General features: G+C 36.6%; 1 protein-coding gene and 1 non-coding gene across 5 annotated transcripts; one reads left to right on the top strand and one right to left on the bottom strand.

The window, feature by feature from the left end:
• Window positions 1-10,013: 10,013 nt before the first annotated feature.
• TIAM1 (TIAM Rac1 associated GEF 1) lies at window positions 10,014-97,884 on the top strand. 4 transcript variants are annotated; one of them, XM_070943562.1, is made up of 25 exons: window positions 10,014-10,982; window positions 34,319-34,763; window positions 39,331-39,503; window positions 47,581-47,814; window positions 49,123-49,308; window positions 50,679-50,825; window positions 51,963-52,037; window positions 54,313-54,483; window positions 61,212-61,316; window positions 62,237-62,315; window positions 67,054-67,140; window positions 69,019-69,243; window positions 72,793-72,896; window positions 79,443-79,622; window positions 81,482-81,550; window positions 81,750-81,875; window positions 83,282-83,390; window positions 84,646-84,825; window positions 85,630-85,748; window positions 88,034-88,142; window positions 91,334-91,392; window positions 93,034-93,136; window positions 95,290-95,377; window positions 95,494-95,666; window positions 97,350-97,884. In XM_070943562.1, the coding sequence occupies exons 1-25, from the start codon at window positions 10,014-10,016 to the stop codon at window positions 97,832-97,834; spliced, it is 4,800 nt and encodes a 1,599-aa protein (XP_070799663.1). In that variant the 3' UTR covers window positions 97,835-97,884. The 4 variants fall into 4 exon arrangements, with proteins under 4 accessions (XP_070799663.1, XP_070799665.1, XP_070799664.1 ...); XM_070943564.1 differs by having other exon boundaries at window positions 79,518-79,622; XM_070943563.1 differs by lacking the exon at window positions 51,963-52,037.
• A 35,691-nt stretch (window positions 97,885-133,575) lies between these two features.
• TRNAR-CCU (transfer RNA arginine (anticodon CCU)) lies at window positions 133,576-133,650 on the bottom strand. The gene has a single exon. It is a non-coding gene; the product is annotated as a tRNA-Arg (tRNA).
• Between the last annotated feature and the right edge of the window lie 10,529 nt (window positions 133,651-144,179).

Here is a 144,179-nt window from a genome sequence, read left to right on the forward strand (position 1 = left end):
TAGATATTTTTTCTTTGTGCTGTAGAAGAGAAACATGTGTCAGTACCTAGATTTGAACTCTCAACATTCTGAGTAGGAGGAGAGCATCTTCATCACTAGGCTACCATGCCAGACTTTGGTATCTAAACAATGGAATGTTAACAACTTAAAGTATATTATATAAATATCATTGTACTGAAATAACAATGTATCAAGAATTATATTTACACAATAAAAAGAACACACCCCTCCCCCACAATTATTGCCATTATTGACAGCTGTAGATCCAGCGGCATCTTTTAATTACAACACTCTTAATTGTACCCTACTGTGTTAGCACATCAAAGACCACTGATGGTCATTCTCCTATCTAAAGTAACAGATATGAACCAGTGATGAGAAAAATATCTCTAATGCTTTTCCCTTCATCCTGCAGAGCTCCATCCTTGTGTCTGCTTTGTGTTTTATTCCCATTGCCTATTCTGACTAGGGATTCTGTGAATTGGAAATCAAAATGTCCAGAAGTCATCAGGTTGAAGAAGGCTGCCTAATGACCTTAGAGCGTATTGTAATGCTATTCCAAACTCCTCCTTTTGTAGATTATTAATTCCTATTTCTCATTTGCTGATTTATTGTTGTTTGGAGGATGTGACATGTCAGTTACATATAAATACAAGGTCTTTGGGGAGGGATAATTAACTTTCTATTTATAGTTTTGTGTAGGATTGATCTTCATACTGGGATGAATCATTTATTTGACAGTTTTATCTGCAGCTTTGTTTGCGAATGTTCCATGAATAGACAAATATGCCTGAGAAGATAGCTGCTTTCTGAAGAAAGAAAGGAAGGAAGGAAGGAAGGAAGGAAGGAAGGAAGGAAGAAAAGAAAGAGAGAAAGAAATCTTTCCACTTATTCTTTCAGAACATCTACTTGTTGCTGCATATTCACTGAGTGAAAATCCCATCAATATATTTATGGAGTGGGAAGTTATAACGACTCCTGTGATAAGTTTCTCCTTTGGACATGGACATTAAATCAGATTTATATCAGCTATAGTTTGCAAAATGTATTTTTGCTGTGTAGGTACTTTGATTCTCTTTGCATATTGTAAACTCAAGCTTCTCAACCATATCTTCCAACCACAGGATTATTTCTGCAATATAATATGCTACATGAATTTCTTCAGAAATAAGCATAGTAGAATCACACTTACATTTTGAAATCCATTATCAACATAAAAGTAATCTCAAATAGCACTTTTTTTGCCTGGTGATAATCTGAACTCGGGTCCAATGATGATGATAAGGATAATACATTGCATGAATGGATTGCAAGATGATTGCACTTTTGAAATATCTGAATATCACTTTTCCATGCTCTGAATCATGAGCAAAACCCAAACAAGCCAATTAAATAAATAAATAAAAAAATTCAGGGGACCCAACAGTTTCAGAGTTATAAGGAGAGACAAGTGAGATCAAGGACGAGGAAAGAGAGCAGGGACATTCCTATATTACCAGTAATTAAGAGAAAGGGGCAAAAGGAAACAAAGGGAGAAACTACTTACCCAGTGCTATATAATTGCTGTTGTTTGCCAGTTTAACAATAAAATAAAATTAGAAGGCAAAGTGAGCACTCATGCTGTGGTAATATAGCTGGGAGCTTGTATCTTAGAAATGGTAAAATAAAAATAGTTTCAAACTCATTTCTTAAAGCCATTTACAGTGGCTAGGGATGTATTTTACAGATGGAAGTAATACTGTGTGTACTTAGTTGGTATAATCCACCGTATAAGCATTCAGCGGGTAAGTAACCCTTTCACTCAAGGACTTGCTTGATTGGCTGAAAAGAAATACTAGCAAACCATCCAAATCTGCCTTTGGATTCTGGATGTCATAGCTCCTTTCTCATGCTCAGAGGATAGGGAAGAACAGGGAAGATCTTGGAGAACAAAATCTATAAGCAGTGGCCCAACAGGACTAGGCTGGAAGGTTTGACCTCCATTAACAAAATACTTGTGGGCCCAGCTCTGACTGGAACTCCTCAGAGCATCCTCCAAATCATCAACCCCAGGTGAGATGTCCGAGAGCTAAAATATATCAGGAATGTGAAATTGGACAGTTTTTGTGCTCCTGGAATACACCGACATTCTGAGCTGAGTGAATGCAGTCCAGCGTGATTAGAACAGAGATTTGAAATCTGGACCTAAAGTTTACCATCTGGATGTGAGTCAGAGATGGGTTCATCTTTGATGTGCTTCACTAAATAGCTGCCTGAAATACTGCTGACCTTGATATATTTACTTTGCCTTGACTTAATGCCATTTTGGATTTGGAATTTTAGGTTGATTAGCTCAGTTCAAATATTGGGCTGTTTTTGGATTAAGCTTTAGCATAATTGCCTACCTATTGTAGTTTGTAAATTTGTTTGACCTCCCAGTTTAGTTGTCTGTTTATGAGAGGTTAGATAGGAAAAGGAACATAGTAAACTCACTTTCTATGTGCAGTGCTCTCTAGTTTCTGAGTAAATGGCTAAGGAAGAAAAAGGGCTTTTGTGGCTAACCCTCCACTCCATATTAATAAAGACTGCCTTATAAATGGATAGATTAAAAGGCCTCTATTGTATTGTAAACTGATGCACTAGAAAAAAATTACTGTGCATGCTTCTAAAAGGGAGTCTCTGTTCTTAGGGTTGGCCTGGGGCAAATCTAAGCACAGCACCTGAGCACAGGTGTCCTCCAGCTAAGTGAAATGGTCAAATGCCATATAAACATATTAATCTTTCCTAGGAACTCAGCTGTTTGGTCTAATTGGAATGTTTCTCCAGTGGGTTTACTCTGTTCCTCATGGAAACAATTTTTTCTTATCCCTTTTTGAGGTTGAGAAACCAGAAGTGCTTAGCTTTGAGTGATCTTTCTTGTTAATAACTGTTATAGTTCAAATTTAGCATTTCTCTAAGAGCCCTTTAATTAGCTGAGATGAAGAGATTCGCTTTGGCTTGTGAACTAGACCTTTTGTATCCCAGAGTGATGAGTTCATAAAAGTTTAGATTTTGAGCATGGGCTTTTTTTCAGGCATAGTTAATTGATTGATAAATACTGATTGCAATTGAGTAATAGTTGTCTCTGGATATGAGCATTTAGAGGCAGATGTCAACTGTAGCTTCCAAGTAGTCTTCAAAAAGTAGCTCCACCTAAAGTACATGACAGTAGTTGACTTTAGAGGTGGTAATAGAATATGAAGTGGTGAGATTACAGTGCCTTGAACTAGCATGACCCAATAATTATTGTCGCTGCATTTAGAGATGGCCCAAATAATCACAGAAAGTGCTGTTCAACAAAATACTGTAATTTAAGGCTGTGATCTTAGGTCTCCACGTAAGACATGATGCACAAATTGAGGTTAGTGAGACTTAGTATAGAGTTGAAATATAGCTAGTTTCAGACACAAACATTTTAGCAAATGAAGGTAAATATATGTGTCTCAGGATAATGTTGCAGGATCTAATCTGAATCGGTCACTGGTATCAAAAGTTTGTTCTTCCAAGCTTTCGGGCTGGAGCCCATCGTCAGGGAACTTCTCTCTCTCTCCAGAATATGCACATATTCTGAAGAGAGTGAAGTTCCCTGATGATGGGCTCCAGCACAAGTCCAAAAACTTTGAGGAATAAACCTTTGGTCCTAGTGATAGACTCAGATTGGATCCTGCAACAAACCTTTTAATTTGGTTGTGTCCTGGTGATTTCCTTCTTTCTCACATGTTCTCCCTTTTTGGCAAATCATATCCTGTCATTTACACTTGAAACTTTTAAGTAAATTACAAACTTCTTGTAAATTAGTATTTCATTTAGGAAAAAAGAGTCACATGAAGGACAGAAGGAGACCTAAGCCCATCCCTCTGTCACATAATGGCAAACTTTGATTTGTGGAATCATTGCATCCTGAGGGTTTGTCTTAGAGGAGCATGTGGAACAAATCTGTGCAATAATCTGGGAAAATAGTTACAGTATTCTGTTCCCAAATAATTTGGTTCAAAGTACGGTAACATGTACCAAATATTTTCTATTATCAATCCACATGTATATATCTATGAAGTGTATGAATAATAATGTAAAGTGAATACCCAAATCTAGGCGAACAACTTGCAAAGTGTTGTGAATCTAGCTTTGAAGATTGTTGGCAACTGGCATGCTAATGAAACTATTTAAATGGGAATGATTTGCCTATTTGTTAGACTTTAAGGAACAGGTGGTGTTTTCAGTGTAATAGGTAACAAAGATATCAAAATATCACACCTTCTCTTAATTTTTGGATAATTCTTTTTTAATGGGAACATTTTTTTTACAAATGTAAATGTTGCCGTTAAAGTAAAAATGTATGGGAAAATCTGGTCATACGTATGTCTCATTCAGTTTCACCCTATACTGTTAGTCATTTTTTAAATTGTGCAATGAATTTCAGTGAAGCCAGTCAAACCTGTTTCTCCAAGTGCTGCCCTTTAAATTCAACTTGCAGGTTCTGAAATTCACATGAATGTAAAAGGCTTTTCAATGGGTTTCTTTCTTTTCTTATTGAGGGGGCTGTGCGAGAGTTGCTTCATATAGCGATTTTTGGAAATAGCAAAGAAGGGCCATCTAATTAGAATCTTCATTTCTTCACTTCACATCTTTGCGTTTTACTCCTATTTAAACCAAGAGATGCCATTTTAGGTTTGCATTTGTGTTAGACTATTTTTTAATGATAATTTCTATAAGTCAACCCTACCCCCCCCATCTTTAGAATACAACAGAAAGGTTGTATTATGTACTGTAACATGGTTTTTATAACGTCAGCACATAAATGATAAGTGTAAATGATGAAAATGGGACTTTATACCCATTTTGGCTAAACTTTTGTTTTGCTTCTCTCTTTTTTCTTCCCCACCAGGATTTTGGCATATATTCACAGGCTCCTACAAGACAATAATGAAGCCTTTGAGTGGCAGGTGATGACATACATGCAGCTCCAGTAACTGCTCATTTTGTTAGAAATCTAAATTCCACATTTTTCCTTAAGAGAGTAGGGCAGTGCTTCAGGACTTGCTGGGTGAGGTATGTAGGTTCTATGCATTTTTGTATGAGAGCTTTCTATCAGGAATGCCATTTTTGAAATCAGAACATATCTTATCATTATACCTGTTGACTTCCCATCCACTCACTACTGATAGCACACACATCCCTTTCCCCTCCAGGTTTGAATTGCTTACCGGCCAACTTTAAAATGCGTTTTGTCCTTTAATGGATAAATAGTGGATTATAAATGGCCACAGACCATTAAAACTGAAACATTTGCTGCTGTGGCATGCTAATAAAGATTAGTGTAGTCTGTTACAATTAAGCAAAATAAAAACACAAAGTTAATATGGCTTCTGAAGATTTTTCATTTTATACAAAATAAGATTTGCTAGAAGATAAATTGAAAAAAAACACACACAGACACACCCTGTCACTACTCCCTTCACTTCACTTTGCCAGCCCATTTTTTGGAGCAGAAAGGGCTGTGAACACACTTCGAAAGAAAACATGGGGTTGCAGTCACTGACCTTTTCCATTTGGTAAGAGTACATAGAGGGTCCTATGCCAGAGCTCCAGAAATGGTAGATGCTTTGCTTTGCAGCAGGCTAACTATCAAAAGAAAGAAGGAGCTACAGATATTAGACCAGGGCCCTGGAGTCTTCAAAGACGGTATCCGCTAGCATTATTAGCCTTGGAAACCACCTTGTTTTTCTCTGTTAAAAGTAGTTGAGACAGACTTGGCTTTAAAATAATTAACCTGCTGCTGTCATATATAGTTTGAGCCAAGAATACATTTAGTTTAGGGGACAAAAGTTTTGTAGTGTTGAACCTTTCTTCCCGTTTTCACAGTCTTAAAACTTCGCTTGCAGCAGAAAGTACAGAGCTGATGGTAATAGCCTCCCACCAGAATCTAATTTAAGTTTGCAATCTGTTGTCTTGTAAGGTACTTCACATTTAATGGTGATGGTGTAAATTCAGGAGAGCTAGAATTTTGGAGATTTTAATTTAGTTTGTAATTTCAAGTAAAGTTAATAAAGAAAAAAAAACAATAACGAAATACTTAGTAATACGATTTGTTAGGAAGCAGGAGCTGGGAAAACCAATAGATTTCATTTATAATTAATATACTGTATTAATGTATTGTTCTGCAAAGATTTGTCACATAAATAGCTGAGATGTCTTAGCAATAAAATCAAGAGCTGTAATCTAGAAAGTACCCAGTTCATTTTTATTAGTTTAATTATTACTATTAATTGATGTTGATTAGATTTACGTTCCATTTTCCCTTGAGGACTTCAGAGTTATAAACTGAACAATCCTATGAGAGAGGGAGAGATTTAGAACCACCCAGGAAGCTTCATCCTTAAACAGGAAATATTTGAAAGGATATATAGTATCTTCAAGAGGAGGCATCTTTTGTTTGTAGGAACAAACATAAGAAGTTGGTCTAGTATTTTCACTTTTTTTTTTTATTGATTTATTTCATAGAATTGAAAGTCATACATCTGTAATGTGTTATAACAACTACCAAAACGAGATCAATATTCCTTATTACAGAAGAGTGGTCAAAGCTGAGAAAGGGTGGACTGTGTTAGTTTCCTAGTAAATTAATTGCAGAATTGAGATTCAAAAAGCAAATAATTATTCTTTTTTCCTTTATGAGTTTTGAATGTGAAAGCTCCAGGGAACTGTGCAGGCCAAAACACCACCCTTTTTTTTTTTAAATTACAAAGGCCATTTTGTTTTAAGAGCCTATTATACTAAACAAATTGTACTTCAATATTTATTTTAGGTACTACATTTATTTATTTATTTATTTATTTATTTATTTATTTATTTATTTATTTATTTATTTATTTATTTATTTATTTACTTACTTACTTACTTACTTACTTACTTACTTACTTACTTACTTACTTACCCACTTACCCAACAGACATATCACAGCAATAAGCCTTCTTTCATTGAAACGTTTCACCTTGGAAATGTATTGGCCTAAGAAAGATTTTGAAATTTGGGGCGGGATGGATGGGGGTGCAGCACTGCTTATTTTGCTTTTTCAATTGTTTTACCTCAGATACATAGCCAGGATGTAGCCTCGCTAGTATTTTACCTCATTCTAAATAATTGAACAGTGCAAAAACTGTAGTAGGATTAACATTTTCTTTGTCCCCGTAACCTTTGCGTACTGATGAGAAAATCTTTAAAAATTAAAGAATGTGTTTTGCTATTTGAACAGCATTCATGGCACATTACAGGCTCTGAATCTATATCAGCTCTAATGTATTAGAGATGCTTAGGTCAGAGTACTGTCCTATTATCATATGATATTGGTGGGTAAAGCATTTTCATTACTTCCTCTGTTTGTATTCCCAAACATAGCAGTACACAGGGAACCATTATCTAAGATTCTTTGTGGTAGCAAATATATTTCTACTTGCATTAATACACTTTTCTCTTAGCTGCTTTTATTTTTCATTCAGGATAGATTACCCTAAGATTACTTTGTGGGGTGGGGGAATAGAGAACCTTTTTACATTTTGTACATTTATGTCCATTATTTATATTTTATGTATGGTTCATGGTAGGTCTTAACTGAACAGCACATTGTCTCCAGTTGCCTTTCTGAGTGCAAGTTTTGACATGTCTAGGGATGGAGTTTCTGTATTCAGTCAGTCTAGAATGAGTAACTTCTAAAACGTCTTCATGCTTTTTCTCACACAGTGATCTCATATTCTTGAGAGTGATCTGTCACAGAACAAATTTTTACAGCTTTAAAAAACCAAGGTGAAATATGGTTGCTACTGAAAAACAATGTCTGGCAGTTCTCAAATTTTATCTTTATGTTTCTTCCCTAATTCAATATAGAAAATGAGTGAAGACTAATCCTCTAAACATACTAACCTTGGGATAATTGAACACTCTGGAATTTCTGAAAAGGTGACCTAGGATTGTCTCAGAACTAGTAATTGCAGCTAAGAGAGACACACTCACACACATTCTTTGATACAAATTAGCGATCATAAATCTTTAAAACTAAACTTTTGTGCTTCTGTTTAGGATTGTTAAATAGCAAGGCATATATTCTTTGTTTTTTAAACTTTGGAAGTTAGGAAAGGGAATAACATTTTCCAGAAAACATTTAAAAGTATGAAACGTGAAGGAACTATTCTCTGCATCATTCATAAACTTTGTCAGAAAGAAGAACATGGGGCAGCTTTTCTCAGAAGTTTGCCATACTGACTGTAATTCATACATTTGGAGGATACTAGATTGGGAAAACCTGGCATATAATTTTATCAGGACTGGTGGAAAACGTCTTACTGCTTAAAGAGAAGATGGTGCTTCTCAACTAACTGCAAACAATTTCAACTAAATGAATCAACAACTAGTTATCAGTCTGTGCCAAAAGGAGAAATATAAAAATGAGAAATCAGTCAAGCAGCATAGACTAGTATGTAACCCAGCGTCTGCATTTCCTGTGTCGGATGAGGAGAGCACATCTTTCTCCTTCCGTCCTGGCCACTTTTTACAGAGGCACGATCGAGAGCGTTTTAACAAACTGCATCACTGTTTGATTTGGTGGTTGCAATGCCTCAGAGAGAAAGTCCATTCAGAGAGTGGTAAGGATAGCCAAGAAGATTATAGCTCGCTTCCTGTCATTCAGGGTACTGCTTATAAGCGCTGTGTGCTTAGAACTCAAAGCATTTTAGAGACCCTACACACCCACTTCATGGTCTGTTCCTGTTGCTCTCTTCTGGGAGGAGATTTCGAAGTATTTCTAGCAGGACTACCCAATTCTTTAACAGCTTTGTTTCTCATGCCATCTGTCTGGTAAACTTGCAAGATTCATTTTTCTCACCATGTACATGTATACATCCAAACTAGACTGTGTTGTTTCTCTGTGTCATATAATATATGTGGGTATATGCATATTTATTTATTTATTTATTTATTTAGTCATGTTTATGTAGTGTATATTGGAAGTGGTGACCCCTTGAGAGCTGTATGCAACGAAATTTCATTTTAATGTATGGTGATGAGTGTACATTCAAAGTGACAATAAAGTTCTAAGTTTGGGTGACCTACTGGGTTACACAATTATCCAACTTGATCTTGGAAAGTTTGATAGGCCGAGCAACAGGACTAGTAATAGAGACAGGAGAGAGGAAGGACTACTGATTCTGCCAAGCATGGAGTGAGTAGAGAAAGGTGGGAAGAAGCAAATTGTGCTCACACACACTACTAAAATCTACTGCCTGAGGCCAAGGTCTCATTCAATATGATTAGTTTTGTCTTGTGACAGGGTGAGTTATCTAACAGACTTTGGATGGTGTAATTCCTCACTTTTTTAGGTAGGATATATAGTCAAATTTTACTGCTTGAAAGATGCTTGTAGCTTGTACATAATATTTGGGTTGCTTCTAGTAAAGCTATTCTTTTTTATTATTTCAGATTTCCCCAACAATTGTGTTTATACCATGCTTTTAAATGTAAAAAAATGGACCCAATATAAGCCTTAATTATGTTCAACCAAGCTAAATTTTGCAGCTTTTATTTATGGTACAAATTAAATAACTGTTGATCATCTGCTAAGATATAATGTAAAAATGTCACATGTAACTCTAAACTTGTTTGAAATAAATAGGAATAATAAGAAGGTATATCATATGGGATCATACTAACATGCAAAAGGAGATTAAGTAATACTGTAGGAAAATACATTATCCAAATGATTAATAATTACAATCACTTTGGTCACAGTAATAATTACTTCCCAGGAAGAAAAGAAGAGCTTATAATTATATCTATGTAGACGAATATATGTAAGTTACCTATTTGCTAGTGATACACAAGGACATATTCCAGGCTTTAAAAAAAAGGAAAAAGTAACATTTTAAAGTTTATAGAGCATAGATCAAGCACCATTATATATTCAGTTTCTAACAATTACATTTTGCATTCTTGCAGGTATTAAAACAATGGGAAATGCAGAGAGCCAAAGTGTAGAACATCAATTTTATGGTGAGAAACATGCTAGTTTGAGCCGAAAGCATACATCACGTTCTCTCCGCCTTTCAAACAAAACAGTACGCCGGACTAGACATGCATCCTCAGGAAAAATTATTCACAGAAACTCAGAAGTAAGCACAAGATCTAGCAGTACTCCCAGCATCCCTCAATCATTAGCAGACAATTGTCTGGAATCTTTTACTCAAGAATCCAGTTTAGGGAATTTTGGAAACCCAATCTGGGGGGACAGAATGGATATGGGCTTGAGGCCAGTTTCTTACCACACTGATTCTTCTGTCACTCCAAGCATGGATAGCAGTTCAGCCCTTATGGCAGCCTCGGTACAAAGCATGCCAGATTCAGAAGGTGGAAGACTCTACAGAGACGAGTCAACATATTTGACTGAAGTAGGTGGTAGGCAACATTCTTATTCAACAAACGGGACCACATTTTTGGAGCCTATGACTTTCAAGAAAAAACGTTCAAAGTCTGCAGATATCTGGCGGGAGGACAGTTTGGAATTTTCTTTGTCTGATCTTAGTCAAGAACATTTGACAAGCAATGAAGAGATCCTAGGATCTCCTGAAGAAAAGGATGGCGAGGAGACTCCAGGGAGAGAACCTAGTAATAGTCGTCAACCATTGGTCACATGCCAGCGTGCCAATTCCATGAATGACTTGTATTCTCCTAAAAGTTCAATTGTTACAATAAATGGTGGACCACGTAACATGCTAGGAGGGTATTGCCGGAATATAGGGTCTCATATCCCAGATATGGAAAACCACAAAATATCACCAAACACAGTGGATAATGTGTCTTCTTATAGTACTTACAACACACTTCCCTGTCGGAAATCTCATTGCCTTTCTGAAGGAATCACTCACATCAAAATGAACCACAGCAACAGTATGCATGGCAGACGAGCAAAAACAACTCAGGTAAGAAGCCCATATATTCTTTCAACATAGATACCGGTAAATACCAGGTTGGCTGATAACACTTTTACTTAGATAACTTCAGGTAAGTTATGTTTAGTTTCAGATCTTTTATAGGTAATAAAAGGGCAATATAGGTATTGACAGAACTGAAGCAATTCCTGTGTTTAAAAGAAAACTTTGTTTTCCAATACTTCTTATCTTACATTAAAACTTTTCTGAGAATAAGACTCTCAAAACATTCCTGATGGTAATTGAACTTAAGCTGAATAGTAGAGAACAGCAATTCCCAAACTAGAATTTTTCAGATAGGCTGCAATTAAGCCCCAAATTTCTCAGCTGGGTTGGCCAAAGGTATGTCACAATAAATGTAGAAGGCATTTATGTTGGTTAATTTAAGGAAGTACATTTTCACTCCATGAAAAATTTATGAATGGTGAAAAAAATAACCTGCTTAATTATCAGTATATACATAGTCCATAATGTTTGTATTTTACTACTAATGTTGGAAGAAGAAAATTTTCCTCTTTATACTGAAAAAGAATTTATTCTATTATACAGTAGTTGTTCATGGAGTGAAATAGTGTTGCTACCCATGCTTCCTGTTGTGTTTTTTAAACATTTGTTTAAAAATAAATATGCTTGTTAGGGAATGAAACAATATAGAAGTCACACTTATCAAAGCTGATTATTACAAAAATCAAACAAGTCTTGTTTTTTTTATCAGATGTATTATATGATTGCCTGATAAGATTTCCAGCAGCCACTTCCTGATGAACTTCTATTTCTCCTTGCAAACTATTAAGCTTTCAGTCGACTTACTTTTAAACTAAGAATACACATCTGTGTTTGATTAATGGAAGCACTCTGAGAATTCATTCTTATTCTAGACATGAAATATGAATTAATAGTCAAATGTAAAAGAAAAAGTTTTTTGAAGCTTTTGTAAGCAATATTGATTGGCAAACCTAGAGAAGAAGAGAAACATAGACCTATCTTGCATTTTTAATAATTTTTATTAATTCCTTTTACCTTGACTATTTTTAGAAATAGTCATTTCAAATATGTATTTGTGTTGTAAGTTTTGCTTTGGATTAACATTTTTCAATGTTCTGGGCTGAAATGGTATTTGAACCAAGGGCTTTAAAAAAGTGAAAAAATGATATCCCATGCAATTTATGCTCAACCTGCAACTCTTCCAATTGGAATGTTTTCAGAAAATATCCTTTGCAGAGTACAAATTTAAGAAATAACTGCTATGATAATCTTAGTATAATGTTTTTCAGTAATATCTTTCCTCCAACATTTGATGAGCTGATAGTACCCTGGTGGAGTTATCATACAAGCTTGGTCAAAAAGGAAAGATATGAAGTTAAAGGAATTAACAATGAGATGAGGGCAGGTGGGACTTTGTAGTGTGAGGGAAGCCAACAAACTTAGGAAATGGAGCTCCAGAATCAAACATGGAAGAAAGCAAACCACTTCTGTGTTGTTGCCAGGAGAATAGTATAGGCATGGCTATAACATTACACAAGTTTAGGTGCCAAAGGGATTCAGGCGTCAGTGTTGTTCTCCTCTGCTCCTCATTATTATTATTTACATGTATTATGTATAAATTTGTTACAGTCCACAGCCGTAGACTCTGGGTAGCTTACAACTAAATATGCAAATAATAGAATGCATTAAAAACACACAACCCATTGGGACCAAGACTAAAACAATCAAACAATAACAAACCAAACCAAACCAAACCAAACCAAGATCCTCACCAACATAACAACCCAGTCCTAAGACCAAAGCTAGGTCTTAAGTGCTTTCCATAACACTAGGAGAGAGGGGTCTATCTGTATCTCTGGGGGAATACTGTTCGAGAGGGTGGGGTTTGTGACAGACCCATAAGGCATGCTTCCTTCCCATAAGATGACATCATTGATTAAAAGAGTCCTGGAGCATCCCCACTCTGCTGGAATGTGCCAGATGAGCAGGAACAGTTGGTGATACTTACTGGGGAAGAACATTAAAATTTCATGAGCAGATTTAAAAATGATTCGGAATAGGGAAGGAAGTGAGACAAGGATGTGTTTTATGCTACATGTCTTTAATTTACACAAGAAATATGAGTGGTAGAATCTGGAGAGATGTTTCCTGGAATCAAAATTAGACACCAAACCACCAACAACCGAGATATGCAAATGTTGCCACTTTGTTAACTGAAAGCTTTGAAAGCTAGGAAATTCTCATTATTAAAGTAAAAACAAAGAGGAAAAATCTTGTTTAGCATTAAATATTAAGATAATGTTGATATTAACCAGCATAAACTATGGCTTCTATTTTGTTTGAAGTAAAGCCATTTATTTAGTCATGTTGTTCCTGTGGGCTTTGCCATTAGTGAATTCCTTAATCTTTTAGTGTGGAAATTTATTGCTGAACCGGGCATGAAGTCTAGCACTGAGTGAACTTACAATTTATAGGAAACAAGTGAAAGTGTAGAATTTTTTTATCCTGAACAATAGAACAATCTCGGAAAGTCAGTAGAAGATTATATAATGCTGGAGAGGAAGATAATCACAGCTTAGACAAGATCATGAAGGATAAGAATACTATTACAACAGAATTCAATATAATTAAAGCAAAGTTTTAATTCCAGTGATTATATGGTTGTAAAAGCTATATATTGAGAAAACTAGACAAAAGTGATATTTCAGTTATTCCAGTATGTAGGTAATTTGCTAAGAGTAATAAGAGTACCATGCCTAAAAGAAGAATCAATCTGAAGCAAAATAAATGCAATTGTTTCTTGAGACAACTATTAATAAGCAGAAATTCCCATACTTTGCTACGCATTTGGAAAACTATCTACGTTTGGCATAGGAGAGGGAAAGGGAAGACTGTGGATATATAGAATCATAGAGATTACTGAAATATTCTTAGAAGGGCCATGGATTATTATTGGAGAAAAATTGAGATGACATTTGCCCATCAGTTATCAAGTCATCTGCCTTGGCTTGGTAGTACCAAACTAACCATATGTGACAGGGAATATAGACTGCATCTTATGATCCAGAAAAGGAGAAATTCTGTATTATAAAGATAAAATGGTGGTAGGATAGTGGGGTAAGAAATCTGTGGATTGGCGCCCAGATTCCTTTGGCAAGGCAGCTCTCCTAAGTGCTACTCAGTTTAAGAGTTTTAAACATCCTGCAATGTGCTTGGAATCTGCAAAGAGAATGCATTAGATAGAGAAGCCCACTGAGTAATGAAAATAAGTCTAAACAAACAGAGAATTTGGACAGGAGGGAGGGAACACATGTCTCCATTGACACTGAGGCAGCTGGAGGTGGGTTTCTGGATTTGTTGCCTGTGCTTCATCTAAGAAGATGTGCTGTTTCTATATATAACTATGACATTTTGAAACAGATGCTGCTGTTTTCACAGCAGAAGTTCTATAGCTAAAAAAAAAATCATACCAACCTTTCTTTTCTTTTTGAGGTTATTTATCCAGGACAGATCAAAGGTCTGGTTAAAGACTGGAAACGAGCCAAGAAGTCCTTATAGATATCCACCTTGGTGTCTGCTCGGCTATCTTCCCCTTGGACTAATTTTTAAAAATACTTTTTACTTAAAAATAGAAAGGAACATACTGCAAAACATGGTGCCAGCTTTTAACACTTTAAAAAATCTGAATTGCCTTAAATCCACATATGCCCCATGGGCATTTTTAAAAATAATAATAATGAATGACTGCAGCCTAGTGTTTTCTGTAGAGGTATATCTGTTTGGTCAGAAAAAAATAAGCTGGAGGATAGAGCGGAGCACACCAGTGAGTCTGGAGCAAAATCCTTCCTTTATGGCCATGGGCATGGCATTATAATGTAGATGAGGACAAGTGGCTTGTGTTACAATATCATGATGCTGCTTGCATCACTCTGGCTCCCTTTGTTCTCCTCCTGTTGTCATTGCTGCTTAGAGAGGGTCAGGGAGCTGCATCTTTAGCAGTTTACCTTCTGATAAATTTATCTTTTATGACAGGCCAGACTCAGTCAACGGAGTTTCCTCATAGCAACCATTTTGTTGGCATTGAAAGAACAATCTCAGAACTCCAAAAGCTTATTTCTGAAATAAATGCTTTTTACTACTATCACAAACGATGTCCAACACAGAACATAAAAATTAAAAAAAAAAGAAGCTTATCTTGAAACATATCTAATACAGTCTTTTTTAAACAACACAGAATAACATCTGATTCATTTTGAATCTTGTAATGTTATCCATTGGGAATAATATGAAACAGTTCAAAGCAGATTTGTTTCTCTGCATTGACTAAAATTATATATGTAGAAATGAAGTCTAATTTCAGTAGGTACTTATTCTGTGATGTGCTTTCAGTAGATCTTTATTTCTAGGCTTGTCTTTCAATTCTGGGCTATTCTAATATGCTGTTCTGCTGATACTTTGCAGTTTATTCTAGAAAAAAGAAAACAGAGCCACAAATCTGAATGCACTGACATTTCCCTTTGCTCTAAGCTACAGACAGGTAATAAATAAAGGAATTATCATAGTTTTCCTCAGAATGATTAGATCTACATGTTATTTTCATATTTTCTTCAGATGTGGAGGAAACTGATCCATCATATACCGAATCTGTGAGGTAGATGATCCATGAGTCAAACTTGCTTCTAAAATAGAAATTCAGCTGAAATGCTGCAAATAACCTTTACAAATTATACAAACCTAGTTCCTAATTTCACTGAAAGTATATACAGGCATATGAAAAATCCTTGTGGCTAAAAAAAAAAAAAGTATTTCGTTTTCTTTATTTAATTTAGAGGTTAAACATGAGTATAGATTTTGAGAACTGAAGTGCTTTTTGAGTGCTCTGAATGTGAATGGATGCAAGTGATTAACATCTAAAATATTGGGGTAAGGGTAACTACAAAGCACTTAAGAATTCAGCCTAACTGACAAAGATCCCCTGGAGAGTGGGAGGAAATATTACTTAGATTTTGCAGTTTATGTTGGCATAAAAGCTCTGAAGGAAGCCAGCTTTTCGGTAGCATTCTTTTCTTTAACATAATGTTCCTTTTGGATAGCCAGTTTCTAAGCTTCTTTCTGATCCTTTCCTTTTCAAACAAAACTCTTATTATTCCAGAGTAATCTCTAGCCCTTTTGCCATCCTTTCATACCACTTGAGAACTGTTGCCTATGCAAACTACCCCAGCTAGGACTAACCTTCAAGATGAGAAAGATTGGTTGACCTCAGTTGCCTTCCTTTCTTTTCTGAAAGACTCAGATTGGGTCCAGAACCATTTCTTCTCATTAAAAAGGAAAGGAAAGCTAGAGGATTGTAGTGATAGAATGAAGTTAATTATTTTTCATTTTTAGCAGCCATTACTAAGCTTGTTGGGTGTGTGTGTGCGTGCACAAAAACATGTTATATGTACCTCCTGAAAAAGATATATTTAGTAGATGATTGCATTCTTCTTTTTAACAATTACCATACATTGATTTTCAGCTAGCATTGCTGTTCTGCAGTCAATTGCCCATTGTCGATGCTCATGAATTGTCCTTATGCAATAACTGCTTATAATAGGAGCAGATATTTAAGTTGTTGTGATTGCAAGGTAAATAGCTATATTTCAAAATAAAATTTTAAATTGTTACTGGGAGTAGGAGCAAATTGTCACATTGCATAAATGAATGTTAAAAATGTTTTAAGTACATACTGTTCACATTTCTGAATGAGATATCCACAGTCTTGGTTTTTCAGCTGTGTAGCTGTGAAAAGGGCAAAATGTAAATTGGATTGGTGAGATAGCCATCAGTTGTTGACAAATCTGCTTCTAACTTGGTAGACCCAACTCAAATTTTATTAAAAATAATAAAGATTAGAAGACTATAATATGAAATGTCCCTTGATGGGTTTTTGAACCTTCCTAACTAAAGATATAATCTACATTGAAAGGGGATTTGTTTGTGCTTCTAGTGACTTGCCTGCATAAGAGATGTTGTACACTAATCCCTCTAGTTTTCAATAATGGTAATTAATATGTATTTAGCAGCACTAATTATAGCTTGAACATTGAGATATAAATATTAGAGCATAAAGTCACATTGGGATTCGGATGGAATTCCAAGTGTACTTGGTGAAAGTTAGATCCATTGAAATAATTTATTTCCAAATTAGAGTTAACTGAATGAGGTTGAAAGATTATATTTTAAACATACTTATTAGACATTAAAGCGTGAATAGTTCTTCCTTCCTTCCTTCCTTCCTTCCTTCCTTCCTTCCTTCCTTCCTTCCTTCCTTCCTTCCTTCCTTCCTTCCTTTCCTTCTTTCTTTCTTTCTTTCTTTCTTTCTTTCTTTCTTTCTTTCTTTCTTTCTTTCTTTCTTTCTTTCTTTCTTTCTTTCTTTCTTTCTTTGATTGATTTGTATGCTTGCCCATCATGTGAAACATATCTCTGGTCAGTTAATAGCAATAACAACATAACAATAAAACAATCCAACAGCAAACATGGCATTCACTCACTCAAAGACATCTATCCAGCTACACAGTCTCCTGAGATCCAAACTTGTTATCCTAATGCCTAATGGAAAAGCCAATTCTTAACAACTTTCTGAAAAGCTAAGAGGGTGGGAGACTGCCAAACACAAGGGGGAGGGTATTCCACAGGATAGGGACTGCTATAGAAGAAGCATCCTTCCCAAGCCCCATTAGATGGCAACGTTTGAGGGAAGGGACCTGGAGCATGCCTACTTTATCTGATATAGTGAGATAAGCATATACCCTCAGAAGAGAGGTGGTCCTGCAGATAACCTGTTCCTATGCCATAGGGCTTTAAAGATTATGACTGACACTTTGAATTATACCCAGAAAGAAACTCAGAGCCAGGGCATCTCACACAGCAATAATATAATATGGGTAAACAGAGAAGCATTCAGTATCCTACAAGCTGTTGTATTCTAGAGCAGCTGTAATTCCCAGATGGTCTTTGAGGCTAACCTCATGTGGAATATGTTGCAATAGTCCAACTGGAAAGTGACCAAAGTACAAGTGACTGCAAGGCTTCCCTGTTGAGGAATGAGAATAATTGGCATACAAGACATACTGTATCCGTGCAAAGGTCCCCTAGCAATGCCTGTCAGTTGCACCATCTCTGTTGCTGAGCCCTCCAAAGGTCATCCACAAGCATTAACAATGATGTTTCTGTATTATGTCCTGTGTTGTAATGGAATGTGTGGATGACTTTGGGGGTCGAGAGAAAGAGATGCTGCAAATATGTCAGCAAAGGTGTTTACCGCTGGATAAATGAAGGAGGAGACATGGCTTGATGAGCTAAATCTACTTGATTGTATGGCTACATTAATAGCAATTTGCAAGTCGGATAGTACAAAACGTCCCACTTCTACTTTTAACTGTTTGATCCATTAGGGTGAGTCTTTTCTAAGTTTCTTTCTCTGATTATTAAGTCACTGGGGGCTCCTACCTTTCTTGTCTGATTAAAGCCTATACAGCATCTCCTCCCGTCTTTCCCCAAGGTCATTCTCACATTTCATTATGCTAGGAAACAATCAGACAAAAGAAGTAGGAGCCCCAATGGATTATCAACTAAAGGAAGAAAATTGGGAAGAATCTGCCCATAGCAATAAAAATATAGCCAGGACCATATATTGTGTTTAGGATTTCTGGGACAAGTTTTGAAGAAGTCAAGATTGAAATTTAGGATTTTTGTTATATTATATGAAAAGTAACTGGAGCATAATAAAATATGGGATTGATTTGAATTTGGTGACTTTCTTTAAATTCAATATTTGAAAGGACAGACTCAAAATGTTGTCAAGATAATAGCTTTCCTCTTTGCAAGCATAGAAAACAAGACCTACCTTTCCAAGTATTCCAGAATGGTTTTCTGCATAGCACAAAGATGAAAAATTAATCCTTCTTGTGTCTGGAGCTCTTAAATAGGATAGACCAAATTTCTGTAATCCTTTTTGTTTGGTTCGTTTGAATAACTGACTACATTATATTGCTTTAAAAACTACAGATCATATATCAATATCAGTATCAATAGTCAGAACAATATAAATCATAAAATGAGATTAATAATTACAGTAGTTTCTATCCAGCAAATTAAAAATGTTATGTTAATAGAAACCTAATACAATATAATTAGATGTAATACAAGTTCATATAGAGAGTTCCTCTCCAGAAATGGTTTCAGGTTGAAGTAAATTCGGTGTTTGATTTACTTGTGAACCATAAAGTTATTCTGGATAGTAAGGCATTCCCTCAGGTTCATTAGCCATTCTTCTGAGAAAGGATTTTGTGTACTTTTAAATAGCTATAAACCTTAATTGTTACATTACAAAAATTAAATTTTACCAAATTCCTTATTTGGTAAAAAATAAAAATACATAATTGTAGGCATATGGGGTTTGGTAAAAGAGAATTTTTTTTAAAAAAGCTGAAAAGCAAATTCAACAAATCATTTTCCAACATTATTTAGTATTCCAACATTGCGACCAAGTTGGAAAAATCCTCAATTCTGTTCATTATATTTCAAATAATTGTTCTCATATTTAGAGAACTGCCCTTTTTAGTGATCTGACTGGATTATTACACCAGTGCTAAAACATATTACATCAGTTTTCTCTAATATTCAGTGTAAATATTTTTCTCCCATTGAAATTCCCATTGTTGCATATTAATTATTGTATGTAAATTCTTCATATAACCATATCTTTGCTTTGTTAGAATTTATAGACAAAGTAGAGAGCTTTGAAATTTATGTTACAAGGTTTTAAAATAAAGTCTCAACTTCCATAAACCTTATGCTGTGCTGTTGCTGACTTTTCAGGATAGAGACTATGGAAACTGAAGTGCAATATATCTAGAAAAAAGATAGTTTTTTTTAAAAAAAATCAAGATACGTCAAATGGGCTAATTTAGAGAGAGTATGTCCAAAATTCACAATCCACAACTCCCGTGGAATTGAAATTTGTCAAATTTTATAAAAATTGTCATAAAACCAGTGGTGGGTTGCTCCTGGCTCGCCCCGGTTTGCACGAACCGGTAGTGGCGGTGGCGAGAGGCTCTGCCCACCTGCCCAGATGTCATCAAAAATGCTCTGTGCATGCACAGAAGCTTCTGCACATGTATAGAAGTGCCACACACTCACAAAGTAAGCGCATGCACCTGCGTACTACTGATAACGAACCGGTAGCGCCAGGATTTGAAACCCACTACTGCATGAAAGAATACAAAATGTCATAAAACATTTCCTATGGTGATGTTTGTGCTACACAGATCAACATGGACTATTTTTAAAGCAGATACATCTTTGAATGTATCCCCACATTTCTAGTGAAGCCAGCACATTAGAAGTTCTGTCACTGCTGAAGGCAATTGAAGAATCTGGTAAGGAAATGTCTTTGAAATGATGATCCAGCAAGGCATGGGTTGCCTAGTGGCTATTATAAACCATATATTTATCACTCTCTGCCATTTAATTTTTCTACGGCATCTAACATAGAGCTAAGATACACCAATATAAAATATTAAATATTACAACAGTAATACTATTTTCCTTCATTAACTTAACATGAAATTCTACTGTATTGTGCAAATTGCTCAGTGTACTGTTTTTGCATATGTTCCTCAACTGAACTGAAAGTTCAAGGACTTATTTAAAAATACCTTTCCTCTGGCAATAAATATTATGTCAGAATGAATGTAAATTATGGCTAAAGTTAAAATGATGTGTAAATCATATATTGGCCAGGTAGGTAGTATACAAATTTACTAGGCATCAGCGTTTCCATTTTTTTAAAAAAAGAAATTTCCTGTGAAGATTCAGGAGGAATCTGCACTTTCACTTACGGCTAACATAGAATAAATGTTAAAACTTTTAATCTGGGGAATATAAAAATAGCATTGTTGCTGCTCTTCTGAAACAAATGGCAGGTTGCCTTTTTTTCTCTCGCACCAAAGAACTAAAGAGAAAAAGAGAGGATTCAAAGAACTGAGGAGAAAAAAGGAAGTGAAGAGAGGAGAGTTAGAAATTACTGCTCATGAACGCCATTTAGTGCTATTAACAAACCTGAAAGCCTTTTCTGTTATCTTAATAGTAGAATATTTTGAAATGATTGGAGTTTGAAAATGAATGTTTCATCATGTTTTCTATTTCTAATGCTCAGGTGTGAGTGCCACTGCAAATGTAACAAAAATCAGTAGGTGGTAATCAGGGGTGAAATACTCCTGGATCGGACCGGATCACCCGGCCCGGTAGTGATCTTGGCCAGTGGTTCGGTGATCTGGTAGCGATGGCGGAGCAAAGCTCCGCCCACCCACCCAGGTGTCATTATTTCCTGGTTTTAACCAGAAAGTAATGTGATTTTTACCTTCTGTGCATGCGCATGTGCAGATCTGCACGCGCATGTGATGTGCGCACGAGCGAAGCGCGCGTGGGGTGCATGTGTTTCCGAACTGGTAAGGAAAGTAAGTAGATTTCACCTCTGGTGGTAATGGTTTAAAGGCTGGAGACATACAATAAACCAAGGGGACTTCCACACATAGGATAATGAGACTACTAGCTATTGTCTGTGATATCTCAGTAGATGGTAGAACTATCTGAGCTTGGCTGATCCCCTCCCTATAAAACTAATCAGGAGTAGCTCTCATTAGCACATGGATAGAAGTTTACCAAGAAATCTAAAAGCTATAGCTTCAAAACAGAAATATGTTGATAGAAAGCTATAGCATCCCACTTCCATGTCTGCAAAAAAGCTTTTCAAGGGCTTATCCTTGCAATCGCCATCATTGAAGCTCAGTTTAAGAATCTTAAGTCATCACTGAAGCTCAGTTTAAGCTCACTTTAAGAATCTCAGTTTTTTTTTTTTTATATGGAGGAACCTGCATATTCAGACCATTATGTTCTGGATGCTAATAGCAGAAACAAAATATGAGTGCCAGTACTGTTATTTTTCATGTGCTGTCCATTTTCTTGCAAGCAGGATGATTGACAGGGCTTCGAAACTCAGAAGCTGGAAACTGGAAGTTCAGAATAAGAATGATAGATGTCAGAGAACAAACTGGAGGAACAAACCACAATTACCATAAAAAAGACCAGAAATTTTATAGGCACAAAGAGCATGGGAAGATTATGTTGCCTGAGTGGAGTTCCACTGGGAAGCACTCTTATATTTCTTCCTTCTCAGAAGAAACTAGTGGCCAGTTTAAGAGCAGCTAATCCCAAAGGCTTTTTTTAACCAAGAGCTGTCAGCCTGGGCAGTGCTTCCATATTACTGGGATAGTCAAAAGAGCTTTGATTTTAAAGGCTTGATATTGTTATATAAAATAAATGATTTCAACCAGTACAATAAACATTTGTGATTCTTCCTCCTACCTGGCACCTCATCATTGCATATGCTGTATATAGTCCAAATATAATGGCTTTAGATAATTACAATGATTTGGTTTGCTCTTTATATTGAATGTACACATTTCAATTTTGTGCACACAATTGAAGTTTTTGAGTTAAGGAAATCTCTTGATTATATATTATACATTTCAAGGACATCTTGTGAAAATTTACAAAGAATTGCTACAACTGATGAGAAACTATGTTCAATTAGATGAGTGTTGTTTGGAAGAGTTAACATTTGCAGTTAAGTATATTTTTCAATCTTTTTTTTCCTGAATGATTTTTCTTTACATTTTTCTATGACTGGTTTGACATCTGGTGCATCATAACTAATTTCTGTCTTCGTTTATGAAATTGTTCAGACAAGCTGCTTGTATGCAACTAGTTTGCTTCTTCAGCATTTTTCTTGTTCTATCTTGCATACTTTGAAAATATATTTAAAGGTAAGTGTAAATAATCCTCATATTTTGCTGAAAGGCAAGACTGTTTGCTCCAACCTTAAAAGGAAGTTTTTATTTTTGTAAACATCATAAAATATGAAAAATATCTCTTCTAGCATGTTCTTGCAGTTAAGATAGCTTTCATATAGACCACCTTAACAGTTTCTTAGGGAAACAGGAAAATAACAAGCCCCATTAACATATTTCACTGAGATGAACTTGGACTTTTGTCATCAAACATTTAATCAAAAACAGCTGCAACCATTCATAACACTGAAGTAATCGTTCCATGTAGTGCACATGTTTGCAAAGCTTGTGTGTCATATTCATATTTTACATTTTAAGATACATGCATAGACTCAGAAAGAGTATGAAGTACACAATGGTCTGAATAGCTTCTTCATAGTTTGATAACATTGATTAGTTATTATTAACCATAGAGACAACTAGAAAATCCACTCTTGAGTTATGTGTTCAGTTATAACATGACTGTTATGTGGAAGTGCCCCTAGGATCTCCAAAATCTCCATAGGATTTCATATCTAAATCTATAACTCAGTATAAAACAACCAATCCCATCCTGAATGCCCTTTGTATGTATTTGGAAAATTACACCAATGCATCAAGAGGACACACGGTTGAGGAAGGCTAGCATAAAACATTACTTCTTTAATATTTGAAACAACTTTCTGTATCTGCTATAATTTCTCTTATTTGTGTTCAAGAATGATTTCTGTCCATCACGTGATTTTAAAAAATGCCATTCAATATTTATACTGTAAGCTTGATGGGGCATAATAGCACAGCTCTCGCTATATCATAATGAAGATTTAATTGTCATGAATGCCCTAATATAAAACAGATATTGCCAATAGTAATCAAACTGTTGAAACTCTATTGGCCAATTACTACTATTATAATTTTAATTATTTTCATCAAATACTTTCATTCAAATCTGAGCTCTATCTGGATTCAGTTCATCTTCCTCAATCTCATTGTTCCATTGTGTAAAATAACTGTAGCTGCTTCTCAGAATGTGATAAAATAATGTTTACTACTGGTAAAGCTTAGGAATGGAACATCTGCCAGCATCATAGGGGCCAAACAGATATAGTGATCACCCAATTCTATAGACTTAAAAAAACTAGGTGTGAAATCCAGCAGATTCTGACAAATTCTGGAGAACTGGTACTAGAATTCTTGAGTAGTTCAGAGAACCGGTAACAGAAATTTTGACTAGTTCAGAGAACTGGCAAATGCCACCTCTGGCTGGCTCCAGAGTGGGGTGGTAATGAAGATTTTGCAGTATCCTTCCCCCAGGAGGGGAGGGAATGGAGATTTTGCAGTATCCTTCCCCTGGAGTGGGTGGGAATGGAGATTTTGCAGTATCCTTCCCCTACCACACCCACCAAGCCACACCATGCCCACCAGCCACGACCACAGAACTGGTAGTAAAAAAAATGGATTTCACCACTGGTTAAAACGCGAGCTTACATGGAACTATAATATGTAGCAATTTAAGTATTTAACAAGTTTCCCTGGAGCAAGCCAGGTCTTACTCTGTCAGTATTTTTCTGCTGAAATATCTGTAAAATTCCTGCATTAATATATAGGATTATGGGTGTGGCTTCTGGGAGGAGGTTATCAGTTTTGCCTGTGGCAATATTGCTGAAATTTTACCGAGAAGCAGTAATGACTCAGTGTATCACCTGGATCAGTTTTTGACAAAGAGGGCAAAAAACTCATAATATGAATTCTGCTTAATAATTGCCCCCCCCCCCCTCTGTTTTGGCTGAGCACCAGAAGCCTCAAAGAGAACTGAACTATGTCTATAGTCTTTTAGGGGCTGCCCAGTGATGCAAGAAGTCTTGGAAAGATGGGGACAAAAAATACTTTAGGAAAACACCAATTTGAGGATTATTGCTGCTTTTCCTTGATTCTTGGATCCAGAGGAAGAGCTGACAGTTATGGGGAAGAACTAAAGGATAGGCATTTGAGAATAGGGTGGAAAAGCACTTCACCAAAAACTTCCATATAGTGATACACAGAATAATCAGATACCAACATTTTAGTTAGAACTGATAAATTATTGCCAATTTGTGAGTTTTGAAGCTTGCAGGGGATTTTGTGGGGTGGGAGATGAGAGAGAGTATTTGCATAAAATCTATATAGACCCAGATGCTTATATTTTGTATTAAAGCCTCTTCTGACTGTCATGCCATATCTTAGCTTTCCAAAAGGTATTTCCAAACTAAAGTTTATGCAGACAAAATATGATATAATCCATTTACTCACAATGGAATTGGAAGTTTTCATAGTTGAAAACCAGTCTAGAGCTTAGTACTGTATGCTGGAATAATGTAAATAACAAGTTTGAAATTGTAAGTAGTGAGGTCTGGTAATTATAAAGAAGCATAATAAAGCTTTCAGTTCAATGGAACTGCCAGATTCAGGATAGATCATCTTGGAGAACGTCTATGTGGTCATTCAGAGTCAACATTCATTGATGGCATTTATTCCAAGTGATGCACTTGGAAGAAAAACACTAATTTGATTTCAAGGGGAAAAAAATCACTTGATGGGAAGTTTGCTACTTTTGGCTGACTGGATAAGTATGTCCAATCTGGCCAATATTTAATTAACCTTTCTTTTCTTATTAATGATTCTTACATAGACTGTATATAAGAATCATTTCAATATGAAATATTTTTATTTCTGAGTTAACATTTCAAGTAAACCTGTGATTGAATTGTAGCTGTACCTGTTGTGCTCCCTTGGCAGGGAGGGGGATGCTATGCTTGGTTGTGGGCGGGGGGGGGGCGCTTCATTGACACTGTTCCAGTTTCCAGCGTGCGCATGCGCACCGGCCAGCTGGTCTTCATGCATGCATGCACGCCAGAAACCGGAAGACCAGATGGCGCACATGCTGGGTGGCTGCTCTTCCAGTTTCCGGCACGCAAGTGCGTGCACGTGCACACTCCCATTTCAGCACTCAGTATTGAAAAGGTTCGTCAACACTGATCTAGAACCTTCATTCATTTTGTAAATACTTTTTTTAAACATTCCGTTTTTGCTACTGTTAAAGAAATGACTTGAGCAAGATAATCTTGCATTAACTTCCTATTTTAAAAATTCCTCTAGCACCTGTTAAATTTCACACAGGGTAGTAGAGATGGTATATTTATGGGGGTATGTTTGTTTAAAGGTCATGGTTTGAAATTCCTTCCCCAAAATTGTAAAATACCTGTAACTTTTCCAAATTTGGCAAAGATTGAAATATGTGAGTTTAGTAAACATGTGCTTCCTTCCTGTATTTTTGATATTTACTACCAGTGAAGTAATGTACATCAGAGCAAAAATAAACTGTAGTAGCTAACATTGTCATTAAACACTTTATGACATAATACAAAATGTCATAAAACATTTCCTGTGCTGACATTTGTGCTACACAGATCAACATGGACTAATTTAAGACAGGTACATCTCTAAATGTATCCCAGCTTTTCCGGTGAAGTTAGTACCTTAGAAGTTCTATCGGGGTTGAAAGAAATCTGGTAAGGAAATGTCTCATCTGAAATGATGATCCAAGGGATCAGAGGTTGTCTCGTAGCTAATTCTGGCTTGTTTTAAATAGGTTTTAAAGAAGAGATTGGACAACCATTTGTCTGAAATGGTATAGGGTTTTCTGCCTGAGCAGGGGGTTGGACTAGAAGATCTCCAAAGCCCCTTCCAACTCTGTTATTCTGTTATTCTTGTTTGCTTGGAATAAAGAACAAGCCACAGTTTCCTATTTATGCTTAATACTAACAGCTGTCCAAATTTGTTAGCTAAGCCCACTGGCAATGGAAGCCAAATAGAATCAATCAACCACACATTAATGGTTCTGGTTTGCTGTATTCTGCCTTACTGTTGAAGTGTTATATGTGAACATAGTATAATTTATATGTGTTTTTCATAACTATTCTTCTGCCTTACAGGCTGTCTGCTTTTATTTGAGACCTGCATCTTCTGCAGAATACATAGAATGAAGGAAAGTTAATGATCTGTAGCTTAGATAATTTTTTAATGCCAGCAGTCTAGAAAACCATTGAAAAACAATACCGTCTAAAAATCTTTACTGCTTATTTACTGATTAGTACATTTACATTCCCTGTTTCTTCTTAACTGGAATTCAAAGTGGCATATATGGAATTTCCATATGAAATTTCATCTGGTGACTGTTCAGACTCAGACCCATATTTGTTTGGCTAGGTTAGCAACACATTAAGGCATATTTTTGAATATACCATATGCCAATAGTGAGCATAATTCTTGGGTGCTTAATGTTATGAGCAGTACTGTCACTGTCCAAGGTGGAGATGTTAGAACAAAAAATTCCAAGACTTGTAGCTGTACAGAAAATGGTTAACAGGGGAGAAAAAGCTCTGGGAGAACTTGCAAAAGAAGCTATTACCATATATAGCTATCTAATTGCTGTAGAATATTCTGATAAAGGAAGAAAGGATGGCAAATTCTGCACGGTAAAACTGAGGATAATTATTTATATAGAACATTTATATAACCACTTATCTTATACTCCTAATAAAGAATTAAAACAACATAAAAACCATATTAAAACCATTAAAACCACAAAAACACCAGCAGTTCAGTGTATTATGAGCTGACTGCAGTCTGAACGTGAGCACCCCTTTATAACAGAGTTTTGGTGTACAGAATTCATCTAAATTCTTTTCTATGGCCCACTTTTATATGAAAATACTGAAATGACTTATTTCTTGATGTGATTCATGCATTTCCTTTGACATCAGCCAGTCTGCATTGCTTCTTGCTAAAATGGTACATACAAAAGATCAGAATTGTGATAGTCAAATATTTGGTATCTGTCAAAAGGATGCCAGTCGGTGGGTTCCTCCCGGTTCGGCCCAGTTCCCCCGAGCTGGTAGCAGTGATGATATGATGTCACCGAACCGGTTCTGCCCCCCCGCCCCCACCTCCCTGCATTATTCTTACCTTTTATTTGGCCCCACCCCCAATCTATTGCTGCCTCCTGAGTCCCAGCTGATCGGCTAGAGGGTAAAAAACTGTTTAAACTCTTGCCTAGGGGCTTCAAAGGGCCACCCTACAGCTGATCAGTGTTAAAAGAAAACAAATGGATAGACCAGTGCCTGCAAAAACAAATGAGTAGACCGGTGCCTGCAAAAATAAATGGGTAGACCAGTGCCTCCAAAAACAAATGCGTAGACCAGTGCCTGCAAAAATAAATGGGTAGACCAGTGCCTCCAAAAACAAATGAGTAGACCGGTACAGCTCTGCAAGCAGTTAAAAGCCTGGTAGACCAGTATCTCTGCTAAATCCTAAAGAATTGTCACATGACCATCAAGCTACGCCCACAGAACCTGTAGTAAAAATTTTTAGAACCCACCCCTGATGCTAGTATATGGCTTTTCTGTGCCATGCCACACACACAAATTCCAGAATGTTATTTCTTAAATGCAGGTCAATCCCATGCAGAAGACATATCACTCAGTGTAATTTTCCTGCTTTAAAAACACCGACAATAACAAATCAAACAAATATACAGTGAAATCTCTGTGGAACGTCATAATATAGCTTATAAAGAACTCTAAATTTAAGCTTACTTAAAAAACCACTCCCATTTGTTGGATGGAGTGATTTATTGGTCATAACAGCTGAGGCTGGGGGAGAATAAGTCACCTGCTTGATAACTGAACTATACATATATTTTAAAGGATAACGCTTTACGTGACCTTCTAATGACCTTCAATTCAGTGTAATTAATCATAACATATTGAAATGCCAGTTGAAATATGTAATTGTTTTCTTAGGTTTAATATAGTGTTTAAGCAATGTTATAGAATACAGCATGACATCAAAGTTACTCGGTGCCTGAAGCTCTAATACACTTTTTTGAGAGCCATTTTTTAAAAATGAGGCAACTCATGAAAATGAATAGAAAGAGAAGCAGTGATTGACAGCTTGCTTGAAGCATGTGAGTTGGAATAAGATGCAGCTGAAACAGCATTTGATGTAGTGTTATCTACATCTGTTATTCAAACTTTGAAGGTATGAGTAAATTATGGCTTCACAGCTGAGGAGCAGGTTATAGATTCACATTTTTTAAGCATCTGTGTCCATTAATCAATGCCACATTTTTAAATGGGTCAAGTACATTTTCTGTACTTGACATGTACTTGGGTACATCTTCTGTACCCAAATCTCTAGACTAGTAGTTCCAACCTTTTCCTTTGGGTAGATTGCTACATTATCACTAAAACTTTGTTAAGGATTATTGAATAAACGGGAGACCAGCAACATAATGGCGTGGATATCCTGGCACAAGTAGTTTCCATTAGATGCAAAAATTAAATAATATTTATTATTGATACTGAGCAATCTTGTGAGATTTTGGCTATTTAAAAAAATAATAATAATCTGAATTTATTATGATAGCTGCACTGGAGACAGTCTGCCATAACTGTGTACTACAAGCTATACATCGCAAATTTGGAAACACTGTGTTAGACCACTTTTCACACACATCACCCCGGCCTCTGTTTTGCCTTTAGATGCCTTCCGGCAGGCATCTGAAAATGAAAACAGAGACGGGGGTGATGTGTGTGAATGGCGGCAAATGGCCGCAGAAGAAGTGCCTGCAGAAGAAGGCGAGGCAAGTGTCGGGGTGTGCGAGACCTGGTAAGTAGGGCAGCTCCACCCAACCATCCCACCCTAGCTTATTTTTTATCTGTGTAACTCCCCGCACCCACTGCACCCCAGAGTGGGTGGGGTCTTAATTAGGGCTAATTTTGTGGGTGGGGCTTAATTTGATCGCATGTGCTTAAAAATGTGATAGGGCTTCTTTTCAAGGTGGGCTGTCTTTTTGGAGAAACACGGTAGAAAAAAATAGGTAGTTCTTCAATGCCACACTTTTTGCAGTTTTAGGCCACTGCCCAACTATCTCTTAAACTGAACGCCCTGATTGCTAGCCATATGCTCGCTCACTCACTCACTTGTTCAATCAATCAAACAATCCAATCAATCAGTCTGTCAGCTCGCTAAGATCCCTGGCCTGCTGACACAATCAGGATTGCTTTCTCTATTATATACAAATGACAGTAATCTGAGATTTTTCAGCATCACCCTTCCCCCTGCTAATTATTTGTTTGGAGATATTTCTCATTCTACTTTTTCAGTACAAAAACTTGTTTCTAATACGGTATGATCCAATACTAAATTATGTTTTGAATTCTGGAGGGAGAAACTAAGATCATGCAAACATGATTTTCAAAATTGTAAGGTAACACAATTCATTTTGAATTGCCATTTCTATTATAAAATTAAATTTAAAATGTGTCTAGTTTATATTTTAAATATTTATAGCCTAACTCTAGTTGCCTATTCTCTCATTAATATTCTGGATTATTAGAAAAATGACCAAAAAAATCAACACCTGAAAAACTGTTTATCAAAATAAGAAGAGAAATGTTATTTAAGTATCTATACCAGTGATGGTGAACCTATGGCACGTGTGCCGGAAGTGGCATGCAGAGCCATCTTTCCGGGCATGCCAGCTGTCGCCTGTTGCTCTTCCGGGTTCCGGCGTGCACATGCATGCTGGCCAGCTGGTCTTCGTGCACGCGGGCGCACCGAAAACTGAAAAAGCAGCTCCCTGGCATGGATCCATGCACTGGGAAGTTGAGCTTCTGGTTTCCAGCACGCACATGCACACTGGCCAGCTGGTGTTCACGTGTGCATGCGCTCGCTGGAACCCGGAAGCTCAGCTTCCTGGTGCACGCATACATGCTGGGGAATGGCTCTTCTGGTTTCTGGTGCTCCCGTGCATGTGCGCCGGGAAGCTGCTCTTCTGGTTTGCAGCGATGCCCTGCATGCACTCTCCCGTTTTGGTACTGAGTGCCGAAAAGGTTCGCCAACACTGATCTATACTTTGTTAAACCACAAATGTTTAAATCATCCCAGTAAAGGTCATTTAGTGATAGAATCATAAATTAATTACTTATAAAGTTGACCCATTTTTCCTTATAACTAACCACAAGAAATATATAATCCTCAGAGAGATTCTCATTTTTAATCAAGTTTGACAGTTTGGCCTGAGCTCCAGGGTTTGTGTTGCTCTAAAGCTGACATAAACCCCACATTGAAATAAAGCTGATAGTATATTCATGGCTAATCACCAGCCACTTGTCCAGTCCCAGAACTGGAATCCTCTGATCCTGATACCACAAAATAGTTACAATAAATTCACCACCTCCTATTTGCCTCTTAAAAAACTTTTGTTATCATTTCAACCTGTATCTGAAAGTGAACAATAATTTAAAATAATTTGTTTCCAGGAACTGAGAAATTGTTTTTATACAACTGTAATTTTTGATGTTCGGTGACCAGAATTGAACAAAACAAAGCTCCAATTCTCCAAGTTCCTGTTTCTGTTTATATGGATGGAAAAGTATGACAATGCAGCAGTTTGCATTTCCAGATTTAGTCCCTAACAGTCTATTTGAAGGTCATTCAGGCTGTCTGGGAACAGCTGATTGCTCTAATTTCACTGAATGTAACACAGTCCCACAGTTATCCACGGTTACTTATGGAAATCTGCCCTGAAAGTTCATGTTGCTGTTTCTGTGCCTCTTTGTGAGAATCATTTGTATGATATCTCAAGGGTCTGAGTTATTTTATTTATATCAGATTTCCAAAATGTTTTCAGGATATGCAAAGGGAATATTTATTCTTAAATGTATTCCTAATCAGCCAGACACGATTCACAATTTTACAGACATTCAGAAATGTCTTGGTTGCAATTTATGTGTTTATTCCTCACCACTTCAAATGGAATTCTGCCTAAGGATCAGTTCAAGCACTTGGTTTATTCACAGCATTCAGTCATATTGGGAAGAAATTAACTTTGATCCTCTAGCTGGGGAATTTGTCTCTTTATTTTTGAACTCAAGCACCCCATTATTATGGTTATGTTGTAAGAATATATAATTCACCAACAAAATTAGCCATAGGAAAATGTATACTGCAGCTTTTTTACATGCGTTTATTTTGGAGAAAAATAATCACATGACAAACTGAAGAGATATAACATATGAACTGTAATATATAAGAATGCGTTTAAATAGTGTATCGGACATTACCATGTAGACATCCTTACTATGTAAAGGTTGATTTCAATCCCACCTCAAAAAAAGGTCTTAAATTTTTGTGTTCTTATGAGGATGATTTCTAATTTAAAGAAGATTAGCAATATGTTACAGTTGTTGACTATTAATAAAATCAAAAATTTATTTCAAAATAAAATATTTTATCAGTTTTATATTCTAGTAATTTGTATTCATGAGATAAAGAACAAACATGTCCAATGCAAAGTTCCTTAAGAAATGTTTAAAACGCTACACTTCTGGTTTAAGTTTATATCTGTGGATTGCTTTCTAAAGGTGGAGATTAGCATGGATGGAGATTTAAGGCAGAGAAAGAATACTTCTCTGCTGAATCATTCTAAGAAGTTCATTCATATATACACTCATATGTGTATGTGTAAATCACTATCATTATTATAATCCCAAATAAGCCCATTGCAGGATGAAAACCTATTAATTGAAAGTTGTAGACCATAATTTACCTCTCTGGCCCAATCAAGGTTGGTAGATAGCCTTTTTTTACTTCTCAGGCTAAAGCTGGGAGAAACTAACTGGCTGAAAGTCACTCAGCTGGCTTCGACACATAAGGGAGAGCTACAACCTTTATTCCAGACCTTAACCACTAAATACAGATGTCTATATGTGTATAGTGGGTATATTGGTTTGGTTAATACATGCACATTAAGGCAAACTATAATAGTTTTTGAATTTGCTGCATGAAACAGGAGGTCGAAAATGGATTACTGTACCAGAGGGCCTGTTATTTAAGCAATATAACCATAAAAGCTGTATCAGATACCCAAAACCCGAAGGCAATCTTTGTCAATAGCAGTGATTGATGGCATGAACCATCAAGTCCCTCTGGCAGAAAGATTCAGTCCACTTGAGCCAATTCCAGACTAAAAAAAATCTGTCTCATTATTTGTTTTATTGTCCTTTATAGTTATCTCTGCGGGGGAAGATAAGATCTCTAAACAAGTTATTTGTACAGTATTTTGTCATATTATCATACAGTATTGTCATATATATTCTAAAAGACATGATTTTCTTGTTATCATTTGTGTTACCCAGAATGTATAGATTCTTTTGTGGCTGTGACCTTAAATATATAGACCAACTGATGAGCCTTAATCACAATTTTTTTTTTTTTTTTTTTTAATTTGATTTATATGCCGCCCTTCTCCGGAGACTCAGGGCGGCTTACAGTGCGTTAAGCAATAGTATTCATGAGATAAAGAACAAACATGTACAGTTAAACAAATAACTGTAAAGAATATTCTGCATTTAGAATTTAGATGCCTGCTTGGCTAAGGACCTTAAATCTTTAATGTATGTTATAAATTCTTCCTTACATTCTTTCATTTCATATTTATAGCAATATTGAATCTTGTATTTGATTGTATTGCATTTATTTTAATAACTTTCTTTTCTACAGCACTTTTACCTGATGACATAGGAAGAAGCACTAATATATTTAAATAAATATGAAATATGATTTTGGAGTACTTAAATTTGATGAATTTGTTTATCCTTTAAAATATTTTTTAATTGTTTTAATGTTTTAATTTAGTACACAATTATTACTATTATTAAGGTAATGCCACCTATTGTAATTGTGAGTTTCATCAGCAACTGCAAGAAAACAGCCATAAAATTCAGCATCAGTAAGGACTAGAAGAGGTTTCATTTTCATTTTCTGTATTTATATTACCATTTCAAATCAATTTAAAATGCTGAATGAATAATTAAACTTAAGGCCAAGTGGTTAAATCTCTCCCTCTGAAATCTACAACAGTTAAAAATGTTAAACTTTTAAAATGCTCTTGTTTCCAATAAATGTATTAAAGTATTTTGTTAATTTATTTTATAAAAAAGTTTTAAAAAAATAATTAGCAAGTAAGATAAATATATTTTACACAGAACTATAAATGTTATGCTCCAGTTGTGGATTCCTCTTACCTTTGCTACCAGTTTGCAACCGGAAGCATTCTCGCTCGCATGCGGCACTTCTGCATATGCGCAGAGCGTTCGTGATGATGTCCGGGCAGGTGGGTGGAGCCTCCCACTCCCGCCACTACCGGTTCGCCTGAACTGGGGCAAACTGGTAGAAACCCACCACTGGTATGCTCTCTGATTTTTGAATGAAGGTTCCTGTACTAGGTGGTCATAATGAGTGCTAAGTTAGATGAAACTTCTCTATGTAGACAACAAAGAATAGAATTTAACTGAAAAAATAAAGCTTTTTAATAACCTCTGAGTTGGAGCACTTTTTCATGCTGCTTTTATTTATATTTTTAAATAGGATGTTAATACAGGAGATGGAAGTGAATTTGCTGACAGTGGAATTGAGGGTGCAACAACAGACACAGACCTCCTTTCTAGACGTTCAAATGCCACAAACTCCAGCTACTCACCAACAACCAGCCGAGCCTTTGCTGGTAGTGACAGTGGCAGTTCTTCAACTGGAGATGGGGCCCGTCAAGGAGTCTATGAAAACTTTCGGCGAGAGTTGGAGTTGAGCAGCACCAATGACAATTTGGATGAGGCTGGCTCTACCCTGAGTGATGAACAGAGCAGTGGGACTTTGAGTTCTCCAGGACAGTCAGATATTCTTCTTACAGCTGGGCAGGGAACAGTAAGGAAGGCTGGAGCTCTTGCAGTGAAAAACTTCCTTGTCCATAAAAAGAACAAGAAGGTGGAGTTAGCTACACGGAGGAAATGGAAACAGTATTGGGTTTCCCTGAAAGGTACAGTGAATATGTTTTGTTTACCTGCACATTACAAAAAATATAGAAGCACCTAAAAATTATATAGTATTAATGAAGGCTTGCTTGGAAATTTAAGAATGTGTGTGTGTTTGTGAGAAACGTGTGTCTCATGCTATTTGTAAACAGATATCAAACCTATGTATACCTTTTGCAGGCTCATTTTGTGAAGTGATCAATATTCTTCTCTGAACATACCTATGTGTTGAAAGGTTATATGCTCTTAACATGTCTGTTTTGAAGCTCTTCCCACCTTGCTTGGTGAGACGACAATTCCACTAGGATTGCAACTGAAGCGTAGAGGGCTTGGAGGGAGGCTTGGTCAAAGGCAGTATGACTAATTTGCCAAGCACCATTAAGTATAATAAATGCAAAAAAGAGTCTTTTTTTGGGTTTTTCTTCCTTTCTTAATATGTTTGGAAATAACATACCATGTTAGTACAGGTAGTCCTCAATTTATGACCAGAATTAACGCCAGAATTACAGTTGTAAGTCATTGCAGTTGTAAGTTAAGGCATCACATGGTCAATTTTTTCAACATTTTTTTGTGGCAGTTGTTAAGCAAGCACCATGGTTGTTAAGCAAATCCACTTTCTCCAATGAGTATCTTTTGTTGGAAAACTGAAAATAAATGCCACCAGTAAAATAGGCTGCAAATTGCAGTACAGTAACCATGGGCTGCTGCAAATGGCCATAAAAGTGAGCCAGTTGCTAAGTGCCCCAAATGCAATCATGTGACTGTGTGCATGAGTGCATGTGTGCATGAGTGTGCATGAGTGTGTGAGCATTGCTATAATTTCAAAAACAGGTCATAAGTAACTTTAGGGAAAGGTCTGTCATAACTTTGAATATCATTTAGAGACTAATCATAAGTCTGCCAGTAGAAATTAATGTAAATGTAGACAATTAAGTACCAATGATTCTAATGATGGCCTCGATTGCTTTGTTTTCACTCTATAAACACTGTTTCAAAACCATGAACACTTTAAATTCATTTATCAGTTAAAGCAAATGTTACAAGCTGATATTTCATAGTGGTTATTTCCATCAAAAGTTTTAAAATATCTATCTATGGATTAAAATATAATTTTGTATTGGAAAAAACTCCTTTACTTTAGCAGAAACAGTGTCATATAGTGACAAATGATAAATAGTGTGAATTAACATTACATCTCAATCCAAAGTATATTTATTTGGAAATAATCTACTTATAATAAACCTGTGGTGATTGTTTCTGAATAAATATGCTAGACTTGATTTCCCCCCCTGATTTTCCTTGTGATTACAGTTGTTTTTTCCTCAGATTGCTGAATAAAACTGATTCTTACTGTTTTTCTCATATTTTAAGTAAGTGTAGTATATCTTGTTCCACTGCTTTTCCTTCCCAAGGGCACCTTTTCAACTGTATCTTAAGATGAAACAGATAATAGACACCACAAGAGCCTGAAAGAAACAGAATACAATCCACAGTTTTAAACCACGTGATTCTTATTATTTCCCTTAGAAAACTGAATAAACTCTAGGAGAAGCTCATATCAGAATAAGTCATCTTGGCCTAAATGAGAGGATTCCCATATGGTATTTGTAATGCTGTCTATACAAGAATTAGGTGGTGGTTGTGGAGAGAGTATCAGAATGGAATATGGCTCAAGGCAGATCAAGGAATAAGGGACATGGCAGCTAATTTCTCTATGGAATTATTCTAAAAGATCAACATTGAAATATAGTTAATAGCTAGATCCAAGAGATAGGTGTTGGATCCTGTGATTCTGTTATTTTATAGCAAGGACTGCCTAAAGCTTATAGAGGCTGAATGTATGTACAGATAGTCCTTGACTTACAATCACAATTGAGCCCAAAATTTATGTTGCTAAGCAAGACAATTGTTGAGTGAGTTTTGTCCCATTCTTGCCACAGTTGTTAAGTTAGTAACATGGTGGTTAAGTGAATTTGTTTTCTCTATTGACTTTGCTTGCTAGAAGGTTTCAAAGTGTGATCACATGTCCCTGGGATTCTGCAACAGTCATAACCATGCAAAACAGTCATAAGACACTTTTTCAGTGCCATTGTAACTTTGAACTGTTGTATGTCGAGGACTATCTATAATAGCTTTGCTTGCATTACAGCTGAGTCCAGAAAAACTGATCAGCTGTGGCTAGTTAAGGATTAGAGAGAGAGCAGTAATTCGTTTAACCCAAGCAGTGTGCAGGAAGAATGTGATAGTGTGACACAAATAAACACAGCCATCTGGAAAGAAAAAGGGGAAAAGATGATTAGAAAAGAGTTATTACTTTAAAGTGTGACTCAGATTGGATTACTGAGGTTTAGTAAAAGTTAGTATTTAAGCTTTGAAATTAACAACTGCTGTGTCTTGCTGACAATTGATTTCTGAAGTCTTGGGTTAACCTGGTAACTATAACTTGAAAGTAGAAAATATATATTAAATTGAAAAATTCATCTGAAAATAATATAAACTTTAACTGCATCCTTCCAAGCTATATGAGTTTAGCCTAACCGAAAAATTGGATTTTTAAAAAACTTGAAACTGATCATTAACTAAAATATTATGTTAGTTTTTATTCCCTTTCAGTGAAGCTAAATCAGGCCACAACTTTTTTTTCCAGAAAATTCTCATTGTTTACTTTAAGTCATCTTGGAAGATATCATGTTTCAGTGGTGTGTATCTTCTTTTGCACATCTAATTACCCCCCAAATGATTTTGTTTTATGAATCAGTGATTATATCTGCTGGTTCTCTCATTATTTGGTTTCATTTATAGAAAGGCAGGGATGGATAAAAACAAAAAAGTTGTTTAAGTTATGAAAATACATCCCATTTCCCCTTGCTAACTCTGACCAAATGGGCTCTAGTCCCAAAAAATTAATGACAATCAAGAGGTGTATTAAAGAGATATAGTAATCATTCAGTATCATGCACACATGTTTTTCATCTATTTTCATTCTATCCAATCTGCCAGTATAATGGAGATTTTTAAATTAGGATAACAAATCTGACTCAGATTCCTTTCCCCATATGAAGTGGCTTTACCTTTGCTTAGTAGTGGCATCCCCTTTTATGCATTTCTTTGCAATTAGATACTCCTTTGAGGACCAGAACTGTATCAGCTTAATTTATTTCCAAAGAAAAAAGAACTCATGAGAAATCTTAAATAATTGCTTCATGGAAGACTTTTGTTCTTTATATTTCTCATCTTTGAGGATTTCATCAACTCCATCCAACATGACTTTCTCAGTATTCCACTTCCTTTTCACCTATTTCCTTATTCTTCTTTTATATACTTGCTTTGCAGTTAAATTCTCATTCATTCAATCTGTATGACCAAGCCAATGTGCTTATTTCATACTGGTTACTCACTTCTATACAATCCACAATACTTTCATCTAATAAAGTGGACAAAGGTGCACTGTTAGCAAAGCCATCTTTTACTTCTCACAGACAGTCATTTCTCAACACATTGCTAGCTTTCTATTAAATCTTATTTTTTTTAAAAAAAATTCTATCTTAATAAACCTGCCGTAGAATTTTATGTGTGTCTTGAAATTTTTCACTCCATTTTCCCTGTTAGACAAAAACTATATTAATTTTCAGACCAATACTCCTGGTTGCATATAACATTTTCTGCAAATTATTTGGATCCTGAGCCAACAACACAGCATCATCTGTATACAAAAATGCAATACAGTCATAGCATTCTTTTATTCATAATTTTTTTAAGTAATCAAGGAAGTCCTGCACATGACAATTGATTAAACTCAAACTCACAAAGGTTTCTTTAAGCAAATATCTCAGGTTTTTGAGATGTACAGAACAATTTATTGCTTGCAAGATTATCTTTAGATTAGAATTTAAGCTTGCATAAAGTATTAGGATGCTCTGTGTAAAATTGGGCTTTGGTTGAACATTTTCCTACACCCAAAATATGCCACAATTGACTATGACTATTGTCTTTACTATTCTGAGGGAATGCTAAATATGGCCCAGATATTGAAACTGGTAATATAGATTCTATATTGTACTTCAAGCATCCCTATATTACTAAGTGTTATATGAAATATTATATTACAATGTACTCTGAAAAATCTGCAATACTGATCATTATATTGCCAGACTGGCATTAGCTCTAAACAGAAGGCGGGGAATCAAGATATCAGTGATTGTTAAGTTTGTTAAAAATTCAAGTTTTTAGGAGAAACGGTCTCAGTCCACAGAAGGTGCAGCATGCTTGGTGAACATGGAATACTAATTGTTGAATGAATAGGAATGGCAAATACTGTATATATTTGTATAATGTATGAAATGGAACATACTGAAGGACATGGCTAAGTGAATGAAATAGTAGATACACACAATCCACAGCAGAACATGCTTGCTTGCTTATTTATTTATTAGCACTTGTACAGGCTCTTATTTCTATTGTTTCATCATTCTGAATGCTGGCATTGCATAATTCTGAAATGTTATATTCTGCTAACCGTATTATTATCTTGCCAGATACATAGATTGCTAATAAATTGCTGTTTTTCTCAAGGTTGTACTTTATTCTTCTATGAAAGTGATGGCAGATCTGGGATAGACCACAACAGCATCCCAAAACATGCAGTCTGGGTGGAAAACAGCATAGTGCAAGCAGTACCTGAACATCCAAAGAAAGATTATGTTTTTTGCCTCAGCAATTCTCTTGGAGATGCATTTCTCTTTCAGGTTAGTTCTACCCATCCATGTTGCTGCTTCTGCTGTTGATTTCCTTCTTGATCATATCATTCAGAAAAATCCCTGAATGATACTCCAACATTTCAAGAGGGCCTGCTTAATTATTTATAACTGTATAAATTATAATCAATAATGATATTTAGTAGTTTTCCTTTATTCACCACCCAGAGTTTTATTACATAAATAAGTGGTGTAGATAGATAGCATAGATAAATGTGGGCTCTTTTTATAAACTGAGCTCATCCAAAATACATAGTGACATGACATAACCAAATGCTGGGGAACTTTATGCAATTTAGAGCTAATAGGAATTTGTTTCTTTGTTTTTTTTTGCAAGACTAGTCTACATCATATCATTCCTTGGCGATGCTGTAATATATTTGGGGCTCATGTCCTCCAAAATAATAATAATAGTAATGTTGGATCACAAAGAGAAGTGTAGAAAGCACTTATTTAATACCTACATTTAATATATGGGGAAACATAACATTAGAACTCATAAAATATTTTACTGCACTTCTATAAACACTATTTGAGATATTGGCTATGACTGCCCTGAACTCTGCTTTCAAGTATGCATATATCTTTTCCACCAAAGAAAACATTGCCTAAAGACATCATAAAATATTTTTTCCTGTAAAGATTTATTTGCTTTAGGTGGAGAGATAGTCTTCTATTAAAGAATAGGTGTAAGATTGTTTTGCCATCCAGTGAGCAATTTCAGTTTGTGCATCTGCCAAGAATCTCTGGATATTGCTGAAGATTCTGAAATATTGAGGTGGGGTACTAATTCATGTGGGTTTCAGCCAGTGATGGGCTGCAACCAGTTTAACAACTGGTTCGGTGAGTACACTCACCCCCAATAGCCAGCGATGGCACCAACTGGCTATATCGGGACACTGGAAGCCACAGCCACTCGGTCTTGGAAGGGTTGAGTCGAAGCCTGTTTCTTCCCATCCAGACCTGCACAGCCTCTAGGCACCGGGACATCACTTCAAGGGCATCGTTGGGATGGCCTGGGGTGGAGATGTACAGCTGAGTATTGTCAGCGTACTGATGGAACTGCATCCCAAAACCATGGATGATCTCGCCCAGCGGCTTCACATAAATGGATGGGATGCCATTTGAGAGTTTACCTGAACTCAGAGCTCTTGCTCAATGAATAGGCGGCAGCTGTAGCCAGGTAGAACTTTGCAAGGCTTCATTTGGCATGCCAGTTGCACCCTTTCCTAGATAAAGGGAGCCTTTAGTCAGTTATGACTTACTTACTACTACAATGTGTTCTATATGGGGCTGTCCCTGAAGATCATCCAGAAGCTTCAACAGATCCGTAAAGTAGCAATGAGGGCAATGATGAGCATGTCTTGGGATGTTCATGTAACCCTTTGCTTTGCAAGCTGCACTAGTTACCAGCTAGGTTGCAGGTATGATTCAAGGTGTGATTCAAGGTACTTTGTCATTACCCTATGGGGCATAGGGCATGGTTACTTGAGAGACTGCCTACCTTCTGTAATATCTGTCTGGCTGCTTCAATCTGGCAGAGTTGATGTCCTCAGGGTTCCTTTGATTAACTTATACCATCTATCAGGACCCCAGAAGTGGTCTCATCTGTAATAGCTCCTGCCCTCTGGAATGAGATTTGAATGGCCCGTACCCTACTAAATTTTAAGGGGACCCAGGAGGCGGGTGGTGAGGAATGAGCTGGGGGCGGCTCTTACGGTTCAACAACCTGGCCCGTCTGACGGTTGTGGGAGGAGGGGGGGAGGGGGAGGGAAAGAAGAGGCTCGGTGGAGAGAGGGTCTTCCAATCCCTGTGATGGTTGGGAGAGGCAGGGGGTGTGAGAAGACGGGATATGGAGAGCGCTGCCGCTGTGTCCAAACGGTGATGCGCTCCTGCCCCCTTGGCTCCCCCTGCTCCCCCAGGGGTGTAGGAGTGGTGAGCCCTGGACTCTGCTGGTGTACTTGAATGCCAGGTCCGTGATGAATAAGTCCCTCCTTGTGCAAGATCTTATTGAAGACCTGGCCTGCATCACGGAGACCTGGTTAGGGCCGGAGGGAGGTGTCCCTCTCTCCGATTTATGTCCCCCAGGCTTCTGTGTGCTTCACCAGCCGCGACTCCAGGGTAGGGGCGGGGGGGTGGCGGTAGTTATTAGGGAGAGTCTCAGCACCAGGGAGGTCACTGTTCCTCAGATAGGCGGGTGTGAATCGCTCCTTTTGAAGTGGGACCCTGGAGTTCAGTCGGGTCTGTTGGTTACGTACCTATCTCCCAGCTGCGTAGCCTCAGCCCTGCCCGCACTACTAGATGTCTTGGCTGAGTTGGCAGTTGAACTCCCCAGCCTTTTGGTTGTGGGAGATTTCAACTTGCCATCGGTTGGGGAGACATCTGAGCTAGTGCGGGAGTTCATGACCTCCATGACGCCATGGACCTAACTCAGGTTGTACAGGGCCCAACTCATAAAGGACGACACACACTCGACTGATTTTTCTCTCTGGACAGTGGATAAATGATTGGGGTAAGGGGGACTTATCCATCTACCCCCTGTCATGGACCGATCATTCCCTCCTCAGGCTGGACTTTCTCTCCGCCAGACCCTGCTGCTGGGAGGCGGAACCAGTGAGATGGTTCTGCCCCAGGCGCCTGATGGACCTTGAAAGGTTCCTGATGGAGCTTGGGTCATTTCCCGCTTCCTTAACCCATGATTCGTCCGAGGCCCTGGTGGCGGCCTGGGAACAGGCTGTGGTGGGGGCCTTGGATCGAATCGCGCCTTTGCGGCCTCTGACCCAATGCAGATCCCGGGTGGCTCCATGGTTTACCGCAGAGCTTAGGGAAATGAAGCATTGGAAAAGATGCCTGGAGGACGGTTGGAGATCCTCCCAGTCGGAATCTGACTGAACACAGTTAAGAACCCATATTAGGTCTTATCTTGCGGCGATGGAAGCGGTGAAACGCCATTATTTCACCACTCTCATTGCATCTGCAGAAAACCGCCCAGCAGCCCTGTTTAGAGTGACCCACTCTCTTTTCAATCATGGAGCAAGGGAGGACCCCTTGCAGGGCAGAGCTGAGGATTTTGTACAGTTTCTGCAAGATAAAATTGCTCAGATCCGGACTGGGTTGGACTCTGACTGGGCAGAGTCTATCGAGGAGACAAGGGCTCATCTTGAAGGTAACATCTGGGTTGGGTTTGAGCCTGTTTTGATGGATGAAGTGGACAGGATTGTGGGTCGGCTCCATGCCTCCACGTGTTTATTGGACCCTTGTCCCTCCTGGCTTGTTTCTGCAGCCAGAGAGGTGACTGGAGGCTGGATCCAGGCTGATGTCAATGCTTCTTTAAAGGAAGGGGTCTTCCCCGCCGCACTTAAAGAGGCGGTGGTTCGACCCTTCCTTAAGAAGCCTACCCTGGATCCAGATTCCCTTAACAACTATCATCCAGTCTCCAACCTTCACTTTATAGCGAAGGTTGTCGAGTCCGTGGTGGCACAACAACTCCCTCAATTCCTGAAGGAAACGGACTACCTTGACCCGTACCAATCAGATTTCAGGTGTGGTCACAGCACGTAAACGGCATTGGTCGCCCTGGTGAATGATCTCTGATGGGCCCGGGATGGGAGCTGTTCCTCCATCCTGGTCCTACTTGACCTCTCAACGGCTTTTGATACCATCAACCATGGTATCCTGCTGCAGCGACACGCGGGGTTGGGGATAGGAGGCACTGTTTTACGGTGGTTCTCCTCCTACCTCTCGGGTCGCTCGCAATTTGTATGGGCGGGGGGACAGAGATCCTCCCTGAGGCCCCTCACATCTGGGGTGCCTCAGGGGTCGGTTCTCTCCCCCCTGCTCTTTAACATCTATATGAAGCCGCTGGGTGAGATCATTCGTGGTTTTGGGGTGAGGTATCATCAATATGCTGATGATACTCAGCTTTATATCTCCACCCTAGACCACCCTGGGGATGCCCTTTCCGTGATGTCCTGCTGCCTGGAAGCGGTGCGGGTCTGGATGGGAAGAAACAGACTCAGACTCAACCCATCCAAGACCGAGTGGCTGTGGATGCCGGCATCTCGGGATCTAGTGGTTCCGTCACTCGTGATAGGAGGGGAGGTACTTACTCCCTCTGAAAGGGTTCGCAATCTGGGTGTCCTCCTGGATTCATGGCTGTCTTTAGAAGATCACTTGACAGCCATAATAAGGGGGGCTTTCGCACATGCCTGGTGCACCAGTTGCGCCCTTTCCTAAACCGGGATGCCCTCGCCACGGTCACTCATGCCCTTCTTACTTCTTGGTTGGATTACTGTAACTCCCTCTACATGGGGCTGCCCTTGGGATGCACCCAGAGGCTTCAGCTAGTCCGAAATGTGGCCGCGCGGGTTGTTATGGGAGCTTCTCGTTACTCCCGTGTAACACCTCTCCTGCGCAAGCTGCACTGGCTGCCGGTGGTCCTCCGGATTCGTTTCAAGGTGCTGGTGCTCACCTATAAAGCCCTACATGGCTTAGGCCCAGGGTACTTGCAGGACCATCTTCTGCCATCCTCCCATTGTCCTGTGTGCTCTCACAGAGTGGGCACTCCTCAGGGTGCCATCAGTAGCTTATAATGTTGGCTGGCGGCCCCCAGGGGGAGAGTGTTCTCTGTGGGAGTGCCGACCCTCTGGAACTGAAGACATGGCTTTTTCATCAAATGGACTGACCCGTTGGGGGGGGGTTACATTGTAATAATTTTAATTAATTTTAATTGGATTTTAATTTATATTTAATTCATATTGTTGAATTTTTATCTTGTAAGCTGCCCTGAGTCCTTTGGGAGAAGGGCGGCATATAAATTGCAATTAAATAAATAAAACAAATACTGATTCCTTGAAGGGCCTTGGAAGCCTGGTTGTTCACCCAGGCAAGGATGGGTAAAGTTCTCTTTGGATTGCGTGGTTTTATTTTCTGTTTCTGTCTGCTTTTTACCATCTTTACTTTTCTTTTACTGATATTGTCGGTCATGTGACATAAATATTTAACAGATTACAGTAATGATTATTGTTGTTGTTATGATATTGCTAGGGAAGATTAGTAGTGAAGGTCAAAGTATCCTTCAATGAGTTTACCTTTTTTGTTTCAGTGAGTTTGCCTCATGTACCAGTCTTATTTCTAGTAAGTCTCTAAAGCAGTGGTGAAATTCTGCCGGTTCTGTCAGGCTTGTGTGAGCCGGTAGTGCTGGCGGCGAATGGATCGGTGAACCGGTAGCGACGGCAGCCCAGACATCGTTACTTCCTGGTTTTAACCCTCTGCGCATGCGCAAAGTCTTCTGCGCATGCACAGAGGGTCAAAAATAGGACGTGATGATGGACATGGCATGCACACTTCCGAACCGGTAGGGAAGGTAAGTAGATTTCACCCCTGCTCTAAAGATACAAAATGTTTTCAGAAAGAAGCTTAGAAAACAATGGGCCAGATAGTTGTTAAAATACACAGGGGCCCTCCTAAAGCTAAGCCAATTAAAATGTTTTGTTTTAATTATAAAGTGATTTCTGTCAATGATGTATCTATTAGGCCTTCCTTCCTTCCCTACCTTCCTCCTAAGATTTAGGAAAGAAATTATGGATAGGAAGAAATATATAAATATAATGTATTATGATAGAATTAATCTGCATATTATTATACATCCCCAACTTTGATTTGTTGTGCAAAAATTTATAAAAATATGCATAATTTAAATGTAATAATCTACCTTTACCCACATAATTCATGAATATTTACAACAGCATACTGTATAAATGGAATCGAGTAGCTTATAAAGTTAATTTAAAGGTCTTATTCATGAGATGTTATTGTTTATAATTTCAGACATATAAGATCCTTGGCCATTTTCATCTCATTCAGGACTTCAATATATAGCAGAAACTGCTGATGAAACTGAATGCAAAACAAAACTGTAAAAATATTGCACAGGCAAAGAATAGATGTTATTGTGGGCTCAGAGATAACTTTGAAGAAGGCACCTAATAGTAGTTAAGAAAAGACAGGAGGAGGTGAGGAAGAGTCTCAAGCTTGTCCTTCTTTGACTCTCTTAAGCATAAGAAGGAAGGAGAAAGAAACACTGTCAAGATTCTGTTGTTATATTACACAACAATAGCACTGATCTTGTATAATTCTTCTGGTGTCTACTTCCTGACCTACCTCAAAGCACTGACACAATTTTTGCTGCCTTGCTTTCAAATATGTCATATACTCCTGCTGATCTCCTCTCCAGACAGGCAGCTACCATGGATACCTGTGCAGATCCATTAAATTTGAAAGACATCTGGTGTTAATCAGATGCCTGTGACATCTTAAAATGGCATGCTCATGTTTCAGGTACATACATTTCTTTATAAGGTTTTACATTTCTTTTGGAGGCAGAACAATAGAAAACCAAACTCTGCTTAGTTTATAATAGCTCAGTCCTCCTACTTCACTTAATTCTGAGACAACTTAAATAATAGTTACATTCCCTCTCTGTCATTGACCAGTCAAAACACTGACATAACCGATAACTGAATTCTTTGATGCAGTAAAGCATTATAATTTAAACTTCATTTACAGTTGTCTATATCTAATGCCAACCAGAATTGTTCTGGCTTTTTCCAGCTAATGAAACTTGTTACATGCTCCTTCCATAGTTATCCCATATCACTTCACCTAAAACAACTATTATTGTTATTATAGTAGGTCACACAGTCAGCCAGATGTTTAGACTGAATTTACATTTTTATCCACCTATTGAGTCTTTCCCAAAAACATAGTTTATCATATTGTTGTTATAATTTCCCCATTATTTAGTTTGTTTGCTGAAGGTTAGTACGTATATTAGACATGAATAAAGAAGCCAGGAAACAGACTGTGTTTCTAGAAATAGAGATGTTATTCAGTGAAACATTTTTAAAAATATAAAACAGGTGAAAGAAAAGTAATGAAAAGGTTAACAAATATTAGTAAGTAGTTAACAGATTTCTAGGTAGGACTTTGAATCTCAGATATTTGTAATATTCTGTGTATAGATCTTAAAAATGGATCCAGGAGTAGACCCTCTATTCCTTTTTTTTACACACATGATCTAATTGCAAGTTTTCTCATGCATCTTCCAGTTACGTCTGCACCCAAATTAATTATACTTAAGGGTTACAAGAACTTACTCTTAACTGAAGATTTTAAAAGAGGATTCAGATCTCATACATCTTTTCATTTTTTTGGTAAATGACAGTGATATAATGCTGGAAAACAGAAGAAATGCATTAACTAAGCAATTGTTTCTCCATTTTAACTGCAATTTATTTATTTGTTTGTTTTATTTGCTGCCCACCTCACCTTGTGGGATTTATATAATAGATATACAGTATTCTGAGGAAAAAAAACCAAGCTCGTTAGCTAGAAGTGGTTGTTTAGTCCTGAGTTATATTTTAAGGGCATTTAAAATAAAATTTTGTTCATTTTTCAACCTTCCCAAGAAATAAAACAGGTAAATCATTTTATCTCTGTGTCAGGGATATAAGCATTTCTTTTCATAAATCTATTTTCTATTATGCTTCTATTGCTTTCTTCTTCTTTTATTGCTAACTATCGTGGTAGCAATTGTGGAGGTAAATGCATATAAACTCATCTAGATCTAATAAAACTCTTCATATCACTTATTCTTTGATATGGGTTATTCTGTCAATTAAGTTGTTTCATGTTTAATTACAAAGCTGATAGAGATAATGTAGAATAATTATTATGATCAGTTATTAAGTTGCTAAATGATACTAATATTAATGGAACTAGTTTTTATTATTAAAAGCAAATACTTATGCTATAAATATTTACATGCTGCTTCTAAACTGCTAGTCTAAATCACTGAATATTCCTTTGAGGATGTTCTAGGGAGCTTTCTTTAACACAATAATTCTTTAGTTTTAACGACACATTCTGCAGTTGTTAGTTTTGGTTCTAATGCTAAATAGAAGGTGATAAAACAACATATTCATGAATATCTACAAAGTTTATTGAAGCAGAATCTTTTAAAACAGCTTATATTAAACAAGATGCTTCTGGCCTCTCTATTTTATAGACTTCTAGCCAAACAGAATTAGAGAATTGGATCACAGCAGTTCATTCTGCTTGCGCAACAGCAGTAGCACGACAACACCACAAAGAAGATACTGTGAAACTGTTGAAAACTGAAATTAAAAAACTGGAGCAGAAGATTGATATGGATGAGAAGATGAAGAAAATGGGAGAAATGCATTTCCTCAGCTTGTCTTCAGTTAGAGACTCTAAGAAAAAGAAAACGATTCTTGATCAGGTAGTTTTATTTTAATGTATTCAATATGCAACTCTAAAATAAATTCAGGCGACCTAAAGTGCTTCTTATGCAAAACTAAAAAGTTGTTAGACTTGTCTTTTCTACTATGTTTCCCAAAATGTGTATGTCAGAATTTTGTAAATGAGAAACAATCTGGTTTCTGCTTTGAAACACAAATTTCCAACATGAAAGGGATCACTTTCAAACTGACTTTGCTAAGGATTAAAATCATATGTAAATTCATAGAGCACAATCTCTTTTTGAGTTCATCTAGGGATGCTAATTAATATATATGTTTAAAATTGCAGTGTATGCCACATTGAACTCCTGAAGGAAACTCAACAAAAATAAATAAACAACAAAACTTGTATTCAGTAAACATATTTGACCTGTTCTGAGTTATCTAGGACTATTCAATGTGTACAGAATATTATCCAGGGGAAAACTGTATCATACAGATAGTCCTCATTTAACACTTATTGGGATCAAATTCCATCATTAAGTGATATGGGCATAAGTTGGGGGGGGGGAATCAAATGACAGTGCAACTTAGTTATGGCGGTTTTGGCAGCCCTGATTGTTGTTGTTAAATTGAGGTCATTAAATTAGAACCTCATGTTACCATGACATGCAACTTTCTGCCAGCTTTCTAATTGACTTTGTCAAAAGTGCCAGGGGATTGCATGACTCTGCTGTTATATGAAGACCAATTGCAAGTTCTACTTGTTTAGCACCATCATAAATTTGAATGGTTGTTGAATGACTGGACATTAAATGAGGAACACCTGCGTAATGGGGATTTCCAGCCAATTGGAAATATTTTCCATTAACAAGGTGAAGAACACAAATGATGATACAATTGGTGAAATTTAAAACTCCCCAGAGTATTTTATTTATTTTACATAAATAAACATTGGCTTTAAACTGATGATGTCAATAGTCTAGAGAGTCTTTCTATTGAAGTGGTGCCTTCATATCCTTATGATATTGCATAAAAACAGTTTCTAAGTGATTTTGAATCTTTGAGTGAAGAATCTGGCCACAATAAAGAAGAAATTGAAACTGGACATCTGTGGAAAGCATGATGAACTTAAGACACTTCTGTTTTTTAAAATTGTAATCTTATTAATATCCAAGTAACAGCTGTCTCAGGATCTCTATCTCTTTTCCTTTTTTCAAAATAAATGTATTTACTTTGTTCTCATTTAGAACATTAAATTCTTCCTTCTTCATGCAAAATGTGATCTGTATAAGATTGTATAAGATAAGATATATTTTTTCTCCTTAATTTATTTTGTCTTCTTGTAGATCTTTGTTTGGGAACAAAACTTAGAACAGTTCCAAATGGACCTCTTTCGATATCGTTGTTACTTAGCTAGTCTTCAAGGAGGGGAACTGCCAAACCCAAAAACACTACTTGCATTTGCAAGTCGTCCAACTAAAGATGCAATGGGTCGTTTTGGAATCTTTTCAGTGTCCTCCTTTCATGCACTGGTGAGTTTAACTTGAAGGTTATTTTTTGTTAAACTAGGTATCACCTGGTATAGAGTGAATGCTGTTGCTATGCAACATCTGGTCTCTGCTCCTGTAGCCATAAAAAGCCAAATGTATTCTTTGTGACAAATGTTTCTCTTTCTCTTCCAAATTCCTGACTAACATAGCTTTACCTTAATAGCTGCTTTTCTTCTGTGTTATAAATTTATAATTCCAAGACTGCATGGACAGAGGTTGGGGAAATGGGGAGGAAAGGGAAAACAGTAGAAAAAAATTCTGCTCCTGTTTCTGGAAGCTTAATAAATCTAAATATCATCAATCAATGGAAAAACTTCTCCCGTTGTAGAAAAGAAAAGAACCATTAAGACCAACAGTATAAGTAGCAGCATCAGTACAACTCACATATAAAAAATAATTGACCTGTTGAACTAAGTGACCTTCTGTTGTCTCCAATTCGTTCAAAAAAGACAATTTATTTATCTAGGACTTGTAATGTTCTCTATTAAAAAGGACTTAAGTAGCTTACAGTCCTTATTATAGTAATTTGGTTAAAATAGAAATTGGAAACAAATAAAAATTCAAAGGCACAATACTTAATAGCAACAACACAACCGTAGTAATCAACACTACCATACCCATCGCAATCAGAAATTTCCTAGTACCATTCTTCAGAGGCAATTCAACTATCAAAAGCCTTCCAAGAGCACCAGATCTTAATTGCCTTCTGGAATAATATCAGGAATGGCTGGCTTCTTTCTAGGTGATGTTCCACAGGAAAGAGGCCACCACAAAGAAGGGACACCTTTTGGATCTTTGTTGACCCTTCTTTGTGGTGGCCTGTCTACTGTGGAACATCACCCAGAAAGAAGCCAGCCATTTGTGATATTATTCCAGAAAGCAATTAAGATCTGGTGTTCCTGGAAGTGGAATCAGTCTATTTAGTGAGATGCAGTTGGGAAGAGTTTAGTTGGGAGGGTCTTTGGTTGGGAGCCACAATAACTCTTCCCAACTGCATCTCACTGGATGGACTGATTCCACTTGGACAAGGCAATCTTCAAATTGTATAACTTAACCCTCCAATTTAAGATGATAAGCATTTCTTTGATGCTGCTACAGTATTTGCATTGCCTTTAATACTCTTAAGAGAATATTGAAAATTTAAACTTTTTTTTAAAACCGATCCAGTGCTATTATGGCACATGTGCAATTGCTCTTTTCACAGGAGCAATGTATGTGAAACCCAATTTTGAGCAAGTATTGAGCACATCTATCTCATCCTAAATAATCGTTTGTGTATACGTATGTGAACATATGTATTTCTTGGCATTATTGTGAATCTCTTAGTTAAGGAATTTTTTTTTGGCTGATAGGTGGCAGCTCGCACAGGTGAATCTGGTGTCAGAAGACGAACACAGGTAATGTCAAGATCAGCAAGCAAACGAAGAAGCCGGTTTTCTTCTCTTTGGGGCTTGGACACTGCTTCAAAGAAAAAGCAAGGGAGGCCAAGCATTAATCAGGTAGCCCAGGTGGTTTAATAATTGAAAGCTTTGAAGATGGTCCTTTTGTTATTACATTCTGTTCTTTTCTGTTGGGACACAGGTCAGATATGAACTATAATATTACACAAAAGTAACATACATTACAAAATACATTATTGTATTTATTGTCTTTCAACCTCCTCCACAAATTTTTAAACTTTGACTATATGTCTGTTTTCTGTGTCACCAAGATTTATTAGATGGAAATTTGTTGCCCATGATCTACTTGATGCAGGCTATTTCCCATTCCTGGGTCATGTAATTTTGAAGCTATGATGGTTTCTTTGCATTTCTTTTCTACAGGAAAAAAGTATGATTAATTATTAATCAAGTCTCGAGGTTTATTAAAAATAAGCTATATTCCTGGCACTCAATTCAACTTTCTTAATTTTATATTCAAGCACAAAATGTAACAGATTTTCCCATTAGAGAGAGTTGGGGGGGGAGGCTTCAAATCTAAATTTGCAATGGGAAACAAGTTGGAATCTGGGCTTTTGAACTGCAAAATAGCAAGTCTATATCCTAGCTTTTCTAAGAAGGGACATGCCATCTTGTAGATACTTTTTCAGACTTCATATTCCATGTGCTGAAGAGCCTGGGTGGGATTAAGTGTATGTATGAGTTGCCCCCAATATAATTTCATCAATTTACAGATCTAGCATTTTAACACAACTGAAAAATAATCTGTTGCAAGTATTGATAAATATTTTAACTTAATGTCCACACAAAGTGTTTTGGAACCAGAATTGGCTTAAAGACACTCCTTTATAATATAGTGAATATTTGGTTACAATTTATAAATGCTGCCTATTAGCATCCCTCACTTCTGGCTTGAAAAATGTTTTTCTGATTCTTGCTTGTAACTCTCATTTTTTTTCAAATGGTTGCAGTTTAGAATGAGTACATTTTGTACTTTGTTTGAAAAGACCAGGTAACCAGTATAATTTAGCTATTTTTGTACTTAGAAACTAATTTTATCCAAGTATAATTGATATGCAAATTTTCCTCCTGAGCCCTACTTCGTTTCTTCTATCAACATGAAACGTTTCCAGATTTAGCAAGTATTTGCATCATCTTACTGTATTTAAAATAGCACAATTTCTTTGTCTTTTGAAGGTTTTTGGTGAAGGAACTGATTCTGTAAAGAAATCTTTAGAAGGAATATTTGATGACACTGTGCAAGAAAGTAAGGTAAACAAAAAGAATATAATTAATTTACATAAAAGGAGTTCAATTAGCTTGTGACCCAGAACCCAGTACAGTGAAGCAGAGTGAAATAATATGAAATGAAAATCTGAAGTGAAGGGAAAGTGAAGAAGAAGCAAAGCTTGAAGCATGATGACAGCTCAGTTCGAAGTCTGTTTGCTAGAGATATGAAAGTTTCTGAATATTCACTGGCATTTGAATGAGTAGTTGGTGGACACAGAACTAGTCAGATTTTTTTTTTAATTTTAAAAATAATAGATAGAAATTTCTTACCATGAAAAATATTTAGGCAAGAACTTGCTGTTATGAGAAGCCTATAGATTCCCATGCTTATTAGGCAGATATTAGCTGAAGTAGAATTGAATTCTGCTTTCAAATCTATGGTGACACCTCCTTTTACAAATATGAAACTAAATATTTCTCTCAGATTATATAAGGATATAAAGACTCGGGTATTTACCCTGCTAGATCAGATCTCACTTCAGATTTAACAAGCATTTACAGTAAGTAGCATAGGGGAACTTTATGCCCCGTTCAGACTTTTACTGAGTGTGTCGATAGAAAATGGACTGGTTTTGCAGTCATATTCCCACTCCTCTCCTGCATTCACATGTTCAGGAAGGACCCTGAAGGGAAGCTGAATGGGTGTACATTTAAACAAGAATACAGCTCTCCACTTGACTCAAGCCTCAGTCATAGTGGGAATTGTATTTGCATTCAAAAGAGTACAAGTCCACTTAGTCTTCATAGTGTATGGCCTGAATATTATGGAAACTGACTTAAAACAGACAAGACTGAACATGTGCTTACGTTCTTACCTCACCTCGCGTTCTCTATGTGTTCAGGTGAACATCTGTTTTCGAGACAAAGTATTTGCTGATCAGCTTTCTCCTCTCTGGATAAATATATACCTTCATTTTATAAGGTTGATCTTATTTTTGGTTGAACTGACTTTTGTTGTTAAATATTTTTCTTCATCATGGTATATACCTTCATTTATCCAACATGCTTTGGTACTTTTCTATACCTTTTCTAAACTGTGAAGAGCTTTTATACCCCACTATTTTTATCTTACAAAAAACCCTCAGCTTCACAGCTACCAGAAAGAACCAATTTTTGTAATATTTTTCTGAAGAATTCATAAGAAAAAAGTCAAATATCTATTACAGTCACCAGGGCTATATTGCTTATTAATGATATGCATGCAAAGCCAAATGCAGAGATTTTCATCAATAGCGTATAATTCTTCTTCACATATTACTTTGCTGCCTGGACACTTTTGATTTCCACTGGTGTTCCTTCATGTTAAGAGCCCTCATTCCATTTTCTTTTCCTGCTGCCCACAACAGAACATTCATTAACTTTCTATCTGTGCCATTACATGTGACAATGTCTGTTTGTGCCACCAGTAATATACTTTTCTTGAGTAGGAATGGGCAATACTGATTTTTTTCAATGCTAACATTAAACATATTTGAACATATAATAACATATTTCAGAAAATATCAGGTCATAGGATATGCTGTCATAAAGTCTAAACATGAATGGAGTATTTCCATTTCATATTGACAAACCTTCATAGAGACCTCAGCTAATTTACTTTTCTATATAGTTGATCAGTATGTACAGTTTAGTGAGACTTCTGTTTTGGTAAATACAGTTCTGTTTTGCCTTTTTCGTATTGTATGTACATAACTGAAACAGTGTTTTAAAACATTATTATTAGGGCCAGGGGACTTATTTTTAATTGAGCAAATGGGATTTAACCATTGAACCCAGATTGAACCATTTAAAACTAATGGGAATTCTATACATCTATCACTTGATAGAAATGGTAACCTCAGGTTACCATTTTAAACTTACAAAAGCAGCAAGCATTTGAAATGAATGCTGCAGTTTGCTACAGGGCATAATTCTAAATCAGCCAATTCCATAGTGAATTTACCACCTGAATTTATTTCTACTGTATTAATACAAGAAAACGTTAGCTTTAACTTCAGGGGCACAACTCCAATATATGCAAGAAATTTAGGAGAAACAAACTTCCCGTTGGGAATCTAATGCATGTATGGAATTGTTAAGAAAACTGACAACTGGGGGTTTTACTATTCAGAATCAGGTGACTAATTCCCTGTATGTAATAAAATGCATTAGATTTTATAATTTAATTTGATAGAAAATAACTCTACCTTAATAAGCTTGTTCTTAGTAGAAAACCTGAGTTCCACTTAATCAGAAATATTTTCATGGCATTTTTCAGAGAGAAAAAGAAGTAACCCTCACTACTGTCCATCCTCATAATCCCGACTCTGACATCTGGGTTCATGAGTATTTTACACCATCTTGGTATTGCCTGCCAAATAACCAGTCAGCTTTGACTGTCATCCACCCAGGAGACACGGCAAGAGATGTCTTGGAAATGATTTGCAAGGTAAAGTAATAAATTATACATAAATAAATAAAATAGTGTGTGTGTCTGTATGTGTGTGAAACGGGGGGTGGTGGGGGGTGGGGGGTGGAGAGACTTTATGGAATTGGTATTCAATTGGTAATTCAAATATTGAATTATTTGAAATGATAAGTATTTGAAATGATAAGTAATTATTGATAGGTGGCTCCAATTTCAAAGCATTTCCACTAAAGCCAACAGTTCTGTGATTTTTTTCCCTTATATGCAAATAAATTACACAAAAAAGTAAAGGTGCGTTTTCCATACTTGAGTGATCTATTTTTAATAATCTTGGATGCAAAGTGCACACTTGAAGATTTTGAGTTTGAAAATCATACTGAAATCTGCTTTCCTTCCAGATGTATTATTGGAGGATGGGAGTAGGAGAAATGCTTCAGTTTTAATTCATTGTACTATATTATCTTTTCAACTAGGTTTAATGCAATTAAATTCAATGTCAGTATAATCTGAATTTAGATGATTCAGTGGAGAACATTTCTACAGGCCGTAAATACTGGAGAAAATAGATGCTCTGATATACTTGCATTTCACAGCTTCCTGTAGCTTACCTTTTTGCATGCAGGGAATTACCCCTCTTTAAATAAAATGATGAAACCTTGATTGTGTCAGACATTCATACTAATAAGGTCTGCAGGTAGTTCTTGGTTAACAACCACTTGTTCAGCAACTTTCTGAAGTTAAGACAGTGCAGAACAAGTGGTGGTTTTGACTAGTTCTCAAATTTCAGCTATCCCAGCACCCTTGTGGTGCTTGAAAACTGGCTCACACAATGTTTGCACCACTCCACTGTTACATGTGTCCCATTTGTAACCTTCCCTGCCAGTTTCCCAAAACAAAGTCAATAGGGAGGATGGCAGGTAAGGTTGCAAGTTGCTCAGGTAAATCTCCCCCACTTCTGCATCCTCCCTCAGCCCCTCTTTGCTCATGCACCCTCCCCGGCCACCTGTGCACTTCTATGCACCTTCCTTGAACCTCATTATGCTTGCACTGGACCTCCCCTGCCTGCGGCACCCCCTCCCACCTCTGACATTAGCACTTGAAGCTCTGCCACACTCATGCCATGTTTCTCCCTCACCTTTCCCACCAGTTGTGCACCCTCTCACTCCTTCTTCCACCTGGCAGCAGGTGGGACTTGCAACTTCCTGTTAGCTTTCCCACTGACTTTGATTGTTGGAAGCAAGCAGGAAGTTACAAGAAGGTGCTTGCTCAATGATCCATAATCCTTGCTCAATGACGACAATGGGGACTACAGGGATTATTCATTCATGTAGATACTAAATAATGTTATATTTGAAAACGATGAACAAAAATCTCCATAATCCATTAGTGGCTCTGTTCATACAAAACAAAACAGGATTCAGAAATCTAGTTCAGTTCCTGGCTTTTCATGCAATAGCAATAAGAGGTCTCTGATTAAATATAATAGTTTGGAAACAACATAAACTCTTTCTAATAAATTCTGAGATACTGCAATGCCCCTGTTGTTGGAAGGAGTCAAATATGCCATCAGTTAATTTATAGCTATACAAGCTAATAATAATTTCAGGCTATCATTTTCTGTCAGTATATTCACTGTGTGAACTATACCTGTGCACATATGTCAACATTTTTTTCATCAGGCTTTGAAATGTCAGTTTCTCTAAGCAGCAAGTATCTTTCAACTCTCCTCTTGTTCCAAGATGGTATTGACAGAAAAAATATTCAATATGATATGTATATGTATATTCCATACAATATGTACATTGTTGTGGTTAACCCGGGAATCTATATGTCAAAAATTTTTCTGGATTCTTAGGTGAGACCCATTAGTTATTTGATATATACAGATGTGGATATAGATCTTGACAGGCAGGTTTTTAATTGTTCAACTTTCTCAATACTGTTCCTTCACATTAACAATTTATTTTCTAGCTTTAGGTTATTTCTATTTGTGGAATTCAAGATTTATGTAATGGAATACTCACCATTTGTAAATTGTTAACATAGATAGATGATAGATAGATAGATATATAGATAGATAGATAGATAGATAGATAATTCTGGAAGTAAATTTTCAGAGAGAGAGAATTTGCTGTATTGCGACAAATTGAACTAATAATTTGTTTTCCAAATTAATCTTTAAACTTGAGAAAAGAATAATTAGAAAATGATGCACATTGTAATTTACAATGTATAGGAGGAATGGATGTGCAGTTATAATTTAGAAATAATCATCATTGTTATCCATGGTGTTCATCCCCTAATAACATGAACTAACCAAGTAAACTGAAACACTAAAACAATGTACTTGAAATTTTGTATTCTCTATATTCAAATTACATCTTAAGGGAGATTTGCATATATTGAGTGAAAAAGTATTAATTTAGTTATATCATATATCATTTAGCAAATAAATTTCTATAGATTGATATTCTTGAAGAAAAATATTTCCTTAACACTTTTATTATTTATCAAAATAAAGTGATATTTTTAAAAAGATACACAATAGAAAACATTAACAGTGATTTTAGCAATGATTTTATTTTTAGAACTTTTGTATAAATAATTATACATTTAATTTCATATTGATGGTAATTTTTATAAGTAGCATAGGTAGAACATGAGAAGTTTTTTCTGTTCTTTAGTTTACAATATGTGAAACCTAAGCATATACTTTTTTGAGACCAATGCTACATTGTTTTAAATGAATTCACTTTGACTAAACTGATTTGTGATTCACGCTATGTGTCTGTCTCTTTCTTTCTGAATTATCTACATATGAAAATGCTGATGGTTCTGTCTGCCCTGTAACATTTACTAATGAATCTTTCTCTTCTATCTCTTGCATTCAGCTCATTCTTTTTCCTTTAATTCTCTGAACCACATCATTTCACATCAGTTTGCCATCTGCCATCTGAGAATCAATCGAGTTCTGGTATAGTAAACATTTCACGCTCTACAGTTCATATAGCTTCTTCATGCTCTAGATGTTGTAAAGTCTCCCTATATTGTAATTGTCACTTGGTTCATGAGAACTAAAGATGAAAATTCTAGCCTTTGCTAAATGTTCAGGACTGCAATTACTGCTCGCCATAAATATGCTTTGATTTTGATGTTATCTACTATTCATTCATCTATTAAAAGGAGACCCAATATCTCGATTTAACACCATGTAGTTTTTTTAAAAAAGAAGTGAACTCCACTCCTATCATTTCCAAGCAGGCGTGGAACAATTACTGTCGAAAATTGCACCTACTACTATTCAGTACAGGGAATACATAACTAAATGGATCTGTTATTCTGATCTGATTTTTATGTCATAGTGTAGCTTGTTTGGACATGGCTTATTCTCTTGTGAGAACCCAGCTAATTGTAGTATTCTATAGATGAAGATCAAACAAATCATGAGCTTAGCTTGATGTGTGAATTCAATCATTGGAAAGCAGTTTAATCCTATTCAAGTAACCACTAATAAGAAACTTATTGTTTCAAGATAAAAAAGACTATTCTATGTTAACAGTATCAGTCCTAAAATTTGAAGTCCTAGGGAAAAGAAATATCTTAACTTTCTTTCCATATGTCTCCCTCATACAAAATAAACTATAACCCTCCCCCCCATAAGAAGTTGTCCAGATACTGCCTTTCATCAGCATACGATAGAGTTATCCGTATTTAGTATGATGCTCCCAAGTCATTAATTTCTCTGTTCACTTTAGATGAATTTTCCTGCCATGTTTTTTTGGTTTCTGCACTTAGAAGTTGAATGAGGTGCAGAGTGTACCTAAGCTTTCCGTGGATCAGTAACTTCCAAAATGCTATTGGAAGGTCTTCGGTTCCATTCATGTGGTTTTATTTCTTTGTTCTTATGCTGGCCTCTGAAGTTCTGTTTTAATGTGTTTGAGAAGTATGCAAGCTTCTCAAACAATTTCTTCATCAATACATTTTGCATCTAATGTGCTTTCATATTCCATTAAACTTGAACATATTATGTTTAGCTGAAAATATGTCTACTTCCCTTACATCAAGATAATTTAATTTTAAATGCCAGCTTTTAAGATATAATAAAAGAGAAGATGGATTTTTATTTGAGCCAATCTTCTTTTGAGGAGGGTGGGTGGGTGGAGATCTGCATGTGTGAAGATTGTAAGCAATGAGCACTTATGGGCAAGATAATATCTTTTGTGTTGGTATAAATGTAATAAGACCCACTGGAACTCATGCCATAGGATACTGTTAATTAGAAAACACTGCAGGAGAAACGCTGTGTTAATCTATGGTAGTATAGAAGTAGGAGTCTAATACATCTCTAACAAAATACTAAAAGCATACGCTTTCATGAGTTGCAGCCTTTTATTAAAACTTGTTAGAAAAAATGCTACCAGACTCCTGTTGTTGTTGTTGTTGTTTACTGTTAATTTGTGTGATTCAGAATAGAATTTGTACAGGTTTACCTAATGTGAATAATTGTTGTCTTTAGGAGTGTAGGTGAATAGCAATCCTAATTTGCCCAGCTTCTTTCTCCATGACACTGTCATTTTCTTTGTGCCCAGTCAAGAAAACAAAAACAAAAAAGTGTGTGTGTAAGTTGTCAAACATCCTTTTAATGCCAAGATATTGTAGATACAGTCATGTAGCTTCTGTAATGTTATTTTTAATCTCAGCAAGAACAGGGCAGTGCTACTCTTTAATTCCAGAAATAATATAAGATTGCCTTTTTTCCCCCCAGCATGGAATCTCCTATTTCATTTTTTTTAACTTTACTTTATTGATTAGCCCTTGGACCATATCAAAGTGCAGAGTTCCAGACACAAATTATTACTAAAATCTGATAAAAACAATTTAAAATGGAATTGGATAAAATACAATTTAAAATGAAATTGAAATAGAATACGATTTAAAATGAAATTGGAATAAAATACAGTTTAAAATGATAGCTTTGATTAGCCTATAGACCATATCAAAGCACAAAGTGCAAACACATATCACCAATAAAATCTTATACAAACAATTTAAAATAAGAGTAGGGTAAAATACAATAGTTATAGGATAAGATACAATATAATTTAATACATAAATATAAAAAATAGAATACAATGACCTAAAATTATATTTCGGTGTCATCCTTACAATCTACCCCATCAGTCCCATGTATGCAGATCTCAACCAAACCATTTTGTTTAAGCACTGTGCTGTGTTAAATGTTATTTTCAGGTTCTGGCCACACATAAAAGTAATTTTTTTTTGTATGGGGATCCCAATGGGTCATTCGTTTGGTATATGGCCCAAGGTACCTGTCTCTCACCCCCTTATACAAGCAACAGTCAAATAGGATGTGAACCAGGTCTTCTACCTATTGCATTATTATATGTGCTTGCTGTCTGGGAAAGGGCAGGACCATAGGTGTCTTCAGTTGAATCACAGTGGGCAATTCTTTAAAGAAAGGATTCATATTTTTTCATTTGAAGGAAAGAACATTTTAGGCAGGGGTGAAATCCAAAATTCTTCCCTACTGGTTCTGTGGGCGTGGCTTGGTGGGTGTGCAGGGGAAAGATATTGCAAAATCTCCATTCCCACCCCACTCTGGGGCCAGCCAGAAGTTGTATTTGCCGGTTCTCTGAACTACTCAAAATTTCCTCTACCAGTTCTCTGAACTGCTCAAAATTTCCGCTACCGGTTCTCCAGAACTTGTCAGAACCTGGTGGATTTCACCCCTGGTTTGAGGGCATTCAAGAGTAGGAAAGAGAAATATGCAAGTTAGTGGTACGATAATAAGGATATTGGCTAATAAAACTGGCTAACAACATTATAGCAGATTTAGGCTCATAATGTTTTTGAAGAGAAGGAAATACTCTTGCTTGATTTAGTTTTGTAATTCTTTTAGCCCATTAAGACTAATGGCATGGAATGGCATCTATGGTCATCATTGATCAACTTTATTTTTAGTCTACTTTAATCAATAATGGGCAATTAAATTATTATTATTATTATTATTATTATTATTATTATTATTATTATTATTATTATTATTTATTGAATTTGTATACCGCCCTACTCCTGAAGGACTCAGGGCGGTGAACAGCCAGATAAAATACATATAATACAAATGTTAAAAAGCATTAAAATACAATTAAATAATTTGGCCCGGAAAACGAAATTTAAAACATTGGAAATACCATAACCTATGGCTAATTATAACTAATTAATTTTAATTTATATAAATTGTTTTAGATGAGAAAAGATTGTAGGAAATCATCAATCATTGTTTCAGAACAATGTTTTCACAATAAATGGAATTTATGTTACTAACGTTGCCCTTTATACTCAGAATTATAATATATTTTATGACCTAAAGACAATGGATACATTCAGTAACAAACTAGGGTGTACTATATGTAACCGTGAGGTTTTTATTGGAAAGTAAGAGAAAGAAACTTGTTAATTTTAACATTATGTTTAGTACATTTATTTCCACCCTGATCTGATGTTTGGTGATGTTTTCATTCAGAATAATGTTTTGCCTTTTCAAATTAGGAAGTCAAATGTGACCAGTTCTCTTTTGAGCATCAATAAAGTATTTTTCTTGGGTTGTTTAGACAATAATTTTAAACTTTTCCTTTTAAGTAGAGCAGACTTTTCCCTCCATTAAAAGATGCATTTCACTAAACGAAAATGATTATTGATATGGCTATTTATTTTCTTTTTTCTTTCAGGCACATCAGTTGGATTACTCAGCTCACTATATCCGTCTCAAATTCTTCGTAAGAAACCAAATGGAATGTTACATACCAAAGCCAGAAGAAGATATTTATGAATTGGTAATGTTAAACTTATATAAATGCCTTATAATTATTTTAAATAGAATTTAGAAAAAAAAAAGGAGATTACTATTACCATATCTTGTCTCTTTGGTAGTTTTGATATTAAGAACTCTAAATATAGACCAAGTTAAATTGAGCTTGCATGTAGTGGAACAAAGGAGTATGTTTACTTTTAGTATTTTGTCACATCCTTCAGAGAGTTCATAGAAGTAAATAGGCTGAGTGTTTATGGCTGAGGTAAGATTACTAGTGAGCATGGGATTTGAATTCAAGTCCCTTTGCATTTAATAATGAGATCGAAGCTCTTCAGATATATTGGGACTATAATATCCAGAATTCCCAGGTAAGGCAACCCCTCTGTTTTTCTAGGAATTTGGAGAATTGTAGTTTTAATACATGATGCTAGATTAGGAAATACTCTTTTAGGACATGCTGACATTACTGTCACTCTTATTCACTAATATCTTAGTTTATATTGAGAAAGGGAAGGAAAATGGCTCTATGAAAAGAAGGAGGAAAATAAATATTGTGGAAGAAAGAACTAAATTTAGACATTAAAGGTGAAGAAAAAATATAACTTCAAAATATTATTAAATTTACATTTTATAATCTTACAGTGTTCTGAAGTAATGTGACTGGGAAAGGCATATATACTGATCTCTAGAGGAAATGGTTGAGATTATGTGATAAAGAAGGAATATTGTGTAAATTTGCTTTATCAACGGAAAACTACATGGTATATGTCTACAAGATTATCAGGAGTTAAGCTCCACATAACCCATTAGAACTTTACCATACTGTGATTTTTTTCATCTCTATCTTCTCTCTACATTCAAAAGGGATGCTGCATAAAAAATGACAAGGAGCAGTATAATTCTATGTAACTACCTCTTTTTAAAAATATATTGTCTTTTCAGCTATATAAAGAAATTGAAATCTGTGAGAAAATTACACAGCAAATTCATCTTGAAAAATCTGACACATTGGATAATTATGGTGAGTTTGGGATTATGTATATTTGTATACATTTGTATATCAAGTTTTCGCTTACACATGTATCATAAAATACTTTAATATTCACAACATCAGCTTTCTTTTATCTACTTCTATCTAATAGCATTCCAGAGGTGTTGATTGCAAGTCATGACATTCTATCCAATAATGGGGGTTTGGAATTATGAAGCTGAAATCTTTAAAACCAATCTAGTCTGTAGCCACATCTGAAGATGATCATTTTAGGTGGCTAACGTTGATACTACTGGCTATCTTTCCATTTTTAAAATACAGAAAGGGACCCTGTTGAAAAATAAGCCACTTCTCAGAGGAGAAAGAAAGTAACTTTTCATACTGAAGCTAGGAGATAAAACTGTGCATTGCTGAATATGAAGACATTAATCTTCAATGCTGAAACTTCCAGGAAATGTTACATTTCATATTTAGCATTGTTATTTGATACATACATATAACATCTTTTCAAAACTACCCTGTTGGTTTGGATGCAGTATATCTCTGAGTTTTTCTACTACTATTATTAAATAATCTAATAATCTATTATTATTAAAAAATAATAGTCTTTGAATTTAACAATAAATCCAGACACAATCCTGTATTATTATATTGTGTTTCCAGTCTATTTCAGTGATCAAACTCTTCCCATCTGTAGCATTTATCTGGAGTTCTGTGAGTTCTTAATATTTAGCATTTTAAAATCCCTAAATGGCTTATTATACAGCTGCAGGAAAAAACATTGAGATCTGGTATAACCCAGCAATGCTGAATTCAAGGCTTATATGATGAATATGTATTGGCTAAATTTTGACATTGGTTTGTACAGTAACATGTTAATATATGCTTCCATGTAGAATACATAGAGTATATACATAACTGCTTCAGTGACTCCATCCAGCCACATCATTCTCTGCTGTCCCATTCTTCTTTTGCCCTCAATCGTTCCCAGTATTAGGCTCTTCTCCAGTGAACCCCTCCTTCTCATTGTGGCCAAAGTATTTCAGTTTCATCTTCAAGATCTGGCCTTCTAAAGAGTAGTCAAGGTTGATCTCCTCTAAGACTGACAGTTTCTCACTTAGGAAATTTGATGAAGCAGTAAGCACAAAACTTATTGTATACCCTTAAAGTGCATTATACAATATAGTGGTCACCATATATTGGTAAATCTCTATGTATTGAATACACTATTAAATTACAAATACAGTATGTAAATGCTTCTTTCAAATGTAATAATATATATTTATTAAGCTTGTTAAGCTCCTGGAAATCAAACGCACCTATTTGTTTTATTTTCCACTACTATTTGGAAGAAAAATACTCCTATTATTTGGCATTTATCACCAATTTCAGTAACACAGAATTGGGGTTCATGGCGATAAAAACACAACGCTTTTAGATTGCGTGAAGCCTGCAAGTTCTAGGTTGCCCATCTCTATTTGAAAGGAATATTACAAAAAAACCAACAACAACAACACTAAGTACTTTTCTATTGAAAGGAAGGCTGCTACTACTGCATATACAGTACTACCCTACCAGGAGCCTTGGTAGTACAGTGGTCTAAAGCACCCTGTTATTAAGACTAGCTGCCTGCAATTACTGCAGGTTCGAATCTCGCCAGGCTCAAGGTTGACTCAGCCTTCCATCCTTTCTAAGGTAGGTAAATTGAGGACCCAGTTGTGGGGGCAATAAGCTGACTTTGTATAAATATACAAAAAGGATGAAGGCTATTGCTTAGCACATTGTAAGCCGCCCTGACTCTCCGGAGAAGGGCGGCATATAAATCAAATTTATATATATATATATATATATATATATATATATATATATATATATATATATATATATATATACACACACATACATACACACACAATAGGTATATGCATTTATGTTTATTAAATTTATGTTTTTCATAAAATCATAAAACGCCACTGAGTTCACCCCATGGTCTTCCAAATTAAAGTATTCCCAATAGATTGCTGTTCAACCAATTAGTGAAAGTTAGCTAACAGTCTCTCTTAATTAATTACAATTAATTATACTGTCGAACTTTCAGGAGTTTTAAAAACTTTTCAAAAAACCTTTTCATAAATTTTTTTCAGTCTGACTTAACTTAAATTTACTATTCATGTTGCGCAGTCTAATTCATGAAGGTCTTGATTTTTGTTGGTGTGATATATTTTCAAGTATTAGAAAAGAGTGTTATATTTCATTTTACACGGTGTTCTCAAGGCTAAACTTACTCAGCTCCTTAAGTCTGTCTCTATGAGATCTCATATTAAGTGCCGTCATCCTTGTGTTCTCTGAGCCTGAACCAGTTGTTCTGAATCTGTCCTAAATTGTAGTGCCTGAAGTGGACATAGCACTTAAGATGGCAGCTGATCAAAGCAGAGTGAAATGGAATAAATATTTCTATGATGCATCCAAAAATTGCCTTTGCTTCCTTTGCAGCTTCATCACTAGAATTATATCAACTATTATTCCAATATCTTTTCACAAGTATAATCATATAGCAGGGTATGCTCCATTCCTAAATGTCATGTGGCAGCTCTAAGGAGCATTTTCAAATGCTAAGAACAACATTTTTTCACTAGTTGACCTTTCTTTGGAAGTTCCTTAAGAAAAAGATATTATCAATTTATTAAAGCTTTCTTTTGGGCCGTTAACCATTTATCCTTTCAGTTATTTTCAAGATGGTATTCTTTGCAGCTGGCAAATGGTTTTCAGAGTTAGGGTTATTTATTTATTTATTTATTGGTTCGATTTATATGCTGCCCTTCTCCGGAGACTCAGGGCGGCTTACAATGCGTTAAGCAATAGCCTTCATACTTTTGTATATACCTGCTTAGTAGGGCTTTCGGCCCCCCCAAGCGGTGTTCTTTTTTATACAAAGTCAGCTTATTTCCCCCACAATCCGGGTCCACATTTTACCTACCTCGGAAGGATGGAAGGCTGAGTCAACCTTGACCTCTAGCTGTGTTTTTTCCTCAATATTATGTGGTTCTGAGGAATCCCACTTGTCTTTGCACAAAGTCAGTTCCAAAACATTCTTTACTTTCTCATGGCTTGATGCATATTTAGGCATACATTATTTTATTCATTTATTTATTAAACAAATGTATATAGCTGCCCAGTTCACACATAGCTGACTCCAGGTGGCTTACATCAACATTTAGAAAATGTACTTTCATTGTACATCCTTAATTTAAAAAATTGAAATTCTGTTTGCATCATGTTTTCTTGAAGGGAAACATTTCATCTTCTACATAGTCTGTCTGAAAGAATAATTTCATTTTATCAATCCCAGGAAAGCCCATCCTGCACATGAACCATTACTGTAGCTTTGAAAGTAATGATGCTATCAATGACATCTTTAATAAAGGCAATTAAGCTTTCAGCACACTTTTATAAAGCAGCAGATGGTCAATGACCATCAGGCCTAATCCTATTACTGTAGAATAATACAGATAATAGTTCTAGCCAATTCCTTCCTTTCTCTTCAGGGTCAATGTCCTTGCATTGTATACTGTAAATGATTCCTGATTTCTCGTCTTCAGTCTTTTGGTTTGCTTAAGATGTTTTAGAGGAATTTAGTTGGCTGTGTGCTACAGTGATGCCATGTAGTTGTAGTCTGTTGGTTATTTCTGAAATCCTTTTAATTTATGAGTATGTTATCCTTTTCATAGGTTGTCCTGGTTGTGCTGAAGCAAATTGTGTGGCTATGCACTTTTTGATAAAGTTGTGTCGATATCTATTTTGTTGGTAAATGTTTTATAGGTCTATTTTTTGTTTCTGGCATACTGGATTGCTGCACTGCAGTGTGTTTGTACTCATCTGAAAGATGTTCTTTGATAGTTTCTCTTATGGGAGTTGGGTTGTTGTTTTGGTAGCGGAGCACTCGGTTGCTTTATGTTGTTTTCTGATAGTCCTGAGTTTCTAATTTGCCATCATTTCCTGTTCTGATGAGAATATCCAGGAAGGTAGTATGTTCTTTTTTGTCTTCTCTTGTGAATGTTATTTCTTTAAAGATATTATTAATTGTTTCACATGCCTGCTGTAGTTGTTCCTTTTTTGTCAGGTATGGGTCCATTATGTGACAATACATAATGGACCCATACTTTGAATTATATGTTAAGCTCCTAGATATTGCACCACAGTCTCTGCTATGAATCCTAAGACTGATGATCCCATAGGCGATCCACTTTAATATCTGTTTTTTCCATTTTATAATATTCCACTATAAATATTTTATATCTGAATCTCCAAACTAGCATCCAATCTACTAAAGCTGTTTCTCTCTTATACATACTGCTGATTTTCCCAATGACTGCCAGATTTTAAAGCTGAATTTTAAAAACCAATTTGCATGCAGTAGTATACGTAGATGACTGCAATTGAGTACACATGCTATTTAACATACCCAATTTTTCAGAGTTTCCCCAAAACGTATGTACTTTGTATATGTGCAAAATCTGAAGAATAGAACCATAACATTTGACTCTAAGCAAAGAATAGTAATGCTGGAAGAAGTGTTAAAATTTGGAGAAATTGTTGTATAACATGTCATTTATTCTATTATTACTTGAATAAGGTGGACTTTTTTCCTTTTTTTGGGAGGAATCAGCAAAGAAAAACAATTTGCTTACAGAGAACCAAATGCTTCCTTTTAAATACTATTGCTTAAAATATTAACAAATATTCTTATTTTGTTTTATTATTTTAACAGGTTTTTCTCTATCCTCAATAGAAGAAGAAGGGGTTCGTCGTCTCCACATCAACAGTGTCAAAGAAACAGGTCTGGCTTTTAAAAAAGGTAAGATGCTAGAACATGTTCTTCTCTAAAATGTCTTCAGCCTTCAAGGATTTTCCTCTCTCTATTATTTAAGAGTATACCATCTCTTGTACTGTGTAAAAATAATTTGTGAATAGCTATAAGAAGCTGCGATTCTTCAAAATTATATATCTATCCATCATCTTTTAGATATTATATATAATAATGGGTTAGTGTACACTTTCTTTTTGCTATTGAAAATTCATGATCGTAAATTTACTGTATCTTTAGACAACTTTCTAATTTAACAAAGCTGCCCTAACTGTAAAAATTCAAGAATTTAAGTATCCTAGAGTGCTCAAGAGAGTGTGGGTAAGTGTAGTATGTTCCCCTTTAGTTGTTTGTCTAATGACTGTAAAAGGGCAGGAATATCTTAAAAATTAGTGAAAAAGGAATTTTAAATGTTAATAGCAATATACCATTTTTATGGAAAAAATAAATTTCAAAAAGTCCATCCTAAAGACATTTGCAAAAGGAACTATATAGCCTGTATTCTAAAGGAATCTACCCTTGAAAACCATGATACTTTTGTTTTCTGGGAAGATTATATATTCAATTGGATCCATACTTAATTATGTGTAGAGTTAGACCCACTGCAATTACATTTAATTTGGCATGACTAAATTGTTCCAGATCTTGTGGTCTGTTCTAACTGTCCTGGCATAGCTGCAGTACCAGATGGAATGGACATTTCGTTTACATGTTAGCATTGCAGCATCAAGTGAAGTTTGTGTGTGAATAAGTCTAAGAATTTTCTAGAACTTAGGTAATATAGAAGAAGGGTGGAATATTTCTCATTGGCAGATATATATATTCAGCAAAAGAGAGAAAACTGTTAAAGAATTAAGCCTGGCAGAACCTGATGTTCCTATAACTTGATTCCTGCTGGCTTTTGACTAATTGTTAAAGAATCTCCAACACTTTGAAACATCTAAAAAATAAAATAATCTTGTAGGGACTGGAAAAGAGGTTTCATCCTGAAAATCTAAGTCACAGCTCAGAGATCCTAACCTTGGGAGGGCATTGAAGGTTATTGAGAGCTCCTTCAAATCAGCTATGATTCATTGAATTCTGAGTTACTCTATGTACATGAGGGTGCTATGTTTCTGGCCAAACACTACAATATACAATCTTACAAATTTTCTATCTAGACTTATGCAATTTAACATTCCTGGAGTGATGAACAAATTGTGTATGGGAGTGGGCAACTTTATTAAATTGTGACAACAACAACATGAATAAATCTTTGAAATAGACTGGCTCCCAAAGGAGTAGGCCAGGCTGTATACTCTCTCCTCATTTATTCACTCTATATGAATACTTATTCATCAAAGTCATCTTGCAAATGGCATGGTTCAGACCATTCTCATGCATCTTCCCACCAAAGTGGTACCTATTTATCTTCTTGCATATAACATGCTTTCAAACTGCTAAGTTGGCAGAAGCTGAGGCAAGTGATGGGAGCTCACCCCACCACTTGGTGCTAGAACTCGAATCTCCTGAGACAGACCATCTCTAGCATCATTAAGTCACAGAGCCACCATAATTTCAAAGCATTTGTGTAGGAATAGAATAGCTGAAGTGACATCTTTACAATTTGTGCTTGGAACTTGGCTGTCATATATGCCATGGTTTACTGTGACTCAGATACTGTTGGACTAGATTAATACAGTAGAATGCATTGTGAATAGTGTCTGGAACTGTTTCATTAATGATCAATAAAATGCTTCTTATCTCAAAATACAGAATGTACAGGAAATGAAAGGATTTGTTCTTTGGTATCTACATCTTAAGGAAATTAAAAATCCTAACATTAGGTACAGGGCACCCCTTGTTGAGCTTTAATATGTTCCTTTTCAGGTCTGAAAGCAGGTGATGAAATTGTTGAAATTAATAAGAAGGCTGCTGAAAACCTGAACTCAGCCATGCTAAGAGATGTTCTTGTTCAGCCTTCTCTGTGCCTTATTGTACAAACTTATCCTGAGAGAGAGGCAGGCCAGAATCGAATACACTTACCACCTCGGCGGATGGATGGTTCTTTTGACTTGACTGACAGTCCATTAAAATCTGTATACAGCACTCAAGGTATTCATATTTATTGGCATGAGATTAGTTTACATTATGATCTCTTTCTACTCAAGCATGCTGTATGTAACCACTTAAGAATACAAAGAGCTCTAGACCTTTATGTAAGCAAATTCCAGGTTATGCTTGTTGTTTCACCATGTAAAAGTGCTAGATATCAGTATTATTTAATAGTTCAAAATGAGGTAGTTACAGTTGGAAGTAACTACAGTGATTAATCATATATGAAATTAGTCATTTCAGGATAATCAATCGTAGTGCTGGATTAAAAAGAGCAGTGACTTTCTGTTTACATGCTGGACTACAGAATGTTAAGAACAGATTCCAATTTTTAAATTCTTTTCTTTCTGTGTATAGAAATTCACAATTGGATGGCGAAGAGTATAACAAAAAATACCTGTGGGGAATTTTTCTGCGTACTTGTCAGAAACAGTTTAGCGCAATTAAAGAACTTGTAGAGTGTAAATATAAACTATATGAACTGGCTAAAAAAGTAATTTAATTATACAAAAATAAATTGTAAAAACATGGAGTATGTCTGTAAAAGATGTGGAAAATGAAATAGAACTAGCTATATTTATAAAATAAAATTTAAAAATATAGGTGGATAACTGTACATCTATCTCCCTGCTAGGTTGCAGCACCTAGCCAATCTTGAAAAACTAAGCAGGTTTCAACTATTTTGTACTTAGGACACAGAAGACAGCAAAGGCAATCCAACATATGGAAGTCAATATATGGAAATCAGTAGGAGTTCAATATATGGAATTCCATATGTATGAAAGTCAGTAGGAGTCAATCTTGACTTGAGGACATTTTACCTTTTATGCAATTACTTTTATTCTATATCATAGGCATGTTCTAAAGAAACCTGAAAAAAATATAGTAAAGAAACCTAGGAAACTACAGCTTGATCTTCTGTCTCACATATAGGACAAAAACATACTTACATCAAAATATATTTGACCACAAGATGTCAGTACTGACCTATATGGAAGGAATTATTTGTTACACTAAGTACACTTAACAATAATAAAACAAAGTTAAAAGGGGGTATTTATAATGCAATGAAAATAGGCCTTCAAATGCACTGTATGCACATTTTATACAATTTAGAAGATAAGTCCCTTTGTATTCACAGAATATAGACTGTATGAGTCTTTTACTTGTGTTCATTAGAAGAATATTAAATGTTCTTTAGAACACAGTTTTAAAGTTCTATAGTTTCTGCACAATGTATGTCTACTCAGAAAATCATTAAAGGAAGAAAGGACCAGGAATTTGATTTACCACATAAAATATGATGCACTTTAACTGCAGAAAATTATCTACAGAGTATAGAATGTTTCTTCATGCCTTCACTGAACGTAATCCCTAAAATGGAAAAATATAGTAAAAGTAATAATATCATACTTGTTAATACTACACTTGGGTATTTATATGCCTTGTATGTTTGCAAGTAATCAGGGCCATCCAGAAATAAGGATTGATATATGTGTGTGTGTATATAACTTTGAGTGTGCATGTATTGTACATACATGCATGCATGCATGCATGCATTAATTCATTGAGTCATTCATTCCAGGAGTCACCCATTATACAGATCATAGTGATAAGAATATGCAATTGTATTTGATATTATTTAGGGAGGCAATATCTGGTTTAATCTCAAGGATAGCCACAGGCTGTGGTTCCTACTCTGCTAACATTCTGTGTTTCTTCGTTGTTTTTCTTGAGTAACAATCACGTTCAGTTAGAAAAGGCAAGGAGATGTTCAAAAAATCAGGTCATCCAGATTGCATCAATATAATAACTAAACTGAGGTGATTTAAATCTCCAAATTTTGAATTTGCAAACTGATGAAAAAAGCAAAGGAGGGTGAAAAAAAAGAAAAGAAAATAGAACAGGAATAGTGTTTAGCTCTTAGCAACAACTGAATTTTTGAGCTAATACTGGACCGGGAGAGGAAAGTTTAATTTGGTCCCAAATAACCCCAACATCTATATCATGTCGGAGCCTCACTCCAAAAGGCAGCAGGCCTCCTAAACATATTGTAAAAGTAGGTAGGAAAGATAAGCTAAATTAAATACTAATATTAATTGTTTTATTTTAATTAGATGGCTAGTTACCAGTGTGTAGCATCATTTGTGTTTAACAAGAAAGTTTTATTGAGGGGCAAAAAGATTTAAAGCTACAAAAGACCTATGGAGATTATCAGTCATCCAGGTCATGGTTGTCCCAAAGGTGCTTTTTCAAGAGGCAACTGGACTTTCTGGTTTTTCTTTGAAGACCTTTCCTTTCCTTTCCTTTCCTTTCCTTTCCTTTCCTTTCCTTTCCTTTCCTTTCCTTTCCTTTCCTTTCCTTTCCTTTCCTTTCCTTTCCTTTCCTTTCCTTTCCTTTCATCCAAGAACCTGGTTTATTATACTAATAATATTTACTATAAAGAATATTGTCTGAAATTCTATAGCCCACATCTGATAACCCAAACACAATCTACTTTATTCATCTTTTAATACCACAGACAATATTTTTATTTTATGAAAAGACAAACTATTGAGGCTTGCATCTACTGTATAATTACTATTACAAGGTAAACATTAAGAGTCCTATATTTGCCATATTCATTTGCCAATATTTTACCTAATTTTTCATGAATGTCAGTTCTTCTCACCCAGTCCTCATACCTTTAATGTAATCCAAAGATCATTTATTTTTTAACGGCCAAGCAGGAAAGTTCATAGTCTGAAGTCAATGCTACATCTTCTATAGCATGAACAGATAAATAAAAATGAACCATAAATACAAAATAAATACAACAAAATAGGACAAGTGCTTCACTACAGTTGGTAGAAATGGTATGAACAGCTTGTATTTTTAAATAATAGCATTAATCATTGTTAGTGGATAATTGAAGTAAAGAATTTATGTTTCTAAGAATGGAAGGCACTACTGATGGTTCTTTGTAACTCAATATTAAAAATAGCTCTCTTTGGAGGAATAATGTCTCTATTGCAGGAAGCAGATTATTGTATGGTATATTTTTTGTGTAACAGGAAAGAAAGTGCAGATAGTTATACAAAGTTCATTAGCATCAGCTAAGAAATTAATATTGACTTAAAGTCACTTCTCCATATCAAATGAAGTTATTACAGTCTTATATATATGACATATCACAGGTATATGACATTGTTTTAGCTATTTCTATAGATGCTTTAAACTTTTTTTTTTTTTTAGAAAGGAATCCATTGTTAGTTGAAAGCTGAGTATTTAGATATCTCAGGATTGGAATACTATAAACAGATGAAATGGAATATACAACAGAGTAAAAATGCATCCCTGCTCAGATCTACTTATATAATCTTACTCTGATCTAGGATCTGGTAAAAGAAACACATTTTTTGAGAGTCTTGCCAACATTAGAGAAGAGAATAGGAGACTTTTATTTTCTTTTTATTTCTTTTTGTTTTGTTTTGTTTATAAACTGTTTTTTGTATTAGTACTGAAATGTTACCCATCCTGTTATTTCATCCTTGTTTTGCATCCTGGCAGGACCCTTGCTCAGCAATGATCAAGACAACTGTATTGAGGTATCTCTAGAAGACACAGAAGTGAACATCTTGGAATCCTCTGATGAGAGTGATAAAACAAGCAAGGTGTGAAACTTTCATTTTCACATTGTAAATAGCAAAATCTCTGCTGTCTCAAACTTGTAATGCCGATTTCACAAGAATGTGATTAGAGAATTGCTTCCAGGAGAATATTGTTCTTTTTTTCCCTGCTTACAACTAATATGAAATAAAACCAATTAGTGCCTTGATTATAGCTCATTATCACCTGCTAAATCCAAATGTTTCCGTTAATAAATGCAAGAGCTATGGAGTCCTAATAGCTACCATGAGTTTCAAATATTGATATTGCCCCTTTTTAGCGTGTTACTGCTTCTTTGAATGGCACAATTTTACACACATGTATGCAGGCCGCCATTTTTAATATATGGTGTGTGTGTGTGTGTGTGTGTGTGTGTGTGTGTAAAGTTGTACCACAGTTTTCATGGAAAGAACCTAATTGGAAAGTTATTTCAGGGGCATCTACCTTTGACTGAAGCAGAAGACACCAATTGTATTAAAGTGACTGAACAAATGGATTTCTAATTGCTGATCATTAGCATATGAGCTTTCCCATTTAATTTTCTTATCTGATAGCTTAGTGTGAAGTTTGTTATCTTGAAGTTCTTCTAAAGGTACATGTATGTGAAATATAATTTAGAAAGACAGGCACCCTGCATCATACGTGAAAGGTAATTTTCATCTGATGAATCCAATTTTACATGGGAGGGATAGGCTTATGCAAAAAACACCTACTTCATCTAATTTTCAATATGTTCAGTGACAGGAGAAGGTTCAGTCTGAAGGACAACTATATAGGCATTTACATGTGCTTGGCTACAGCTAGTTCAATTGCTTCCAGAGCATCTACTCTTATTTATGCAAATTAGAATATGGTCCTTGAGCTGTCCAATGTATGGACCTTTGGAGAGAGGTGAAATCAGGCATAGGGCGTGCTCTCTGCTGACTTCATGTCCTTGAAATAATGTCTCAGTGTAGCTGATCTGGTAATAAGAACCAAATGAGTTAAGGAAAAAGAAGGTCTTAGCTCCCTGAATCTTTTTTGATTTTTTTTTTTTTGTATATATTTTTTGTCACATCTTACAATTGTTTTTAGAGTTGGAGTAGTGTAGCAATACTGTTATTGCATTGATGGCACAAATACCATCATTTGGGTTAATTCTGTAATGGTATTTGTGATACAAGTGCCACATTTGGTGTTTGATTTTTATTAGGAATGTTATTAATATTAAATTTTCATCAAGACTAAAGCTTATTCTATTTAAATGCAGTTTAAATAAAATAAACACTGATTTAATTTAATTTTAATTTGACACTTTTTGGCCACTGGTCTTTTCCTTTGGGACATAGTTGTGCTTGTTTTGAGAACACAACCCTCAATCTATACAATCCTGATACTTGGAAATGATACAATGCCCAAGTAACTTTATGCAATATTCATCCCTTAGATAAACATCCTTCTTTTGAAGGAAATGCCTTGTCTCGTATATGTATGCTGCCATATGGGAAGAACATGTTAATGCATATTATTATGAGGCAGGAAAATGTATTTGCTGATATTCCAAAGCATGAACAAATGGCAACAAAGATAAATCCATTGGTATGTGTAAATCATCCCTGTGAGAGAGATGGAATATCTGCTTGAAAACACAGTAATGTAATGAATTTACCCTGTGAGAGTTGGCTCTGACCTATGAAGTAATGCACTAATAGTGTTGCCATTGTATCATAGTGGAAAGGAAGGAAAACGCACTTGGCCTCTGACTTCCTTACACTTTGACATATAAGCCTGTAGCCTTTTTTCTGATAGCTAGTTTTAGATAGTGGAAATGAGCTAGCAGAATGCAAACTCAAGTTTGAAGCAGCTGCAGCACTCATTCCAGCTGCTAAAGCTCAAATGCTTTGTCTTGCAAAAGACAGTGAGTTTGTCCTTGGTTTTATGGAAAACCAATTATAGGTAAGTAATGCTGAATGTTTAAGTTCAAAAGAGAAGAAGAAGAGAAATATTAATTTTTCTTAAAGCATGCTTGTGTGGTATTAGTGTGAGCTTGGGCAGTATAACATTGTTTCTTTGATATTATTTACTTCTAAAGTGATTTATTAATTGGGACAATTTCTAAATGATCTAGTGCTATTATGCTTTTAAAAAAAATATATTTCACAGGACTGTTTGGAGTGTTTCTCAAGTAGCTAGTTTCTTTTCTATTTAATTTTTTGTATGTAAGGTTTCATTTCAAGCTCTATAAATAGCAAATTAGGGAAAAAATTCAAAACTTTAGTAAATGATTTATGACCAGCTTACTTAAAGTAGTTGGGTCATTAATAATCACTTGGTTTAATTATACCACCCATTGTATTTGTAATTGTAATCTCAGGGAGAACGATACATTTAGAAATAGAAAATTAATTCAAGATTTAGCAGCAGAGAAACACTTTGTATAAATGAAGAATCCTTTTTAGTGTGTTCTCATAGGTTGAAATGCATATTTTGTTCTTTTAAATGGAGGATATAGAATGTTAAATTATTTCTGGATTTTATTAAATCTGTTATAGGAAAATGGGTTATATGGGCTATTCTACAATATCTACTTTGGACTTGATGTTAAATGTATACTTTAACAGTTCATACATGATAGAACTATATAATTTAACTTAATTCCTGGTTATTATTCTATCTTAATGTGCTCTTACATAATTTAAGAGTCTAAAGCAGGATTTCCCAAAGTGGTTAATATCAATCTCCAAAGGTTTTGCTGTTGTTACTATTATTATTGTTTGTAATACTATTAGTTAAAGTAGTATTTATTAAATTATTTTCATATATTAAATGTTTGAGGATTGATAAACAATCTAAGACTCCATGGAGGGATTAATAGCTCAAGAGTTAGATTTTCTCTGATTTATGCTCAAAATGTCAGCTTATTACTCCTGCCATCATGTCCGATGAAGTAGCTCTAGAGAGTAAGGAACTTGCTTAACCTTGAGGGAAATACACTGGAACTGTTCCCTAGCCAAAAGAAGCTGGAACATTTTTTAAGTCCAGAACAAATGATGCCTCCCTAACCTGCTGAAGTATAAGAAAGAAGAGGTACAGCACAATCAGAATTGCAAGATTCTGTTATAACAACTAATTTCTAAACAACTAAAATAGCTTTCTTGTGAATTCTTGGTCTGGTTTACCTAGTGCAGCTGACACTTATGGATTGCATCAGAATTTGGAAAGGCTATTCATTTGGTTAAAATGTTTTACTTCATTTCTAATTCTGCTTTTTAGTATAAATTATTCTAGGTTGCACAGATTACTAAAGAGTAATATTTTCCTGAAATATATTCAGACAGCTGAAATTAAAACATTTGAGAAATTTTACATTGAATTGTTTTATATCAGGTAAGAGAACAATTTTGATTATGGCATTGGAAAAGGAAAGAGGCATTTCTAATTCAGTCCATTGTGTACCTCGTTTGGCAACCAACTTTTCTGGTGCTTTTGAGTCAGTGTTGACTCCTGGTGACTACCTGAATTGCTTTCTGCGGGTTTTTTTTACACAAGATTTTTCACAAGTGTGCCATTGCCTATTTTAAAGGGCTGAAAGACAGTGGGTGGACCAAAGTCACTCAGTTGGGATTATTCCATAGGCAGGATTAGAATCACAGCCTCATGGTTTTTAACATGATGCCTTAGTCACTACATCAGACTGACTCTCTGCAATTGACTATGCACACTATCAATACAAATGCTGTACTTTTAAAGACAAATATAAGTAGAAAAATAATATTTTCTTTGGCATGTAATCTTTTGCAAGGAAGTAATATTTGTCAAAATGGTGGCATATAAAAATATGCTTCTTTGTTTTGTGGAAACAAGAGATTGTGGGTCAAGGAAAACATAAACAATAGGTTGTGTGCAGTAGGAACAGGTTTCTTTAAAATGAGAGTAGTGAAGCAAAAAGGTATAGCATCATGAATGAATGTGTGGAAAATGAATAAGAATTGAATGCAGATGTGAGTGACCAGTATGAAATATGAAGAAGTATATTATTTGGTCATTTACGATATAAGGTGAAGGAATTACCTCCTTCCGGGAGGTTACACCAGGCTGGCTCCAGGGAATTATAAGTGCTTCTCTGAGTGACGCCGCCTTTCCTGCCGCCTTGAAAGAGGCGGTAGTGAGGCCCCTCCTCAAGAAGCCTTCCCTGGATCCGGCTGAATTAGCTAACTACTGTCCAGTCTCCAACCTTCGTTTTGTGGCGAAGGTTGTTGAGAGCGTGGTGGCACGACAGCTTCCCCGGCACCTGAATGAAGCTATCTATCTGGACCCATGCCAGTCGGGCTTCAGGCAGGGGTACAGCACTGAAACGGCATTGGTTGCGTTGGTGGATGATCTCTGGAGGGCTCGGGACAGGGGCTGCTCCTCTGTTCTAGTCCTATTAGATCTCTCAGCAGCTTTTGATACCATCGACCATGGTATCATGCTGCAGCAGTTGAGAGGGTTAGGAATAGGGGGCACTGTTCTGTGGTGGTTCTCCTCCTTCCTCTCCGACCACTCGCAGTTCGTGTTGACGGGGGCAGAAGTCGACCTCGAGGCACCTCGCATGGAGAGTGCCACAAGGGTCGGTCCTCTCGCCCCTTCTGTTCAACATTTATGTGAAGCCGCTGGGTGAGATTATCTGTGGTTTTGGGATGAAGTGTCATCTGTACGCTGATGATATTCAGCTGTACATCTCCACCCCTGACCACCCCAATGATGCCCTTGAAGTGATGTCTCGCTGCCTGGAGGCCGTGCGGGTCTGGATGGGGAGAAACAGGCTCAGACTCAACCCTTCCAAGACTGAGTGGCTGTGGCTCCCGGCGTCCCAATATAGTCAGCAGGTGCCATCGCTGACCATTGGGGGTGAATCCCTGCCCCCCACAGAGAGGGCTCACAATCTGGGTGTCCTCCTGGATGCACGGCTGTCTTTAGAAGAGCATATGACGGCCGTGGCCAGGGGGGCCTTTTATCAGGTTCTCCTGATTCGCCAGTTGCAGCTCTTTCTGGACCGGAACGCCTTGCGCATGGTCACTCACGCCCTTGTCACCTCCCGGCTGGACTATTGTAATGCTCTCTACATGGGGCTCCCCTTGAAGAGCACTCGGAGGCTCCAGCTGGTCCAGAATGTGGCCGCACGGGTGGTTATGGGCACAACCCGTTGCGCCCACGTGACACCCCTCCTGCGCGAGCTGCACTGGCTCCCAGTGGTCTTCCAGGTGCGATTCAAGGTGCTGGTCACCACCTTTAAAGCGCTCCATGGCATAGGACCCAGGTACCTTCGAGACCGACTTCTGCCACCAATAGCCTCCCACCGGCCAGTTCACTCCCACAGAGAGGGCCTCCTCAGGGTGCCATCGGCCAAGTTATGTCGGCTGGCGACACCCAGGGGAAGGGCCTTCTCTGTGGGTGTCCCAGCCCTGTGGAATGAACTGCCCCCGGAAATATGTAAGATCTCCGACCTCCGGGTATTTCGTTGCGCACTAAAGACCCTGTTGTTCCGCCAGGCTGGGCTATCAACATAACAATTTTAAATTGGGTTTTAAATTTCTGGGGTTTTAAAATTTAGCCAAATTTATTTAATAATTTTAAACTATTTTAACTGATGTTGTTTTGTGTTTTTAATAGGCTGTACACCACCCTGAGTCCTTCGGGAGAAGGGCGGTATAGAAATAAAAAAAATATTATTATTATTATTATTATTATTATTATTATTATTATTATTATTATTATTATTATTATTATTATTATTATTTATTGGTTAATCTTTAGTGAGATTCACAGCCTTTGAGGCTGGTTAATAGCTCAGCAGCTTGAGTCCTAACCAAGGACCTAGGAACTGTTAAGGTATCGTCGGAGGATGTAAGCTGTTCCGAGTAAGATGGTTTTTTGTAGAGTCAAAATGTTCAAGTCCGGCAAATTTAGAATTTCTAAATAGCGGGGTAGCCCTTTGGGTATTGCTCCGAGGGCTCCAATTACAATTGTATTACAATTACAATTACATTATTATTATTATTATTATTATTATTATTATTATTATTATTATTATTATTATTTAGGATAAAATTATAAAACAAATATATGAAGGAGTGGGAAGAGTGAATGTGGATTGAAAGGAAGGAAAATACTGAAAAAATGGTAGTTGGATGGTTCTGAAGAGTTTATCAAAAAGGCAAACATGAGAAGTTTGAGGAACAAATTGCAATGTGTAGACATTCTGGAACCAAGTATAGAAAGTACAGAGATGTATAATGAATGGTGTTTACATAAAGAAATTTAATTACTTTCCTTTTGCCTGCTACTTTTTATTTCTTTTGCTTACTAGTACTTTTAAATGTTTTACATAACTTCTTATTCCTATGGAACAGCATGATGGATATGGATATTCTGGAATCAATTGCTGATTTAGATTTTTTAAGTTTTCGTACAATATGTCACAGTTTGTTTAATTTGTATTTCTTGGAACATCTTTTAAAATGGCTAATTCAAAAGAATTATAATTATGGCATTATGAATTCTGGAAATAATCATTTGTTTTAATTTTATAGAGTACAGAACAGGTTGCTGCTTTTTGTCGCAGTCTTCATGAGATGAATCCATCTGACCCTAATGTGACCCTTCAGGAATCTACTGGACCTCAGCAATCCACTACAAGACAGCTAACTGATGCTGACAAACTGCGCAAAGTTATTTGTGAACTGCTTAAAACAGAATGCACATATGTCAAGGTAATATGCTGTTATGTGTTGATTTTCATGTCAAGAAGTGTAGACAAGAGTCACAAACATGACCCATTCTAGCATTTTTCTAGAGTTAACCCATAATGCTCATGCGTATCATCTCTGCTCTTCTCTTCCTCTATCCTGTCATGCCAACTTTAGCTTAAGCAGAAGTAAGATAACATCAACTCTTTAAACATCATATCTTCAAAGAAAAAAGACTGAGTGCTTTGCTATATCTCTTTCCTGTTCTCTCTTTATTGGAGCCCTTTGGAGTTCAACAGGAGTGCCTCCTTGTTACCAGTAGAAAAATCAAAGCTGCTCACCGTTTCCTCTCTTTCTTTCGAATAAGGGTTTTCTGTCCTTTACTCTGCTAATAGAGGATCTAAAGTTTGATGCATTCAGTATAGTCGTGCTTATAATAACCAGTTGATGAGGGTTTATTGGAGTACAGTTAGCAACTGCGGAAGAAAGGGGAGTAAGTTGCGGATCTCAAAAATAAAATAAAAAGTTAAATACTACAGATACTCCTCATTTAAAAACAAATTGGGACTGGAATTTCTGTTGCTAAGTGACATGGTCATAAAGTATGATTTCCTATGACCATGCCACTTAGAAATGGCAGTTCCAATACTTCTTGTTAAATGATTCCTATGCCATTATTAAACGCGACATCATGTGTCACCATCTTCAACCTCCACTGACCTTTTTGTGGGAAACTCAGTGAAGGCTGAAAATGGCAATCACATGACTGTGGGATGCTGTAATGTCATACTTGAGAGCTGGTTCCCCAGCACCCAGATCACCACCACGTGACTGTGGAAACACTGCGATCGCAACTACATGGACCAGTCATAAATACTATCCATTCAGTGCTGTTGTAAGGTTGAATGGTTGCTGAATAAGTGGTCATTAAGCAAGGACCACCTGTGTTTCTTAATGCATATCAGGAATGCATATTTCTGATGACCAATCTTTCCTTGTGACTAGACAAGTCCTTAAAAGTAAGTTCAAAGTCCTGTTTATTAGAGAGAGAGAAATCCATTTTGCCTTAAAAAAAAAGTAAACACAAAGCTTCTAACTACCTAAACTAAAGTTACCATGTGGTAAGATGGGAGGGGAATAAATTTTATAAATAAATATACTATTCTCCTTTTAAAAAGCAGTATAACCGGAAAAGTACTGAGGTTAGGTCTTGCTTATATCATGTTTATTAAGTGGAGACAATTTTAAGACATCAAATATAAATCTTGGTAAAATTAATATAATATTATTTGACTTTCTAAATCTACTTTAATGTTTTCCCAAAATGTTCCTTACTGTGATAAATGCAAAACATTAAATGCTTCAGCCTTCCCCAACTAGACATCTACCAAGATGGCTGGAGATTCTGGGAGTTGCAGTTCCATAGTATTTAGTTTTACATTGGTAAAGGCTGATTTAAGGCTTTCAAGTCGTCTTTTCAATAGCAATGGTTTTCCTTTTCCCCTTTGATTATTCGTTATACTTTTAGGTTACTATTTGTCATATTATTTTTTGAGTTATATAGATGCTTATTTGGGCCTTTATATCAGGCAACATTGAGTTAGGAATTGGATGCAGCAGGGAAAAGAACCTATGCATTCCATATGAAGTAGATTAATGCTCCAATAAAGAAAATACAATAATTATTCCATGCCAAATCAAAGCAATATGTTTTATCTAATACAGAATTTATTTGACAGTAGCCAGTAGATGCTTCAAGAAAGTTCCAAATCCAGCATTAATGATGGATATTAAATGACTGAAAATCCTGCAAAGGTATTTGGAATTTGAAGTTTTTAAATTTCTCATTGAAAACTGCTAAAAGTATAAACTTTCATTTTCAGGATTTAAATTGTCTAATGGAGAGATACCTGAAACCACTACAAAAAGAAACTTTCCTTACTCAGGAAGAGGTATAGTATCTTTAGTCTTTTGGTCAAAATAAAAAAGATACAGTATATTTCATGTATATATAAGAGCCAATTTTCCTGAAATTCTTCAGTGATTTTTTTAAAAACAATGGCTAACAAAGCCAAACTTGGTTAACATAGCACCTACATTTTGTTATTGTTTTTATGAAAAATATGATTTTTATATTTTATTCCTTACTAGCTTGATGTTCTTTTTGGGAATCTGACTGAAATGGTGGCATTTCAAGTAGAGTTTTTGAAAACACTTGAAGATGGAGTAAGATTGGTGCCAGATCTGGAAAAACTTGAAAAAGTTGACCAGTTTAAAGTAAGCCTTTAATTGCAATTCTCTTATTAATAATCAGAAATCCTGCCACAGTAGTCATATGAATATGTTTTCCCAATTTTTAATTTGTTTTTGCAAATCATTTGCTAAGATACAACTTTGATGAGAATGAAATCTTAAAAATAAAGTACATTAGTACTGCAAGCTGCAACAAAGAATAATTGCAACTCTTGTAAAGGCATACATAATTGTATATTTAATTCCATGTCAATTTTTGATTAGGAAGAGTTAGCAACAGAAACATTGTTGCCTGAAGTCTTAGTTCAGCAACCCTAACATATCATTGCCTACAAAAATAATTGAGGTAACGTTTCTGAATTATAATTGTAGCTTTAATGCTCACTGAAGCAGGAGGAAAGTAGTTAAAGTGCCTGCTGAAAGAGTGGTGGTGAAAGCTATTAGCCTCTGACACTTCTTTTTTCTTTATCAGGAATTATCTATAATTTAAAATGAAGGAAAGGTAACTAAACAAAGTAGTAAAAAACAGGGCTGAAAGAACATCGGAGGCATTAAAAATGGCATTAAGTATTACTGTAGGCAGTAATTTACAATAGGGCAATGGTGCATGTTCCATAATTCACTGTGATTGTGATTTCAGTGCAATTCAATTAATTTAGCTTTTAAAATGTTCATCTGATCTCAATAAGGTGACATGTTTGAATGATATTTGATCCACAGGTATGGGTTTCTTGTAGGACTATGCATTAAATAAATAATAAGACCAGCCTAGCTGCAGTCATCTCTTTGTGTAAGATTTTTCATCTAGGAGCTGATGTCTGTCACAATGCAGCTACCCAGAAAAGCTCCCACTTTCCATGTAGAAGTAGGGGAGAATTCTACAGTGGAATAAGTTCTTTTTTCCTAAATGGAAAATTCTCCCATGTATGGGAATGAGCATGACCAAAAATTTCATATCAATATTCTTTTAAAGATTAATTTAATAAAGAGGAACTTCCTAGTGACCCAATTCTATGCAATATTGTCTGCTTTTAGCAAGAATGTATAAGGGTGAAAGTTTGTTCTCCAAGCCTGTGGATTGGTTTCCGAATGTTTTGTTACTAGGCTAGGTTTGGAACATTTGGAAACCAACCCACAAGCTCAGAGTACGAACCTTTACCCTCGTCCTACACCCGAGCTACAGATACTTGCCACTATTGCAAACTGAATGTATATCTTGGTGTTTAATTTGTATTTAATATTTCAAGTGATCTTTCCCACCCTCTGTCTCTTAGAATTTATAAACAAAAAACATTGCTGTAGTAAATATTAAGTCAAAAGTTGTCAATTATTAGTTGGGGAATATTTAATTTCATTTATGATGTTAAGGTCAGCAGCCTGTCCCCCCCAAATCTATTTCAACGTTCTGATTTATATATTCTTGATCCTAGAAAGTGTTGTTTTCCTTGGGTGGGTCCTTTCTGTATTATGCTGACCGTTTCAAGCTGTATAGTGCCTTCTGCGCAAGCCACACAAAGGTTCCGAAAGTCCTAGTGAAAGGTAAGAGTGGGATACACACAACTTTCTCTGTCCCATATAGTGTAATGTTTCTCAAAATTCAGAATTGTCTCAGAGTGTGAAGATCAAGTTGATGTTGGAACTTCAGAAGACAAATGGGAAAGGGGAATTCTACTTTTCTGGAGAAAAAAATGAGGCATTCTTTTGTCAATAATTCTTTATTGCAAGCTTTAAGTGTAGTAGGAAGCCGTACTTCATGGTACCTTCAAATTTTACACTTCTCTAATCATATTACAGATTCATATAAGTAAGATTAGATTCGGTGAGGTTGGTTGAAAAATTCTTTGAAATGGAAGACATTTAAGCTCCATGTCTTTTCAGCAATATGAAATGTGAGAGCCTGATTTCTTTTATGTTGAAAAATATAAAGAAAAAAGTAAGCGTAACATAAATTTCTTCTTTTCTTCCTATTCCGTCCAGTATGATTATTTAACTACTAGTTGAACTCTTGGTATTATCCATACACAAGTAGTAGATCAAAGTTAAGCTACATCATTTTGACTACTTTATGTATTGAATGACCAGTCTTCAGTCTAATATGCCAGAAAGGATCATTCACATTTTAAAGATGAAAGCTGAAATAAGTATTATCTATGATTTGTATCTTCTATGAGCATATCACAATACAATATCATCTTGAACATTTTTATTTCAATAAGAACAATTACTCAAAATGCAGAAAGTAGTGACTCATTTTGACTCTGGCTTACATGTATAAGCTAAGTCCTGACTTGTATATGAAATGAACTTGAATTTAAGGACTTCCCAAGATGAAAAGTCACACAATGTCACACATAAAGTGAACACGGAGAGCATTTTAGTCCAATGTGTTTTCAGTCCCAGTGGATGGATCTGTCAATTCCTATCATGAGTTTTATTTTGTTTGTATTTTGTATTTTGTTTGTTTGCATTTGTCAATATTTACCACATTAAAAATTAAAATTGATGTGCCTACTGCTGCTACTGCTTCTCACAATTGTTTGATGGAATTTTAATATTGTATTATTTTTCCAACATACTGTAGACTGGCAAATAATTTTTATTTTTGTGGACCCCATAAGAGCTTCTTGGGATACCCCAAGGATCTAAGAATCTTATTTTTAAAAAAGACTTCTCAATGCTATTTTGAGAACCTCTTAGAAAAGTGAACAGCTAAATAATATGGTAGAAATATTCTGTAGTAGAGCTAGTTAAAACATTATTTCTTGATATATCTTTTTTTATTTTCAAAATATAGCTAAGACAGACACAGCATTTAAAGCGTTCTTAGATGCCCAGAATCCCAGAAGACAACATTCATCAACATTAGAGTCTTACCTCATCAAACCAATCCAGAGGATATTGAAGTACCCTCTTCTGCTGAAAGAACTATTTACTCTCACTGATGCTGATAGTGAAGAACATTATCACCTTGATGGTAAACTATTCTTCTAACTTTTCTTTTGTTGGTACTTTTGGTTTTGCCATTGTTTCTGATAAAGTTTCTTAAGATATTAGAAAGTTACCAATGTCTGTAAGAGATATTAATGTATCTGAAAGTATATAAAGAATGGAGCATCAGTGACGATGAAGATGATGGGCAACGATTAAGAAATGTTCATAGTATGTTTTCATACTTAAATTAGTTTGCAAAAACCTCAATTGCATATTTTTAGGGATCTTGCTTGAAAAGTGTTCAAGTTTGGTTAATTGTATCACATATTTAGATGTGTATTACATTGCTTCAATACATGCAGAACATTCAGTTTTGTATGTGTCAATGATGGTCAAAGTGTAAGTTAACAAGGACAATGCAGTGTGATAACACAAATTTGGTATGACCATCATAAGTGTGAGAACAGGATGAAAATAAATTTTTTCCAAGGCTATTGTAACTTTGAACCATTGTTAAAACCTGTAGTTCTTAGATTTTATGAGACTGTAGTTAAAAATGCAGCTTGTTCAATTTAACTGCTGCTCCTTTGCTTACTAGGTGAGAGTAGACTTCTCCATTTAGTTGATGATCAGAACACTAAAAATGACTGAGGCAATAATGCAAAAGAAAATAAAGTTCCTCCTAACCAATATAGCATAATATAATATCATCAACATAGGACCATACTGAAATATTAAAATTATGATAGATTTTTTAAAGACTATGACAGAAAAGAGTTTTCCATGTTTACTAATATAATCAGGTCAACCCTGCTCTAATCTTTTTATATCTTTGCTTGTCTTCTAGTGGCCATAAAAACAATGAACAAGGTTGCTAGCCATATCAATGAAATGCAGAAAATCCATGAAGAATATGGAGCTGTGTTTGATCAGCTCATTGCAGAACAAACAGGAGATAAGAAAGAGGTACCCAGCTATGAAAATCCTCTCTCAAAGTGATGTAAATAATGATGTTTAACCTTTGTTAGATTGTATCAGATATATTGCCACCTGGATGTTGTAAGGAGATGGGCTCATATATTATAAGGAAAGAGAAAATAATTGGAAAGAATTCTCAGTTACCTATAAGCGAGTCACTTGAATGAAATCTCAGTATTAATATTTTGACGAAGAATCTCAGTCATCCAGGTACTTAGACTGAGGAAGTTAAATGGTTGAGCAGTGAAACAAAATTAACAAAAATCAGTTGCCATGATTTTTGGCATCCAGTTGCCATGACTCAATTTTCAGAAAACTCTACCTGGGTGACTGAGAATCTTCATTGACATATTGCCATGCACTTTTGGGAAGAAACCCTGAATTTGATGCATTCCAACAACCCTCTGCCTAGTCAGGTTGCTCAGACCAAGGAAGTTGCTTCAAAGAGCAACAAAACATCTCAACAAAAATAAATCCAGTTGCCATAATTCAATTTTCAGACTCAGTACTTTTTGCATTTATTACTGCATGTATAATCTCATCTCTTCAATCATGATAGGCATACTTAGGTAAGTCACATTGGTGAAAATCTGCTTCAGTGTGTTACACATAGTGTAACAAAACATTACACAGTGAAATAACTGGGTTTGAGGTTTAGTTTCCTTTTGTTAGACATTCTATAAGGAAATGATATGATTAATAGCAAGAATTTTTAAGACACATTTGAAACAACTTCAATACCTACAGTATAATGTAGCTGGAAAATTATTTGGACAATAGTTTTAAGATTAAAAGATACACAATAAGATGCTGATACTACCATATTTTTAGGAGTATAAGACACACTTTTTTCCCTCCTAAAAGAGGCTAAAAATTTGGGTGCATCTTATACTCCAAATTTAGCTTTTTCAAAGCTTTTTTTCAGCCCTAACGAGATGCTAGCACTTTGCCTGCTCCCTCCCGACTCTCAGGTGTGAAGTTTTTTTTCAGCCCTAATGAGGTGCTAGTGAGTGAAGCGATCTCAGTGGTTTGCCTGCTTTTCTCATTGCTTCTCTCTCCAAAGATCAATTGTGCTTTAGAAGCTGTTTTTTATCCCCAAGCAGGGGATAAAAACCAGCAAACTAATGTGCTGAAGTTGACCAGACTAAGGACGCTAGCTAGATAAATACCTCGTAGGCAAATTTCCCCACCCCCCCCCCCTATTTTCCTCCCCAAAAACTAAGCTGTGTCTCATACTCCGGTGCGTCTTATACTCGGAAAAATATGGTAATTTGCTTTTTACTTTTGCTTGAAGAAACAAAGCAAGACAAAAAGCAAGACTTCCTTCCTTTTAATTTCTTTTTTTTCCTTTTTTCCTTGTTCCTTTTTCATGTTTTATTTAGATAAATATTTGGATAATTTAGATAAAACATTAAAAAGGAAACAAAAAGAAAAGAAAAAGGAAAAAAATTGATTAAAAGGAAAAGGGTGAAAGTGAAAACTTTGGGAGTATGTCTATATGTCAGCTCCTGGCCCATTTTGGCCCTCTCACAAAGCAAAGCAGGGCTGGTTCTGTTTACTTCTTTATTGGGAACGCAGCCATGACAGCTGTTTCATGTTCTGGAATGTATGAATTTAGCACCTGGTTGCAACACCTGGGAGCTGCTCTGTTCTTTCTTGAGCCTGTGTGGCTAAAGTCAGAGAATCCCAGGAAAAGGAAGCTCAAATTTATTTTCATTTTTTTTTTTAATTTTTATTATATAAAGAAAGAGCAACAATTTCAATGTCTATATAAACAGTGTGTTGTCTGGTTACAGTTAATTTGAGCAATAGTAATAATAATGTTCATTAGTAATGATCATATAATAAGTATTTTCTCCACATAATAATAATTGTTAATACTAAATCATATTGATAATAAACATACCATAATAAACCCTCATGGTAAAATTAATCTTTCGCTTATAATTTTAATTATTCTAACGTGATTCTGTTATTTAACCATAGATAAAACAAATCCTATGTTTCAAAATATTCCATATCTTTCTTCTCTTTAATTTCAAGTGGTAATCTATCCATTTCTGCACATTGTAGTATTTTTTTTTTTACTATCTTCTCAACTGTGGCGATCTCCACACCTTTCCAATGTTATGCAAATACACTTCTGGCCGCTGTTAACACATGTAATATTAAATACATAGCCCCTTTATTATATTTCACATTTATTTTCAATGACTTTATTAAATGCCTTTTAAAAACTCTCATTTTCTTTTGCATGGGCATGTGACTGGCAGGTGGCAGATCTTTCTATGGGAGATTTGCTATTGCATACCACGGTCATCTGGCTTAATCCTCCTGCGTCACTTGGAAAGTGGAAGAAGGAACCTGAACTGGCAGCATTCGGTATGTGCTTCTTTTGAGAGAAAAAGCAAATGAGTGTTTCATATAAAAATTAAATAAAATATGCATGTATAGTTTCCAATGACACTACTGAAGGTGTTTCTAGAAGGGCGTGCTGGGGGGGGGGGGATTGTCAAGATGGCAATCACAACTGTTTAATTTCCCCACCCCTCTGTTTTATGTGGGTCACATCAGACAACCCTGCTTTTGGCATAAAATGGACTAATATTTGAGGCAGATTGTCTGTTATGACATTGGATTTCAAAGCGTAAAAATGATTCCTAGATTCATAGGAAAGCCTGATTAAATATGCAAAAATGTTGGAAAATAAATGAGTAAGATTTGACTTTGCAGTCAAGTATTTTAGGACACCCCTCCCCCCATGGCATACTTTAGAAGCTTGACTGGAAATGATGAGTACCAAAATACATTAGATTTGAGGGAATTGTTTTAAGCTGTTGGTATTCTTGTTTTTAAAGATATTTTAAGAAGTAACAATTTAGGGCTTTGTAGTCTGTTTTTATACTTAGCATGCATCTATTTAAACTTTACAAGCTTAATAATATTGCAAAGCTCAGTAAGTCAGGAAATATAAAAAAAGCTGTGAAATGTAAAATAGATGGCTGTAGGCAGTAGCTCTTATTTTTCCTTCCATCTTCAGAGTTCATCCTTCAGGGAGATTTGCTAAAATGCTGCTTGTATGTACAGTAAATGTTGATTTTGGTTCTTTCCATGAATAATGCTTTCCATCAGAGAAATTCCCTGCAAATAATCTAGGAGGACATGATAATTTATGTAATTTATGCACTATGAAATTTTTAACTTTTTCTTCACAATTTTGAAAAATTATTAAATGAAAGTTTTACATTTTAGAACATTTTTAATTGTTCATAGGGACCATTTACAGGTATGAATAGTAAATGATACTTATTAAAGTGCTTATTCTAGAGCAGGGGTGTCAAACTCGATTTCATTGAGGGCCACATCAGGATTGTATTTGATCTTGGGGGACCAGGGTGGACATGGCCAGGGTGGGAGTGACCAGCTCAATATCACTTGTGTCAGGTGCGCCTGTGGTGGCCTGAGCGCTCTGCCAGCAAAAACGGGCTCCCGAGCTCTGTTTTCAGCTGTGACAGTTTCCTGCAATCCTCTGCCAGTGAAAACGGAGCTCAGGAGGGCCACTGGCCATTTTCGCTGGCAGAGGCACTACGGGCCGGTCCTTTGCTGTTTCCAGGGTGGCCCTGCAGGCCAGATCTAAGCACCCCATGGGCAGGATCTGGCCCCTGGGCCTTGAATTTGACAGCCCTGTTCTAGAGTAATCCTCTTAAGAGAATTAACTGACTGTTGGGAAGATCCTCAAATCCCAGTAAATGTTTAAATGTATGATTACAATTTATAACCCTTTATCAACGAAGTAAGTGCCATTGACCATTAAAAACATTGACTATTATTTTTTTGTTCAGAATAGATATTACTTCAGTTCATCTGGCTATCATGTATTTAGAAAATTATGCTCTTTCTTTTTGGCATATGAGGAAGACTACTATATTTCATCCTATCTACATCCTATCTAGATCCGTTCCAGTCGGGTTTCAGGTCTGGGCACAGCACGGAAACGGCATTGGTCGCGTTGGTGGATGATCTCTGGAGGGCTCGGGACAGGGGTTGTTCCTCTGGTCCTATTAGATCTCTCAGCGGCTTTTGATACCATCGACCATGGTATCATGCTGCACCGGCTGGAAGAGTTGGGGGTGGGAGGCACTGTGTTGCGGTGGTTCTCCTCCTTTCTCTCCGACAGGTCGCAGTTTGTGTTGGCAGGGGGGCAGAGGTCGACCTCGAGGCCTCTCATCTGTGGAGTGTCGCAGGGATCGGTCTTCTCGCCCCTTCTGTTCAACATTTATGTGAAGCCGCTGGGTGAGATCATCCGTGGCTTTGGGGTGAGATACCACCAGTACGCTGATGACACCCAGCTGTATATCTCCACCTCAGGCCACCCCAACGATGCCATTGAAGTGATGTCCCAGTGCCTGGAGGCTGTACGGATCTGGATGGGGAGGAACAGGCTCAAGCTCAACCCTTCCAAGACTGAGTGGCTGTGGCTCCCAGCATCCTGATATAGTCAGTTGACTCCATCACTGACTATTGGGGGTGAGTCTTTGGCCCCCACTGAAGGGGCTCGCAATCTGGGAGTCCTCCTGGATAGGCAGCTGTCTTTGGAGGAACATCTGATGGCTGTTACCAGGGGGACCTTTTATCAGGTTCACCTGATTCGCCAGTTGCGGCCCTTTCTCGATCAGGATTCCTTGTGCACAGTCACTCACGCCCTCGTCACCTCTCGCCTTGACTACTGCAATGCTCTCTACATGGGGCTCCACTTGAAGAGCACCCGGAGGCTCCAGCTGGTCCAGAATGCAGCAGCGCGGGTAGTGATGGGAGCAACATGGCGCTCCCATGTAACACCACTCCTGCGCGAGCTGCACTGGCTCCCGGTCGTCTTCCGGGTGCGCTTCAAGGTGTTGGTTATCACCTTTAAAGCGCTCCATGGCATAGGGTCTAGCTATCTGCGAGACCGCCTGCTGCTACCGACGACCTCCCATCGACCCGTGCGCTCCCACAGAGAGGGCCTCCTCAGAGTGCCATCAGCCAAACAATGTAGGCTGGTGACCCCCAGGGGGAGGGCCTTCTCGGTGGGGGCTCCCACCCTCTGGAATCAGTTGCCCCCGGAGATAAGGAGAATCCATGACCTCAATGCCTTCCGTCGTTCCCTTAAAACTCATCTTTTCCAGCAAGCCAGGTTGGCTTAAGAAGAAATTTTTAAATTCTTTTAATCAGTCTGTGATTTCTTAACTTTCGGGCCAAAATTTATATATATTTTTAAATGTTTTTTAATATTTGTATTCTATGTTTTTTATCTTGGCTGTACACTGCCCTGAGTCGTCAGGGAGAAGGGCAGTATATAAATTGGAAATTAATTAAATTAAATTAAATTAAATTAAATTAAATTAAATTAAATTAAATTAAATTAAATTAAATTAAATTAAATTAAATTATTAAATTTCTGTATGGGCCTTAATTTTTGGGGTGTAGAGGAAGAAACTTTGAACATTTTCCACAAAATTAGTAGCGGATGTTTTTTTCTGGTTGTGCATTGATAAACTGTTAACTTCCTATGTTTGCGTTTTTTGCCCCTGTAGTGTTCAAAACTGCTGTGGTACTAGTATATAAAGAAGGAGTGAAACAGAAGAAAAAGTTGGTAAGTTTCTGAACTGTAAATAATAATAAGCAACAGAAAGGTAAAATATCCTATTAGATTGGGATAATTAGACAGGTCATTCTAGCAATAATTATTGTAAATTATTTTTAGTTGTAAACTGAATGCTTTCAAACAGCAGTCAAAGCTTTCCCTTTTTAATAGAGTGATTTATTATTGCTATCAGTTTTTTCAAAAGCAAATACCTTGGATATACGTATTCTGTTTAATTCTTTGTAACTAATTTCCTAATATATGCTCATACAGATCTCCTTTATCTTCTTTTTCATTGTGTCTTTTACTTTCTTACTCATCATTTGTTTTATTGTTTTTACCGTTTTATGATTGTTTTATTTATTGGTTTTATTGTTGTTTTGATGTGCCCAGAGTTGCTTAAGATGGTCGGCTTTATAAATCTTTCAGATAAATAAATAAACCATGCAGATTAGGCAAATTTTGATTGAAATACTCTGTGCTTGAGATAGAATTGCATTTAATAGAGTTGGAAAGAGCTGTTAGGGCCATTCTATATGATAATCCAAATTTTAAAAATAGTAAAAATCCATTATATCAGATTATTTAACATCAGATAATCAGATGATTATCTGGTGAATGGTAACCAATCACTTCTTTGGCCAATTGATACCTTCCTAACATCTAACCAGAATTTGGTGTTTTGTAAATTAAATATATTGTTCTTGCCCTGCCATTTGTGGTGATGTAAAATAGAGCTTTACATTTTTAGGGTGAATCTTTTAGATTGTTAAACTATGCCCCACTCACTCACTCTCCTCGGTCTTTTCAAGGCAAACTGCTTTTAGTTTTTTCATTGTCTCTTCATAGGATTTGATTTCTGGTCTTCTAATTATCCCCACTGACCTTTTTGGCACCTGTTCTATTATCTATGAATTGTTCTTGAAATATTTATAATGTTCTTAGAGAAATTAGACAAAAGTGAAATAAAGTAAAATTGTATCTTCCTATAATTATGAAAGTATAATTCTGCTGATGTAGAAACTGCACTTGCCATTTTTGCAGCTGTAACACCCTATCAATATAAAATACAGAAAACTTTTAATTGTTTGCTATGTCAGATATAATCATAAAACTTTGACGCATCATTATCTGTTCTCTACAAAAATGATTCACAAGGCAATACTCATGAGATGAAACAGAGATCTTCTATTATACTCCTGTGACATTTGAGCTTAATCTTTTTCTGCTTGAGACAGAAATCTCAACCTGTTTCTGCCTGAGACAGCAAGATAATGGTTGATCTGATAATAAAATTAAGGGAATAATGGAATGACAATATATGAGGACCCAGATTGTTGGGGGTAATATGCTGACTCTGTAAACCGCTTAGAAAGGGCTGTAAAAGCACTGTGAAGCAGTATATAAGTCTAAATGCTATTCCTATATAAAGTTACTTTTTCAGATGGGAAATTATCATGAGGGGATGAAACAATGAAGCCCTTAGGGAAAACTCCTATAAACGTTCTTAATTCCATCACTTTTCTTCACTGTGTATTGATCAAGACTGAAGGCTTTTGTAGATATTTTAAACATTTGCTATGAAACAAACCAGTTTTCATACTGTTAATATAATATCATTAATAATAAAAATTGTTTTTCCCTTCATAGGGTGGATCCCATAGGGCTTCCATTTATGAAGACTCAGACCCATTTCGTTTCCGTCACATGATTCCCTTGGAGGCTTTGCAGGTCCGAGCATTGGCAAGTGCAGGTAGGGTTAAATGGGTTTGTTTATGATTTTTTTTAAAAAAAAATCTGGTTATTTTAAAACATCTCTTTTGAAGAAATACATCACGGTAGTTACCAAACTACAAGTATGGTAAGTATACAATCTAGCAGGAACAGCCAATTTATCAAAAATAAGAATTACAAAACAAACAAAAAATAGCAGAAAAAATAGCAGGATGTCCCATTTAGATTATATTTGATAACATTTTTAACTGTCCAAATGGCCCTTTTATTTGATAAATATGAGTGTTATTTTGAATTCTTGTTGTTTTCCCATTTCCTGAATTTCAGAACAGGAACCTCATGAGAGCAGGAATTGGATAGCTCAGTTGCTTTCTGACTTTCTTTTTGTAAAGAGAGTTAAACTGTTAGTGATTGAACATTTAACTTTAAAATAATTCTGATAGTCAACAAAACTACTTAAAGCAGTAGGAGGCCATCATTATTTTAGTGTTTGAACTAATGCTTGCTAAACATTACTGCTTGTCTCACTTTTTTGTGTTTACATTGTTTATCAATCTCCATAGCATCATTATTTCTAATTGGCCAGCAAATCTCTTTATCCATGTCTCACAGCCCTTATCTCCTCTAGAATTCCCCTCAGTCACTGTTTCCCAGCCTTCTTTCCCCATGAAGCAAAATGGGCCACTAACAGGGTTAACATAGCTTTTCCAATGACTTGTTCATGCAGATAATCTTTAAAAATGTAAAGAAAGTTGAATCTCACCTGTCAGACTATCTTTCTAACTTGAAAATAGATTTGAATTGTCTTTAATGCTTTTGTAAATTTTTTTGGTCATGTGTCTCTCTCTGGGTGCATGTGTGTGCATTAGCTGACACAAATTCTGTTTTCTGATATAAAATCTGTAGCCACAAAGTATAACTAGAGCGATTTGCAGATGCTTTTCAATTCCTAATATTTATTCCTAATATGAGCTGCTGATGTGCACTGTCTGTGGTGTGCCTGTAGGAGTTTTTAGATTCACCACTGAGAGTTTTAATTGTGATAAGAGCTGGATCAAGCAAGGGAACAGCAAGATACCTTAATTAAGTCACTGAAAGTTTTCATGACCTATGAAATAGTTGTTCGTTTTCATGTTGTACCATGAGTGACATTGTAGGTATATGGACAATATTGTTTTTGTAAATACAATAGCACTTACATTCATATCAGTATGTGACAGGGTAGTTACTTTTTAGATCACTTTTATTGCTTTAAATTTTGAAATTTGCACTCTGTGGTTTCTCTTTAACAACTAAATATCCCATTCAATGCAGCCAATGGAAAGTGGTTCAAATGTGTTTTGTACAGGTCTTTTTGTACATGTCTAGAATTCATTATTGTAGAGTTTCAATAGATAATGTAAAGGTTGCCTATTCTAGCTTATATAAACTTTGTTGACTTTACTTTTTAGATTTTCATTTTCTGGCTTTTAAAAAAATAGCATCAGTAATGGTATATTCACCCACAGCATAGGAGCAAAATTGTATTGACAAAATAAAATGGCATTTGCTTAAGAAGATCCCTTGAAATTGTTTACATTTGATTATTAACAAAATGGTTTGAATGGGAGTCATATACAGTCCACTCTGAAATGAATGGAGGGTATCTATGCAGTGCTGCAACTGGCTGCAGCTGTTTATGATGCTACAGAGGCATCCTTGTGGAAGGAATATTGTTTTTTTTTTTTTTAATTTGATTTATATGCCGCCCTTCTCCGGAGACTCAGGGCAGCTTACAATGCATTAAGCATTTCTTGGGAATGTCTGACTGTGATGGTCTTTAGAATCATTCATCACGTAAGAAAAGTCAGGATAAGAAAAAATTATACCACCTTGTAGTACCAGTCTTGGACATTGCTAATGAGAAGATGCTTGATGTCATGGGATTGCAACCATGTTAAGAAGCTTTTACGTTTTGGTCATTCCATGTATTCAGCATGTCATGGAAATAATCCGTCATTTCACAGCATCATTTCTGGGGCTATAATTCTTGAACCACTTAATATTATGTATTTCATTCACTAAGCTAATCATTACACTAATCTTCAAATTTCGGATGTGATTGTTTTTGAAATGCTTTCAGTAAATAACAAGTCAAGATGTTTTTAAAATGTTTTTTTTCTCTTTGTCTAGATGCAGAGACCAGTTCTGTCTGTGAGATAGTTCATGTGAAATCTGAGTCTGAAGGCAGGCCAGAGAGGTCATTCCATCTTTGTTGTAGGTAAGGAGTGATAGTTTGCAAAATTATATTACCATTTACATTAAATAAATAAAAGTCAATATTTTGCTGACAGACCAGCACGTAACTGGTGTGTGTTCTTTCTTTCTTTTTTTTAGTTCCCCAGAACACAGGAAAGATTTTCTAAAAGCTGTGCATTCAATTTTACGAGATAAACACAGAAGACAACTTCTTAAAACCGAAAGTTTGCCCTCATCACAGCACTATGTCCCATTTGGAGGGAAACGGCTGAGTGCACTGAAAGGTGCAAGGCCAATTATGAACAGGACAGGTACTCATGGTTAAAGTTTGTTAAAGCACTCCAGAAAAGGGGGGGAAAGAAGTTTAAGAGCAACAAAGAATGATCCTACTCACTATTGGTTCTGCCCCTCCCCCCCCCCCACACACACACTCATACTTTGGTCTCTCACATTATGTACCTGCAACAGATTAGTCTTGAGAGAATTTACAAAACAAAACAAAGCAAAGCAAAGCAAAGCACCATACACACACAAAATGCTTTTCCTCATTAATATTTTTATCCCATTTATTGTAGCTTCAGAAATGTGTAATAAGATCGTATTTAATTAATAATTAACTGCTATAGTGGCAGACTTCTGTAACACAACTGTCATTTGACACTTGAATGTTGAGGTGTGAAAGGAAGCTGAATTCACAAAACCCCACATCACATTAAATAGAGCCTTGATAGTACAGGGGTTTAGTGCACCCTGTTATTAACAGAGCTGCCTGCAATTTCTGCTGGTTCGAATCTCTCCAAGGCTCAAGGTTGACTCAGCCTTCCATCCTTTCTAAGGTTGGTGAAATGAGGACCCAGTTTGTGGGGGCAATAAGCTGACTTTGTATAAAATATACAAAAGAATGAAGGCTATTGCTTAACGCATTGTAAGCCGCCCTGAGTCTCCGGAGAAGGGCGGCATATAAATCAAATTAAAATATATATATATATATATATATATATCAACTCTCTGTATTTTGCCCCATGACTGCTACTTTGGCTTCTCTTCAAAAAGTCTGACATGTAGTGCTATTGAAACACTACTGAATTGTCTTATCTATTAGCATATCTTAAAATAATGAAGTAAGAAGTAATAACGGACCACTGAGCCACATGTTTCAGCCCCAATGGTCCAGATTTTAAAATTAAATCTAAGACATTTCTATCTACTGAAGGAAGAAAAAGTACTACCTTCTTTTCCATTATCATCTAATGTTAACTACAGGATATTTTAAAATTTACAAGGCAAAATATAACCTTGTATACAACTTAATTTCTCTGCCTGGATGATTTAGGTATGAACATTTTCAATGATTATTGATAGTATCATTTTATTTCAGGCATTGGTCAGAAATATATATTTATATGTGTGTGTCTGTACACAGACACACATGGACACATACAGCACAAATAGATTTTAACACATTCAAAGCATTTGTTATTTATTTTGTATTTTATAGTAAATACAACATAAATATATAAATTTATATTTTGTGTTTCTAAACTGCTCATCCCCCTCGAGGAAATTTATTAGCCTTTCTTTATGTTTATCAGTTCCCCAAGTCATATCTTGTCAGATTTTACATGTTTCATTGTGATTAATTATCAGCTAGGTTTAAGGGGGGGCACGATGGCTCAGTGGTTAAAGATGCTGAGCTTGTCAGCTGGAAACGCGAGTACTGTGCAGCGGGGTGAGCTTGCCCCATCTCCTACCCACCAAGCAGTTCAAAAGCATTCAAATGTGAGTAGATAAATAGGTAGCAATTCCATGCCCCTTTGGTGTAGAGTCATGCTGGCTTCCTTAGCCAAGAAATGGAGATGAGCACCATCCCCTAGAGTTGGACATGACAGGGCAAACCTTTACCTTTATTGTGAAAGGAAGAATGTTAATTTTAAAAAATAATTCAAATTTCTCTTTATAAAAGCATCTGGGATTTTATTTTTGTGTGTGCACAGTGTCCGCCCCAAGCAAGTCACTCGGGAGGAGAAGGCGACGCCTAGCTCGAAACAGATTTACCATTGATTCAGATGCCGTCTTTGCCAGCAGTCCTGAGAAAGAGACCCATCAGACATCCGGCAATAAGGACACTGACCTCTGGGTAGAAGAGCAGTTTGATCTTGGTCAGTATGAAGAACAAGAGGACATAAAAGAAACAGATATTCTCAGTGATGAGGAGGACTGTTGTGAGCCTTTGAAGAACACCATGGTTGAAAAAGAACTCCAGGAGCAATTGCAGTCAACCTCTATTACAAACAACCAGTCATACCGGGGAACCAAAACACGGTATACTATGGGCACACACGCATCCAGAATGGCTCAGTTAAAGAAGCAAGCTGCTCTGTCTGGAATTAATGGTAGCATGGAAGGCAACAGTGAAGAAGTCATTTGGGTTCGCCGTCAAGACTTTGTACCATCAAGAAAATTAAACACGGAACTTTAGAGCCAATACTTTCTTGGTAGATGCTAGGTGTAGGTGAGCCCCAAATTTACCCCCTATACATTGTGGAGAGCCATCCCTTAGAATGCAAACTTGCACATATAGTAATGGCAGCTAAACTCGTTGAAACTACAGCCTCTCCTCCTATTTTCTCCTTTAAAGTAGTATAAAAAGGAGAAGTGAAGCAAAATTTGGAAATAGAATGAGCTTGAGTCCTTCTCTATATAGTACCAAGGGCTTTATTTATTAAAAACAAATCAGGGGCTGCATAATATAATAGGCTGCATAGATATTGCTAAAAAACACAATGCTGTGGGTGTTTTTCTTAAAATATATGCGTGCAGCAAATTAGCTTAAGTGATAGCACAACAGCAAATGAATTTTATATGTGATAAGTAAAGTCATAGGTTCATTTTTAAAAAGTTGCAGCAAACAAGGAATAATTGTCCATGGCTGCAGCAGATTTCACTATTCACCCTTATCCAGCAAGGGCAATCTATTCTGTACATGGAATTTCCTTCTTTCTGAGGTACCACAAGTGGGAATGGTGTTGAATGGAGGGAATAAACTTGCATTCAGCACTCAAGGACATACATACAAGGGATGATCTGCACTGCACATGCACTGCTAACCAGATGTTTGACATCACCACTGCTGAGTAGTCCAGTCGCTTATTTGCAGGAACTAGAACCAGCCTTCCCTTTCTTTTCTCCTTTAACAAGTTATAGCCTTTATAGTGCCAAACATCTCTAGTAGCTGAGGTAGCTGCATGCAGTAGCATTCACAAAGCTTCCTGTTGCGAAGTGAAAAATATCTGGATTTGGTGATGCCATGTGTATTTTAGGGATGTGTGAGGGAAAATCTGGAATTTATGTTGTGCTGAGTTCTTTTTGGTCTGTGATTAGTTTAATGTCAATGTTGGAATTTCTAGTTTTACATAAAAATTATAACAATGCAGAACTTTTTTTTCAACTTTAGAGATCAAAATTCAACACTTGAAAATAGTTTTCTGTATGATACCTAAATTGCAAAGGCACAAATGAATGGGGATTTGATAGTGTTAAACTATAACCTTAAATGCAATGACAGAGGGCTGTGGTGTTTGGTTCCAAGTTTGGGCTGTAAAACAAACCTTTCAAAGAGGGTTTGAAGATGTTGGTTGTATAGTCTGAACTGCAAACTTTTATGGACAAACTCTCATTTCTGTAAAATATTGTGGGCAGCTCCGCATATTTGAGACTGGAATTAAGTTAGCAATGTCAAATAGCTGAACATCCAAGGAGGTTAACTTAATCCCTGCTGTGATTTTGTTGCAGTTGGTAGGATTTCACCTTGGGTGAGTTTGATCCTCCCTGCCTGATCAAGTTAGGCTCAGGAAAAATTAAATATTTTATGGCCAGAAAAGCTGACCTCATCTTATCCATGTGAGATTAGTGTACATTATTACTTGATTCCCTCTCCACACTATTAGATAATACGAACAATATACTAAACAGGCAACTTTCAATTACATTTAAAATTTCCTACTTAAACATCTATAACAGGGTACAGATACAACTTATAATCAAAGATTTCCAAATAATTTTTAAAGCACTTTTTTCTTTTTAAATATTTATATGGCTTCCCCGTCTTTGTTTTGCTCTGCAAAAATGGGAGGATTTTGAGGGGTTTTGTTTTTCAAGTGGGATTCTTTTCGGACCTACTGTTGTTTGAAACATTAGTAGGTATATTGAAAATCTAAAATTTTGTAGTAGCTTTAGGAAATACATTTTGTATAATTAGCTATGGCTATGTTTGGTGACATGAACGGGAAATATTACCCAGTACCATCTGCTGTCTTATGTCCCAACCAGTATTGAAGTGTCACCTGTTTGATTCTCAGTGCACTATATTCAGTATTTTGATAGTTTTATTCTCTCAACTTTTGCTATTTTTTAACCGTTTTATTAAAAAGCTTTCTAAGCCCTGTGTATCTCATCATATTAAAATTAAATCAGTTGTGTACCAACTTATTAGACATTACAATGCTTTTGCTGTCCCCAGTGGAATACAATAAGCCTGTGAAATGCTGGATGTCCTGTGCTTGGAGGGTGCCATTGTTCTTGTACATAATATAATGACCTGCCAATGTCAAAAGTTCTTATATATTTCTTTTATAAGCTGAAAGAAGGTCTATTTTTATGTTTTTAGGCATATGAATGGAACGTTGTAAATGCCTGTCAAATAAAATAATGCTGAAAAATATTGGGGGAACATGTTATTTTTATTTTATTTCAGTATAAAGCATTTTGGTTATATTGGCTGGAGATTTGCAGAGTTAATACCAGAGTTATCTGGAGTACTATAGGTTGGAAAGATCTTTTAGTAGACACAAGGACAACAGATACAAGCCAAGCAAATTTAGCATCTTTCTATATCTTAAATTAAGAATAATTAAGCCAAAATCACCCAGATTGAATTTCTAGATACTAGAGCACCTGTGGAATTCATAAATGGCATTCATGGACCTCTGAAGTACCAGGTGAGTAAAGGATAGGATAGACTCTACAGTAATTCATAAATAGATTGATTAGTAAGCACACTGAAAACAATGCTTAATTGTTTACCAATACTTATTCAACACAAATTTGTTAAAAATAAGTCTTATCAGAGTAATCTTTCCTTTAAAAAAAAAATAGGTAATTTAGTAAAACATTTCACATATGATATTCAATTTATTAAATTAAGTAAAAAGATATAATTAGCTTGAAAATCACAGACAAAGAGGATATATCAGTGGGCTGAAATATTGATGTCACCACAAATGCTTATCTTGGACCATCTACTTTTCAATATATATGTGGAGATTCTCAGTCATCCAGGTCATAGTTGTCCCAAAGGTGCTTTTTTAAGAGGCAACTGGGCTTTCTGGTTTTTCTTTGAAGATGTTTCACTTCTCATTGAAGAAGCTTCTCAGAGCTGAAGAAATTTCTTGGGTGAGAAGCAAAACGTCTTCAGAGAAAAACCAGAAAGTCCAGTTGCCTCTTGAAAAAGCACTTTTAGGTTTTCAATATATAGCTTGCATGAAGATGCTTCCTAAATATGCAGATGACACAAAATTATACAAATTAGCTAATGCCATAGAGTAGATTTTTTCTTCTTCTGTAAATCATGACCCTGTAAGAAGTCATAACAAATTGGACTTACAATTTTTTAGTTGAGGAGAGGGTTGAATTGTTGCTAGAACTTGCTCCTGTTCTTCCTATGGACTCTGGGATGCCCTCCTGTGTTTGATCAGTATCTGGGCAGAATAAAAGAGGCCCCAGATTCTGTTCTTGAAAGCTTCAGTGTGGTCTTGCAGAAATTTAGCCTTGGCTGCCCATGGCTAGATCACTTGTAGGGGGGGAAAGGCCCAGGCTGTGGTCCTAGCCTGGGGCACATTGTAAATTCATCTAGATTTGGAACACTATTGCAGGTTGCTCCAGAGGTGGAGTTAAGACTGCTCATGAAGGTAAGCAAATGTTGATTGTACTGTGGGGTAAGAGTGGCTATTTCAAAGGTAAGGCCTGAACTTCAGAGACCATGTGAGGATGAATGCATTCATAACTTCACTGAGGGGTATTTTTTGAATCTGATGTTTTATCTGGTTCTGTTCTGTGAGGTTGGATTGTATAATTGTTTGGCATTGTTTCAGTTATTTTTTTGCCCGTTGTTGCTTTGTTAAATGGAGGGAGTCACAACACCACAGAGATTAAGAATCTCTGCAGTAGAAGACAGAAATAAAGTTCAAAATAAATGATAGATTAGAGATGTAAATAGAAGGACATATGAAATTCAAACAGGTGAAGCTCTTGAAACGGGAAACAGATGAAACACAAAAGTACAGTATATTATGGGGAACAGCTGTTTTAATGTAATTGAGAAAAAAGATCTTGGTAGTTAATTGCAACTTGAACATGCATCAGCAGTGTGATGTAACCATAAGAAATGCAAATACCTATTTAGACTCATGGGTAAAATTATAGTTTCCAAATCATGAGGATTACTATTGAATTCGAAGTGTCCCACTTTACCATTCAGAGCAATTAGAACAGGTGCAGTAGTACAATTGGGATGATCAGTGGATTGAAAATGAGAGCTTTCTGCAGGTGATATATTTAACCCCTCCTCTTTCCAGATTTTGCTAGTGAAGTCACTGGAAAGTTGATCTTGAGGAGTATAATGTTGATTGCAACAGGGTGCTTCCCACATGAATGAGAGTCATGCAGGTTCATAGGGAAGAAAGATATAAGTGACATTACATATGATCTTACATATTTTACACAATATGTTGTCCAATCCTAATTATTTTTCCCTCTCTTTAGGGTGATTTTCAGAATTTATTTAGGATATATCTTCTCTGGCAGGTTCACAAAAATAACAGAATAAAATGAAGGCCATCCAGGTGCCATCCTAGTGGAATTTGCTCTACTACTTTGGGTGTGTGGGTATGGGATGGAGGTTAATCAAAACAGTGATTCTGCAGAACATAAAGATACAGGTAGAAATACTCTCTTTGATGATTGTCCCTGGTTATTGTTATACAGTATCTAATAATATGTTATTATATCTGATCTACTTTGAATGCACTAAAATACATGCATCAATTATCTGAGCTGCTCACATAGTAAATAAAATATTATTCTAACTATATGTTTTGTATTTATGTTACCCAAATGAAGGAATTTACAATATGACAATGAGTCAATAATACTGAATACGCAGAGCCTTTCAATCATTATCATTGCAATGAAGTCTATATTAAAAATAAACAATGTAGGAATGAGCAGATGACATTGTACACCTGAAGAACTAGCCACATCATATTGAACAAGATAGCACATTGGTTAGGTTTATAGAAGAACCATCCCATAGCTTCCATTTTTCATTAATTACATTTTACTCTTTCTAAATAAAAATACATAATCTTATATTTTAAATAGCCTAGATTTAAATGCAATTTAGGGTTTGCAAAATTTATTTATTTATTCAATGTTTAGGCTGCCCGTCTTGTGGTTTCCAATGATTGCTGGGTTTACATAACACTAAGCCAAAATGATGTGGGAAGTTAAGGCTTTCTATTATAATGGTTCATAAGTCATATTTATTTAGTTTGTTTAATGAACCCAACTGTGGTTAAGTAAACCATGGCTTAATATACTAACTAAGATAGGAGTAGAACTATTGTGTAATTAAACATATCTTGAAAAAGCAGAGCTACTCTAAATGATGAAAGAAAATTTCAGAAGCATGCATGGAGCCTTCAGTCTACATTTATGAAGCCCTGAGCTTAATTTAAAAGCACTGTGGAATGAATCAATATTTTACATACAATTGCTTCTCCCTTCCTTACAACGTATTACTCTTTTTGAAACAAACAAACCACTAACTCAGTTTGTTAAGTATAGCTAGATGAATTATTAATATAGGTAGAAAAGATGACCGAAAATGAAATGGATTACTAAGGAAATAGGAAACATTAAAACCATTAAAACATTAACACTGATTTGTAGTATCAGTGTTCAAATAGAGAGATTCTGGTATTTTTTTTAATGCAAGTAATTAAAAATGAAATATAACCATAATTTTTCTGAATAGAATACTGCATGAGGTCATTTCTCTCTCTCTCCCTCCCTGTGTGTGTGTGTGTGTGTGTGTGTGTGTAGAGTAGATACTTGACAGGATCACTTCAAGAATGGCTTTGAAGACACTAGTGAAACCAGTTTGAGTGCATTCTTAAATTTACATTTTATTTCACAACATACTCAGGTGTGATAAACAAAGGGTTGACAAAGCATTCTATATTTTTGAGGCATTCTAACCATATGTGTAAGACTGAGAAATATTTGTTGGATTGCACATAAATGAATTTTAGGTGTGGCCGTGCAACAGGTTTTTATTAGCATCATACTACTTGTGTCATCCAGTTGCATTAATATAGGGATAAAATATACCTGTATATTGGGAGTATTATTCTTATACTCCACACATTCAGACATAATTAATAAAATAAGCATATATTTTAATTGGTTGAAACAATATACAGATATGAATATATGAAGTACATCTAGTGCATATTATGCCCGTATAGTAGAAACTATAGTTCAGTAGCTGAATTTCTCTGAATTCTCCAATTTCTTGATATGCAATAATTTATGTTAGAAAAGTTGCTTCAATGACACTTTATCTTTTCCCACCAGAAGATGGCATTCCTCTTTCAGAAATAAATGTGCAGCTCTACTTATTTATAAAAAGAGGAAGACGATTTGGATTTTGATTAAAATTAAACTCTTATTTTAGATTATGGATTTTCTAGTAGAGTGGAACCAAATACTGGATAATTATTCCTTCACATATGTTAACTTTTATATAATTCAATCAGGAAAACCAATTTCAGAGGATGAATTTAGAGGTGCTTTCTGCTTGAGGAAGATTATTTTTTAATTAATTCTTCAATTACACTTTAGAGTACTTTCTGGTATTTCAACCTCCAATCACAAAATGATCAAGCTGTTCTGATGCAACAATATTCATGGAAAGTAGTGGACACTTTAAGAACAAAAAATGAATTTTTGAGTCAATCTAATACAGAATTGCCTTCTTTGATTTGAAGTTGCTGTCCAGAATCTTAGCTAAGAATCTCTCATACCACTTTTTAAAAATGTAGTTATGAGGGACATAGGGATGTGGTGGCTCAGTGGCTAAGATGCTGAGCTTGTCGATTGAAAGGTCGGAAGTTCAGCGGTTCGAATCCCTAGTGCTGCTGCATAACGGGATGAGCTCCCATTACTTGTCCCAGCTTCTGCCAACCTAGCAGTTCGAAAGCACATAAAAAATGCAAGTAGAAAATAGGGACCATCTTTGATGGGAAGGTAACAGCGTTTCCTGCGCCTTTGGCATTTAGTCATGCCGGCCACATGGTCATGGAGATGTCTTCGGACAGCACTGGCTCTTCAGCTTTGAAACATTCCCCCCTAGAGTCGGGAACAACTAGCACATATGTGCGAGGGAAACCTTTACCTTATGAGGGACATGAACAGTGATTTTTTTCCATGGAAAAAACTCTGCCAGTACTTAAAGAGTGGTACCTCGGAACTTGTTAATTGATTCCAGGAGGCATGACAAGTACCCAAAATGCTGAGTACCAAACAAAATTTTGTAAGTAAATGTATGCATCCCAAACCAAGGACAATGCACATTTTTAAGGCCAAAAGATAGGGTTGTATATCGTTATTTTACATGAGAAATAAACCTAAAAATTAATATTTAGATTAAATAAAACAAACTTTACTTTTTAAAAAGCGGAAAGATATACAAAATGATCACAGAAGCTAAGATTAGCCCACAAGGAATGTTTACAGGGCAAGAGCTACTGCATGACTCACACGTGATTCTGTTTCAGCTGGAAATGGTAGCGAATCATGAGGCAACTGACACTGACAAGTTCTAGCTTGCGTGTCCCGTATCAAACAAATGACAAGTACTGGGACAACATTTTCTTGTCAAAATGCATTGTGTGCCAAATTTGACGAGTTTCAAAGCAGTCAAGTACCAAGGTATGACTCTAATTTAAGATGGTGTTTGGAAACACAGTAAAAGAAAGGAAGTTTTTTTTAAAATCCTTGTTACTTTTTCATTATCTTCACTTAGGACTATCATAGCTGTGTCATTTAGTACAAGACAATAACTATGAAGTTAGGAAATTCATACATTGGTTTGAAATTAAATAATTGATTTAAAAAATGTGGTGACATCAAAAAAGAGATTTGTTAGATAGCAATTCCTAACTAGAACCTAGAGTACATATCAAGAACATAACTAATTATGTTTCTGACCATCAAAATAATGTTAGTAATCTTGAACATACAGTGATCAAACCAAATCTTTTTTTGTTAACCATACACTTCTATTTTGAATGTTTTAAAAATGAATTGTCCATTTTGCAAAACAGAGAAATCTGAATTTATATAGCTCCTAGTCCAATAGTGTTCAGCTTAATTGGTTCAGCTGGAATAGTGACTGATGAATGCTAATTTCATCCTGACACTTATAGCTTCCAGAAAACAGGATGCAACATGCCCCTACCTAGGGATCGGATAGGGAAAAAGAATATAAATATTTGTTAAAGAGCATTATAAATTCAATTTTTCCTTTTTTACAGTATGTTTTGCAAAAAAAAAACAACAATTCGTTTTTGCCTTAGGAACAAAGCCAGCTAGGAGACTTTGGGCCAGTCATTCTGTCTCAGCTTTAAGAGGAAGGCAAAGCAAACCCCCTTCTGAGAACCTTGCCAAGAAAACTTTAATCTAGATAGTTGCCAGGAGTCGGTCAGTCGGTCAGTCAGTCAGTCTGTCTGTCTGTCTGTCTGTCTGTCTGTCTCTCTCCCTCCCTCCCTCTCTCTCTAACCCTCCCTCCCTCTCTATCCCTCCCTCCCTCGCCCTCCCCCCCTCTCTCTCACACACAAAGAGGTTAGATTTCCATTCAGAGAGAGCACTTAAATCTTCAAAGGGAAAAGCAAATGCCAGTTCTTATTTGTTTCAGAGAAACAGTTTAAGAAAGTGTCCCCTAAGACATCATATCCAAGTAATTGACTTTCTTCTCCTAGGATGTCCTTGGGGTTATAAAACCATTCCTTATTTACCTTCTATGAGCAAATGTTTGCAGGTTCTACAAAAAAGACAAATGCATAGAAATTCTGCAAAGGCCAAAAAGATGTGTTATTAATAATATCAAAGCATACAAAATTGAATTAATAGAGCAAAAGTGTTTATTGCACTTTAATATGCTTCATTATTATGCTTGTCACAGAGTCAGTCAGCTGTTTAGACTGGATTTGACATTTTTATACACTTATTAAGTCCTTCCCAAGGACTTGGGATAGGCAGATGTTTGATGGTGTTAAAGGTATTGTTGCAGAATGTAAAACTGTTTGAAGTAAAACTGCCTTTTGTTATTGACTAATGGTGATTTTGTCAATGGCAATGGTGTTTTAGTGGTTGTGCGGATATTTTGGGATTGCACACAAGACACTTATTACTGTTGGTTTTATTTTTGCTTTCTTTTGCTAAGTAGTAGAAGTGGTTCTACTTCTATTTACAGGTCTTTGTATTTTATGATTTTCTCCAGTTTTTTCTTCTCTTCTCCAGGTACCGCCACATCCACTATCCAGACTACTTTGTCTTTTGTATCAACAGTTATTACATCTGGGATGTTTTATGACAGGCGCTTATCTGTCTGAATTCTAAAGTTGCAGAGCACTTTGGCTTCTTCATATTTTACTGCTATTTCACTACTATTTCTATTTTGTGGTGTAACCAGTTCTTGATTGCTCGCATTATCCAACTTATATAGCCATCCATATAATTCTAATTACTGAGTAGTGCACAGAAGATTAAGCAATTAAACACAAAACAATAAAACCAGTTAAAAAAATCCCCAATCATCGTAATCATAGATATGATGTGATGCCTGGATCCAAAATATTTCATACAAATCAAAACAAACTAATTCACAAATAGAGCTGGTTCTTGGCCCAAATGCCTAAAGCAGTGGTGGGTTCCTCCCAGTTCGGCCCGGTTCCGCCGAGCCGGTAGTGGTCATGATATGAGGTCACCGAACCGGTTCTGCCCCCCGCCCCCACCCCCTGCATTATTCTTACCTTTTATTTGACCCCACCCCCAATCTATTGCTGTCTCCTGAGTCCCAGCTGATGACTAGAAGGAAAAAAACTGTTTAAACTCTTGCCGCGGGGCTTCAAAGGGCCGCCCTACAGCTGATCAGTGTTAAAAGAAAACAAATGAGTAGATCGGTGCCTGCAAAAATAAATGGGTAGACCAATGCCTGCAAAAATAAATGGATAAATCGGTACAGCTCTGCAAGCAGTTGAAAGCCTGGTAGACCAGTACCTCTGCTAAATCCTAAATAATTGTCACATGACCATCAAGCCATGCCCACAAAATAAGCCACACCCACAGAACTGGTAGTAAAATTTTTTAGAACCCACCCCTGGCCTGAAGGTACATGTGTCTGAAGGAATATGTCGCCGTGATGTAAAAAATATGTTGAGACTCTAGAAAGAGTGCAGAGAAGAGCAACAAAAATGATTAGGGGACTCGAGGATAAAACATATAAACAGTTGCTGGAACTGGATATGTCTAGTCTTATGAAAAGAAGGACTAGGGGTGACATGATAATAGTGTTCCAATATCTCAGGGGTTGCCACAAAGAAGAGGGAGTCAAACTATTCTCCAAAGCACCTGAAGATAGAACAAGAAGCAATGGGTGGAAACTAATCAAGGAGAGAAGCAACTTAGAACTAAGGAGAAATGAGAGGGCAGGAATGATGTCGCGGCAACACGATGCATCTCCATGGGGGTCAATGGGATCGCACTGAAATTTGAACTTCAAGAAGGTTCTGATGGACCTAAATCACCTTGGAGGGGTGATGAAGAGAGCACGCTCTATTGATCTCAGGGAGTTCGCAAGCTCCCTGATCGATCCAAAGGAGTCTCTCAATCCGGCAGGAAGAAAAGGGCAGCCATTGCGTGTCTGACCGAAGCTGTGGTAGCCACCGATGAAGAAAGCACGAAAGACCGAGGAACATTGTGAATGATCTGAGTGAGAGATTTCTAACTTCTGACTTCTATTGAGAAACGAGCTCTCTGGAAATTAGTCTGGGTGAAAGTGGGAACTTAAAAGGAGGAGGTGGAATTGTTTTCCTCCCACCTCCCAAGAAAAGTGGTGAGCAAGCTTGAGAGCCATTTTTAAAACTAGAAGAAAGATAAGAGAACTTTTTAAAAGAGTGAAGGAACTTGGAAACTAGGAAGCCGGACTGGAAACCTCAAATATAATATTGATGAACTTGGAAGCTTTTGGGGATCATAGAAGGGCCTGGCGGCTCAGCAGACTAAAAGCATTGTGATTAACACCAGCTGTCTGAAATTACTGTAAGTTCGAATCTCACCAGGCTCAAGATTGACTCAGCCTTCCATCCTTTCTAAGGTAGGTTAAATGGGGACCCAGTTTGTGGAGGCAATAAGATGACTTTGTATAAATATAAAGAAGTATGAAGGCTATTGCTTAACGCATTGTAAGCCGCCCTGAGTCTCCAGAGAAGGGCGCCATATAAATCAAATTAAAAAAAAAAACATTTGGATCTAGAGAACCTTTTTTGAAAAAACTTGGACAGGATAATATAATATAAAATAAAAGGAAGAAAAGGGAGAGAAACAAAGCAACAGTGACACCTATAGGCGGAGGGAAATGTTGAGAGGTGCAAGTGAGAAAGGAAGAAAACATAACTTTGAGAGGTTGAAGAAGATAAAGACTGGCTGTTATAACAAAGAACACCTGCATCAATAAACTGTTTATGTTAGATAGCTGAGACAGAGCGTGAAACACTGAGACTTTTTAAAATAGTGTAGCTCTTGGAACTCAAGTGGAAGCTAAACAGATAAAGCTGAGAACAGCAAAATATTTTCCTTCTCTTTTATTTTTTGCTCTGTGAACTCTCCCTCAGAGGATAGAAGATAGTTGGTGGTTGAATTTTTGGGCTTGGTGGATTATAAATTTAACAAGAGAAGAAGAGAATACTTTTTGAAGAACAAAAGGGTCAACAGTTTAACAACTCTTGGATTACAATTAACAGTGTTACTTCTTTTTTGGGGATTATAATTATACTCCTCTGGGATTACAATAAAAAAAAAAACCCAGTGACATTATTTGGAGTTTGAAAATAAGAAGGAAGAAGGAAAAAGGGATACAGTAATATTGAATGTTTTGATTCCTGAATAGCTTTGTAAAAAGGAAAAGCATTTGACAATATGAACTGGCAGTTTATACTAGCAAAATTAAAAGATATGGATTTTGGGGAGAGATTTATTAACATGATTAAGGCAATATATTATAAACAAACAGCAAAGGTGATGGTAAATGGAGATATGACAGAGAAGGTTAACATTAAAAAAGGTACAAGACAAGGATGCCCCTTGTTTTCTCTATTATTCATATTGACACTGGAAGTATTAAACAGAAACATTAGACAAGACGCAGAGATAAAAGGTATGGAAATAAAAAAGGAAAAATATAAACCACAGGCATTTGATTTAGTCTTCATTTTGGAAGATCCACAAGAAATAGGGCCTAAATTAATTTTAAAAAATAGGGGAATATGGCGAAGTGGCAGGATTGAAAATAAATAAAGAGAAAACTAAGATATTAATTAAAAATCTTACAGACATGCAGAAAAAAGAGTTAATGACGAGAATAGATATTCAGATTACTAGGAAAGTAAAATACTTAGGGATTCATCTGACAGCAAGATGTGTAACTATTAAGGAAGATAATTGCTATAAACTGATGTAACAAATTAAAGTAGATTTGGAGAAATGGAAAAATCTGCAATTATCATTAATAGGAAGAATAGCTACAATAAAAATGAATATATTACTGAGATTACTATATCTATTTCAAACAATTCTGATAAAATTGGGGAAAAATACTTTGAGGAACTTAATAAAGTAATATTAAGATATATCTGGCAAGGGGAAAAAGCAAGAATAAGCTTTAAAATGCTGCAGGATTCAAGGAATAGAGGAGGCTTTGGGCTACTGAATTGGGAATTATATTACCAGGCTGCGGTACTTATATGGGTGAAAGAATGGATTGTATTGAGGCATACAAGACTATTGATTTTGGAGGGGCACGATTTGCAATTGGGCTGGCATGCCTTCCTGTGATATGGGAAAAATAAAATACATGGTTACTTTCAAAGACATTATTCTTAGTGTGGGGAAAAATTAGAGAACAACATTATTTGAGGATACCAGTTTGGCTTTCAACAATGGAAGCACTGATTCACCCAAATGTTATTAACATGGAATATATTGTTAGGTACAAAGACATTTTGAATGAAAAGAGGGAACTCAAAACTAAACAAGAATTGAGTGATCAAGGGATTGATATGACATGGTACTCACAAGTGCAGATTCATTCTAGATATGAGAAAGATGTTAAACTATATGGATTTTATAAAGAACTAACAGAATTAGACAAGATATTAACAGGGACAGAAGAAAAATTGATAAAGAAAACGTATAGCTACTTATTGGGCATTAAACTGGAAGACGAACAAGTGAAGGAGACAATGATAGTATGGGCAAAAAACTTTGGTTTTTTACAATAGAGTTAGACAAATGGCAAAAAATGTGGGACAGGAACTATAAATTAAAATGTCAACTGCATACAAAGAAAATTTGTATAAGATGTTTATAGATGGCATTTTGTGCCAGCATTTTGGCAAAGATGTTTAAAGATAAGTCGGCTAAATGCTGGAAGTGCCACCAGATACCTGGGTCATATTATCATATGTGGTGGACATGCTCAAAGGCAAAAAAATATTGGAAAAAAATACATACATGGCTGGAAAAAAATGATAAAACAGCATATTGATTTAAAGCCAGAAACATTCTTGTTGGGGATTTTACCCGAAAAGTATAGTAAAGGGAATGCATATCTAATTGTTCATATACTAACTGCAGCTAGAATTGTATTTGCACAAAATTGGAAAAGTGAAGAGATCCCCACAGATGAGAATGTGATCAGGAAAACATTAGAATGTGCAGAAACGAATAGACTAATGCTAGCAATTAAGGAAAAAGAACAAACTGAATATTATATGACCTGGGACTTATTTTATCAATAGTTAGTTAACAAAAATGGAAGTTAGAAACAGGGAAACAAAAGAAAAAGATTAGTGAAATAAGAAGATATGTTAAGAGAGAGAAGCAAATATTATGATTATTATATTTAATATTATTTTAATATTATAGGATCAATGTTAATGTAATGAATATTGTTGTAAATCTTGATTATTATTTTATGAAGATATCTGTACCCAGACAACATACTGTTTAATTGAAAATGGAATTATTATATTAAATTTTGTTTTTAAAAAAAGGAACTAAGGGGAAATTTCCTGACAGCTAGGACAATTAATCAGTGGAACAACTTGCCTCCAGAAGTTGTAAATGCTCCAACACTGGAAGTTTTTAAGAAGAGATTAGATAACCATTTGTCTGAAGTGGTGTAGGGTTTCCTGCCTAAGCAGGGGATTGGACTAGAAGACATCCAAGGTCCCTTCGAACACCTCTTCTCTTCTCTTCTCTTCTCTTCTCTTCTCTTCTCTTCTCTTCTCTTCTCTTCTCTTCTCTTCTCTTCTCTTCTCTTCTCTTCTCTTCTCTTCTCTTCTCTTCTCTCCTCTCCTCTCCCCTCCCCTCCCCTCCCCTCCCCTCCCCTCCCCTTCCCTTCCCTTCCCTTCCATTCCATTCCATTCCATTCCATTCCATTCCATTCCATTCCATTCCATTCCATTCCATTCCATTCTATTCTATTCTATTCTATTCTATTCTATTCTATTCTATTCTATTCTATTCTATTCTATTCTACATTAAAGTCTTCAATGCCTTACAAAAAGCCAGAGGGTTAGGTCAATCCTGATCTCTGGGAGGATGGTGTTCCACAGGGCAGGCAATGTGACAGAAAACACAACTCCTAGGTCCCATGAAATAATATTTTCTAATGGGAGGGACCTGAAGCATGTCAAGGATACTATATCAGGGTATAGTATATACCATATATAACAAGGCAGATGGTCTTGCAAATATTCTGGCCTATTAGAGTCTCCTGGTCCAGGAATCAGCACAATTGGCATTCAAGATGAACCAGTATTAAGGCACTCATAGCCATAGTTGCCATTGCTCTTTTAGGAAATGATGTAAGTTCAGACTCTCAAGTTGACTGGCTTGAGCAGTACTACCTCATTCAGGGACAAAATGGGAAATCACTGGATCTTGGTGGCTTTAACACCCACAGCTACTCCATCTTATGAGGATGGAACTGAGACCTGTTCCTCCCCATCCAGATCTTCAAAGCCTGCAGACACCAGAACTTTGATAGCATCATTTGATTGGCTCTGGACACTGGTTTATAATTGGATATCATTAGCATATTGACCTTGTCCCATGTTGATAGGTTACCTTGCTCAGTGGTTTCATATAGATTTTTTTAAAGAAATGAGAGTAGAGCCCCAATGAACCTTGCAACAGGGGTCTCTAGCTCACCAACCAAGTATAACTGGCTCTGGGTGGAGGAGATTACCATAACATCATGATTCCAACTCCCAACCCCTCGAACTGATCCAGAAGGATGTAATAATTGATGGTACTGAAGATCACTGACAACTCAAGGAGAGCTAGGATAGGTTCATTACCCCCATCCCATGCCTGCCAAAGGTCATCCATAAATGCAACAAATGCTGATTCAATACCGAAACCCAGTCTGAAAACCAAATGAAAATGGGCCAAATTTTATTTATTTATTTAATTTCACACTCCTTAACCAGCCATCTCCATTAAATAATCTGCTTCCTCCAGAATTTCCTGGTGCTGTAAACCACCACTTTTTCAAAAAGGAAAGATGAAAACTGGACAAAACCTTTCCAGGATCCAGTGTTGGTTTCTTAAGGAATGCAGTGAAAAGTACCTATTTCAAAACATGTGGCATATTCAAGGGTTAAAGAAGCTATTGGAAATAGATGGATGTATTTTTAATGCCCTCTTAAGGGGCATTTCTCAGTTGCTATTTCTACTTGTTTAAATTAAACATATATACCCAATTCTATATTATTCTATTGTTCACACGATGGTTATTTTTTAATTTTCAGTTATGTATAATGGTAACCTTTCCTCTTGCTTTTTATTGAAATAATTCAGGAGACTATTCTAAACAGTCTCTGAAATAAACAAACTAAAAAGGCGGCTAAATATAACAGAAAGCTTTTCATTAATTGTGGCTATCAGCTCTGCAAAGTGCTAGTATTTCTAAGACAACTGAGCCAAGGTTAAATGCACTTTCAACTTTTAGGGTGACTGTACATTTTATCTGTCTAGTTTCAAGAAGATTATCCATGTGATTTAATAAAAAGATTGCTGGATCAGCTTTTATAAGGAGAAAAGCTGTCATTTCATGGTTAGCTTCAGAAGGAGTAAAAATAAATTAACAGTAAGAGATGGATTTTATTTATTCTAGGGAAAGCAGAATGAAAGAACAATTTTGAAATACAAAAAGACAGGTGGCTAATGCATAATCCATTGGAAGAACATCAACCGTCCATTGGTAAGCAAAGAACAAGTTACATGTTTATTTCTTAAACTAAATGGATTACAAAATGTTGCCTTTTAGAAATACCAGTTGTAGAAAGCAGTACCCTAATGACAGGAAATCGATGCATTTGTGCCATGTTTGCTTTTTTTCAAAAACATGGTTACTGCAAATAACATTTGACATAGACATTTGATTCCCCCCTCTCCCCACCTGAGTATGGCTTTTGTATTTGGATTCTTGCTGCTTATGGTTATTTTTCTAGATCCACATTTCACAGCAGTATAAGCACATAAATTCTCCAAGAATGCTGGATTCCCAATCTCTTCCACCTTTGCATCCTTTCTCCTCTTCTTGCAAACAATATATATTTGTACTTTTAAAAATCTGTTAATAAAGAGAGGACCACCGTTCACTGATAAAATTGCAGTTTTGCTTGTAAATGGTTCTCTATCTTGTATTTTCATTTAAAAGATACTGATCAAAGCTGCCATATAAGGTCTGCTATAAGGTCATCAAAATTTGCTGCCAGTTAGAGGGTATTTACTGCGCTAGGCTAAATTGTGAGCAATTTAATTTACAGTCAAAGCTCAGGTTTTTGGACTTCGGTGCTCAGATTTTTCTCACAATGGATCAAATTCTATTGTGATTTACATTGCACTGCATAATGATATCAACATGCAAATGATATATCATTGAACCAAATTTGTGTCATTTACATTGCTGCACTGACAAAGTTAGATTTACTAGGTTTTGGAGAATATGACATCTCATTCCATGTTTGTTAACAGATAGCAAAATGTACTTTATAGATTTGGTATTACCAGATATCATAGACACTTTTTTGTGACATTAAGCCTTTCCAGTGAAAAAGGGTCTTCCATAAATCGTCACTGTTCAGAACTAAGAGAGTAGCCCCATTTCCAAAATTTGAAAATCTTCAACTTCAACAACCACCTCACAAGTTCTGCCTATTTGTGTTGTTAGATCTTTCTCTTTGCATGGACAGCATCAGATTAAAACCCAAATGTGAGACACAAGGCCAAAGAATGGATTTTGCTTTGGTCTTTATGGGATGCAAATATCTGGTTGCAGTTACCAGCAAATTAATCTACTGAATCTCTTTGCTGCTACCTGTGGCCATCCAGATTCTTGGAACCCAAATATAGGAGGCTAGTGCTATCTATATGCATGTTTCCCAAAGAAAACAACATTTGGTACAACAGAATTAAAGACTTATTTTTTTTCTGGTTGGACATAAAATTAGTTGGTCATCCAATCAAGGTAAATGGACATCCTCTTTTCTTTTCTTTTTTATAACATATTGTTCTATAACAGTGTGACTCTGAACAATGTGTGCAAAATAAAATTACATTTCTTATATTGTCTGACATTTCTGAAAAGCTCAGAATTTATACTTGAAACGAGTGCTTAATGTAGTAGTGGTTAATGTGTTGGTGGTAGACAAGTCAAATCAAGTACTATAAGTAAATAAAGGTAAAGATTTTTCCTGTCCAGTCACGTCCGACTCTAGGGGCAGTGCTCATCTCCGTTTCTTAGCTGAGGGAGCCAGGGTTATCTGAAGAAATTTCCATAGCCATGTGGCCAGCACAACTATACACCAAGGAGCATGGAACGCTGCTACTTTCACACGAAGTGGTATCTATTTATCTACCCGCATTTGCATGCTTTCGAATTGCTAAGTGTGTAGGAGCTAGGGCAAGTAATGGGAGGTCGCTCCATCACACGGCAATTGGGTCTCAAACATGAGCTGTCAGCTTTCCAGTTGATAAGCTCAGCGTTTTAAACCGCTGAGCCACCACGCTCCCTACTATAAGTAAATACACAATGCTTTCCTTCTGAATTCCTCTCAAGGGTTTAGTATTGCAGTAATGAAGATAAATGAAAATACTGGAGCAAATGCTTTTTGTGTTATTCTACAAGGGGTTTATCACAATAAATACATGCGTGTGCATGTGCGTGTAGCATATTTAGTCTGGGTCTTATGCTAATGTACAGTATACAGAAACTTCAAAATAATACACAGAAGATTCACAGGAATTTAGTACTTTTGCTCATTTTCAGAGATAAACACAGTTTTTACAAAAAAAAGTTATACGTCTATTTATTTCCCCAGGTGGATCTTTTAAGAGTTCTTGCCCCCAGAGAATAAGTAGATAAAGATGTCATTTTTCTTCCTATTAAAATCAAAGTTCATTCTCCTAAAGAGCTGCTTCTATTACAAGTCATCACTACCTCTTGACTTGATCAGTTCTTGATTGCGTAAGGCTTAGATTGGATAAGAGAGAAAGCAAGTTGTATTTGAACCAGGAGAAACCAGGAGAAACAAAAGAGGCACATCTTGACATAGAAACATCTGCAGGGTGGCTCAAAAAACTTAAGATGGTGGCCACAGTCAGACAATCAAAGCTGTTGCCTTTAAAGCAGGTTTCCATTATAAAAAAAGGGGCAGAGCTTTGATCTTAGGGTTGTGTCTGCAAACATATTTTGGCTTATTTGCCCACTACAGATGTCCTGGCCTTTAATAAATAAAATTAATTTAGAATTTCTTAAACATATAAGGGAAATAGCTAATGGTCAAAGAATAAAATAAAGATTCATAATTAAGTGAATAAAAACTGAGAATGGCAAATATATCCCAAGATACTGACTTCAATTACTTAAAAGGTAAAGGTTCCCCTGCACATGGGTGCTAGTCATTTCTGGCTCTAGGGGTGGTGCTCATCTCCATTTCTAAGCCAGAGAGCCAGCACTGTCCAAAAACATTTCTGTGGTCATGTGGCCGGCATGACTAAACACCGAATGCGCACGAAGCGCTGTTACCTTCCCATCAAAAATGGTCCCTATTTTTCTACTTGCATTTTTTATGTGCTTTCAAACTGCTAGGTTGGCAGAAGCTGGGACAAGTAACAGGAGCTTACTCCGTTACGCAGCGCTAGGGATTCAAACCGCTGAACTGCCAACCTTTCAATCGACAAGCTTAGTCTTAGTCTTAGTCACAGAGCAGGCCATACTATCAAAGGTATTTGTTTGGATGCTTGCCATTTTATTCTTCAGTTCTGGTCTATGATTCAGATAAACAGCATCTGTATCTTCCTGCAGAATCAACTACTCTCACTTTTAAAAAATCATAAACTAAAACCAGAAAATTACTCTGGATTTTGGTTGTGTTTAAGGTGTCTTCATAGCAATCCACAGATGTTAGTATTGGAAACACAGCAGTGGATTTGCCATAGGTGCATTTTAAAGGCAACCTGCTATCCATTTTTTAAACTTATCTGAATGGAAAGTATTAAAATTACTGCAGTTGTTTCACTTTCTGACACAATGGGATGAAAATGGCAGATAGGCCCTTTAGAGGATATTAGCTGTCAAGGTTCAGCTGGATGCCTTGATGATTTTTCACACAATCTATTTTTCTCTAATTCTTTTAAGGCATAAGTAGCAGAAATAAGAAAAGGTAGCAAAGCAGCACCTAGCACACAGCTTAAAATGTATTGAACAATCCTGGGAAGAATCCAACTCCAGCTTAAACATAAACACTTTTAAAATCATTTTTAAAATTAGCATCTGATTACTTTTCTGGGTACCAAGAAAAGGTACTTTTCTTGCTCTTTTCTGTAGAGAATTTCAAAGAATAACTTGTCTTTTACGGAAGGAGGAGTTTTGTGGGGTGACCAAAGGATTGTCATTGTCAGTGAGAAGCTTGGCCCCTCCCAAGGATGACTCTCTCAGGCAGTCACAAACAACACTTCAGTTCTGGATTGCAAGCAGAGGCAGCTGAAGCAGGCTTGCACAGTGAAATGCAATGCCATTTGTTCATGTGTTTATATGTCATATGTTTATATCATGGTGACTATGATATAAAAAGATGTTGAGACTCTAGAAAGAGTGCAGAGAAGCACAACAAAGATGGTTAGTGAACTGGAGGCTAAAACACACGAAGTATGGTGGCAGAAATTGGGTATGTCTGGTTTAATGGAAAAAAGGGCTGGGGTGATATGATAGCAGTGTTTCAATATTTAAAGTGTGGCCACAAAAAAGAGGGGGTCAAATTATTCTCCAAAGCACCTGAATGCAGGACAAGAAGCAATGGATGAAAACTAATCAAAGAAAGAATCAACCTAAAACTAAGGAGAAATTTCCTGACAGATAAAACAATTAATCAGTGGAATGATTTACCTCCAGAAATTGTGGGTGCTCCAACACTGGACGTTTTTAAGGAGAAATTGGACACCATTTGTCTGAAGTGGTATAGGGTTTCCTGCTTGAGCAGAGGTTTGGATAGAACACCTCCAAGGTCTTTTCCAATCCTGTTATTGTGTTATTCTGCTACAGAAACTAGTAGACCACAAAGAAAAAGGCTGGCATGGAACAGGTGGCCTTCATAGATTGCCATCTTTGTATTCTTAAAAACATATAAGCCAGCATTTGAAAATATTAGCATGATGCACATTTATTTACTCATTGAAAGATTTAAACTCGGTCCAATCATGCAGAATTTAAAAAAGAAGGTTTAATTTAAGACTGCAGACTGGATGATTAGCCCTGAGCCCATATTCAGAGTGGTAAGAGCAGCTTGTCTACTTGTCTAGGCAGGATCAGCACATTAAGCATATCATTTCATTAATACAAGAGCAAAGTTGAAGCTTGTGGCTGGCTGAAGAAGTGGATGAAAGCCAAAGCAACACTAGCTTTGTCACCCCCCCCCAAAAAAAAACTCAGATAGGCAGAGCTTAAGAAGGAAAGAAAACACATTTCTTGGCTACTCAGATCACTAAGCCCAACAAAACCATCATTCCACCTCACTCCTCCAGGTTTTCCATATACAGAAGTGCAATTGTAACATTATAGATTGTCTGCAACCAGAAGTAGCAGAAAAGATTTTGAGATGCTTTGAAAAACTATGAACCCTGTTAAAGTCCCTCCCTTGATTTATTGTTTTAATTGGGGTAAATCAAATTCTTTTATATTTTATACAAATAAGTCAATATGCAGAAAAACCCAGCTTATATTTAGCTTCATCTAGCAAAATTCTAAGAGGTTTGAGGATATTAAGTCATATATACTGTAACATTAAATTCAGCTCACAATATTACGAACTCATCACTTCTCTAGAAAATGTTTTTTCTTTAAGGTAGCATCTGATGCTGATAGTCCTTATCTCTCTCTTCCCTTTCCCTCCTACAAAGCCAGGGCAGATGCTCCTGCTGCTTTGTTCACCTCCATTTCTGAAACTGTCTTGCAACAAGTTGTCACAAGTGAAGGAGATTCTGTTCCTTCTGTCTTGGGCATCTGCCTATGGAAGTCTTTGTTTCCTAGCAGCAAGAACAGGATGTGGTAGCCATAGCAACATGAAAATGACTGGTTTACAAATAAAAGAAATCATAATCAGATTACAAAATGAAGAGCACAAGTATTATAGCAGAATTAAAACCTGATCTTAAGAAAGAATGCTTCTGTTGCTCTTCTTTGATTCTTTTGGAAAAGAATCCCAGAATAAAGTTGTCAGGAAAAAAGGCCTCTCCTTAACTTCTCTCTCCAGTCAAACCTCTCTTGTTGAAGGAATCTATCACAGGACTTTTGAAAATATTATCAATCTATATCAGCGGTGGAATTCAAAATTTTTTACTACCGGTTCTGTGGGTGTGGCTTGGTGGCCATGGCAGGGGAAGGATACTGCAAAATCTCCATTCCCACCCCATTCCAGGGGGAAGGATATTGCAAAATCTCCACTCTCACCCCACTCTGGGGCCAGCCAGAGGTAGTATTTGCCAGTTCTCCGAACTACTCAAAATTTCTGCTACTGGTTCTCCAGAACCTGTCAGAACCTGCTGAATAGCACCCCTGATCTCTATATAAAAAGAGACAATGGCCTTTATGATCAGAGAAGGAAACAGACTGGAAGGTAGTGAAATTGCCATCAGATGGGAAGAACATGGTTTAAATAGTTTAAAATTCATGCACAAAAAACAATCTATCTAGCTATTGCATTTTGAACAAACTGCCTTGCCTGAATCCCTTTCAAAGCCCATTCCTATAAAGGACCTTATAGAAATATAGGAGACCAAGATACATACTACCATAATTAGATTGATAATTGGAACTGATCAAGATCACTGTTGCCAATATTGGATAGGTAGGTGAATTGAAGGCTATTAAAATAAAGTTTGACAGCACATGATCTCCGTTTCCTATATCATATCTATATTGCATTTTAGTGTGGCCCTTATTTTGAAATTAACTCTTCATTTGAAAGTGTTTCTGTAGTTTATGTTTCATGTAATTTGTTAGCATTCTTTAGTTCTACAAAAAATAATTGGGGTATTCTTACTATTTTTATTATTATGGTTGGTTGTAATGTTTATGGTTGGTCATACAGTCAACCAGATGTTCAAAATGGATTTGGTATTTTTTTTAATACACCTATTGAGTCCTTCCCAAGGAACTGGGATAGGCAGAAGTTGAATTTTCATGGATATTAAAGGAATCGTCGTGGGATGTGAGCTATTCCGAGTAAAGCTGTCTTTACAATTGACTGATGATGATTTATCAATGTTGATAGTATTCAGGTAGTGCTCCAAGTGCTTATTACTATTGGTACTACCATTGCTTTCTTTTACCAAGTGAATCACATAGTTGTGAAGCAAATTTGGCTTCTCCCATTGAATTTGCTTGTCAAAAGCTGACTAAACAGTTGCAAATGATATTACTTGACCCTGGAATTCTGCAACCATTGTAAATACATGCCAGGTGCCAAGTTAATTTTGATCCCATGTCTGGAAGTTGCAATGGTCATAAATGTGAGGACCAGTTGTAGATCACTTTTTTTCAGTGTTGTTGTAACTTTGAATGGTAATTAAATGAATGGTTGTATGTCAAGGATCACCTATGTTTATTCCAGCCATTCCTTCTACATGCTTTAGTTGCTACCCACACAGATTTGAGCTATCCAATCTGGCTCTGAAATATAGATTTCAAATAATACCTTTAGTATTCATATTAATTAATGGATGCTAAATCTCTAATTAATAAGGAGTAAGTAGAGATTTATGAGAAAATATAATTTCAGCAAATTGAAGACTTAGAAGGTTTGAGGATATAAAGAAATATAATGTAATCAAATTATAATACAATTTCTTTATCCAGGAAATATTATTTTGGACCTCAGGCCAAAGTAACTCTAAGTCTAAATGCACTGTATAATCAGATGTAGCAATAGCAATAGCACTTAGATTTATATAAATATATAAATATAAAGCACTTTTAATTGCCATTACTTTATCATTTTATTTCATTAATAGCACCAGCCCATAAGATCTAACATGTTTTTGTTACAGTCACTCTCTTTGGAACAGCATAGTATTTAATTCTTGACAAGAAAATAAATTTTTTCTTCAGTAAAATTACAATATGCTATTAGTTAATATGGCTACCAAATGCTATGCACAAAAACTCAAACAGTAATCTTTCAAAAAATGTTTTACCTTAGGCTAACAAAGCGGTTTCAAATATGCACAGAATACTTCAATTCCCTTGTAAAGTATTTCAAGAGCTCTTTAGCCAGTGACAATTGTCTGAAAGACAGAAAATATTTAATAAACAATACTATACTTACATTGTTCAAATCTACATATTTTCTTCTGCTTAAATATTATACAGATATAAAAAAATAGAAATAAATTTAATCTAAGGACAAGAAAAACAACACTCACAAAGTGTTGGAGAACTGTCTAACTCTTTAGGGAAAAGTCAAGGAAAAACACTACTGAAGATTTGTGTTTTTGGACAGATTGCACAGAACATATCAGTCATCCAGCTAGGTTGTGTCTATATGCCAATTTGTATGCTAGGTTAGTTGTTTCTAGAGAGTACACTAAGGAGCCTAAGCAGTTACAACAACAACAACAACAACTCCATGTGTGATTTCCTCCCCACTCCTTTTGAAATCTATACTTATGCTTCAAATTTAGGACTCTTCATCAATTCCATTTTTCAAAAATGAAAACAGTGGTTAAAATGCATAGCATATAAACAATAAAGGGAAAAAAAGAAAATATAAATTAAATAGTTCCATTGCAGCATAAAAATAAATCAAAATATTTTGGAAACTCGGTATATGTGAGGCTGGAAAAATGATAAAGCAGGCATCTAACAAGATTCTCGATAGCGGACTTCCGGTTTCCTTGTCTTCGGCGACGGCGGCGCTCTTTGAAGCTCCGCCAGCCCCGCCGCCTGTAGAGCCGCTTCGAGACGAAGAAGTGGCTCGAAAACTTCTAAATCCACAGGATTGAAGAAGGAGAGATCGCAGGGCACAGGTTGAGCCCCTGTAACCCCCCAGGGAAGTTTCTGGGGAGAGAACAGGCGTGGCTCCCTCCCAACCTGCTGAAACTCCGGGCGACGTGGGACGATTCTGCTTTTGCAGAACAAGCCGGCTGCAGGAAACTTAAAGCGAAAGAACCAGCTTTAATAAACAGCGAAACTACTGAATCCTGAAATTTGGAAACGCAAGTATTAGCACTTTGTTGACTTTTCAATCTGAGAAAATGCGAGTGAGTGAAAGTGCTTTGAAAAAACATGGCGCCTAGCCTCAGAGTTAACGAGTCAGCGAGTGTGGATTGGTGAAGCTACTTTGCTTTGTTACAAAGTTTCCAAGTTGCTACAAAGTTGCCTTGCTTGTTATAAGAGAAACAACTGGGAAATTTTTCCCTTTTCAATATTGGACTTTGCTTTATTTTAACCCTTATTTGATCAAATCTGGGGGACTTTTTTAGAAGTCTTTGTGCAGGAGGGAAAGGAAAAGGAACTTCCCTCTTTAGAAAAACTAGATCACGAGCCAGGATGGCTTCAAAGAAGCAGGAAGGGAAGGCATTGGGGGGGGGATCCCCCACACACAAACATGAAACGCAACTTCCCCCTGCTCAACAGCTACAAACTCAGAAAAAAGAATTTGATGTGGGAGATTTAAAAGAATTTATTTCTAAAACTTTGGATGATAAATTTCAAAAATCTCAACAGGAGATAGATGATAAACTTCAAAAATCACATCAGGAATTTATGCAGGAAATTAATGAAGTTAAAGACATGGTGAAACAGAATCAAAATAAGGTGACCAAAAAAATTTCAGAAGTGGCGTCTGGCCTGGCAGAATTTATTGGGACAGTTGATTTTAAAGTTGAAGAATTTAAATCAGAAGTTAATGTTAAGATGAAAGACAATGATTATAAAATTGATGAGGTTGACAATAAAATGCAGAGAATTGAAGATGAGATTGTTATGATACAATTCCGGGCGATGGAATTCGCCATACGGCTTCGGGGAATTCGAGAGGAGGAGAGACAGGATTTGAGACAAGTTTGCTCTGAAGCCTTGGCTAAGATTTTACAAGCTAATCCTGATTTGGTATTTCATAAAATAGATAAAATATACAGAGTGAACTCTTGGGTGGCCAGACAAAGACAACTGCCCAGAGATGTGGTCATATACTTTACTGATAGAGAAATTAGAAATGATATCCTGCAAAAATCTTTTCACACTTCTGTACAAGTGGGGGGTTCACGACTTGAAATTTTTAAAGAATTACCTCCTAAAATGCTGAAAGCTAGAAAAGAATTTGGTTTTCTTGTTAAGGAATTGAAAAATTTACAGATACCCTTCCGGTGGGACGCACCAGCTGGGATAATTTTTAGATATAAGGGAGAAGGATATCGGTTGAATACCGTGGAGAAGGCACAACACTTTTACAGTACTATTCTTAAGGAAAGAACACCATCTCCACGTACATCTACAGTTTTGGAGATTAAGGAGAGTGAAGAGAGGCAATTGAAAGAACAGTCTAAGCAGGAATTAGAAATAGTGCAAGGTGCAGAAGGAGGTTTTCTGAGTGAGCCCTTGTTGGATTCTTCTCCAATTCTGGATTTGATTCAGTTGACTGAAGTTAAAGATCAACGTATAACTAGAGCTCAATCCAAGCTACTTAAACAAAAGCAACAACAACAACAGGAAAGACAAGACAAGAAGGCAGTTAAGAGTATCATACAAGAGAGTGGCGCTATGGGAGGAGCGAGATCGAAGCTCTCGGATGAACTTCAAATATTTTGCTCTGCACTCCAGAAAGAGGCTGATGACCTTTAAGTGTCTATCTTGGAATGTCAATGGGTTGAATTCAGCACAGAAAAGAAAGAAATTATTTACATATTTGAAACAATTTAATAATGATATAATATGTTTACAAGAAACGCATATTACAACTCAAGATCAAAAATATTTGATAAACTCAAAACTAGGAGCACATTATATATCTTCAACTTCGCAGAAAAAGAATGGTGTGGTTATTTATGTAAATAAAAAATTAACAGCGAAAGTTATAGAAGTAGATCAAGATGGTAGGTTTGTAGCAATTGAATTGCTCACAGCAAATGATCAAATTCTTTTGATTGGAATTTATGCTCCCAACCAACAACAGGACTATTTTTATAAGATGTTACATACTAAAATATTGCAATGGGACTATAGATCTATTTTAATTATGGGAGACTGGAATGGAGTAATTGATTCTAAACTAGATAAAAAGAGCTTGGCAAAGTCTAGAATTAGACTACCACAGACTTTTTTTGATATGAAAGAAGATATGGAACTAAAAGATGTTTGGAGAATACATAATCCAAATGAATTGGATTACACTTTCTTTTCTGATAGACACAGATCCTTTTCTAGGATTGATTTTATCCTGTTGTCAAATGATCTACTTGTTAAAACAAAAAGAACAAAGATTTTTCCAAGAACTTTGACTGACCATAGCCCTGTATGGATAGAAATTGAGATGGACAAGGTTGAGAGACGTTCTTGGAGATTAAATGAGAACTTGTTTAGATATGAAAAAAATACAATAGAACTTAAAAAGCATTTGAAAGAATTTTTTGAAATAAATTTGAATAAAGGTACCCCAATTGAAATTGTTTGGGATGCAAGTAAAGCTTATATGAGAGGGGTACTTATCTACATGAATTCTAAACATAGACTGTTCCGACAAAAGAAAAGATCTGAGTTGGAAATGGAAATAAAGAATAAAGAACAGTTACTTATTAAAAATCCAACAGATGAAAGAATACGAAGTGCTATAAAACTTTTGAAAGACCAATTTCAAATGCTTATGGCGGAACAAGTTGCAACAAGCCTACAATACGCGAAGCATAATACATTTTGCAACGCTAACAAACCGGGCAGATGGTTGGCTTATACATTGAGGAAAAAACAAAGTACACAGACTATTGATAGTATTGATATTGGAGGGAAAGAAATTTTTCAACAAAATTTAATTAAAGAAGCTTTTGTGGACTATTATACTAAACTATATGCCAAAGAAGAGGTGCAGAATGGACTTATAGAAAAATATTTAAATGATAAGAGAGTTACAAAAATTACTGATCAACAAAAGGAAAGAATGAATTATCCTATAACAGAGGAGGAGATAACAGCAGCAATTAAACAGTTAAAAACAGCTAAAGCTCCTGGCACGGATGGTTTGACTGCAGTGTATTATAAAACTTTACAAGCTGAAATGGTGGGACAACTTAGAGATTTATTTTGCAATATTCAACAAGGGGGTAAAATACCCCCATCTTGGACAACTGCTTATATATCTTTGATACCAAAAGAACAAGTTGGTCCTAAAAAACCAGAGAATTACAGACCAATATCTCTTTTGAACACAGACTATAAAATTTATGCGAAGGTATTAGCCAACAGGTTGATGCCAGTAATTCAAAAGGTGATTCATGAGGACCAAGCGGGATTTATTGAGGGCAGATATATGAAAGACAATGTAAGGCAAGTAATAGACTTATTGGAATATCTTGATAAGAATAAACAGATCCCTGCAGTGCTGGTTTTTCTGGATGCAGAGAAGGCCTTTGATAGAGTGGATTGGAATTTTCTACTAAAGACTTTAAAAAAGATGGGCTTTGGGGACCAATTTATACAGGCGATTTCAGCAATTTATCAAGAGCAAAAAGCACAGATTATTATTAATGGAAGTCTGACGACTGAGTTTAAAATTGAAAAAGGAACAAGACAGGGATGTCCGTTGTCCCCACTTTTATTTATTTTAACATTGGAAGTCTTGCTAAATACAATACGGGACTCTAAAATTTTGAAAGGTATAATGATAAGGCAAGAGGATTATAGAATAAAGGCATTTGCAGATGATCTGGTGGTTACCCTATCACAACCAATGGAATCAATAATCTTGATGAACGACATTATACAAGACTATGGTAGAGTTTCAGGTTTCAGACTGAATTTAAAAAAGACTAAAATGATAGTTAAAAATATGACACAAGATCGTAAACATGAGCTTGAAAGGAGGGCAGGTTTTGAAATTGTACCTAAGGTAAAATATCTTGGAGTTCAGGTTGCAGAATCAAACATGAAATTGTTCCAAAATAATTATGAGGTGTTGTGGCGAGAGGTCCAGAAAGACATGGAGACTTGGAAAAAGCTGCAACTGTCTTTACTTGGAAGAATAGCAGCAGTTAAGATGAACATTTTGCCAAGATTTCTGTTTTTGTTTCAAATGATTCCAGTGCTTAACAGTGACAAACAACTGAAAGTTTGGCAGTCTGGTGTGAATAAGTTTGTCTGGAATGAGAAGAAGCCGAGAGTGAAATTGAAAATTATGCAAGATGTTCCAGAAAGAGGAGGCCTTAAACTCCCAAACCTACAGTTATATTATGATGCAGCAGCTTTAACTTTAATAAGTGATTGGTTTGGAAGTAAAAAGACTGGAATACTGAATGCAGAAAGTTTTGATCTTGAATTTGGATGGCATGCTTATTTATTCTATGACGACAAAGTAGACAAAGTATTTAAAAGTCATATACTTAGAGAATCTTTGATGAGAGTTTGGAAGAAGCACCGACTCAAATGGGATTACAAAATACCGTTATGGCTGGATCTTGGTCATACTATGTGGAATACAAATATAATGTCACTCGGGGGGTTTTTATATAAAGAGGTTCTTTTTACAGATGCGGGCAGATGGCAGCTGAAGACATTACAGACACTGTTGGATGAAGGAACTAATTTAACTTGGTTACAATATAACCAACTACAATTGAGATGGAAAGAGGACCAAAAAACTGGTATTATGTTGCATGAGGAAGAATTGGTTAGACATATAAGAGAGAAAGGTCCAATGCATATTAAAAGGCTTTATAATGTTTTGCTAGAAAGGGATTCAGAAACTGAATTAGTTAAAGATTGTATGATTAAGTGGGCACAAAATTTTGAAGAACCAGTTGTTGTGGAATGGAAGGACTAAAAAACATTCCAAGGCCAGTCAGAGACAGTTTATTGCGCAAGGTTCAGAGCCAGATTTGTACCTGAAGCTTTGAACAAAGAAAGAACTCTGATACAATGGTTTTTATACATTTCTAAGACAAAGGATTCAGTGAGATCATACATTTTCCATATATGGTTAATCATGAGATCATACATCCGATTTTCCTTCTATGGTTACATATACTTGTTAATAAGTTCATCTAATTACTTAAAGCATTAATCTTAGTTTACAAAATTATCTTAGCCACACAACTTTTCTTAAGTGCTCTGAGTCACTAATGGGAGAGTTACTACTGTCCTTGGGTAAGTTCATTAGATTAAGTAACTCTTTGTAACATATAGGTCTTTGTGTCATTCACAGTCAGGTCACTCAGATATTTTTCCATATAGCAGTCCTTTCCTTGACATCTAGGTCTCAGAAGATATATTACCACTTAAAAGGGTTTAACTGTTTGTTAATGTAATTTCCAACAAGCACTTTCCTCTCTTATAATAATGTTAGATAGAGTCTCTCAGAGTTCATGTATCCAAGCACATCTTCCCCTTATAATAATGTGAATAGAGAGGGTCCCCCAGAGCCCATATATCTGACTCTGTATGATTCCTATTTTATTCACATTATTTCTTTTATCTACATTATTCTTTATTTGCTCTTTACTTCATTCCCCCCTGTGGAAGTTTTTCCATGCATAAACTTCCATTACTTCTTACACAACACTCTATGTCCCTTAATACACAAAGCCAACATATAATATCCCACAACATATGACTAATCTAGGCAAGAGATAGGTATTTCTTGATCTTCACCCTAGTAATCCTTGGAGGTACTCCCTCCATTCTTTTCCCAGACCCTATTTTGACATATGTGTCTGTTTCAGAAACTTTTTCTTCAAGAAAGCGCTCTGTCAAAACTAATTCCTTCGCAGTCTGTATCTCTTTCACTGCTCTGATAGATAGCTGTTTCAGCACAGGGATTGCACAAGGAATAAAAGCTAGGCCTGCACAAGGAATAAAAGCTAGGCCTGCCACAGCCATATCAACAAGAATAACATTTGTTTAATCCATCTGGATCCAGGCAACCAAGAAAACCACCTGTCAGTTGTTTGTAACCTCTGACTTATCTTGGATGCCCTATCCTGCAAATCCTTGGCAACTTCTCTGACCACACCTGATTTATTCACATAGAAACAACAATCTTCTCATACCTCCTCTCTCTGCGGCCACAAGGTCTAAGGCACGTCGATTTTGTAGGACCACTGCTGCCAATGACTCTATCTGGTCTTGGACTTCCACCAGGGTTCCAGCAATTTGGTTCAGGCTTTCTTCTGATAATTGCTGAAACTGTATTACTGAGTGTGTTAAACCACCTATACCTGTTCCACTGCAGTTCCTATCCCCATGATTACTAATAGTGGGACTAGGATGGGTACCCGTTTCTGAACATGCCCCATGAGAGGAACAGGGATGGTATGTTCTTCACTGACAACATCTATTTCAGGAAAAAGGAGTACTAGTGTGCATGTTCCGGTCCAATTTGTTGGCAAACATAAATACGCATCCCTTTCACATAAGAAGATTTACGGAAAAGGCATGTGATCGGTTGTTCCTTGCATTAGTCCAGACCCCCAAAAGCCCCCACCACAAACATTCCTGTCAGCGGCTGTAATGGGACTTTTAGTGAAGGGTCCTTTTGCTTATCTCCGAGGATTGGACCTTCAAAAAGATACCGGGAGGTAGTATCCCAGGGGGAAAGAAGACACATAAACCTGTGTTGGACCTAATGGAGAACCAGATAGCGAAGTGAGGGGGCTGGAACAGACTAGTGCACCTTTCTTTGGATACCTTCCAGGACCTCTTCCATCCTCCCCATTTTGAGCTGGTGGTGATGAGATAGTGAGTGGTGTGCAGAAGGAAAAAAGATCTTTGGTTAGTTTTACATCCCTAAGGTTCATTCTAGGACCAAGGTACACTTCTGATGGACATTGTTCTTTTATCAGGGATCCTATAGGCCTACCAGGTTTCTGATGTCTCTTTACACACAGGGAAGGTGACCCTATGATTTAACCAGGTTTCGACCCAATTCCAGTATCCCTGATATGCAATCTCTTCTTTTCAATTATTGTGGGGGCCCTTCTATTCCCCCCTGTACTGGGATTGTTAAACTCTTAACCTTAGGTCTAGGAGTTGGTTTAGGAATAAGGTACCCACTCCACCTTCTGATGCCACGTTGTTGGCAGGAGTGGACTTGACCCAAAGTGTCCCCATTCAGTGTCTTGATGCTGCTAGGTCCCCTGGGATTCTTGACATCTTCAAATCCTTCCGCAGAGACAAGGGGAATTTCTTGAACATCCACACAACCTGGGGAACTACTGTTCAAGCTAGCATCACTCACTAGACCCTTGGCTAATAGTACCCACAACCCCAAATAAATCATAGTGACTTTATTCCCACACCCACAAGGCCTTAAGAGCGCAAGACCCGAAGTTTACAAGTTCACCATGTTAGGAAGAGGGTTAGGGATATGTGTAACTTGGGGTAGGGCAATATCAATCGTATTAAAACAATACCAACAGAAGGGCTAAAGTAGCTGTTGCCCAGAGTCCCCACACCCCAATCTTCCTCAACCATGAGTGTTTTTAATAAGTGCTTACTGGATACTATCACTGTTAATGGGTTTTACATTACAAACTATAGTCATGGAATGTTGTCTTCCTCCGTTCCAAGCTTCGGCCGTGCGTAGAGAACCAGCTTCCGGGGTGGTTCAGCAAAGCTTGACGATCACCACCTTGCGTTGAGAGTCCGTTGCCGGTAGGGCTCAGCAGGATGTCTTCTTGAACCTCAACACCAAGGGCTGGTCAGTTGTTGTCACCTGGTATGTGACTGGATCACTTTGGTCTGCGGGCTTCAGTCTCGTCCAGTGAATCCAGGACCGTCCTCCTAAGATCTTAAAAGCACAATTACAAAACCAATACATCTGGGAGAGAGCGCAAAGGGATCTGAGCAGTTGTAGTCCTCTTCAGTTGGGAAACAGCATAGGCAACCACTCAATCCTTCCACTCCTTTGGGGCTGGCATGGGCCCTTTCACTTCCTTCCAGGAACATCCAATCATCATGGTGGAATTTATGGACTGGAAACTTCAAAGGTGGTGTTTGGGCTAATAGTCCTTGTTTCCTAAAAACTTTAAAATATCTGGACAGTTTATACATATATTGTTTCAATACTTTGTCTCTGGTTTCCAGAAAATTAATGCATATGCTTCCTGTAGTGAAAACTACTCCAAACAACAGTTCATATGATGATAATCTTTCTAGGTTGGGTATAATAAAACTCTTGACACCACTGTTGCTGTAGCATTACTGCAGAGAAAAGCTTCAACCCACCCTGTGAGGTGGTCCACTATGACCAATAAATATTTTACTCTCCCCACTTTTGGCAATTCTGTAAAATCCACATGAATACATTGAAATGGTCTTAAAGCTGGTGGTCTCCCACCCATCTGTTGTTTCCTGACAGCTTGTTCATTCACCTTTTTACAAATCAAACATTTGTTTATAATTGATGTTACTAAAGGATATATCCCAATACAACCATAACTTTTTAAAAGTTCATCTACATAGCTTGAATTCCCCAATGACTCCACCCATATTTTGCCAAATGAATGCACTATCCCAAATGCATACAGTATCCAGCATACAGCATCCCCATACAGTCTCCAGTATCCCCCCCCTTTTTTTTTTTTTTAATTAATGTGCCGCCCTTCTCCGGGAGACTCAGGATTATAATGCGTTAAGCAATAGCCTTCATAAAGTCAGCTTATTGCCCCCACAAACTGGGTCCTCAATTCACCTACCTTAGAAAGGATGGAAGGCTGAGTCAACCTGGAGCCTGGTGAGATTCGAATTGACAGTAAGTGCAGACAGCTGGTGTTAAATTACAATGCATTTGGCTATTGAGCTATCCAGGCTCCCTGTCCATAGAGCTTAATTTAATGAATACCATTCAAAGGTTTGAGCAGACCAATTTCGAGGCAAACCCCTTGTTTCCAGGATTTTTCCGTACTCCCCCTTCCACCTTAGAGGAACCATTTATACAAATTGCTTCTCCTTTCTCCAGGGGGTGTTCCTCCAAATCAGGTCTTATTTTTGTTTGTAAATCAATTACTTCAGCACCATAATGTTCTAATCCAAACTGATCCATTGATCTGGTGTTGGTTAAGAACTGTGCTTGATTCAAATTGTGATTTGTAGTTACAATCAAGTCTGTCTGCTGCATTAAAATTGTTTCATTTGTGTGTGTGTGTGTGTGTTTTCGAAGAGATTGAATGGCTTTTCCAAGTTTGGTAAACTTAATACAGGAGCCTTGGTCAAAGCTTGTTTCAAATTTTCAAGGCTCCCTCTTTCATGTCCCTCCCATTTGAAACTCCAAGGTCCAGATACAATTAATTTTGCATAGAACTATCTTAATTTTTGCTTGTTTGAGGCTGAGACGCTACTCCTGTCGGAAGGAAAAAGAAGCCTTTCCCTTTAAGGATTGTTGAAAGGCAGAGCTTTCCCTTCCTGAATTCAAAACTCCCGGCTGGGAGATTACTTCGAAATGATTGGAGGTCAGCTGCTTGAGAGTAGAATCAGTTTATTGTTTCTAGGGAGGCAGGCAAGAAACAAACACAAGCACAGCGTTCCGAGGCTAGCCTGTCGTAACTGTAAGAGTAACCCTTTTTCCCTTTTTTCCCAAAGAAAAACATCTTTTGATTTGGCGTGTGAATTCTTTATTTTGTGTGTGTGATGGTTTTATGGTGGTTAAATCCTGTCTTTGTTTGTGATCAGGTTCTTCTGTCCTGGATCTGGCAAATAAGTAATAGTTGTATAGTTCACACTCTGTTTTTCCTAACCTTTTGTAGTTGTTCGTTCCCTATAATTATTCAGCTTGCCATCTCCGTGTTTTAGTGAATATCTCTCTTTTATAAACAAATTAGCTCCTTCTTCGAAAGGAACAACAACTTATGCTGCTAACAATCAAACAAACAAATCTGAAATATATCAAACTTTAGTTTCAATCCTCTGCCTTTAGTAAAATGCAAGTCAGATTAAAAAAAATCTTTCAAAATCATTTCTTTTATATAGGTTTAATTAAGCGTTTTAAACCTCAAAAATTTCCAGAAAAAAATAAAATCAAAATTGTATTCAGAGCAGAAAAGCTTTCGTATGCAAATTAAAGAGATCAGCAGCAAAAACCACATTAGCCGATCTTTCCCCCTCCTTTTTCTGCTCTTTCAGCAGAGAGAGAGATGTCCGCTGAAAAAAAAAAATCCAACAGCCCACCCTTTTCCTGCTTCTCACTTCCAAAGGAAAAGAGGGGGGGGAAGGAAAAAAATGTTTTACAGCAGGCAACCAAGCAGGCAACCTGCTTCATTCAGCATTCTTCCAACAAACCAACACATTCTGCATTTCTCTCTAACCTCCACAATTCACAGACATTTCCCACAAATTATATGAAGGGAAATTAAAGTGCATTTTCACCAACTTTTACCCTCAACACACTTCACATTCACGCTGCAATCAAACTGCGTACACCAATCTCACATGCAAAAATCTCACTTCATGCAAACCAATCATTACAATTATTCAAGCACAAGTTTACTTAATTTGCTGGCCAGCCAAACAATCAATTCCATTCAAATTTACACACTATCATTATATATATATATATTTAACAGAAATCACACCAAATTGATCAAGTCTTCCCATTTAGACAGGCTTTCCTCTTTACGGCCTGCTAAACCCCGGGTGGGAAGAACAGTAAACAATGTCTTTCAGAGTTCTCTTAGCTTTTTAAGAACGGCAATTTATCAGAAACTTTATAACACTGCAATTAGTTATTTTCTTTTACCACACATAAGATCACACATTTTTTTAAAAAAAACTTTTATTGCATAAGGTTTTATTTCTCCCCTTTCTTTAGTTTTTCATCAAACAGACCCTAGCAAACTCTGCCTGATACTTGAGTAATTAAGGGGGGTTTTTCTTTTAGGCTTCCACTGATCAATATTTATTACCACCCTTTCTAACAACACTACCCCTGGCTCACGACGCTGGACGTTCCGACAGTCGTCTATGAGAACCGCAGAGGTTTAACCACCCGCACAATCCCACACAATACTTAATTAAATACTTTAAATACTTAATTCCAGAGACTTCAGGATGACACCTGGTCTCCAGGTGGGACTCGAACCCACAATCCCTGGCTTAGGAGGCCAGTGCCTTATCCATTAGGCCACTGGGTCTCCAGGTAGGGGGTGATCAGGCCCCTCTGCCACCCCTTTAACGGGTGGGTACTCTAAACAGAGAGACTTTAACTCTCTGATTTATACTTACCTGTTTTCTTTTTCCTTTTTTTCTTTCTTTCTTTCTCTTTTTCTTTTCTTTTCTTTCAGGTCTCTGTGTCTGGCTAGCCTTTAAGGATCCTTGACTAGCCTGTTTCGCCAGCGGGTTACGGCACCTCCTCACCGAAAGGTTCCGTGGACTTCAAAGGAGTCCTAATGGCCGGCCAGTGGATTTTCCTTGGGGAGGCGTCGGTTCCGCTGGGGCAGGCTGTCTGGCAGAACAAAAGTTCTTTGTTCTCTAGTCCCATCTGCCAGGGTGCCATAAATGTTGTGGAATGGAAGGACTAAAAAACATTCCAAGGCCAGTCAGAGACAGTTTATTGCGCAAGGTTCAGAGCCAGATTTGTACCTGAAGCTTTGAACAAAGAAAGAACTCTGATACAATGGTTTTTATACATTTCTAAGACAAAGGATTCAGTGAGATCATACATTTTCCATATATGGTTAATCATGAGATCATACATCCGATTTTCCTTCTATGGTTACATATACTTGTTAATAAGTTCATCTAATTACTTAAAGCATTAATCTTAGTTTACAAAATTATCTTAGCCACACAACTTTTCTTAAGTGCTCTGAGTCACTAATGGGAGAGTTACTACTGTCCTTGGGTAAGTTCATTAGATTAAGTAACTCTTTGTAACATATAGGTCTTTGTGTCATTCACAGTCAGGTCACTCAGATATTTTTCCATATAGCAGTCCTTTCCTTGACATCTAGGTCTCAGAAGATATATTACCACTTAAAAGGGTTTAACTGTTTGTTAATGTAATTTCCAACAAGCACTTTCCTCTCTTATAATAATGTTAGATAGAGTCTCTCAGAGTTCATGTATCCAAGCACATCTTCCCCTTATAATAATGTGAATAGAGAGGGTCCCCCAGAGCCCATATATCTGACTCTGTATGATTCCTATTTTATTCACATTATTTCTTTTATCTACATTATTCTTTATTTGCTCTTTACTTCACAGTGATGTTGGAAACATGGGAAAAAATTTGGGTTCAGAATGTTAAATTTACACAGTCGCAGAACCTGAGGGAAAACTTTTATAAAATGTTTTATAGATGGCATTTAGATCCTAAAAAGTTGTCATGTATGTACCCTAATGTTCAGCCAAAATGTTGGAGATGCGAATGTTTGGATGCTACGTATTATCATGTTTGGTGGACCTGTAGGAAAGTTAAGGCTTTTTGGATAAAAATATGGTGGGTTATGCAGAATGTTTTGAAGAAAAAAATTCAATTCTCTCCACAATTGTTTTTATTGGGTATAGTTAAGGGTTTTACACGGGGTGAAATAAAACTAATATTGTATATGATAACTGCAGCAAGATTGTTGATAGGTAAATATTGGAAGAATGAAGCTTTGCCTACTATCGAGGAATGGACTTTGAAGATGGCTAGTTTTGCAGAGATGGCGAAGATTTCAGCATACTTAAAGGATTGTTCACAAGAGACTTATGAATGGGAATGGAAAAGGTGGATAGAATATGTTCAGAACAAATACCAAACTAGAAAGTATCAAATAGCTTTTATTTGAAAATAATGTATTAGAAATATCTTAATGTAAAGAGAAAAAGAGGAAAAATTATATAGGGGGAGGGATGGGTTCAGGTTTATATATCAGTGTTATTAGTTATGAGTACATAATAGGGAAGTCTGGGGGGGGAGGATTAGGGAGGGTTAGGGAGGACGGGAAGTTTGGGGAGGGAGGTGGGGGGGTGGAAAAAAAGGGGTGAAAATGTAATTGTAAAACTTTTGCAATAAAAAAAAAGATTCTCGATAGCAATATTTGGTCACCTTAATACAAAAAATAGGGTTGAGACTATGGAAAGAATGCAGAGAAAAGCAACAAAAATGATTAGAGGGCTGGAGGCTAAAACATAAAGAAGAACAATTACAGGAATTGGGTATGTCCAGTTTAATGAAAAGAAGGACTAGAGGGACATGATAACACTGTTCCAATATTTGAATGACTCCTACAAAGATGAGGGGGTCAAACTATTTTCCAAAGCACCAATATATAAGACAAGAAACAAAGGTTGGAAACTGAGCAGAGAGGCAACCTAGAACTAAGGAGAAATTTCCTAACAGTGACAATTAACGAATGGAACCGCTTGACTTCAGAGGTTGAGGGAGCTTCATCACTGGAGGCTTTTAAGAAGAGACTGGACAGCCATTTGTCTGAAATGGTATAGAGGCTCCTGCTTGTGCAGGGTGTTGGACTAGCAGACCTCCAAGGTCCCTTGCAACTCTGTTATTCTTAAGCACATCCACAATAATAATGTCTGGGAGCAGATAGGTGTTGCATCAATAACAGAGAAAATGTGGGAAAATCACCTACAGTGGTAAGGCCACAATCTATAAAGAGCACCCCATACCATTGCCAGCACTGCCTGCCACTTTTACATTGATGACAAGTGCCTGCATGGAAGACCAAAGCAAAGATGGCATGTGAAAATCATTCAGTTCGACCTGGTTGCTGTGTCTGATTGTGTGAAATTGTGTTCATTGATATAAAAAATGGACCCTGCCTCTTTGGGAAAATGCCTCTGTTGTCGATGTTTGTTGTGGGCTGGTTTTCATTCAGCAATGAAATAGAATGTCAGGGGCTCATTCAAAATAAATGATATTTTTATATCCATAGTGCCCAAAATCCAGTAATGAAAATTATTTTTCACAGGAGTTGCACTTGATAGTATGAAAAGAAATCTATAACTGGAAAGAAACATGGTACTGGTTACACAGTGAACTCTACACAGTTTCAATTAGCATGTTTGAAGAATGCATCCTTAATTTTATTATGGAAGGACATGATCAAAAGAACAAAATGTTTCACAGCAGTTTTTTTTTTTTTTTAAATAATGAGCTGTCTTTTAAACTCCTTGGAAAGCAATTTACAAATGCAGTCTTATTATAGCAAGAGGTGACTGTTATTTCCAGTAAAATGACAGAAGTCCCACTGAGTACTCAATGCCTTTAGCCAAACTGCACAGCCCATGAGCCTCCAAAGCAAAGCAATCTTATTTTTTCCTGCACATTTAAGAAAACAACAATCAGTGGATTATCAAGTACCAATGAAGCCATTACATATGGCTGGAGGCCTCTGTTCAGCTACTGGAATAGGTGTTTCTATAAACTTTTGTTTCTCATTTTTCTATTCTTAAACTTGTGAGCTTAAAAATGAAACTTGTAATATATTCTCTACATACTGCAGATACTTCCATATACAAATTTGTATGAACTTTTCATGAATATGTATATTTTGTTCTCTATCCTTTTAATTAATGTATTTTTGAGCATATAGGTATTTTTGTAAAATAAATTAAATTAAAAACAGCATCACAACATTTGCAGAAGTAGAATTTCAAACTGGAGCTGAAGTCAGGCTGGAGTGTGATTCTGTCCTCTCTGTATTATAGGATTTATTTAGTAGGGTTGTATATCTGTATTACTATTGGGTCTCTAACTTGATTGTCCCCTCTCTCCCCATTCCTTGAACTAAACAATTTATCTTCATATTTGAAGAAGAAACAATGAAAGAATAAAGTAAGAGGGCTAAGGCTAGATTGAAATTTATGTTTGCATCTGATCTTACCAATGGAGAGTCAAGGACCATTTAGCTTTCCCAATAATATTAATTAATTGTCTCAGTTGAAATGCATTAAAATAAGATGTCAGATTCTTAAATCTTTTTGCTTTACTGAAGGATTTATCTTATTCTTGGTGGTTTTAAAAATTAATTATGAATGAATGAAAATACTACTTTTTATTTAAACAATTAGAGGACATTGATACTAGGAGTTTTTTAAAAAAATGTTTTAGGAAGAATAGAGTTTAAATAATTGCTATTCTTAATAATAAAAAAAGTGATGTCACCAAGTTTTTAATTCCACTTTAATTTTTTCATAATGCAGATTTTTAATTATGTTGCCAATTCTATGTAAGAATTAATTACAGATATTTAAATTTACCAGGGTTAATAAGCAAACTAATATTGTATTGAAGTTGCTCTGGTAATGATATAATATTAATTTAAAAAAAAAGATTATTTTTCAGTATTTACTTCTAATCTTATAGTTTATTGAATTTATCCAATTTATCCATTTGGTGACATCTGATTCTAGCATTTTGGGGAGGAGAAAATAGCTTCTCCCAATCTACTTTATTCTCACTGTGAATAATTTTGTACACCTCAATCACATCTTTTTTCATTTGCTTCTTTATAGACTAAAAAGCTTCAAATGATTCAGTATTGTTTCTAAGAGAAGCTGATGAGTCTCCTGTCACCTTAGTTTCCATCATATGAAACTTCTCTAACTCTCCATATCAGGGGTGAAATGCTACCGGTTTGGACCGGTTTGGGAGGACCGGTAGCGGAGATTGAGGCTAGTTCACTGTACCAGTAGCAATTGCTGGCTGCCCATGCCCCTGAACCGGGCCATGGCCCACAGTCCTGCCATGGTTCCCTGCCTTCCATGCAGCCTTCCTGTGACCTGCTTGCGAAGGCAGGCAAGCGGAAGGCCACATGGAAGGCAGGCAAGCTTTGCAGGGCTGCGGGGAAGGGAGCTAGCAGCTTACTCCCTTCCCAGCGTGCCCACCTTCCATGCTGCCAAACTCATTGTTCAGAGCATCAGCGATCTAAGGAAACGTCTTCCAACTCTTCAAAATCAACTTTAAGAGCACTGAGAAGCCGACAGGAAAAGTAGCGGCAGCGGGGGCAACGGTGTGTGTGTGTGTGTGTGTGTGTGTGTGTGTGTGTGTGTGTCCCCATCCATGGTCCTCCTCTCCCAGGTGACAGCCAGAGCTTCTCCGCCTCCTCTTTTCCTCAGAGGGGCAGGGACACACACACACACACAAACACACATGCCCCTGTTGCCCCCACCACCACTACTTTTGCTGTCGGCTTAAAGTCAATCTTGAAGAGCTGGAAGATATTTCCTTACATCACCGCAAACTCATTGTTGGGAGTGTCTTCTTACACCTTCTCCTCCCCATTCTCCTCCCCCATTTTCCATTTCTTTGCCTGGATTTTGCTAATTACACTTCTCCTCCCCATTCCCCCCCCTCATTTTTCCATTTCTGTGTCTGGATTCTGCTAATTACACCTTCTCCTCCCCATCCCCCCCTCATTTTTCCATTTCTGTGCCTGGATTCTGCTAATTACACCTTCTCCTCCCCATTCCCCCCCTCATTTTTCCATTTCTGTGCCTGGATTCTGCTAATTATACTTCTCCTCCCCATTCCTCCGCCCCTTCATTTTTCCATTTCTCTGCCTGGATTCTGCTAATTACACTTCTCTTCCCCATTCCCCCCCCCTTTGTTTTTCCATTTCTGTGCCTGGATTCTGCTTCTGCAAGAGAAGGCTCCGATGTTCGCTTGGGTGGTGGAGGGAAAGTGTTGGGGGCTTCAGAAGGGCAGAATGAGCTTCAAAATGTGCAGCTCCTGGCTCTAACAGTGAGTGATGTCAAGTTGGCCACGCCCACCCAGTCACATGACCACCAAGCCACGCCCATCAAGCCACACCCACTGAACCAGTAGTAAACATTTTTACATTTCACCCTGCTCCATATCCTTTTTGAGGTCCAGCAACGAGAACTACACACAATAATCCAGATATGTTCACAGCATTGATTGATGACACTGATTATGCTTTGTGCCATTGGCATTCCTATTTTCAATATCCTTTCTAATATGCTATTGGCCTTTTTCAGTGGCTGCACAGTTTCATTGAACTTTTTTCTTCATCAATCAACTAGCTCTGATCCCACTAGTTAGTATGAATAGTTAGGAACCCCAATTCACCCCGGACCACCCCAATGATGCCCTTAAAGTGATGTCCCAGTGCCTGGAGGCTGTACGGATCTGGATGGGGAGGAACAGACTCAGGCTCAACCCATCCAAGACCGAGTGGCTGTGGTTTCCGATGTCCCGATATAGTCAATTGGTGCCATCACTGACTATTGGGGATGAGTCATTGCCCCCCACGGAGAGTGTTCGCAACTTAGGCGTCCTCTTGGACTCACGGCTGTCTTTAGAAGAACACTTGACGGCTGTGGCCGGGAGGTCTTTTTATCAGGTTCGCCTGATTCACCAGTTGCGTCCCTTTCTGGATCGGGACTCGTTAAAAACAGTCACTCATGCCCCCGTCACTTCACGCCTGGACTACTGTAATGCTCTCTACATGGGGCTCCCCTTGAGGAGCACCCGGAGGCTCCAGCTGGTCCAGAATGCGGCCGCGCGGGTAGTTATAGGAGCAGCATGGCGCTCCCATGTGGCTCCCCTCCTGCGTGAGCTGCACTGGCTCCCTGTGGTCTTCCGGGTGCGCTTCAAGGTCTTAGTTATCACCTTTAGAGCGCTCCATGGCTTAGGACCGGGGTACTTACGAGACCGCCTTCTGCCACCAATAGCCTCTCACCGTCCAGTACGCTCCCATAGAGAGAGGCTTCTCAGGGTGCCGTCAGCCAAACAATGTCGACTGGCAGCCCCCAGGGGGAGAGCCTTTTCTGTGAGGGCACCCACCATCTGGAACGAGCTCCCCCCAGAGATACAGAAGATTCCGGATCTGCGCACTTTCCGCCGTGCCTTCAAAACATTCCTGTTTCAGCAGGCCGGCCTGGCCTAACTTTCCCTTTATATTGCTTTTTTATTTTATTTTAAACTGGGATGTCTTGAATTATCTAGGACCAGAGTGTTTAGTATATTTTAATTGGTTTTTTTTATTAACGTTTGTATTACATGTATTTTTATCGTTCGCTGTTCACCGCCCTGAGTCCCTTAGGAATAGGGCGGTATATAAATTTAATAAATAAATAAATAAAAAATAAATAAAAATGTTCATAATTTCATATTCGCTCATGGTGAATGACACTCTCCTAATATACAGAGTTCCCAGAGTTCTTTGCAGTCTGTTATTGCTTTTACCATGCTGAACAATTTTGTGTATCACCAAATTTGGCTATTCCACCAGTGGTGACCAATTCCAGATCATTTATAAATATGTTAAAAAAAACACTAGTGTTAGGACAGAAGATGAAATGAAGATGAAAGATGAAAGGAAACAACTACAAATTTACATGTTAGGCACAAGCAAATTGAGATGGATTGAGACTGGATACTTTCAATACAAATATCACACTATTTGTTACTTAGGTCTTGAAAAAGAAGAAATTGTGTTATTTTTATAGTTAGGAAGTGTAACAAGAATAGTATTTGGCTACACTGTAATCAATGACCAAATAATATTGATTAAAAGGTAAAGTTTCCCTTGCACATATGTGCTGATGTTCCTGACTCTAGGGGGTGGTGCTCATCTCTATTTCAAAGCCAAAGAGCAAGTGCTGTCTGAAGACATCTCCGTGGTCATGTGGCCGGCATGACTAAATGCCAAAGGCGCACGGAATGCTGTTACCTTCCCACCAAAGGTGGACCCTATTTTTCTACTTGCATTTGTTTTACGTCCTTTCAAACTGCTAGGTTGGCAGAAACTGGGACAAGTAATCAAACCGCTGAATTGCCAAACTTTCGATCGACAAGCTCAGTGTCTTAGCCACTGAGCCACTGCATCCCTGTAGCCACTGTGTCTCTAATGTTGATGATGATGATGATGATGATGATAATGATATAATTACAATTATTATAATTATTATTATAATATTGATTAGATCACGATAATTTCGTAATATGATTATTCAAATTATGCTTCAACCACTGTAATGTAGAAGAGGAGATTGTTAATTTTTATGATCAGAGTTCAATTCAAAATTGACAGAACGTGGAAGCAAAATGTGTTGCTTGTGATTGGTGACTGGAATTCCAAAGTTGGAAACCTGAAAGAGGAAAATAATTCCTTCAGAGACATCCATACTTCCTGCTTTTGTCTTTGTGTATTTAGGAAGATTATGTATCTATTTCACCACTGTTTATTAATACACAAGAGAACCTAATACTAAATGTCACACACACAGACATATACCCTCCAAATGCATTCAAATTCTACCTCCCAAAACAATGTTTAACCCAGTTGTTTTCAACCTTGACAAAAGCATTAAAAACATCAAAGATAACCAAAGCTAATGCAGGTTTAGTGTGTTAATATAGTGAATTACATGCAATATCCTTCAGATTTAATTATCTATGTTCCTTTTATGGACAAATCCCAGATAATTAGGAAAAATATAGTTACTAATAAGTGTAATTATATACTTGTGGCTGCATACGCAGAATAAATGTTGTAAATATGTTTTTATGTTGATTGGAAAATGAAATTAGTTTGTTGCCAAGGCCTGTGTATAGCAGAAGAGATTTCTGAGTTTGATTTCCCTTTCCCTTTCTATGTTCCCTCAGAAAATATGGATTTGCACCCATAAGTATTTTGAGATTTTCTCACTACTTTCCACCAAACAATCCAAATTTAAGGAAACTCTGTACATATTTTGTAAAAGAACAAAAATGGAAAACAATATTAATATAAAGACTCCTGTATATAAATTTGGATGAGTGACCTCATTTACTATGACTAAATCAGAGCAAAACTGTTGTGTTGTTTTTGAGAAGTGAATGTAATTCTGAGAATATACTACAATGTTATTATAATGCAATATAGTTATGTTGTACTAAATATTAGCATCTAATATCAGTTTTGGAATCATTCAGTGTTGCCTATAATGAGAGCATTTGAAAATCAAGCCACAAGTTTGATACAATAGCCCTGTAGTATTCATAATGTACAATTATATTACTAACAACCAAATCCTATATGTTTTGGAAATAAGAGAAAATACTAATATTTCTCTTAGTTGACTAAACAATGGTAGAATTGCAAAAATTCCATGAGGACAATATGAATTGCTTAACTCCCATACCAAAATCAAGATACTTTTCACTGTTCTCATTCCAGGACAGCCCAACTTTTTTCATGACTTAATACAGGTAGTGCCCAAGTTACGACCACAATTGAGCGCAGAATTTATCTTGCTAAGTGAGAAATTTGTTAAGTATGTTTTGGCCCATTTTATGACTTTTTTTGCTAAGTTGTTAAGTGAATCACTACAGTTGTTAAATTTAACATGGTAGTAACATGGTTGTTAAGTGAATAGGACTTTGCTATTGACTTTGCTTATGAGAAGGTCACAAAAGATTATCACATGACCCCAGGACACTGCAACCATCATAAATATGAACCAGTTGTCATGCATCCAAATGTAAATCACATGAGCATTGAGATGCTATAACACACAGTCGTAAGTGTGAAAAATGGTCATAAATCACTTTTTTCAGTGTTGTTGTAACTTCAAATGGTCACTAAAAGAACTGTTGTAAGTCAAGGACTACCTATAACAGGGGTCCCCAACCCCTGGGCTGTGATTCCTAATAGGCCTTTGGCTGTTCATAACCAGACCATGGAAGCAGTGGCCGAGTGCACGGGCATCCCGACTTGTATGAGCTGTGGGTGACTATGTGTGCTCCATTTGTGTGAGTGGCATGTGTGCATGCCCACCACACATGCAAATGAAGCCATGAATGTATGCATGCTTTCCCGCCATGCACACAGAACCATCCCCTCTCTCCCCCGCAGCCCAGAAAGGTGGAAAGGTTGGGGAACTCTGACTTAATAGCATCTGTTATTGGAAATTATATTTTTCCTGGTTTTGCTGCTGCTGTTTTCTCACGGCTTAACAAGAAGTTTTACTTCCACATAAGGTTTTCACTTTTCATTATTTGTCTTTTATAAAAGAGGGAGAAAAGAAAGGAAAATTAAAAAGCAAATGTAATTAATGCTAGGAAAAAGCCAGTATGGTTATCACAAATTGGAACAGCTGTTAAAAAACAGCTGTTTTTTAAGAAATAAGTTGTTCTAAATACTTAAATTATTGCTAGGGATGAAAAAGATGAATAGCAGTTGTTCTGAAATGTCTGGATAGAAATGGAAGAAATTGAAATCAGAGAGTTTTGCAAATTGGGTTAGAATAGACTTTTACAGGCTGCAGCTCACTAATAGTGTCAGATGACAATTCTCATAAACTCTTACCAATACAGCAAGTGGCCATGTTTATTTGAGCTTCTACCCTCTGGATATTTCAGTATAAGAAGCATTTTCTTCCCGGTGATCCTAGCCTGTGGATAATTAAGATGTTTTCTGCGCATAAAGCAGAGAGGAACTCTTAGGTATCTCTGTCTCACCCCCAATTCAACCAGCGATTCTAGTATTTTGAATCAAACAAGGAGAGGCAATATAGATTCCATTGTGGATGCTGTATTTGGGGCTCAGAACTGTCTCCACTAATTTCTCACCTCTATTCCTACCAGCAATCGCTATATAAGACAAAGAATTGTCTCACAGAAAATGCAACAGGAAAAAAATAGGAATTCAATCAGCATCACTCCGGTGGTAACCAGAATATCTCTAGGAACATTTGGAGGTGAAAT

Source organism: Pituophis catenifer, unplaced genomic scaffold (assembly GCF_029215685.1).
Source record: "Pituophis catenifer annectens isolate HBS135680 unplaced genomic scaffold, rPitCat1.0.hap2 SCAF_4, whole genome shotgun sequence".
NCBI classification, from domain to species: Eukaryota; Metazoa; Chordata; class Lepidosauria; order Squamata; family Colubridae; genus Pituophis; species Pituophis catenifer.

What these genes read in the sequence shown, in the direction of transcription:
- TIAM1 (XM_070943562.1), top strand. Translation starts at nt 10,014, where the DNA reads ATGGGAAATGCAGAGAGCCAAAGTGTAGAACATCAATTTTATGGTGAG. An exon ending in GGAGGCCAAGCATTAATCAG is followed by an intron (nt 50,826 to 51,962) that starts GTAGCCCAGGTG and finishes TGTCTTTTGAAG; the next exon opens with GTTTTTGGTGAAGGAACTGA. An exon ending in TGAAACAGAAGAAAAAGTTG is followed by an intron (nt 91,393 to 93,033) that starts GTAAGTTTCTGA and finishes TTCCCTTCATAG; the next exon opens with GGTGGATCCCATAGGGCTTC.